The sequence below is a fragment of the Pelodiscus sinensis genome, chromosome 10, assembly GCF_052426305.1.
Source record: "Pelodiscus sinensis isolate ZL-2025 chromosome 10, ASM5242630v1, whole genome shotgun sequence".
In the NCBI taxonomy this organism is placed as follows: Eukaryota; Metazoa; Chordata; order Testudines; family Trionychidae; genus Pelodiscus; species Pelodiscus sinensis.
This window is the reverse complement of record NC_143061.1, coordinates 46,270,913-46,413,345: the sequence shown is the minus strand read 5'-3', so window position 1 is coordinate 46,413,345 and position 142,433 is coordinate 46,270,913. Positions and strand designations below refer to the sequence as shown.

Genomic DNA, 142,433 nt, shown 5'->3' with positions numbered 1-142,433 from the left:
TCACACTTACAACAATCATTCCTGCGCTAGATCAAGGGGACTGGTTCGCAGCCCTCGACCTACAAGATGCGTATTTCCATATAACTATCCATCCCGCCCACAGACGCTATCTACGCTTTACTCTCGGCCAGGATCATTTCCAATACAATGTCCTCCCCTTCGGCCTCTCGTCAGCTCCGAGGGTATTTTCAAAGGTACTAGCAGTCGTCGCTGCATACCTCAGACGCCAGAATGTCATCATATTCCCCTACCTAGACGACTGCCTTTTGAAGGGCTCAACACAGGACGAAACTGCCTCCATGATAAGTACGACCACATCACTCCTCAATCGTCTAGGCCTTCTACTCAACGAAAGCAAATCAACACTGCACCCAGTTCAAAATATAGAGTTCATTGGGGCGTGCCTGGACTCAATTACAGCCCGAGCATACCTACCTCGGCAACGTTTCATAACGATACAAGAAATTATAAGTGTAATGCTTACAACTCCTACCACTACAGCTCTTACTTGCCTCCAGCTAATGGGCCACATGGCTTCCACCACCTACGTTGTCCACCATGCTCGTCTGCATTTCCGATGCTTCCAACTCTGGATAGCAAGTGTATACATACCGTCACGACACTCCCTCAACAAGACGGTGACTATTCCACCAAACGTCCTTGCTTCCTTACGGTGGTGGACGATACCGAACAACCTCCTCACAGGTGTTCCATTCCAACAGAGCGAACCCACTGTACAGATTACTACAGATGCTTCCCTCCTTGGCTGGGGAGCACATATGAACGACCAAGCCGTTCAGGGAAGGTGGTCCCCATCCGAGGCACGACTACACATCAATCTCCTCGAACTGCGAGCAGTAAGGAATGCCTGCGCACACTTCGCCCCCGACATTGCCAATCAGACGGTCCGCATTCTAACGGACAACATCTGCACAATGTTCTATATAAACAAGCAAGGCGGAGCCCGCTCCCGCTCCCTCTGTGCAGAGGCTATCCGCCTGTGGAACTCATGCATCCGCAAACAGATCACCCTGGTAGCATCCTACCTGCCCGGGGTGAACAACACCAGAGCAGATTCACTCAGCCGCAACTTCACCTCAGATCACGAGTGGGAGTTACACACGGAGGTCGCAAACTCAATCTTCAACCATTGGGGATGGCCATCCATAGACCTTTTTGCATCTACCCAGAATGCCAAATGCCCCCAATTCTGCTCACGCGCAGGTCTTGGCAAACATTCCCTAGGGGATGCCTTTCTAATCAAATGGACAGCCCCCCTTCACTATGCCTTCCCTCCCATACCGTTAATCCCGAAAACCTTACGCAAGATCTGCAGAGACGGAGCCCTAGTCATCCTGATAGCCCCGTCGTGGGCCCGCCAAACTTGGTACCCGTACCTGTACAGACTAGCAGTTCACCCTCCTTACCCGCTACCTCACCGGGCAGACCTAATATCTCAGAGCAATGGAACGATACTGCACCCACAGCTCCACACCCTACACCTCCAGGCTTGGCTACTCTCTGGTTCTCGGAGATAGAAAATCACTGTTCCCAGCAAGTGAAAGATATCCTCCTCCACAGTAGGAGGCAGTCCACTCGAAAAACTTACCTCTGGTGCCAGCGAACCAGGATAGAACCCCGTGATGCACCATTACATATGATTTTGGACTACATTCTAGACCTTAAAATATCAGGACTCTCAATTTCTTCTTTAAGAGTACATCTTTCTGCAATAACAGCGTTCCATACTTCCATTGATGGATTCTCCATATTTGCCCATCCTATCACTAAAAGATTCCTTAAAGGGCTCCACAACGTATACCCACCCCATAAGGCACCACCCCCCTTATGGGACCTAAATCTTGTTCTCCACCAACTTACTGGACCTCCTTTCGAGCCTCTGGCTACAGTAGCACTCCCATTTCTCTTTATGAAAGTCTGTTTCTTATTGGCTATCACGTCTGTTAGACGGGTGAGTGAAATTGGGGCATTAATGGCAGTACCCCCCTACACAGTTTTTACGAAGGATAGGGTCATACTTAGACCTCATCCAACATTTCTGCCAAAGGTCTGTACAGAATTCCATGTAAATGAACCAATCGTACTACCTACCTTTTTTCCGAAACCGCATGCATCACAGAAGGACGCCACTCTGCATACCCTGGACATTCGGAGGGCTCTCGCCTTCTTCCTGGAAAGAACAAAACCATTTCGTAAATCTGAAAGACTTTTTATATCAATCGCTGAGCGTTCTAAGGGAACACCCCTGTCATCACAACGAATCTCAAAATGGATCTCCACATGCATAGTCAAGTGTCATACTTTGGGCAATAGACCACTACCGTGCCCCCCAAGAGCACATTCCACTCGAGCCACGGCCGCTTCTACAGCCTTTTTGAACAATGTCCCCTTAAGGGATATTTACCGAGCAGCAACGTGGTCTTCAGATCACACGTTTGCCAGACATTATGCAATCCTACCGCAACTTACACAGGACTCAGCAGTAGCTACAGCGGTGCTCTCTACCACCGCTAAACATTGACTCCGGCTCCCTCCAGCCATATATTGAACACTGCTTTGTAGTCACCTAGAGTGGAGCACCCACGGGGACACTACTCGAAGAAGAAAAGGGAGTTACTCACCTCGTGCAGTAACGAGTGTTCTTCGAGATGTGTGTCCCCGTGGGTGCTCCACGACCCTCCCTTCCTCCCCTCTGCACGGAGTCTAAACTACTCGGGCGGAGACGAGGAACTGAAAGGGAGGGGGTTGAGCCGCGCGCTGCAGAGGGCGGGAAGGGCTCGAGACGCCCTCTGGGCATGCGTGGCTCAACAGGGGGAAAACTGCTTTGAAAAGCTCCGATCTGCGGCTCAGGGCGACCCTTCACCTAGAGTGGAGCACCCACGGGGACACACATCTCGAAGAACACTCGTTACTGCACGAGGTGAGTAACTCCCTTGTTAGCCTCCTCTCCCCAGACCTCAATGAGATCCAGGATCTCCATACCAGACCAGAAAGAGACCCTCTTCTTCTGCCCTCCGCAGTTTCTCTTTGAAGTCTGTTTTTAAAGGTTTTTTTTGTTGCAGGATGGCTAGTTTTAAATCTGCTATTGTGTGTCCAGGGAGATTGAAGTGTTCTCCTACAGCAGAGGTTCTGAACCAGGGGGTCATGGACCCTCCCAGGGGTACGTGAAGCCTTTGTCAGGGGGTACGTGAGGTTCAAGTATGTTCAAGTATAGGTAATTTATTTAATTTAGTTATAAAAAAATATTATTACCAAGAGGGGTATGTGATGTATTTAGCTGAGACCAAGGGGTACATGGACCGAAAAGGTTCAGAACCACTATCCTACAGGTTTTTGTATATTACCATTCCTGATCTGAGGAAGTGGCCTGTAGAATGTGGTATTGGAGAGATCAGATCCCACTGAGGAATACACTAAGAAACTGAACCATCTGCTCAAAACACAGGAACAAATCTACACAGACACAGTCCTAGAGCCCCGACTAGGGTTATTCTATCTACTACTCAAGATCCATAAATCTGGAAATCCTGGACACCCATCATCTCTGGCATTTCTCTCACTGCAGGATTTTCTGGATATGTGGACTCTCTACTCAGACCCTATGCCACCAACACTCCCAGCTATCTCTGAGACACCACTGACTTCCTGAGAAAACCACAATGCATTGGTGATCTTCCAGAAAACACCATCCTAGCCACCATGGATATAAAGGCTCTCGACACTAACATCCCACATGTAGATGGAATACAAGCTGTCAGGAACAGTATACCTGATGATGCCATGGCACAACTGGTGGCCGAGCTCAGTGACTTTATCCTCACACACAACTATTTCAGATTTGGGGACAATTTATACCTCCAAACCAGTGGCATTGCTATGGGCACCTGGATGGCCCCACAATATGCCAACATTTTAATGGCTGACCTGGAACAACACTTCCTCAGCTCTCGTCCACTAGCACCCCTTCTCTACTTACGCTACATTGATGACATCTTCATCTGGACCCATGGGAAGAAGGCTCTGGAAGAGTTTCACTGTGATTTCACCTCACCATCAACCTCAGCCTGGACCAGTCTACACAAGAGATCCACTTCCTGGACACTACAGTGCAAATAGGTGATGGTCACATAAACACATCCCTATCTCCAGATTCATCTGACCAAAAACCTTCTGACTACTATGCCTTCCTACATGCCTCCAGATTCCATCCCAGACCCACCACACGATCAACTGTCTATAGCCAAGTACTAAGATACAACCGCATTTGCTCCTACCCCTCAGACAGAGACAAACATCTACAAGATTTTCACCAAGCACTCTCGAAACTATAATACCCACCTGAGGAAGTGAGGAAACTGATTGACAGAGTCAGAAGTGTACCCAGAAGCCTCCTGCTACAAGACAGACCCAACAAAGAAAATAACAGAACACCACTGGCCATCACCTACAGTCCCCAGATAAAACTTCTCCAATGTATCATCAGTGATCTACAACCCATCCTGGACAATGATCCCTCACTCTCACACACCTTGGGATGCAGGCCAGTCATTGCCCACAGACACCCTGCCAACATGAAGCAAATTCTCACCAGCAACTATACAGTGCACCACAGTAACTCTAACTCAGGAACCAATCCCTGCAACAAAACCTCCGTGCCAACTCTGCCCACATACCTACACCAGCGATACCATCACAGGACCTAACCACATCAGCCACACCATCATGGGCTCATTCACCTGCACATCTACCAATATAATATATGCCATCATGTGCCAGCAATGCCTCTCTGCCATACACATTGGCCAAACTGGACAGTCCCTACATAGAAGAATTAACGGACACAAATCAGGTATCAGGAATGGTAATATTAAAAAACCTGTAGGAGAACACTTCAATCTCCCTGGACACACAGTAGCATATTTAAAAGTAGCTATCCTGCAACAAAAAAACTTTAAAAACAGACTTCAAAAAGAAACTGCAGAGCTACAGTTCATCTGCAAATTTGACACTATCACCTTAGGATTAAACAAAGAGGCTGTGTCTAGACTGCATCCCTTTTCCATAAAAGGGATGCATATTAGACACATAGCAATTGCAAATGAAGCGGGTATTTAAATCCCCCCTGCTTCATTTGCATAAAATTGGCTGCCGCTTTTTTCCGGCTCGGAGCTTTGCCGGAAAAAAGCACCAGTCTAGACGTGGATCTTTCGGAAAATAACGTCTTTTCCGAAAGATCTCTTATTCCTTATTTTAAGAGACTCAGGTCTGTGGTCTTTGGGGACTCATAGACTTTAAGGTCAGAAGGGACCATTATGATCATCTAGTCTGATCCCCTGCACAGTGCAGGCCACAGAATCTCACCCACCCACTGCTAGAATAATCCTCTCACCTATATCTCAGAAATTGAAGCCCCCAAGAAATAGTTTGAAGACCCCAAGATGCAGAGAATCCTCCAGCTGTGATCTGTGCCCCATGCTATAGAGGAAGGCAAAAAACCTCCAGGGCCTCTGCCAATCTTCCCTGGAGGAAAATTCCTTCCTGACCCCAAATATGGCAATCAGCTAAACCCTGAGCATGTGGGCAAGACTCACGAGCCGGACACCCAGAAAGTTCTCTATAGTAACTCCTCTCATCCCTCCATTGACCTATTCCCACTGATAATAAATGGACAATTAGTTACCAAGATCATGTTATCTCATCAAACCATCCCCTTCATAAACCCATCGGCTACGTCTACACTGGCCACTTTTCCGGAAGGGGCATGTAAATTTCACGAGTCGTCGTAGGGAAATCCGCGGGGGATTTAAATATCCCCCGAGGCATTTAAATAAAAATGTCCGCCGCTTATTCTTATTCTTCAAAGTAAGAATAAGAGCCTCCGGAAAAGGGCACTTTTTCCGGAGGATCGGGGCCAGTCTAGACGCTCTTTTCCGGCTTTTTTAAAAGCCGGAAAAAAGCGGAGGACATTTTTATTTAAATGCCTCGGGGGATATTTAAATCCCCCGCGGATTTCCCTACGACGACTCGTGAAATTTACATGCCCCTTCCGGAAAAGTGGCCAGTGTAGACGTAGCCATCTAGTTTAATCTTGAAACCAGATAGATCTTTTGCCCCCACTATTTCCCTTGGAAGGCTGTTCCAGAACCTCACTCCTCTAATGGTTAGAAACCTTCGTCTAATCTCAAGTCTAAACTTCCTACTAGCCAGCTTATATCCATTTGTTCTTGTGTCCACATTGGTATTAAGCTTAAATAATTCCTCTCCCTCCCTGGTATTTATCCCTCTAATATATTTAAAGAGTGCAATCATGTCCCCCCTCAGCCTTCTTTTGGTTAAAGTAAACAAGCCAAGCTCCTTCAGTCTCCTTTCATAAGACAGGTTTTCCATTCCTCGGATCATCCTAGTGGCCCTTCTTTGTACCTGTTCCAGTTTGAATTCATCCTTCTTAATAATGGGAGACCAGAACTGCACACAGTATTCCAAATGGGGTCTCACCAATGCCTTGTATAATGGCACTAACACCTCCTTATCCCTACTGGAAATACCTTGCCTAATACATCCCAAGACCGTATTAGCCTTTTTCACGGCCATGTCACAATGGCGGCTCATAGTCATCCTATAATCAACCAGGACTCCGAGGTCCTTTTCCTCCTCCGTTACTTCCAACTGATGTGTCCCCAGCTTATAACTAAAATTCTTGTTATTAATCCCTAAATGCATAACCTTACACTTCTCACTATTAAATTTCATCCTATTGCTATCACTCCAATTTACAAAGTCATCCAGATCTTCCTGCATGATATTCTGATCCTTTTCTGAATTGGCAATACCTCCCAACTTTGTGTCATCTGCAAATTTTATCAGGACACTTCCACTTTTGGTGCCAAGGTCAGCAATAAAAAGATTAAATAAAATTGGCCCCAAAACTGATCCCTGAGGAACTCAGCTAGTAACCTCCATCCAACCTGACAGTTCACCTTTCAGTATGACCCGCTGTAGTCTCCCCTTTAACCAGTTGCTTATCCACCTCTCTACTTTCATATTAATCCCTATCTTTTCCCATTTAGCCAATAATTCCCCATGTGGTACTATATCAAATGCCTTACTAAAGTCGAGGTAGATTAGATCCACTGCATTTCCTTTATCTAAAAATTCATCAGCTATCACATCTAGGAAAATCTGAGCCCTATTATTATTACTAGCACTTGTTCTCCAGTCTATATCTGGAAAGTTGAAATCTCCCATGATTATGCAGTTTCCATGAGTATTTACTTCATTAAAAACATTAAAGAGGTCTCTATCCATATCCAAATTGGATCCTGGTGGTCTATAACACACCCCAAGCACTGTCCCAGGGGAGGATCTGATAGTTTTGTTCCCCAATGTGATTTTTGCCCAAACAGACTCTGTCTTCTCCATTCCATCACTCTTTATTTCTTTACAATCTACCTCATCTTTGATATACAATGCGACTCCACCACCTTTACCCTTATTTCTGTCTTTCCGAAATAGCACATACCCATCAATACCTGTACTCCAGTCATGCCTAGTATTCCACCATGTTTCTGTTATTCCTATAATATCTGGTTTCACTTCCTGGACCAATAGCTCTAGTTCCTCCATTTTGTTACCTAGGCTCCTCGCATTGGTGTACAAACATCTTAATTTTTGCTGTTTCACCTGACTCACATTCTTTACCCCATTTGGCATGGACATTGTACCTCCAATATGACCTATTAGACTAGTATCCACTCTGCCCTTCCTCCTTATGTACATTCTCCTACCCCTGGCTATATCCTTTCTTACTCTTGTAAAGTGCTAGCTACCTCCACAGAACTGGCAAGATATACATGCAGCCAAACATTTATCATCACTGACCGAGCAGGAGAACTGTCAGAATGCCACACCAGTGAATCCTGAATTTACTGTATCACTGTCCTAAACTACTACATCATGCATAGCCCCACTGAAATGTATGAGGCATTTGTGGAATATGGTGCAACTAACCTAAGTAAGGATATCACAAGTAATAATTGGCTCTGACTACTGAAGAAAGGGAACCTCACACTGCTCCTAGAAGCAGCACTTTCAACATTAAGAAGAAAAGCCTCAGAAACACTATCCATCTCCTACTGTGATACTCTTGGAAATGCAATTCTTTGGAGATAAGTCTAGACAAACTAGTAGCTCTGAATACCTATATTGCACTATATGATGGCAGGGAGTGCTGTTTTAGCAGATACTTCATTGCTTTCTGTTCCTTTGATCCAAAGACACTTAGCATCAATTGGTTATACCAATTCATTTCAGGAATGGGCTCCTGTTAAAATAATTAAAATGCCTATACACTCCTTGTGTAATTTTAATCTTTGAAATCTTAAAGTACTTTATATTGCATGTGTGTATATGAATCACACACTTACCACCCTCATCTCTTTTGGATAAGGAACTTCTGCTTGTGCTGACATTGCTCAAGAGTGACCTGTCTAGCCAGTTTAATAGCAGAGATTACAGGCCCTTGGAGGAAGTCCCATCCAGTCCTCCTCTCCCAGAAGGTTGCAACATGGGAACTGACTTAAAGTAGGAGCTTTATGAGTGGAGTGTTAGCGTGTTCTCCCAGACAGGGTCTCAGAGAAAAGGCCAAGGGACGTGGTTGTGTGAGCTGAAGAAACCCTTGCGTGCTAAGCATGCAGAATAAGAATATTGTATATCAGAGGTTAAGGTTAAGAAATTCAAATCCCGGGCTTCATTAGCAAGTTCGGTATGCATACATTACCCCCCTAGTTCGAACTAGGGGGGTAGTGTAGACATACCCCTATAGAGCTTAGAATGGTTGGGCCCCAGAGAAATGAAAGAAACAAAATCACTTAGCTCATTTTCTCACAACTAATTTCAGTGGAATTACACCAGGAAAGAATCATATTCTACTCTTCAAAGTAGTTTATGTTTTATGGATGGAAAAAAGACAAAACTGCAAAGCTGGACACAGAACTTCATATCAACCTGCTTTAATTGTATAGCCAAATGCTCTGGCTTTTAGCTATTTTTCACTTCATGCTTCCCAATATGCTTCTGGTTTATTTTCAGATTTTCTCACTTCCCCTAAATTTATCTACAAGACTTGTCATCACATTACATGAGAGGGGAGATTAAAATTTCTAAATTCTCTATTGAAGCAGAGTTTAATGATATCCCAAACCTTCAGGGCATCATAATGCTGACCTGAGAGAACTACACAGAACTTCTCAGGGTGACATAAAATGGTGATGAGATGGTCTCAGGCTAATGAACAATTTGCATGATCTTTTCAAATACAGTCTGAAAAGGAAAAAGATTAATCTAGTTTTGTATTTATTTTTGTTAAAGCATTATAAAGAAGTTATTGACAAACCCTAATTTAAAGTATTTTTTCCTGCTTATATAGAACATTAGAAGTTCTGGTGTTATCTGCCTAAATGTTATGGATAATTGGAGGATGCCTCCTCCATTAAGAGGTGAGAGAACTCCAATATATATTTGAATCCTCTAAAGAGACTTCTGGCAAAAACTAGCCAAGATTAGATTTGATGCTCCTTGCATGTCTAAGGCAAAACACAAGCATATGTATACACCTATATGCATTCACATATCTAAGATTTTCTAACTTTAGACTCCTAAAAAGAGTGTCTTATAATTAAGGAGCTTGATTTCCAGACTGTGGTTATGGTGTACATACAGAAAAGGTAGACAAAAATTATAAAACACTCTCGCTGGAAGGTTGCAAAATAACATTACTTTTTTTTTTTGGAATTCAGAACAATTACACACCATAACCACTAACCTGAGACAAAGCAGCTATTTCCTAATACAGAGAGATGCAACTCACTCCTCTTCATATAGGCAACCTGGCTGTGGCCTAACTGCAGTTAGGCCTGGCTTGCCTACTTCCTTACAGATAGAGAGGACGCTGCCATATCCCATAAGGTGACCATATTTCCCTATTGTGAATACAGGTTAAAATATTCATATTGATATTCATATTCATATTCAATACTCACGTTCAATCATTCAGAACCATGCAGTGCAAATGTACAAATTAACATAAAACTAACATTGACTGAGTTCCTATTTAAAAAATATTGTGCAGCTGGAATAATCTTTTATCTTCTTATCTTAAAGGTTTGCACAGGGAAAGGTGAAACAGACACATTTCTGTACACTTCTTCCAAGCAGATGGAGGTGATTAACCAATCTGACCCACCTCTCCCTACCCAGTGCTCTCTACCCTCTATGCCTGGCTTTGCCTGGAGGACACACACACTTCTCCTGGTATCTGCCACCACATCTTCTCAAGGCAATATGTGGGGGGCACCCAGGTTCAGAGGTGCCCCTCCCCAGATTTTTGTCACTGTTCACAGTGGAATGTGGCAAGCAGCAGCCTCTCAGCACTGTGTGGGAGAGAGGGGATAGGTCATCTGTTCCCTCCCAAACAGTGCAGCTGCTGCTGGCCACTGACATATCCCAGCTGCCTCCAGTCCACTGGCTACAGCATGGGCAGGAAGGAGTTAAGCCCCAAGAATGCATTGACCATCAGGGCTCAGAGGACCTGGCTGAACTAGGCCAGAGAGCTGGCTCAGCAGGAGATGGTGCCTCGGGGACAGGGTGGGCCTGCACTCCCCAGGGGCAAGTCCTAGGACAGGCGCAGAATGTGAAGAGGGTGCTAAGTGTCCCTGCCTAAGGACCTGCAGGGTTGTGGTGCAAACAGGCTACAAATAGCATCTTCCCTACCCCTCCAGAGCTTAGCTGAAGTGTGGAGAAACTTCTCCAGGCCAACCCTGTGTGGGGCTCTGGCACATGCAGGGCTTGGCTCCTCCTGGCCAGCAGGTTTTCAGCTTTCCCTGGGTGCCAGCCCAGCCTGAGGCAGTGAGGGAGGGTATGTCTACACAGCAAAGTTATTTCAAAATAACTTTCCTAGCGTATACACAGCCAAACTGCTATTTTGAAATTAATTCATAATAACAGGGCACTTATTTCGAATTTGGTAAACCTCATTCCACGAGGAATAGCGCCAAATTCGAAATAGCTAAATCAAACTAAGCGTTGTGTAGATGCTTATTTAGAAATAGGGGGCCTCCAGCCCTTCCCAGGGTGCCCTGGTGGCCACTCTGGGAACAACTAGGAAAACTCTTCTGCTCCCCCCGCCCAGCCCTCCAGCTCTGGCCCTTAAAGGGGTAGACTCTGGCCACGGTGCCTGTGCCAGCTGCAAGCCTGCCAGCACAGAGCCAGCAGTCCGTTCACCTTGCCCAGCATGAGCCAGCAACCCAGTGGCACCCACCCCTCCACCACTCCCCAGGAGCAGGCTGGCAGCTCCCAGAAGCCTGCCAGGGGCCACAAAAGGCAGGTGCCTTCCTGGTCTAGTGCAGAGCTTGTGGACCTCATTGAGGTTTGTGGGGGAGGCCTCCAATGTCCACGATCTCCTCACTAGATGCAGGAAAGTGGCCTTCTACAGGCAGATGGCTGACAGCCTGGCAGGGCAGGCTGGGAGCCATTCATGCGCCCCGGGCCCTGGGAGTTTGGACCCGCCCCCGAGAGTACGGCACATGCACAGCCCCACCCCAGGCGCCCCAGCACATGCATGGCCCTGCCTCAGGTGCCTGGCATATGCGCGGCTCTGCCCCCGCCCAGTCTGGCAGCCTCGTGTGGCACCCCCTACAATGGGGCGCCCTGGGTGGTAGCCCAGTCAGCCTGTATCTTGGGCCAGCTCTGCAGCCTGGCCACCAAAGGCCACATACACACCCAGGAGCAGGTACCCATGAAAATAAAAGACCTACGGCAGGCTTATGCCAGGGCCTCGGGGAAGCTCACAAACAGGGTCTGACCCAGATCCCTGCCCCTATTATGATGCCCTGGACCGCATCCTGGGGGGGGGGTCAGATGGTCCGTGCCCCCCAGGTGGTCATCGACCCTGAGGCAGAGGGCCCTGCCCATGACACCGAGGAGGAGGAGGAGGAGGACGGCCAGGAGCTGCAGGAGCCTGGAGGGAGCGTGCCCTGCATCCAGGACCCCTGAGCCATCCCAGCAAGCCAGTCACCGGTGTCATCCGAGGATGTGGAGGCCTCAACATGTGAGTGCCATCACTGTCCCCTTATGCAGGGCTTGGGGAGGAGGGAGAGGGAACCCACAGACCGCGCGTGTGGGCTTTGCTGACTGTGGAGTATGCAGCAGCCTGTGCTGTGCAGGGCCAACTCTAGGCACCAGCAAAACAAGTACGTGCTTGGGGCGGCACATTGCCAGGGGTGGTATTCTGGTCCGAGGAGGAGCAGGCGGGGAGCCCCACGGAGGCTGCCCCAAGCTGGGAGCCCCACACCTGGCTGCTCTGAGGTACGGCTCCTGCTGGGGCACTTCCTGGAGGGTGGTGAGGGATGGCTGCGGCTGCGGCTGCAGCTGCTGCTGGTGATGCTGAGTCCCGTGGGGCAGGCCGCGGCCATGGTGGCTGCTCATGGCAGCCAGCTCCCAGCTCACTGGAGCGGAGTTCAGGGGCTCGGCGGGCACTGGGGCTTAGCCCCATCCCACAAACACCAAGAACAAGCGAGACCCTCCTCCGGCTCCTCCAGCCACAAATGCACCCACGGGGCACCTATGGTCCAGCTCAGTCATGGGTAAGGAGGCATCTAAAATGGGCCTTCAACCAGCCGAATGCCCCCTCCACGAAGATGTGGGCCCTGCTGAGCTTGGTATTAAAGGCCTGTTGGGAGGGGTTGAGGTGTCCCGTGTAGGGTTTCATCAGCCAGGGTTGTAGGAGATAGGCCACATCCCCCACCAGGCACACAAGCATATCCACGTCCCCGACCCTGATGTGGTGGTCGAGGAAGAAAGTCCCAGTGTGCAGCCTTTGGCACACAGAGGAGTTGTTTTAAACCCACGCGTCGTGTGCTTTGCCAGACCAACCCACGTTGATGTCCACGAACTGGCCCCAGTGGTCAGACACAGCCTGCAGGATGACCGAGAAGTATCCCTTCCAATTGATGTACAGGGAGGCCAGGTATTCCGGGGCATGGATGGAGATGTGTGTCCTGTCAATTGCTCTCCCCGCCCCCCACAGTTGGGGAAGCCCAGGGCGCCAAACCCCTCAATGACCATGTCAAAATCAGTGAGGCAGATAACTCTACAGAGCAGCACTCTATTGATGGCCTTGACCACCTGCAGAGGGACACACAAAACCCAGAGTCACTGGGGTGCCAGGGTGGCTGAGAGTGCTCCTTCCCCGCCACTACCCCACACGCCCACGAGCAACCCTCCCTGCAATCCTGGCTACCGTGGGCAGCCCATAGCATGGCTGGGACAGAACAAATGCTCCTGGGGAGGGGACTTGCACCACCTCCACGTCTTTTCCCTAGGGCAGCCCATCTCCTCCTTGAACACACCGTCCTCCCCCCTCCCCGGCACAGTGGCCAGAGATTGCCATTCCTGGATGAGCGCAGCTCTGATGGTGGATCTCTGCACGCCGAACTGGTTTGCTATGGATCGGTAGCTATCCGGCATGGAGAGTTTCTAGAGTGCGATGGCCACATGCTTGTGGCAGCTTTGCCCAACATTCAACCTTGCACATTTACTCCCATAATCAGGCACTGGACCCACTTGCTCAGTGCTCATGCGTGTATAACCTGCAGGCACATTCAAACCTGGGACCTCCAGAGCTTAGGGTAGGTGCCGCTACAGCTTGAGCTATACAGCCATCTGGCTCTCAGTTTAGGCTGTAGAGCACACTCATTCTTATCTCTCACTGAAAATGGTTTAAGTGCCACTACATGGGACAATGAACCACACTCAATAGGTGTGTCGGTTACAGGTGTGCGACTGGCAAGCAAGGAATTGGCCAGCATTAGGATCCACCAGTAGTGATGGGAGGTAAGAAACCAAAAACACAGGACAATTTACCCATTGGTTTAAAGAATTAGGAGCACCTGCAGAAGGGCTTAAATATGGGACTTTTCCTTTAAAAATGGGACATCTGGTCTCTCTACTTAAAAGTGAAAACAAGCATTTGTATTGCACTTGTATAACCAGCCTTGCAAGGTATTTACATGTCAGATTTGCTAAACATTACATAAGAACATAAGAAAGGTCATACTGGCACCTTTGGGTCAGACCAAAGGTCCATCTACCCCAGTATCCTATCTGCTGAGAGTGGACAATGACAGATGCTCCAAAGGCAGTAATCACAACAGATAATCATCACATGATCCCTCTCCTGTCATCCATTTCCAGACAAACAGAAGCTGGGGACACCATTCCTACCCATCCTGGCTAACAGCCATTGATGGACCTAACCTCCATGAATTTATTGAGTTCTTTTTTGAACCCTATTAAAGTCCTAATCTTTACAATATCCTCTGGGAAGGAGTACCACGGGTCGACTGTGCACTGCATGAAGAAAAACTTCCTTCCGTTTGTTTTAAATCCTACTTGCCCATTAATTTCAATTGGTGACCCCTAGTTCTTATATTATGGGAACAATAAAATAACTTTTCATTATTCATTTTTTCCACACCAGTCATGATTTTATAGACCTCTGTCATGTCCACCCTTTGTCTCTTCTTTTCTAAGCTGAAAAGTCCAAGTCTTTTTAATCTCTCTTCATATGGGACCTGTTCCAAACCCCCTAATCATTCTTGTTGCCCTTTTATGAACCTTTTCCAATGCCCAGGGCTCGACAAATAATGTAATCTACTCACCCGTGGAGACTAGATTACAACCTGGAAGAGCTGGCGCAGAACCATAGAGCTGGCAGAGACCTCAGGAGTCATCAAGTCCAGCCCCCTGCTCTACGCAGGACCAATCCCACCTCTAGGGATGGAGACTCCACCACTTCCCTAGGGAACCCATTCCAGCGCTTCACCACCCTCCTAGTGAAATAGTTTTTCCTAATATCCAACCTGGACCTCTCCCAGTGTAACTTGAGCCCATTGCTCCTTGTTCTGCCATCTGTCACTACTGAGAACAGCCTCTCTCCATCCTCTTTGGAACCTCCCTTCAGGCAGTTGAAGGCTGCTCTCAAATCCCCCCTCACTCTTCTCTTCTGCAGACTAAACAGACCCAACTCCCTCAGCCTCTCCTCGTAGGCCATGTGCTCCAGCCCCCTAATCAATATGTAGCATAAAACCCGGGTGTGCAGCGGAGCTGAGTTAACATCATGCAGGAGATTAGACAGGAAAGAAAAACTGAACAGTGCAGCCTCCACCTTGTGTGAAGTGGCTTTGGCATTTACAGTAAGACTCCAATTGTCCGGCATCCAGTGGTCCGGCACTCCTGATAGTCCGGCACCAAGTGGAACCCCGAAGTGCTCCGGCCAGCCTGACAATTGGAGCTGCTCTGTCCCCGGCTTTTCTGAGTCCGCTGCTGCTGAAACTGACCAGCGGCGGAGTTGGGGAAGCCGGGGGCAGAGTAGCTGGGGTGCTGCCGGGTTGGTCCCGCAGCGCCGCCCTCTCCCAGGCTGCGCAGTTCCCTGCTGACCCCCACCACCCCAGACCCCTTATAGCCCCCTTCCAGTACCCGGCAAATCTGGGTCCTAAAGGTGCTGGATTATCGGAAGGTTACTGTAGTTATTTTCTCTCTTTTAAAAAGGAAATGTAATTTGTTCCCAACATTAGCATTTTAAAGGCCGAAAATGGACACAGAAATTCACACCACAGTGAGGCAAAGGGGGAGGGGCAGCATTTACTCCTCACTGAGGCAAATGGGGTGAATTCACACCTCTTTGCTGCTATTGTTTGGCTGGGGACAGGCTCGAGCGAGCAGTCTGCCCAGCTCCATGGTGCGCAGGGGAGAGAGCAAGGCACAAGCCCTCCCGTGGGGCGATCCCTGCAGCAAACAGCTTCTTGGACAGTTCCACTGCGTGTCAAGTCCTGAACCCTTGCCTAGACCAGTCTCACCTCCCCAGGCCTGCCAGCCACTGTCCTGGGGCCTGGCCATGCAGACAGCCATGGCTGCCGGATCCCGGGATGGCGCTAAAGGCGGGCGGGTGTGGGCGTGGGGCTGGCTGCCCCAGCTCCGCCCCGCCCCGCCCCTTCTGGGAGCACAGAGCTCCCTTCCCTTCCCCGGGCCTAGGTAAGTCTGTTGCCCCCGTTCCCCGCACCTTCCTCTGTATGGCAGCTCCAGCTATTGCTACACAGAGTCAGTATCTGGAAAAGGCTTTTTGCCTTTCCATGCAGCGTGGCAGATGGAAATGAGACGAGGCCAGCTCTTTGCAGCCGCTGGCAAGCCCCATGTGGACCTGCCTCGGCTCCCGGAGCTCTGCTGCAGAAGCTACGCTCTAGGACAGGGTCACCAACCAGTCGATCGGGATCTACTGGTCGATCTTGGTGCCTGTGACAGGGGACCCTGACTGGTTTGGCCAAGAGGCTATCAATCCCAGCACTTCAGCTGCCCCCCAGACGGCTGCACATCTCCTGCCCTTTGCCTTGGAGCTGTCTCCTAACGAGCCTCCTACTTGCTGTGCAGGGCAGGGGAAGGAGCTGAGGGGCACTGATGTAAGGGTCCCCCCCCTCCCGCCCTGTATCCTGTCTCCACAGAGCAGAGAGGGGGCACAGCAGGATCTGGGATGGAGTATGCTGGCTGCTTTTGGGAGTGGTGCAAGGCCAGGGCAGGGATAAGCCTGCCTTAGCCCCCCTGCACCACAACCCAGGAGCCACCCGAGGTCAGCGGGGCCCAGCTGGAGCCCACATCATGAAACCCTGCCCCAGTCATGAACCCCACCTGCACCCCAAGCCCCTACCCCAGCCCTGAGCACCCCTTGCATCCCAACACCCCCCAGAGCCTGCTCCTAGAACCTTATCCAGACCCCAAATGCCTGCCTCAAGCTCAGCTCAGAGCCCCTGGCACAATCCAAATCCCTTAATTCAAGACCAGAGCCTGCACCCCAGCCCTGCCCTGCCTGGTGAAAGGGAGGATGGAGTGAGCAGGGGCGGGGCTTCGGAGAAGGGGCACAAGGGAGGTGGGGCCAGGGGATGTGGGTACAAGGTAGATCCTGGATTGCACGTAAATTCAAAAAGTGATCTCGTGCTTAAACAGGCTGGAGACCCCTGCTCTAGGGTATTTGCATTTGAGATGAGGAAAACAGGAGATGTGCCAAGTGCTGCCCCTCATCTCCTGCATGTGCCATGGGGCCAAAGGTGCAAGTCTCAGCCTGGAGGCCATGGGACTGGGGGATATATCCTTTCTGACACAGTGGGCCACGCAGAGAACCCATCCAGGGTGAGCAGACACCTGCCAGTTTTGTCTGACTTTCTAATGCCGAGGTGCCCAAGCAGTTGCGAAACTGTGTGAAACTGCGCAGCTGGCGAGTGGGGCTTGCCACCGCTTGGCGAGCCCTGCCAATGCCTAGATCTTTTTAGAGATGAGGCAACCACATCTGTACTCAGCATTCAAGGTGTGATCATACAATGGTTTTATATAGAGGCAAAAAGATAGTCTCCATCTAAGCACATATTGTTCATTTTAAGAACACTTTCTTCTACTGCAAATTTGACAAAGTATAAAGAGGTACCAATGTGAAATTTTCTAAGATTGCTATAGCACTCAACTTCAGGCTTAAGCATCTGAAGTGCCTTCTGCAATCTGAAGGGATAAGGTGTGCTGTATGCTTTCAGAGGTCTTAAAAGGGCAACACTGCAATGCAGAAACTGCAGAAATTAAACCACGAAAAAGGAAATCAACTTTAGAATCATAGACTAGAATCATAGAATCCTAGGGCTGGATGAGACCTCAGGAATCATCGAATCCAGCCCCCTGCCCAAAGCAGAACCAACCCCAACTAAATGATCCCAGCCAGGTCTTTGTCAAGCCAGGATTTAAAAACCTCTAGGGATGGAGATTCTGCCACCTCCCTAGCCAACACATTCCAGTGCTTCATCACCCTTCTAGTGAAATAGTTTTTCCTAATATCCAACCTAGACCTCCCTCATTGTAACTTGAGACCATTGCTCCTTGACACCAATATTTAAAAAGGGCTCTAGAGGTGATTCTGGCAATTACAGATCGGTAAGTCTAACGTTGGTACCGGGCAATTTAGTCGAAACAATAGTAAAGAATAAAATTGTTAGGCACGTAGAAGAACATAATTTGTTGGGCAAAAGTCAACATGGTTTCTGTAAAGGGAAATCATGTCTTACTAATCTATTAGAGTTCTTTGAAAGGGTTAACAAACATGCGGACAAGGGGGATCCAGTAGATATAGGATACTTAGATTTTCAGAAAGCCTTTGACAAAGTCCCTCACCAAAGGCTCTTGTGTAAATTACATTGTCATGGGATAAGAGGGAAGGTTCTTTCATGGACTGAGAACTGGTTAAAAGACAGGAAACAAAGAGTAGGAATAAATGGTGAATTTTCAGAATGGAGAGGGGTAACTAGTGGTGTCCCCCAAGGGTCAGTCCTAGGACCAATCCTATTCAACTTATTCATAAATGATCTAGAGAAAGAGGCAAGAAGTGAGGTAGTAAAGTTTGCGGATGATACTTAACCATTCAAGATAGTCAAGACAGAAGCAGACTGTGAAGAACTTCAAAAAGATCTCACAAAACTAAGTGATTGGGCAACAAAATGGCAAATGAAGTTTAATGTGGATAAGTGTAAAGTAATGCACGTTGGAAAAAATAACCCCAACTATACATATAGTATGATGGGGGCTAATTTGGCTACGACAAATCAGGAAAGAGATCTTGGAGTTATCATGGATAGTTCTCTGAAAACATCCATGCAGTGTGCAGCAGCAGTCAAAAAAGGATGCTGGGAATTATTAAAAAAGGGATAGAAAATAAGACAAAGAATATCTTACTGCCCCTATATAAAACTATAGTACACCCACATCTTGAATACTGTGTTTTCTGTTAAAAGCATTTCTGGAAAATCATGCCAATCTAGACATAGCCATCAGGTTTCAATGTTTTCTTTATTTAAGAAAGGGTGGGAAACCTTTTTTGGGAAGGAAGTCACTGACCCACAGAAACAAATTGGTTGGGGACCACAAGGTGAGAAACAAAAAACTCCTACAACCCCTCTCCCCTGTTACTGAGATGGCCTCCAACTGAGACACCTCACTCCTCTGGTGCTCCAGACTCATGGGTGGGAGGCAGGAACAGGGAGGACTGTGGTTCTGGCCCATAGGCCAGATTTACATTTCTGGGGTTCCAGAGTTAGTGGATTTTATAGACCTCTTTAGGCTGTGAGGTACACACAAAAATGAGGGGTTCAGTGTGCAAGACAGGGCTGCCAGCAAGTGGGATAGGGATGGGGTGCAGAATCTGGGATGGAGGTGGGGTGCATAAGGGGGAGTGATTGCAAAGTCTGGGTGGGAGTCAGGGTGCAGAAGCAGGAGTAGGGTGTCTGGCCAAGTGGAGGGAGCAGGAGCAAGGGAGGATGCAGTGTGTGGCCAGGAGCGAGGATGCAGGAGCAGGGTGGGGGTAAGATGTCTGACCAGGAGGGAATATCTGGCAATGAGAGAGTGTGCAGGAGCAAGGGAGGGTGTTGGAGAAAGCTGGGGGTATAGGGTTTTGGTAGGGGGAGGGGAGTGAATGAGAGGGATTCAGTTTGGGGCTCTGGGTCTGAGGTGGATGCTTACCTGGCTTCGTGCCCCCTTGCAGTGGGGAAAGCCTCATGCATCACTGTGCTGCCATTCCCCCAGCGAGGTGGGGAGGGTGAGGGAGCTCAGCCCCCTCCCCCTCCATGCAGCAGGGAACCCATGCAGCCATAAGGCTGCAGCACCAGCTTTGGATTCATGCTCAGAGGACATGCGGGGGTGGGGAGCAGTGGAGTGTGAAGAAAGTCCCAACCTTCCCCTGCCAGACCTGGCTCATGGCAGAGAGCAGCAGAGGTAGGGAGGCCATTGCTGCTGCACCACACTGGCCTGACCCTCCAGGAAGAAGGGAAATGGCAACAAGCAGAGCTGGGGGGAGGGGGGCGGGGGAGGCTAGTGATCCCCACACTCTGGATCAGGCGAGGAGGCTCACATGCCAGTGAGAATCCTCTTGCATGCCACTTACGACACACATGCTGTAGGTTTCTGGCTCTTGCCTTAGACTATGAGAATTCTTGCTGACAATTAAAATGGGGGAAATGCCCTCCTTCTGCAGCTTTCCAATACTGGGGTTTTCTTTGCAGTTTCAATCTCTTTCCATTAACATTAATGAGCCACCTTTGTCTTCCCTGCACTGTACAATGCTGGGTGCTTGGAATCTGTAAACAACTGGCCTGGGAGGTGTCCCTTACTGACCCATTGTTCCCCACAGTCATGGGTGGTAGGTGAACACCCACTTGAGAAAGGTAAGCCCCAGCCTCACCCCTTCTGCATGAGACCTCGCCCCTTCTGCAATCTCTCCCCCCCCCCCCCCCCCCAATGGATCCAAGTGCCTGGGCTGCCATAATCCAGCCTGATCCTTCTTGGCCAGCCAGAGGGTTGGGCAGCCATACCAGGCTTCCCAGGTGGCAGGAGCATGTGCAGTTTTGGGAAGACAATGCCTTCCCTTGCCTACATTACCCACCCTCCCACGTGTCCATGCTGCTATGAGCTGATGCTGTAATTGCACTTTGCTTATAATTACAATAGTCTAGACATACCGTATGCAAAAGCATGGATTGGTGACTGCACCTTCTTGACACATCTCTCTTTTTGGCCATCAAGTTCAGAATATTACATGCTTTCATAAAAGATCTTATTTGGCATATACACAATTAGTGGATTCAACTGCTTATTTGGGTTTCAGGTGCCTTACTGGTGCTGTCTATACCCTGATTGTCACACCTTCCAATTGGAACAGTTTGCTGTTGCGCTTTTAATATTGTCTCTTTGAGAAAATGCCAGTGCTCCTGAAATCTTAGCTATAACAATAACAACAACAGCAGTCTGCAATTATATGAATATCTCTTTTCTGTTTTTCTTTAATAATAATGTGAATGATAACTGATTATGTTTGGAAAACATAACCTCTCATGTATGTGCAAGGGACACAGTTTACAAAAGAGGCAGTCTGGTGTCATTTTAGAAGGCAAGTTCCTCCACTAAAGGAAATCAAGAGAAAGAGGATCATAGCTTTCCTTTGGGCTACATCTAGACTGCAAGCCTTTTTCGAAAGATAGTTTCGAAAAAGCATCTTTCGAAAAAGAGCGTCTAAACCGCAAGCAGTACTTTCGAAAAAGCAAGTCGCTTTTTCGAAAGAAAGCACCCAGGCAGTCTGGATGTTCTCTTTCGAAAAAGCCCTGTTTGCATTCAAGAACGCCTTTTTCGAAAGAGCACTTTCGAAAAAAGGCATTCTTCCTCGTGAAATGAGGTTTTCCGCCGTCAAAAGAAAAGCCACATTCTTTCGATTTAATTTCAAAAGAATGCGGTTGTAGTCTAGACGCAGGAGAAGTTTTTTCGAAAAAAGGCTACTTTTTTCAAAAAAAACCCTTGAGTCTGGACACAGCCTTGCAGATATGTAATATCGATGTAAGCCCACAAGAGGGCAAGCTCTGCATATATCAAGTAACAGGAGAAAGATTTCCCTACAGTGTAACTCCGGACTGAGTTAATCATCTAAATTTGTGCAGCCTAGAAAAGGAGAAAATCACACAGAGTGGCCAAAATGCATGAGAAGAATGTAATACAAATATAAAAAACAAAAGAGCCTCTTTTTCTTAGCCCATTTGTGACAGAATTTCCTGCTCATGGAAATTTCCTGCATTTGCCAATCCTAAAACTCTGCCCCTTTCTTGAGGCACTGTAGCATAGAAACTGACAGCCATGTTGAACTCTAGCAAACTTCCTCCTATTTTCAGAATCTTCACAAACAGGGAATGGGATAACCCCAGATCCTTTGAATTTGAGATGTAATGGGCCTGAAACCACTGAAGCCAGAGGATATGAGGAGCTTGAAGGCTTCACACCCTTCTATATCTGTGAGAGCACAGAAGAGGGCCAAACTCCAACACTCAGCAAAAGAGTTTGAAGGAAACTCTAGGAAAACCTCCCCACTTACAGGGGGCTGTTTTGCAACCATTTCTGTTCAATATCTGTAGGTGTCTTCAGGGATCTGCTTTGGGACTGGTTCTGTTCAATATCTTCACCAACAATTTAGATGATGGCATAGAGGTATGCTTATTAAGTTTACAGATGACACCAAGCTGGGAGGAGTTGCAAGTTCTTTGGAGGATAAGGTCATAATTCAAAAGGATGTGGACAAACTGGAAAAACAGTCTGAGGTAAACAGGATGAAGTTTAATAAGAACAAATGCAAAGTACTCTACTTAGGAAGGAACAATCTGTTTCACACATACAGAATGGGAAATGATTGTCTAGGAAGGAATACCGCAGAAAGGAGTCTAGGGGTCATAGTGGACCACAAGCTAAATATGAGTCAACAGTGTGACATGATTGCAAAAAAAGCAAACATGATTCTGGGATGCATTAACAGGAGTGTTGTGAGCAAGACACAAGAAGTCATTCTTCTACTCTACTCTGCGCTGGTTAGGCCTCAAAAGTTCTGGACACCACATTTCAAGAAAGATGTGGAGAAATTGGAGAAGGTCCACAGAAGAGCAACAAAAATGATTAAAGGTCTAAAAAACATGAGCTATGAGGAAAGACTGAAAGAATTGGGCTTGTTTAGTTTGGAAAAGAGACGTCGGAGAGGGGACATGATAGAAGTTTTCAGGTATCTAAAAGGGTATCACAGGGAGGAGAGGGGGAAATTGTTCTTCTTGGCTTCTGATGATAGGGCAAGAAGCCATGGGCTTAAACTACAGCAAAGGAGCTTTAGGTTGGACATTAGGAAAAAGTTCCTAACTGTCAGGTTGGTTAAACACTGGAATAATTGCCTAGAGAGGTTGTAGAATCCCTATACCTGGAGATATTTAAGAGCAGGTTAGACAGACATCTATCAGGGTATGTCTACACTTGCAGCCTATTTTGGAATAGGGATGCAAATGTAGGCATTCAGAATTGCAAATCAAGCCCGGGATTTAAATATCCCGCTCTTGATTTGCATCTTCCCGGCCAGGTGCCATTTTTTTAAATTTACAAGCCCGGAATAACTACCCGCATCTACATGCGGCAGCCCTATTTCAAACTACCTGTTAAATCTCATTACAGGAGGAATAAATATCTCATTGGGTATGTCTACACTACCCCCCTAGTTCGAACTAAGGGGGGGTAATGTAGTCATACGGAGTTGCCGGGACCACATACGACCCCTCCCATGGAAAATGTGGGAGCCTGTTCAGGAAGAGCTGCAATGGATGTTGCAAATAGGGGTGATCAGGGAATCAAGAAGCGAGTGGCGCAGTCCTATCATTTTGGTGCCTAAGTCCGATGGCACGATACGGTTTTGCATAGACTTCCGGAAAGTCAACGCAATTTTGCGATTTGACGCGTATCCTATGCCCAGAGTAAATAAACTGCTGGAGCAGTTGGGTAAGGCCCACTACATCTCTACGCTCGACCTCACTAAAGGGTATTGGCAGATTCCCCTGACACCAGCCTCTGAGGACAAGACCGCGTTCGTCACACCATTTGGCCTGTTCCAGTTCATCACAATGACTTTTGGATTGAATGGGGCGGCAGCGACATTCCAGAGGCTGATGCACAAGGTACTACAGGAACATTGTGAGTATGCTGCTGCATATATTGATGACATTGTAATTTATAGTGAATCATGGCCGGAACATCTGCAACATCTGAAAGTGGTCCTCGGCGCCCTGGCCAATGCCAAGCTCACTGCTAACCCAAGTAAGTGCCACTTTGGACAAAGGGAAGTGTCCTATTTAGGCTACGTGGTGGGACGGGGAAGGATAAAACCCCAGGTGGACAAGGTAGAAGCCCTGAGAAAATACAAAGCTCCCACTACAAAAAGGCAAGTCCGCCAGCTCCTGGGCCTAGCCGGTTACTATCAGTGATTCATACCCGATTTCGCCACGATTGCAGCACCCTTGATGGACTTGACCCAAAATACATGACCTCAAAGGGTCCAGTGGACTGCGCAGTGCGAGAAAGCATTCCAAGCGTTAAAGCACCGATTGATGCAAACACCGGTTCTTCACCAACCCGACTTTACAAAACCATTTATAGTACAGACGGACGCGTCAGACGGAGGTATAGGAGCTGTCCTCTCACAGGAGCAGGAAGGGGAGGAACACCCAATCCTGTATTTAAGAAGGAAATTACTACCGCGGGAACAACAGTATGCCACAATCGAGAGAGAGGCCCTGGCAGTTAAGTGGGCGATAGAGGCACTACGCTATTATCTGCTAGGGGGAGCCTTCACATTGATAACAAACCATGCACCATTACGATGGATTCAGACAATGAAGAAGACCAACCCTCGGATCATGAGGTGGTATTTGGCCTTACAGCCTTATAAATTTGACCTCTGCCACAGGCCGGGGAGAGCCCATAATGCAGATTTTTTTTTCTAGGTCCATAGCTAATAACGAGATGGCAGAAGGGGATGGAGTCCCGGAAAAGGGGGTGAGTGATGGGGGCATTGTTGCCCCACACTGACATCAGTGGGGTGACCCTCTGGGGAGCACGCCTGCCAACCCGCCACCGTTGCGACGCATGCTCAGAGGCAGCTAGGGCAAACCTGACGGTAGCTAAGGCCTTGAGAGGAAACCAGATCCCGAGGGAAGGTCCCGTGGGAGAGGCCCGGCTGGGGGCCGACCGAGGAAGGGAAGCTCGATCCAAAGGGGAAGGTGTGTGACAGGGCGCCTGCCCTGCACTGGCCCTTTAAGACCAGGATTCAGGCCCTGAGCCGGGGCTGGGAACAGAGAGGCCAGCTGAAGCTGTTAGGGCAAGTGAGGGCCCACCCAGCAGCTATATAGAGAAGCACAGTTCGCTTAGGAGAGGGCAGTGAAGGGCTGGTTGCAGAGGAAGCAGGAGCTCCCAGGAGGGAGACCAGCTGGGGATAGCCAGCTAGGGCTGGGAGAGGGCCAGCCAAGACTCCCCCTGGCTAGGGGCCGGAGGCAATGCCCCCGGTTCAGAGGCGGATCACAATGCAGCCCAGGTAAGCGGGGCAGTAGAGATAATCCCATTGCCAATGATGAGCAACCTGTACAGACTGTAACTTGCCCTGAGAGGGGCTAGATGAGGATAGTCAGGGGGCACTGAGGCACGGTGGGGGACCTGCCCCGTAACACGCTGTTAAAGGTCTCAAAGCAGATTCCTGGTTCTTTGACGGTTCTGGAGAAGGCGTCCTTGTAGCTCTGACTACAGCATTGTCAGAAAAGTTGCCCATGCCTGTGAGGTGGGGCAAAAACATTTTACCAAAAAAAAACCAAAAAAAACCCTGAACTTTACCATCTTTCTCTCCCACACCTATGTATTTACTTAAAACCTCATAGAACAACCAAACCGATAAGCAAAATATATTTACTGGGCTTCATCTATCCATCAGTCACTGATGCTGGTAAATTTTCCTTTTCAGCTGTTTTTTTCCTTTTTCTTTTGAGTTTGTTTTCCCTCTGGTCTAAGGATCTCTCATGTTTTGACTGTACTGTGGAGCAAACAAAATTATTATAAAACACATGAAACCCTCTTGTAAACTTTAAAATCATTAGGGTGTTTTTCTTTTTAAAAAGTTATAGCTTTAAAACAAAATAATCCATTTCAGGCTGTACAACAAACACCAGTTTTTTGTGTTTATTTCTACCACTTAAAAAAATAAACAAGACCCACAAACATTTTTAAATACATCTAATTTTGCAGAATAAAAACCAAAACTGCTTTTAAATTTCATTTTGCACAAAAACCCTTGTGCGTTTAAACAAACCAAGTACTTAAAAAAAAAAAACCTACACCTATGCCTTGCACAGGCCTTCCCCTCCCCCCCCAAAAAACAGCAGCTTTATAAAACACACCAAACCAAGTTTGCAGCCATATATTTTCAAAACCCGCATGCATTTAAAAGGCCCATGCTTGTTCTGTCCCCCAGCAATGTGTATTTGGGCCTTTGGGTTAAAGAACAAGCAAAAATGTTAGTTAGGATTACCCCCAAATGCCACAAACCCCATTTTAAAAACACATCTCATTTTGCACAGTAAAAACCCCGTTAGTTTGAAACAAGCCAACAGTTTGCAACCAAATACTTTTTTAAAAACCACACCTATGTGTTGCACAGACCTCATCTCTCTCTCTTTCTCTCTCTCTCACACACACACCCAGCAGCACCACATGCATTTAAAAGCCAATTGCAAAAGTTACCTTTCACTATGGGATAAAGTGTTGCAGGCACATGCTTGTTCTGTTCTCCCCCCCCCCCCCCCCCCATGTGTGTTTGGGACTTCAGGTTAAAGAACAAGCACAAATGTTAGTTAGTATTACCCATGGTTTTTTAAGTATTAAGCACAACTACAGTTAAAAATGGTTTTTACCTTGGCCTGGTGGTGAACTGAAGCTTAAAGTTACTGGTTCTATGTTAAAGAGATCACACTGCAATAAAGATAGCCACCATTATTTTACTAAGAGCATGGCCAAAGAGTGAAAATATATATTATATAATGCCAAAGTTAAAAACAGGGAACATACCTTCTCCTCTTTCAGTCCAGCAGCCAATCAAGAAAGTTTCTGTTGAAAAGGACAGTCTCCTAGGGTATGTCTACACTACCCCGCTAGTTCGAACTAGTGGGGTAATGTAGGCATACCGCACTTGCAAATGAAGCAGGGAGCTGCCATTTTTAAAACCCCGCTGGTTCAAACCCCGTGCAGCGCGGCTACATGGGGCTCAAACTAGGTAATTCGGAATAGGAATCCTAGTTCGAACCAGCGGGGTTTTAAAAATGGCGGCTCCCCGCTTATACAAATGAAGCCCGGGAAATTCAAATCCCGGGCTTCATTTGCAAGTGCGGTATGCCTACATTACCCTCCTAGTTTGAACTAGGAGGGTAGTGTAGACATACCCTAAAATACCTAGGTTTTTATACCATCCTAACTCATTGGCTGTCTCTAGCTTGGCCAGTTTTTCTGGAAAATCAGCCACTTTTCCGGACAAAATTGCCAGCTGTCTACACTGGCCACTTGAATTTCTGCAAAAGCACTGACTTTCTACTGTAAGAAATCAGTGCTTCTTGCAGAAATACTATTCTGCTCCTGTTCAGGCAAAAGTCCCTTTTGTGCAAAGCTTTTGTGCAAAAGGCCAGTGTAGACAGCTCAGATTTGTTTTCCGCAAAAAAGCCCCGATCGTGAAAATGGCAATTGGGGCTTTTTTGCGGAAAAGTGCGTCTAGATTGGCACGGACGCTTTTCCGCAAAAAGTGCTTTTGCGGAAAAGCATCTGTGCCAATCTAGACGCTCTGTTCAGAAAATGCTTTAACGGAAAAGTTTTCCATTAAAAGCATTTCCAGAAAATCATGCCAATCTAGACACAGCCATTGTTTCAAGCAACTTCAACATAGTAGCTAGCAGGGTAATTTGATCACTGCAACTCTAAAATAATAGATCCTTAAAGACTTTAGGCACCCTTCCCTAGCATTGCCTTTTGTGATCTGGGGTGGGGAAATTAAGCTGTCTCCACGACTGGGTTGCTTTTGGCTAAATTTTTTTCTTTTAGTTAAAATACATTTTTTTTTGGTAGGGACTTCTTACAGTATTAAACAGTAAAAGCACCAATCCTTAATGTAGCTGTACCCATTTCCATGTGGAGACCCTTTTCAATTTTCAATAAATGTCTTGGTTTGTTTTTTTAAAACATGTTTCTTTTAAACATGTTTCTTTCATGCTTAAGGCTTGGGGTTTAAATAAAATGCTTTTAAATGTTTGATCTAAAGTATGGTAAAATTTTGAAACATTTCAGTTTTGGGTTAGACCCTTAATTTTTTTTTTTTTAACTTTTAAGGCTAGAAAGAGTAGCCCATAGCATTCAACCAACTCCTGGGTCATATTTAAACTGTCCAATAGTGCTGTACCAACCACAGGGGTTATATTTAAACTGTCCAATAGCATCTGCAAACTCCTGGGCTGTGTCTAGACTGGCAAGTTTTTCCACAAAATCATCTGTTTTTGCAGAAAAACTTGCCAGCTGTCTACACTGGCCGCTTGAATTTCCGGAAAATCACTGACGATATCATGTAAGATCGTCAGTGCTTTTCCAGAAATACTATGCTGCTCCCGTTTGGGCAAAAGTCTTTTTCCGAAAGACTCTTGCGCAAAAGGGCCAGTGTAAACAGCACAGTAGTGTTTTCCGCAAAAAAAGCCCCGATCGCGAAAATGGCGATCGGGGCTTTTTTGTGGAAAACCGTGTCTAGATCGGCTACGGACGCTTTTCCGCAAAAAGTGCTTTTGCAGAAAAGCATCCTGCCAATCTAGACATGCTTTTACGAAAATGCTTTTAACGGAAAACTTTTCTGTTAAAAGCATTTCCGGAAAATCATGCCAGTGCAGACGAAGCCCTGAGGTGTTGTTTAATTAGATATTCATCAGAGCCCACCCATCCAAGCCATCAAATTTAATTACTGAACATTATCCTCAGCAAGGGTAAGTGGTCACACCTAAACCTAACCCTTGACTAGAGCCCTCTGGCTACTCAGTGAGGTGTGGTTAAACCATTGAGTTCATGTCTAATAAATCCTAACTGGGGGGAGGAGGTTGATTTTTTTTTCCTTTTATTTAAAAAACAAAACATTTTGGAGGGGTTTTTCCTTCCCCGAGTTTCTACAATACATCTTTAAGGGTTTTTCAGTAAATGGGCCCCTTTATACAAAATGGATTCTCACAAGCTTTGTTTTTTTAAATGATTTTATTTAAAAGACATACAGACCATGTGTTCCACCAAAACTTTTACTCATGTAAGGATCACACACACCTTCTGACAGAAGATAGTCACAAAAGCCCTTTTAATAGATATTTACAGCTACCAAGTTTTATCTCGTGTGTGTCCCCTCACCATTCTCTAACTTCATCCTTTTAGACATCTTACAAATAGTCTTTTTCTTAAGCAGGGTTCTGTAACTTTTTGTACGCACCAGACGTTCAATATTACGCTCTAAGCAGGCGTCTTTTGGCTTGGTCATGGTCTTTAAAACACTGTGAGGATCTTGACTGAATTGCACTGCATTTACCAAAGTCACCCCTTGCGCTAAGTGTTCTTGAGTTAAGCACAGACATTGCATAGCATAACCTACGGCAATAACAGTATTTAATAAGCTTTCCAAACACCATTCAGCACATAGGCCCCGGAGCTTGCAGTTTATATCCTCTGGAGTCCAAGTCAAACAGTCATGGTGCCGCTGGGTTGGTGCATCTATGACACAACCCTCACAGTCCTCAAAAAGCTTTTCCCTAAGACAGTGACTAAGGATGGTATAAACACCAACGCATACAATAGAGCGCATAACTTTTTTATGCTTATGATGTGGCACTGGCTCAGATAGGTCAATGCCAAGCCACCTCCTGAATTCTTCATGGCCGTCATCCTTGGCATTCTCTTCAATGTTTTGTATCGGTGTTGAGCAAAAACAAGGTGGGCCCGGATTGTCTTCCTTGTCCGATGCAATGCTGTCCTAGGTCTTAGGGTCAGCTAGAAAGGCATTGTCGAGCTGTTGAGAGATTGCCAGAAAGAAATAATGTAAGACCATCCGGTCATTTTTTTTTTTTAAGGTTTACAAAATCCCGGTTTCCTAACCCCTGATGCCCCAACTTTGATCTTTCATTTACCTGTTTGACTTCTTTTCCATGCACCTTGTCCAACTCCTGGGAGCCATGGGCACCTTCCTCCTCCAGGCTGTCTAGCTCTTTAGGCTGCCTCGTGAGCGGTTGGGTTTCAGCAACAGATACTGGTTTATCCATCAGTGGCTGGGCCAAAGAGTTCCCTTCAACTTCTTCCTCTTTGGAACTGTCGCTGATGTAGCGCTTTCTTCTCGGCACCAAAACAAAGTTGGTGAAAGAAGCCATGTTTCCGCTCAGCGTTTGCACGATCTCTGAAACACGCACTCTTGGAAAAAGATGGCCTCTTTCGTGTGGCGCTAGAACTTGTGGGGAAGTGCTATGCTCTGATTGGCAGAGGGTGTCACGGGAAGCTCTTAGAGGGGTCACACGACCTGCTTCCAGGTTGGCCAACCGGTCCCAGAACTGCCCCCTGATTGGTCAAAGTGGTTCGCAGGGCAGTCCTACAGGGGAAAAACCCTTCCTGATTGGTAGAGGGAGGCGGGGCGAGTCCTTAGATGTCACAGGACAACTTTACTTCCGGTCACCTATCCCTCTTGACCCCGGATGTACTACCCCCAAGGGCGGGACTTCCGGTGACGGGGGGAGAAAAGGGAATTCTGGGTACAAGGGTGGGACTTCCGGTGACGGGGGGAGAAAAGGGAATTCTGGGGACAAGGGTGGGACTTCCGGGTCAGGGGGCAGAGCTAACGTTTGATGGTAGGGCCCTTATACTACTAATAGTTCCATCAATATTACACAAGATGATCAGGGCTGCATCCTTTTGCTCACCTACACCTTTTACTATCAGAAGCTGAGGAGAAAAAATAGGAGTGGATCTTTCCCTAACTTTAGAACCTAAGACTGAAAATGTTGGTCTATGTGGTTTGTTCAAGGCCTTAGTGAGTGTCATGTCAGAGTCAGAATTAGAGGTTACAACTTCCTGTTTCCACCTCTGGTGGTCAGGTCACTGGACCACACCCTTCTCTGATTGTCAGATGCAAAGAAACTCCATTTCTATCAGTTTGTAGAAGCTATAACAAGATTGTTGGGTCTCACGCTGTTGGACACAACTGTCCTCCAGCAGACCATCACCAAAGGCTCGTCTAAACTATATCCCTCTTTCAAAAGAGGAATGTAAATTAGGCAGATCAAAAGTGCAAATGAAGCATGGATTTAAATATCCCATGCTTCATTTGCATATTCGTGTCCAATCACTGTTTCAAAATAGGGCATTTTGAAAGTGAAACCGCAGTCTAGACGCGGTTCTGTCGAAAAAACCCTCTTTTTTCAAAAGATCCCATACTCTTGAAAAAATGAGTACAGGGTCTTTCACAAAAGGGTTTTTTCCCACAAGAACTATGTCTAGACTACAGTTTCACTTTCGAAATGCCCTTTTTCGAAACAGCGATCAGACTCTGCAAGCAGATTCTAGAGAACACGAAAGGAGGAGTGGTTGAACGTGTGGTGACATGTATCAGACATGCACAGAACTGAATGCTGACTGTTAAAGAGGTTAAAGCGACTGGGACTCTTCAGTTTAGAAAAGAGGAGACTGAGGGGGGATATGATAGAGGTATATAAAATCACGAGTGATGTGGAGAGGGCCGATATAGAAAAGTTCCCTAAATAGAAGAACTAGAGGACACCAAATGAAATTAATAGGTAGCAGGTTTAAAACTAGTAAAAGAAAGTTCTTCTTCACACAGCGTGTAGTCAGCCTGTGGAACTCCTTGCCAGAGGAGGCTGTGAAGGCTAGGACTATAATAGAGTTTAAAGAGAAGCTAGATAATTTCATGGAGGTTAGGTCCATAATGGTGTCCTTGGCCTCTGTTTGCCAGAGGCTGGAGAGGGATGGCAGGAGACAAATCGCTTGATCATTGTCTTTGGTCCACCCTCTCTGGGGCACCTGGTGCTGGCCACTGTTGGCAGACAGGCTACTGGGCTAGATGGACCTTTGGTCTGACCCAGTACAGCCGTTCTTATGTTTATGTTTGAATGATTACCTTGACAAGCAAAGAGCTATGTCAGTATGAGACATCAGATATGGATAGGGTGACCATGCATCCCATTTTTACCAGGACTGCCTTGTATTTAAGCTGTCTCTGAGGCATCCTGCCTTTTTTTTTTTTTTAAGGGGGGATAAAATGTCCTGTATTTGCACGCCCTCTGCTGGGACTTGAGGTCCCTGGTTAGTGCGGCCACAGCAGCCTTCTATTTGTGGATGTCAGTAAAGCAAGCACCAGCACGTGGTGTGTAGAGTCAGGCAGGGTACTGAGGGAAAAAACAGGTAGTAATATGTGTCTTCCCTCTCTGGGCACACTAAAGAAAGAGGGGAGACTGCCAGCCTTTCGTGAACATTGGGCTGAAGCCTCGATAACTGGCGTCCTCCTTCCCTGGGCTGAAACCCCTTTCTCTGGTGCCCCCCATTGCTGGCTGCAGCCCCATTCCCAGGCAGCCCTCACCACAGGGCTGAAGTCTTTTACTGCTGTGGTACTGAAGCCCCATTCCCAGGACACCCCCACTTGCAGTGGGGCTAAAGCCCTTTCCCCGCTGCGGGGTTCAGTCTCATGTTCCTATGTAGCCCCCATCCACCGTGGTGTCAACCCGGGACCCAGGTGGTCCCAACCCATCATGGGGCTCAGCTCCCACCCCTATTCCATTTCTTCCTCCCCCTCCACTGGGGCTGGAGCCATGACTGCTGGCAGTTCCCTCTCTGTCCCCTCCCCACCGCTGTGAAAAGCAAGGCTTTGCTGGTGATCTCTCTTGAACAAGGTCCTCTACTAATAGGAAATTAAGACTATTGTTTCAGTATAACCACCAGGCTTCACCAGGACATGGACATCATGGATTATGGTACATCCAGTGGTCTATAGATGCAACAAGAATGTTTGCATTTTCTCATGGTTTGGACTCCTCTAGCCCACTCTGCAATCTGATAGGTGAGTGGCCCAGGCAGCCTATTGGACACAGTGATCACAAGATATTTAATGTACTCTTATAGCCTCTCAGAAGTCAATGCATCATAAAAAGGAAAAAAACAGTCTTTCCTGAGAGCTCATGCTTGTGCATCTACAATTCTAACCACAACTGAAACCCACTCTATGAAACATTCCTGAAGACAACTTCTGGCTTAGCACCAAGCTCTCAGTAGCTGGTATCAGGGCTGTTCCCCACTCTGGCACTCTGAGTGCAGAAGGTGGGGGCCTGCAAAGATCTAAAAAAGGAAAAAACCTTTGCTTCTACAGGTTCTGCTTACAAAAACTTCCCAGAGTCAAAGATTCCCTGGCTCTGAGAAATAAACAAACATATAAAACATGCTGCTACCATCATTTTATTCTTAAACCCATCCCCAGGGATACCGCAAGCTCTTTTCCCCCAAAAGAGCTTGAAAAAAATAAAAGAGAAAAACAAGCTGCAGTCTCTGGTAACTGACCTCTCAGTCTGAGTCATGTAGACACCCATACACACAGAGACCTCCTGTACCTTCTAGGACACACGAATCAAATAATCACCAATAAAATCAAAAAGTGATTTTTTTTATTACAAAACAAAAGATAAACTTGATGAAGTATATATACCAAGGAAAACATAGAAAATCAGAAACAGAGAAAATCTCTGGGAACAATGCTTAGATGGTAAATGGGGAGGGGAGGTATAGATTTACACAAAGCAGTTCAAACCAAACCACAAAATAAAGAAAAATACCCTGATCATGACTAGATTCACTTTTTCCCTTTACTTGCTTTCAGTCTTTTCTTAGTTCAGTCCACTTCCATGTCCTGAATTTCTTGGAGGCTTTGTAGTACTGCCTGGGTTTAAATTATTCAGTGTCTCTCAACTCCTGGTTTAGCTCTCCCACACAAAGGAAGTAAGCAAGGAATCTTATACAATTGAAATTTCAGCACTGTGTGCTCACTGATTCTTTTGACTACCTGCCAATCCTTTTGCTAGCTACCTGAGTTTAACACTTCTTAGTCACTGAGTGCTGACTAGTACTTAGGGTTACCAGGTAGCTTCAGAAAAAATACCAGACACACTTGATGGGGGGGGGGAAGGACCGACTGAGAGGGGAGTGGGGCTGGCCAGGAGGAGGGGGGGGGAATGGGAAGAAGGGCTGGTGGAGGCGGAGTGGGGGGTCGTGGGCAGCAGGGCTGGCTGGGGGAGATCTGGAGGAGGAGAACCGACCGGCAGGAAGCAGGGCTGGCCGGGAGGGGGTCGGGGGGTATGGAGCTGGCCAGGGGGAGGGGGAGTAGCAGCGGGGGGAGAGAATCAGCCAGCAGGGAGCAGGACTGATCTGGTACATGCAGATCCCAGGGCGCTGCTTGTCCCACGCATGGTCCTGGCAAAGCACAAGCGAGTCTGGCTACAGCTCCGCAACGTGCTTGAACAGCGCTCAGGAGCACAGACAGGGTTTCTCCTCCTTCCCAAGGCATCACGCCTATTTCATATGCAACCAGAGGCTCCTAGCGCCGATCGCACCCCACCTCCCAGTCAGTCCCTCTGCCAGGCTTCCATCGGGCACCGAGCCGGAAAACCAGAAAATACTGGACATTGCACGTGTCCGGTATTTTCTGAATTTTTTTTACCAGACAGAGGGCCCCAAAAATGGACTGTCCAGTTGAATACTGGACACCCGGCAACCCTACTAGTACTCCTCCTATCTAATATAGCTGCTGATGCTTGAGAACATGAAATATAGCGGCTGAATGATACCGGAAATGGAAGAGAAAAAAAGGACACCATACTGAGCCATGGATCTCTGTTTGGTTACTTATAACTTAATATCTCATGTCATGCAAGAGAGCTGTAGCTGGATCCATACTCCCAATGACTTTAATAGACTATTTCCACTGATTTCAATAAACTTTCCGTCAGGTCCTTGTTTTGCCCCAGGAAAGTAGAAAGGATTAAAAACCTTCTTCTTCTGCTATTATAGTTTTGCTGTCCATTTGTCTGCTGCTTATTAGATTGTTCATGGCTATTAGGTTTGTTTGAATAAGTTCTTTTGTTCTATAGAATTTTCCCACGTCCCTTCATTCACTAGGCAGCCGTGTGTCCTAAGATAAAAAGAGGCTGTGACCATGAATTCTTAAAGAAACTTTTTTCAGAGGAAGACATCTGCCTTGGAGGGAATCTGCCAACATCTGTCACATTTTTTACATTTTTAAGACCTTTTCTGTCTTAAAAAAGTACAGGAACAGATGTAAAATGTTGTTTTCTTGCAACATAGAAAAAAAGAAGCAGTCAAAGTGAAGTTGCCCCTTGCTTTGTGGGAAAGTAAGGTTGAAAGGCAGGCTTTGTGTAAGCTGGAGAATCTACCTTTCCAGTCAGACCTGGCCGCGTGCAAAGTAAAAGTAAAAAAGGGAAAACTACAATACACTTTTTTTAGTACTAGAGCATTTGCAAGCATATTTCCAAGACAATCCCAAGCCTAGATGTGCTTAAATGAAGGGTTACTTCTCAGCCATCATAGCTTTTTGATTTTCAAATAAAGGCTTGAGCCCTAGATGAGAAATGTCAAAGAACTGCTTACAGTTCAAGTGCTCTTATTGACATTTTTAATGCTGTCTTCCAAACAGATTTTGAAGTGCTCTTACCAAAACATAAGATCATTTGCAAAAGCTGTGGTACATTATATAAAAATATTAGATCTCACTCTTTAAAGAATACTGCACCAAACAATGGGCCCTCACCCCAACAGAAGAACACCTACATCAAAGGAGTTACAAGAGGAATAGATATGGCTCCAAATGGTCAGATAACCTTTGGTGACCTTTTCCATGAGCCTCATTTACCATATTTGCAATCCATTTCCATGTTCAAAACCCATCATCTGGATCTAAAAGCTGCTTGGTAAAAGTCATGTGGATTTCAACTAGAGCTGCCAATCCTCTCACTTCTGCTGGGAATCTCCTGGAATCACCCCCTATATCAGAGAAGCTAACTCAGCCAAACTGGGAGATTTGGGGCACTAACAGTCTGGTCTGGCAGCAGAGAGAGAAGAGTTCCCTTATCTGCTTTCACTCTGCATTGCTCCTGGAACCAGACGTTATCCCTCCAGCCCCTTAGGGAAGAGGGGAAGAGGGGCAGCGGCTGTGGGCAGTGGCACACAAAGACCCCCTGACCACTCCAGCTAGGCTAGGTGACACCAGAGGGATGTACACATGGGAACAGCACTGCATGGGGTATGTGCCAACTCTCTGTGCCTTCCCTCTTCCCAATCCCTGGCCCAGCTTAGATCCTGCACCCAACACACCCTCTCCTGCACCTAAATTCCTGGCCCCAGTCTGGTGAAAATGAGTGAGGGGTGCGGAGAGTGAACAAGGGAGGCAGGGGAGATGGAGTGAGTGGGGGAGGGGCCTTGGAGAAGGGGTGGGACAGGGACAGGGCAAATGTCTTTGGGTTTGCACTGTTAGTTGACAATCCTAAATTTCAACAGGAGCAGAGTCAGGCCAGTGCTAAGCAGAGCCATCCATTAAGGGATGTAAAACCTGGGGCAACCCCCTCCCCCAGTGCCCCAGGAACAGAGCCCAAAGCAATCTCTCTGATGCAGGCCTCAGTCCTGCCCATTCTACCCCATCCCACTTCTGCCCCATCTCCTCCCGCAAGCAATGAGAGCTGGGGAATTATGGTGTGGGGGCTGGTGTGGGATGGCAGCAGAGGTCGCTCTCCTTGCACTCACCACAGCTCTGCTCCACCCGGCCACGCTCTCCCAGCCTGAACCAGCCTGAGGATGGGGTGGATCTGGTGCTAAGTACTGTTGAAAATCCCACATTAGTCTCCTAACTGAGCTTGGGTACAAGGGCATGATTAAGCATGTTTTACCTTTGGATACTATCACCGATTGCATATCTCATAGTGTGACTGCCCTTTCACAAGCATCTCCTTTCTGCTTGCAAGGGATCAATCTGTCAGTTTTGCAGACTTTGCCTTTCTGGCTGGTACCACTGTGGGAAAGATTTTCAAACTGATTGGAGAGCTAGATTGAAATACAGCCAGTGATAATAGCAATAGGCAGAAGCAGGTCTGTGCATGCTGCTGCCTGCGGGTATGACCCCTGCAGCTTCTCATTGGGCTGTTTTAAATTTCCTGGCGGTGGCAGGCAGGTCAGGGGATGTGGTGGGGAAGCACATGGGATGGCAGGTGGAACAAGGGGAGAGACCTGGCTTCAAACTTCAGTGGAGCTGGGCCTCTGAGTCAAGAATATTCCTGGTGTTGGGCACTACAGGCCCATAGAACTCTCCACCCATGGCAGTGAGAAGTGATAGTGTTAAAGGGGAGCTGGAGCTGGAGAAAATGTCAGCTTTCCAGGGAATGGGAAGCAGTGAGGGAATCCCCTCCAAACAGAGAGGCCTGGATTTCTATGAATACATTTGAGATCTAGCTCTGACCAGAAATGGTCCCACATGTCTCCTCAAGGGCTCAGATATCAAAAGGTAAGCAAAAAACCAAGGAGACCATTGTTGGTTCAATCTCTGGATTTTTTGTCATCTAATCTCAGAGGTTTGAATGCCAGGGACTGACATTATTGGGTATAATCATTAATGTTCCCTCAAATTTTATCCATCAATGTGTAGAATAAGAAGAAGTTACTCACCTTTGTGCAGTAACGTTGGTTCTTCAAGGTATGTCCATGTGGATGCTCCACTATAGGTGTCGGGCTCATCCTGGTTCTGCAGATTGGAGACTTTCAATAGCTGTAGTCAGCCAGGCTATGCATCTTGCGCCGTTCACACCCTTTGATCGTCGTGCATGGCCTAGCTCCCGCCAGTTCCTCTTACCGCTCAGTTATCTGTAACAAGAAATAGACCGAGCATCCGGAGCGGGGAGGAGGGCGGGATGTAGAACACCCATAGGACACATCTTGAAGAACCATCATTACTGCATGATCTTCTTCTTCTTCGAGTGGTCCCCATGGGTGCTCCACTGTAGGTGACTACATAGCAGTATCCACAATGCGCTCCGGAGTCAAGGCTTATCAATGGAGCCATGGAGCAATCAGTGGCCCATCTTTGCACTATAGCATAATGGTTCATAAATGTGGCATTCTATGACCATGTAGCAGCTCTGCAGATGTAATGCAAAGTAACACCCCGAATGAAGGCTATTAGCATAGCCATAGGTCTCATAGGGTAGGTCTAGACTACATGCCTCTGGCAACAGAGGCATGTAGATTAGACTACCCGGCATAGGAAAATTATTTAAATCGCAGCGAGGTAGTCTGGACGCTCCGCGGTCGACATCAAAGGCATTTGTTGACCTCCCAGGTATGCCTCATCCCAGGATGAGGTCGACAAATGATTTTGATATCGATCGCAAAGTGTCCAGACTACTGAGCTGAGCCAACAAACAGCTGATCAGCTCAGCATGGCAGCCATTTAAATTTAAATGAAGTGGCGATTATTTAAATCGCCACTTCATTTTCCTATGCTGGGAAATACCTTAGGGTATGTCTAGACTGCATCCCTCTGCCGACAGAGGGATGCAGATTAGGCAGGTCGACATTGCAAATGAGGCAGGGATTTAAATAACCCATGCCTAATTTGCATAAAAAAGGCCACTGCGTTTTGCCGACTCAGCACTTTGTCTGCAAAAAGTGGCAGTCTAGAGGGGGATCCATCGGGAAAGAAAGCCTTTTTCGACAGATCCTGTAAACCTCTGCTGACAGAGGGATGCAGTCTAGACATACCACTAGAGTGTGCTTTTGGGGGATACTGAAGGCTTTTGTTGCAAATGGAATAGAAGGTAGTGATGCAAATTACTATGAGTTTCTCAATGTGCTGAGACGACAAGGGATTACCTTTAGACTGGTCTGCTAGTGATATTATTAGGCGGTCCATTTTACACCAGTCACGTGTTCTATCGATATTGAAAGCAAGTACTCAACTTACATCGAGGATATGTTGGAGAGCTTCTCATGCAGAGGTATAGGGTTTCGGATAGAATGACCATAGTACAATCCGTTCATTGACATGAAAGTTGGAGCAAACTTTGGGAACAAAAGCAGGGTGAGCTCGCAATATCACTGAATCGTTGATAAAGGATGTGAATGGTGTTATAGCCATCAAGGCTGCCAGCTCACTAACCCTGCGTGCAGATGTAATTGCCAATAGAAAAACCACTTTGATGGAGAGCATGTGCAGAGAAGTCGTGGCTAATTACTCAAAGGGGGGATACATTAGGGTATCCAGCAACAAGTCCAAGCCCCAGGTCTGTGGAGGCAGCCTGCGTGGGGGACTGACGTTTGTCAGCCCTTTCATTAGTCTTTTTGCGGTTGGATGAGCAAATATCGATAATCCCGCTATAGAATGGTGAAAGGCACTGATTGCTGCTAAAGGTACTCTCAAAGAGGAGATAGAAAGACCCTTTCATTGAAGGTAAAGAACATAATCGAGGACCTAGTGTAGTGGTGCCACATACAGGTCAATCTGTATATCAGAACACCAGGCTATGAATCTCCTCCATTTAGCAGGGTATGTTGTTCTTGTAGATTCCCTCCTGCTATGCATTAATACCATCTTTGCTTGTTCTGAACACAGAGCCTGAGCTGCTTTGTCCCAGCTAGGAGCCATACCGTTAGATGTAGAGTTTCTGGTTTCTGGCGAAGGAGAGGGCCGTGGCCCTGAGAAAGTAGGTCTGATAGGAGGGGAAGAGGGAAGGATGGTTGTAATGACATCCAATGTAGAAAGGAATACCATGGTTGCCTTGCCCATGCCGGAGCTATGGGGATTACTTGTGCTGAGTCTGTGCTGATTTTCTCTAACACTCTTGGTATCAGTACAGTAGGGGGAAATGCATGGAACAAGGGCATGTTCCAACAGATCAAAAATGCATCCCCTAGGGATCCCTTTCCGATGCCTGCTCTTGAACAATAGTGGCGACACTTCTTATTCTCATAGGTGGCGAAAAGGTCTATATCTGGAGACCCCCAGAGGCGGAAGATGGTGCAAAGGATGTCCGAGTGAATCTCCTACTTGTGATCGTGCAGGAAATGTCTGCTGAGTGAATCTGCCACCTCATTGCTCCTGCCAGGTAAGTATGATTCTATTAATGTGATGTTGTTTCTACACCAGTTGCACAACCGGACTGCTTCCGCACTCAGCACTCGGGAGCACACGTCTCCCTGTCGATTTATATAATACATCATTTCAATGTTGTCTGTCAAAACCTTGATGGTTGTACCAGCAATGTGAACATGGAGGTGTTTGCATGCATGGGATACTACCGTGAGCTTGAGGAAGGACTCTGAGACCAGTCACTTGCCCTGAACTGTCATGCCATTCATATGGGCACCCCCGCCAGTGAGGGACGCATCTGTGATCATCTGATTCAATGGTTGTGACCGTTGGAACGGGATGCCCACCATGAGATTGTGTGTTTTGGTCCACCACAACAGGGATGCGCATACGTGGGTAGAAGGAGTTACTATCTTGTGAATGCTGTGTTTTGACAGAATATATATCGATGCCAGCCAATGCTGAAGACAGCAGAAGTGAAGTCTTGCTCTGGTTTTGACATGAACGTCAGGGAAAGGATGAGGGACTTGATCATGTACTGTCAGCCACTGGAAGTGTTTTTATGATTCCATAGGCACTCACATGTCAAGAGCCAGAAACAGATCTGGATTAGAGACACCCCTGAGTTCTGGGGGGTTGGATCCAGCAACAGGAGGGCAACACTGGAGTGGGGACAGGGCAAGGAATGAGTCAGATGGTCAGACAGGGAAAAGATTTTAAGGGACCACATGGCCAAAGCTCAACAGAACTCATTAAATCACCAAATAAATAGAGCTCATCCAGGGAAAGATGGCAAGAGGAGCCTCATGGGTAGCAGAGAACCCCTCCAAAGGCAGTCAGGTTGAGCACGGGGGTGGGGGCAGTCCTCTCTCATCCTCCCAATTTGATGCAATTGGTTTTATCTTTAACAAACCTATCAGGAGAGCCCCGTCCCTTCTGCTCTCCCTGCTGGAATCAGGTAAGGCAGGACAAGATGAGGTCAGTGTTAACTTTTACGTCCTGCAGGCATGAGGGGGTTGCAATAGGAGCTGAGCAGCAGATGTGCTTCAGCTTCTTTTACACAAGTGCCCCACCTCCCCACTCTGAGCAATGTCAGCACAGGGCCAGGAGGGAGGGAGATTCCCATCTCTCCCAACATACTGGGTCAGCCTTTCCCAGGAGAAGTGCTCCTTGTTGCAGGAGGGTGCATGACCTTCTGGGGCTTAATCATATTAGAAATCTGTAACTGATGGTCAAAAATGAACCTTAGGGCTAGTGTTCAGGCAGCTTCTCCAGCAGCCTCCAGTGGTGCCAGCTCTTACAGTTTTATCAAAAGTTTCATGACATATGTTGTTCTTCTTAAAGCCCCACCTCTGGTATCATATGGTTATGTGAGACTCTAGGCTTTTTTTTTTTTTTTTTTTTTAAAGTAAGTTTCTAATTTTCCTAATCATGGAGAGCCTACCAAAAGCCTCCAATCAGGGTGCCAAGCTCATGGCCTGGGACCTGGCTCATGATCTGGAATACTTGGGGATGACAGTATTGAAGTCCTAGCACAGTGTTTTGCACTTGTATTTTGCCACAGAACCCTTTTAAACGTGAAAGAATTTGGTGGAACCCCTAATAACAGTCTTCTATATGGAGCTGAAAAAGTAGACCACAAATAAGTAAGGATAATAATAAACAAATGCCAAACAAGGTCAAGATATGTAGATTAATCTATCATAGTCAATTTATATTTGTCATGGTTACATTTTTAAATACTGTACAAGAAATCACACAACCATACTGAAGTAAAGTATTTGCGAGAGCACTGCCTGCACTCCCATACAAGCAACTGGTTTGACAGCTGAAGCTTTGACTTTGTCCAATTTCGGTGCTAGTATATTTGTATTCAGTCACCCACATGATCCACGCTCCCTGAGAGTGAGTTCGGGGATATACGGTGGGATATAACAGGCGATCACACCACTGACCGACTGCACGAGCAGAGCTGAGTAGTGACACCATCGTTCCCACTCTCTGTCTAAGCTGGCATTACTTAGGGGCACATACCGTGGCAAATACAAATGGAAATTGTTTTCAATAAAATTCATAAATGCATAAATATTTTTGTAAGTCATAAAATGTTATTGTAATGGAATTTTCTCACGGAACCCTAATTTGCACTTCCAGAACCCCAGGGTTCTATGGAACACCATTTGGGAAACACTGCCCTAGCAGAAGTATCTTATCAGGGGGCAGTGTAACACCCTTTTATTTTCTGTTGATGGGGATTGCCATGTATAATCCATGTTTCACTGCTATTCATGCAGAGTTGGGGTATGTCTACACTACAGCACTAATTCGAACTAACTTATTTCAAATTAGTTCATTCGAAATAAGCTAATTCCAAATAACGCATCTAGACCCAAAAACTAATTAGCATTTTGCTAATTCGAACTAGTGCGTCCACACTGATTGGACGCTGGGTCGCATTTAAGGGCAGCTGAAACTGGTTCCAGCAGGGCATCAGGTCAGTAGTTGCTTTGTGTGGTTGCTGTCTGAGGCTATCTCAGGCTCGTGCTTAAAGGGACCCCCCCTGGAAAGCTGGTTCTCAGCTTTTTCGCTTGCTTGCCAACCTCGCCGAGGGACAGCAAAGCGTTTTCCTCTCTGCCTGCCTGTGTTGGTCATTCTCATTGGGGACGCTGCTGCAGTTGGCACCATGGAGCCAGAGCTCGCCCTGGGCATGCTGCTCCAGTTTTTGGACTTGCTGCTGCAAGCCTGCCAGCAATGGCTGTGGTGAAACAAGAGCAGTGGGCAGTTCTCCCTGGGGACACAGTGGGTGAAACCCAGCCCCTCTCTGCAAGGTGAGGTTAGCGTGTGGGGAACGGGCTAGGGCCCCTGCATGACACCCAGCTGCTGCTTCATGGTGGGCAAGGCCCAGGCACATGGTCCCTGGGCTCCCTCTCCCCCCACTCCGCCAATACACATAAGGGGAGCATGATGGCACTCACATGTGGAGTCCTTCTCGGCCTCAGACAACACAGCTGATGTGCTCTGTGGGGTGCATCAGGGATCCTGGGTCCTGGGCAGACTCCCTGCAGGCTCCTGGCTCTCGGCATCCTCCTCCTCCTCTGTGTCAGGGATGGGTCCCTCTGCCCCAGGGTCAATCACCACCCGGGGGGCATGGACTGCATGAGCCCCCAGGATGCAGTCCAGGGCCTCATAATGAGGGCATGCCTCTAGGTCGGCCCCTGGCTGGGAGGCCCTGGAGTATGCCTGCTACAGGTCTTTAATCTTGCAGTGGAACTGCTCCTGGCTCCGCATATGGCCTCTGGTGGCCAGGCTGGCAGCCATGCGGCTGTAGACGGCCACGTTACGTGGATGTTGGAGGCCTCCCCCCAAACCTCAATGAGGTCCACAATATCTGCACTAGACCAGGCGGGTGCCCGCCTCTTGCAGCCCTGGGCAGGCTCCTGTGAGCCACCAGCCTGGTCCTGAGAAGAGGTGGAGGGTTGGGTGGCAGCGGGTGGCTGGCTCATCCCGTGCCAGGTGCAGGGTCTGCTGGCTGGGTGCTGGGAGGCTTGCAACTGGCATGGGCACTGTGGGCAGACTGTGCTCCTTTAAGGGCTCCAGGGCCAGGAGGGGGGCAGAAGAGTTTCCCTGGTTTGGCCCAGAGTGGCCACCAGGGCAAGCTGGGGAAGGACTAACCTCCAACTAGTTCAAATTAAGTGGCTACGCAGCCCTTAATTTGAACTACTTAATTCGAAGTATGCGTTAGTCCTCGTAGAATGAGGTTTACCTAGTTCGAATTAAGCGCTCCGCTATTATGAATTACATTTGAAATAGCGGTTTGTATGTGTAGCCCCTATTAAAGTTAGTTTGAATTAACTTTGTAGTGTAGACATTCCCTTAGGTATTCACCTTATTTGGCATTAAAACATGCATACTGGTGCTTATTTCAATACACACTCTCTTGCATATCAGAGAAAATGTATGACCAAGCTTCGACCAAGCCTTTTATTAAGCGGGGCATTCATTGCATTAAGAAAAGATCTGACAGCCTTACTGTATTTTGATGAGCTAAACACTGGGGCTGCGTCTAGACTGTCATGATTTTGAGGACATACTTTTAACGGAAAAGTTTTTCCATTAAAAGTATTTCCTCAAAAGAGCATCTAGATTGTCACAGATGCTTTTGCGCAAAAGCATCCGTGCCCAGTATAGATGCGCTTTTGCGCAAGAAAGCCCCGATGGCCATTTTAGCCATCAGGCTTTCTTGTGCAAAAAATTGAGGTGCCTTAATACTTAATTAAGAATTAAGTATTCTTGCGCAAGAGGGCTTATCCCTGAGCGGGAGCGTCAAAGTATTTGCGCAAGAAGCACTAAATTCTTACATTAGAATGTCAGTGCTCTTGCACAAATGCAAGCAGCCAGTGTAGACAGCTGGCAAGTTTTTGCACAGAAACGGCCGCTTTTGTACAAAACCTTGCCAGTCTAGATGCACCCTGGTAGTTCAACTCTTGCATAGCTACAACTCCTATAAAGGCATATTCAGAAACAGCAGAGCTGCTAATAGAATGTCTAGATTGACTGTATAGCGTGTCCATTATACACAAATATAAAAACATACACATGAATTGTTTATGAGAGAGAGATGGGTGTACTTTGTTCACACAGGTATGAGACCCCCCTTGGGGGCACCTGGTGGTGAGTGACATCATTCTGTAATTGGGTAGTTGGAGGAGGGTATGGGAAGACCTTACAGTGGAAGGGAGAGAGGGCTTTAGTTCTTCTGAAACTGCCCAAGTCTTTCCTGTCTGCTGAAATAAAGTGATAGATTCATTCAACACCTATTTAAAAGAGAGATAATCTATCAGATTTGACAGGGTACAAGCAAATCCTGCTTATTAGCAAAACAATCAGAAATGAAGAGCTTGTCTATGAAAAACGATTAAAATATACAAAAGGTAAAATATAAACATGCAGTGAGGAGAGAGTTCCTTGTAGAGCTGCTTTTGCATTGGCATTTTTGAGGATAAACCCACACACACACACATTTTCAATAGCGTAGTCAGCAAAGACGTCTTTATGAAAAAATCCTGTGTCATTTAATGGGCATGAACCCCAAATACTTCTTTAGAAAAGCAATAAAGGTCTATAGATAGTTGAAATATGAAATTCTGTAAGGTGATTTAAAAATAGAAAGTTTTTTTTGTTCTATAAACTTTTTAGTGTATTGTATACATCCAGGTTATAGTTCTATTAAATCCTATTTCTTTGCCTTTAGGTAATGGTGCCTTGTTATGTTATTTGTAGGAGACATAAAATAAACACCAAATCACATTTTTTCTAACATTTGAGACTGTTTCAAAGCCTCCATTTGGATTTAAAGCAGGAGGGGTTCATATCTTGCAAGTAAGAAGTGGAATCAAGTCAATATGATAATAAAATGAATGATTAAAAAAGTCAAGAAACTAAGAAATTCTCCCAGGTGTAACTCAACCGGTGACAGCCTATTGTTGGTCCCTGGGAATCTGTAAGTTGAGCAAAGAGCCATGTGATCTGCTTAGTGCTCCCACTTTGTGCCCTTTCTTCTTAACAAAAGCTTTCTTAAAAGCAAAACTTTGTAGGCTGGACATCTGTCACTGTTTGGGGAGGGGGGCAAGTTGGCCATTGAAAAGAAGCAGTGACCTGTCAGCCTTGATTGATGGCCAACAAGCCTCTGGTCTCCAGCCCTTCATGTGGGAAAAAGGTCCAGCCAAGGAATGCCTTTATTCACATGCAAATTCTGGGTTATAAATACTGGCAGTCTACAGAGGAGAGGCAAGAGAAGCAAAGAGCCCATCTGCCTGCTGCCCACATACTTTCTTTCCCGCTTGCTCTCCAGCATTTAGGGGAAGACAAGCTGGATTATAATGACTGCCACAGCTATGGCCAGCAATGTGCAGAAACTTTCGAGCACCAAAGAGGAAAGGAAGGTAGGTAATTTCACAAACAGATTTACATCTACCCCGATATGTGCAGGGTACGGATAATCCCCATAAGTGTATTATTTAGTCAACACTTCCTGCAGATGGTGCTTCACAACTGTGAAAATGAGAGAGAAAAATAATTCCTTTAATAATAAAGGAGTTTACAGGGTGTTTTTCACATGTGGGGCTTCATTTTCCTTTCATTTTATGCTGGCTTTGCATTGGTGTATTTATGCTGCCTTCATATGACTTATTTCTAATGTACCAATTTAAGGAGAGCAGACTCAAGCTTAATACGTGTAAGAAATAGCTAAGCTGGCAGTGTGATAATGAGATTAGAGTATACAGTATCTCCTACTTCATACCATGCCACCCTTGGGTTCTGTAAAACCACATGCAACATGTGGATCTTAAGGATTAAAATTGAGGGGCCAAAGCTTCCCCCAACACTGTCTACAATGCTAGGAGTTCTGCCAATGAGTGTAGTGGGAGCAGATTCAAGCCCTGGCAATGGCATAGTGATAAAACCCCTGATATTCCACCTCTTAAATCCTATTTTTCTATCTTCTTTTCAGTTAAGAAAGCCTCTGATTGAGCGAAAGCGAAGGGAAAGGATTAACAACTGCTTGGACCAACTGAAGGAAGCAGTCGTTGGTGCATTTTGTCTGGATGTAAGTGTTGGTTTCTCAAATCCCCTCCCCCTGTCATTTTCCTAAAAACTAAGGCCAGCATCATACAGGAACATTTCTTCTTTACTGACCTACTTACTTTTTAAAAATAGCAATCTAAACTTGAAAAAGCAGATATCCTTGAAATGACAGTAAAGCATCTCCAGAATATCCAGAACAACAAGATCATGGGTGAGTTTCTTGTGTTTGCATTTTTCTTTCATTCCCTGCATCTTTCTGATGTGGAATTTGTTTCCTGCAGTGGATGGGGGAGGAGGGGGAGGGAAGGGGACATTTTCCCATTAAGTAACGGTTTTTGAAAAATCTTTTATCAAACCTGATGACTCTTAGATCTATTACACAGAAATATATTCTAGTTTCTATTCCTTGCCACTAGAGGGGGATCTAAAGCTATGCCTTTCAGTAGAAAGGTTTCATTTTAGCCTTGTGTCACAATTTATAAGAGAAATGAAATCAGAATTGTGATACTCTCCTGACTGGAATGAAATTGCTACAACCTTTGTATTTCTGGATTTTACTTTTTCAGACATAATGATCCTTATGGAAAAGCCCTAAAGAATTGATTAGGGATTAAATCAATAGTGTTTTATAGCAATTTAATCTAAAACCTAAAAAATTCAAGAGAGTTATATTCTTTCTCTATAATTTTTAAGCCATCCTATAGAATCCAGACTAGATTGCTAACCCTGTTATGGAATCATACAGCATGGTTTCAAGCCCTATCTGTTATAATTCTCATTTAAATTCTATAGGACTTTTTCAGTAGAGGCAATATATTATGAACTTGTGAAATGCTTGGTTAGTCAAACACAATGTGCTGATAGACCAGTGCTCTTAAATTATTTGAATTATCTCCTGTTCTAATGCAGCAGATTCCAAAGTGGGTCTCGAAGCTCAGCAGAGGTACAGCACTGGATATATTCAGTGTATGCATGAGGTTCACAACCTTCTCTTGACCTGTGAATGGATGGACAAGACTCTTGGGGCACGTTTATTAAACCATCTCCTGAAATCCTTGCCCAGATCCAGCGAGGATACCTGCAAAGCAGCCTTAAGGTCATCGCCTCTTGCTCACCAGTCCCACCCAGTGCAGAAAGTCCCTATCTGCAAGGGGAACAGCTCAGGGTCAAGTCCATCTAGGGACCAATTCTATCCTATGGAGGAAAAACAGGCTTCATTTCAACTCCAACCACCATCTCTCTTTAGTCAGCTTGATGTGTCACCTCCCAGCCCAATCCTGCAGCCACATTTTTCACATAACTCTGGTATGGGGTCATTAGATATGTGGAGACCATGGTAAAACATATTTAAAATTTCACTTATAATCTTAGACACTGCTATATGTATCTTATAGATATGTCTCTTTAAAACACTTGTGGAGCAAATCTGTTCCGGTAGGTGTACTACAGACCAGGGTACTTCAAGCCGAAGCGAACCTATACTCAGCCTGCATTATAGAAGGCTGCTATTATTTTGTATTTATTTAATACATATAAATTATTGTATAGAACCCTCTCTTGGACTTTTAGTGTGCATTAATTATATGACTTTCTTATTTTCTTATGTTATTAAAAGAATTAACATCTAATTAATAAAAACAGAACTGAAGATTGATCATCTTCTGCATTTTTGTTTCTGCAGATGTTTCTTTCAGATCCTACTTAAGATACTGAGATCATGTAATTGAAGTAAAGAGGACAGGCTAAACCCATTAGTCCAGTGCAGTGGAAGTAACAGAAAAGAGAATTAGCTCTAGCCTTCTGGAAATGCTACATTCATTCAAAGACATTGGTTTTCAAATCTTTAATATTAATATAAATTTTAATTAGCATTCTCTATATTGCATGTTAAAACTAGGCTACAACGTGCCCACTTGAAGAGACCTGGTGTTTTATAAAGAGCAAAGTAGATAGTTGCTTCCATTTATTAACAAAAATATGTTGTTTTGTGCTTTGGATCTACATACTTTTTAAAAATATTTAAATAATGATTTGAAAGTTCAACATTGAAGTTTCCCAGTATACTTTTCACTCTCTCCACTGGGCATGCACAAATTGTCCATTTTTGTGAGGTTGTTCCTAAGTAAAATCAGTAACAAACTGATTGTTCATTTATTAGTTTTTGTTGTGCTTTTTGTTTTAAGAAAAAAGTAGCAAGCTGCACACACATGGAAATTCAAAGAATTAAATGAATCTTAAACAAGATTATGAAAAGGTCTCATCAATCTTGACAACTTCTTTAGGTTATTCTAGTGAGTGAATTCCAGAACGGATATAAAGACCAGAAGGTAAAATTGCCTCCAAATCTTATCAATAAGTCTGGGAAGAATCAGCTAAACTTGTAGACCACATTTGGTCACAGTTTTTCAAGTCAAAGCCAGTTAAAACTTCTTTATAGTTAAAAGAGCAAGAGATATCTTAAAGAAACACTCTGCATACTAATTAATGACACCCCCTCCCCAACAGGGGACTAATTATGCAGACTGATCTGTTTGATGATGTGTTCAAAGAGTGAAACTCATCACCTTGGATTTTAGCATCTCTGTGAAGCTCTCCCCTTTTATCCAGTCTTTTAAGAGGGCATTAGAAATGGTAGCACAGGGATGGCAGGAGTAACAAGTGACCTACATGAAAAGAGGGCCCTTTATAGGATACAGGCACAATGCTGAAACTGTGCTTTCTGAAGCAACTCCTTTAGACACATTGAATTGTACAAATCTATCACTGGCCTTAATTTCTTCCTAAATTCATGACTTGTCATTGTATCTCCATTCTGGAACAGGCTTTCCAGAGGAAAGATAACCTCACTAATGGCTAGGAATATAGATAACATGGCCCAGTCAAGCTCTTACTGAAATTAATTGGAAAGATTCCTTTTGAGTAGAATGAAATTGGATCAGGTCCATTCATCTACCAGAGACATTATCAAAATAATATTCACACTAGCGATGAAAATTCCTCACTATTATTATTACTAACACCACCACAAATTATTAGAAGTGAAAGAATATTAAGTACCCATACAGCTTATTGTTTACACTTGTGCATTTGAGTTTGGACAGAGGCCCCCATAGAATCATAGAACCATAGAGCTGAAAGAGACCTCAGGTCATCAAGTCCAGCCCTGCACTAGGCAGGACCAATCCCAACTAGATCAACCCAGCCAGGACTCTGTCAAGCTGAGACTTAAACACCTCTAGGGATGGAGACTCCACTACTTCCCTAGGTAACCCATTCCAGTGCTTCACCACTCTCCTAGTGAAATAGTTTTTCCTAATATCCAACCTGGACCTCTCCCACCACAACTTGAGACCATTGCTCCTTGTTCTGCCATCCCTCACTACTGAGATCAGCCTTTCTCCATCCTCTTTGGAACCTCCCTTCAGGAAGTTGAAGGCAGCTTCTAATCAAGATCCACTACTCATATCCCATCCTGCATCAAGATCCATTACTGCAGACCTTTAGGCTATGTCTACACTATGGGATCCAGGGAACACAGGCAATTTGCATACCTTTTTCCAATAAATCCTTGTAATATAGACATAGCCTTAGTATCAAGTCAGAGATGCTCCATGTCATGTAGGAGTCCATGCTAGGAGATGCCTACATAGTATCAGGGACAAAGCTGGTCAGTTTCCTTTTTGTCTCTAGTTACTTTCACCTTCTGTTATGGTAGTTTGTGTTTACACCATCACAGGGAGATGTTTAAGTAAATATATTATTTAAACTGAATAGTCTATTATCATGAAAATATTTATAAAAGGCTTAGATACTCTGGGTATGGCACACACTGGGCAGTGCTGAGGGATAGCTGTTCCTGGCCCCCACCCTTTCTGCCAAAGACCCTGCCTCATCTTGGAGCACAGAATCCGCCTCCCCCTCCCCCCCCCCACACACAACTTGTTGTTGTCTCCCCTTAGAAACCAGAAATGCTCCTCTTTCCCAAAACAAAAAAACAGGACTATGTAGCACTTTAAAGACTAACAAGATGGTTTATTAGGTGATGAGCTTTCGTGGGTCAGACCCACTTCCTCAGATCTGAGGAAGAGGGTCTGGCCCACGAAAGCTCATCACCTAATAAACCATCTTGTTAGTCTTTAAAGTGCTATATAGTCCTGTTTTTTTTGTTTCAGCTACCCCAGACTAACACGGCTACTTTTCTATCACCTCTTTCCCAGTGCAATTAATTCTTGCCCCCTAACAGAAAGAACCTCCCAAATCCTTCATCCTCACACCCTGTAGCCCATTGTGGGGGCTCATGGAGGGGTTCTTCCCCCTCTGGGTCAGTGGGCAGCCCCTCCTCCCACGTCCACAGCTTCTCTGTGAGTCCTAGGCCCAAGGCCAATGGTCCAGTCAGGCCAGCACTTGGGGCCCAAGCCTTAACTCAGGTTGGAACAGCAAACAATAGAAAGTCTTTAGCCCAGCCTCTGGGCACGGTAGCCAGTAATTAAGCAATCTCTGGCCCAGCTTAGGTGCTGGGTGGGGCAGCAGGTAACTAAGCAGTCTCTGGCCCAGCCTTGGTGCTGAGCAGGGCAGCAGGCAAAGCTACCAGACAGGTAAGCTCTGGCAAGGGGGAAGATCTCCTGGTTCAGGAGGAGGTCAGGCAACTCTCCTGAGATGAGATTGAGGAGGAGGCTGTCATCCCCTAGGTGGGTGGGTGGGGGCCCAGGCCCTCCCTATTCCACCGCGCTCCAGGCCAGGGCCTTAACCCCAGCAGAGCTGGGCCAGCAGGGATCCGTACTATTGCACACTGGCCTCTAGGGGTATGTCTACACTACAGCGCTAATTCGAACTTAGTTCAAATTAGTTAATTCGAACTAAGCTAATTCGAACTAACGGATCCAGACTAGTTCGAATTAGCGTTTTGCTAATTCGAACTAGCATGTCCACATTAAGTGGACCCTGAACTGGGATTAGGCTGGCCGGAAGCAGTGCTGGCAGGGCATCAGATGAGGACTTAGAGCGTGGAGCTGCTGTCTCAGGCTGGCTGAGGGCTGTGCTTAAAGGCTTGGATTGCCCGGAGTACCCACACTGGGCACATCGCAGCACTCGGCCATCAGACCAGCTGCACTTGCCGCAGGCTACCATCTGGGGAGAGGGGGTAATTGGGGGGCTGCAGGAGAGGTTCCACCCCCAGAAGCCCACAGAGCCAGCCCAGTCCTCCCCATCAGGGGCTCATACCCCATTCCTCCCTCACCTCCTTCCACTTACCCCTCCCTAGCCCCCCTTCCTGATGTACAAAATAAAGGACAATTGTGTTCAAAAATAGAATCTCTCTTCATTGAACAAAACTGGGGGAGACTGGGAAAAGGAGGTGGGAGCAGGGAGGGCTACTAAAATGATCAGAGGTTGGGAACAGGTCCCATATGAAGAGAGGCTAAAGAGACTGGGACTTTTCAGCTTAGAAAAGAGGAGATGGAGGGGGGATATGATAGAGGTCTATAAAAGCATGAGTGGGGTGGAGAGGGTGCATACAGAAAAGTTCTTCATGAGTTCCCATAAAGAAGGACTAGAGGACACCAAAGGAAAGGAATGGGTAGCAGGCTTCAAACTAGTAAAAGAAAGTTGTTCTTCACAAAGCAAAGAGTCAACCTGTGGAACTCCTTGCTGCAGGAGGCTGTGAAGGCTACAACTAGAACAGAGTTTAAAGAGAAGTGAGATCAAGTCATGGAGGTTGGGTCCATGGAGTGGTATTAGCCAGGGGGTAGGAGTGGTGTCCCTGCCCAAAGTTCGTGGAAGGCTGGAGAGGGATGGCACGAGACAAATGGCTTGGTCACTGTCTTCGGTCCATCTCCTCCAGGGTCCCTAGGGTTGGCCGCTGTCGGCAGACAGGCTACTGGGCTAGATGGACCTTTGGTCTGACCCAGGACGGCCATTGTAAGCTCAGGGCTCAGGGTCGGGGGTCTCCGTGGACCCCCTTGATTTTCATGCACACCTGCCGCGCATGGCAGGGACGATCTGGGGCCGAGGGGGATGCTCTAGGGGCGGGGTGGGAGGATGCGCGGGGGGACCAGCAGGGAGGGTCCAGGGCCCACTCCAGGCAGAGCCGGGGGAGAGACCCAGCTCCACATATTGGTGGAGCAGAGCCCCCGGCTCTGTAACTCGCCAGCACTTCCGGGTTCAGGGGTGCAGGGCCCCCTTAGGCACAGGGCCCAATTCGGCCAAATCGGCTGAATCAGCTTAAGGCCGGCCCTACTTGCGTCTGCCTACAGGGCCCTGGACTGGGACCCAGTGGAGCGGGAGGGCCCAGGTCCCCCTACCTCTCCCACACACACCCTGCCCAAACAGCTCCCTAGCCTTTGGAGGGCTTACCTGGTGACTTGGCCTCAAAGCTGTAAATACCCCGATAATGGGACCTGTAATTGTGACTGGGCCATAGAGCCATAAATACCCTGATAGAGGGACACATACTCTTGACTAGGCCTTAGAGCTGTATATACCCAGTTAAAGGGGCACTAGTTAAAACTGAACCTGCGGCTCATTTTGGCTCTAGGGAAAGGGGGTTTACAACAGATGTTGGGGACGTCCCCTACTTTCAAGGGGGTGTACCTTTCAACAAGCACTTTAAAGACTAACAAAAGATGTAGATGGTGAGTAGATAGTTCAAGTACTTACAGGAGTCTGTTAAGAACCATTAGCACCTCCATTGTTTGTTTGGTCAAGTTATTAAAAGGTGGAAGATAGTGTGGGAGCCATCCAGTATCCCTATTTAGAAATGGGATGATTGGGATTTAGTTGGGGTTGGTCCTGCTTTGGGCAGCGAGCTGGACTCTGATGACCTCCTGAGGTCTCTTCCAGCCCTGATTCTAGGGTTCTATGAATAGATGCCTTTTGGAGCCTGCTACAATTTATGAATGTGGCAATTTGGCTTTGATGGGAATGTCTTTGTGGGGGAAGGGAGAATTAAACATGTGAATGTTTCCTGGGCAGGGAGCAGTATTGGAGGGGGCATACACTGGAAGAAGGATGGACTGTGTTCTGCAGTCCGCAGGTTCTTGCTCTAGGGGTCTGTAGTGGGGTATATTTGAAACACTTCTAAAATCCCTTCCCCCCAGCCTTGTGGGAGAGATGACTAGGCCTGGGGATCAACTGAGTCCAGGGGACAAATAATGAAAAAACAGGGTCAGGGGGTGCGGGTCACAGGGTCAAAACAAGGGAACCGGATGGAGACACCAAGCAGAGAACCCCGGACAGCGCCCACTGCTCCTCAAAGCTGTCGATGGAGCCAGTGGATGCCGCTCAGAGGAACTCTGCTCAGATGGGTGAAGCCAGGGAGGAACAGAAATAGGCTCCACAGTCACAGAGAATCCCCTCGTCCAGCATCCTCCTCCTGGTGGTGTAAATGGCGGCTTTTGCCAGGGCCAGGAGGAGGTTGACGAGGAGTTCTTGCGACTTTGTGGGGCCATAGATAGGGTGTGCATAAATAAAAAGGTGAGGGGGAAAAGTGCAGCCAGAACCTCAGTGAGGGTATGTCTACACTACCCTCCTAGTTCGAACTAGCGGGGTAATGTAGGCATACTGCACTTGCAAATGAAGCCCGGGATTTGAATTTCCCGGGCTTCATTTGCATAAGCGGGGAGCCGCCATTTTTAAAACCCCGCTGGTTCGAACCCCGTGCAGCGCGGCTACACGGGGCTTGAACTAGGTAGTTCGGACTAGGTTCCTATTCCGAACTACCGGTACACCTCGTTCCATGTTCATGGTGCTGTGAAGTATCTGGGGGCTCAGAGGGAGGGATGGCTCCGACACCCACCCCTAAAGACTGGAGGAGGGTATCTTCCCCTTCAGTAGGTGGGGTGGAACGTCGGGCTCGTTTGCGGCGCCTCCCCATGGCAACCTCCCAGTCCTCAGAAGAGGAAAGTTGGGCCCGATTAGAGTAAGAGCCAGGGTGCAAAGGCAGCGGTGGGAGGGCGAGGGAAGACGGGGGCTGGGCAAGGGGAAACCTCCCCCTGAGGTAGGCCCTGTCCGAGTCCCGTCTCTGACCCCGCCACCCTCGCCTCCGCAGGCCTGGCCTTGCCACTTTTGGTGGTGGCAGCGGCTGGTGGATGCACGGTTGGAGGAGGGGCCACCAGCGATGGTAAGGCCGGTGCCCTCCCGGGCATTGGGGGTCCCGAGTGCATCTCCGAGCCGGGCCAGAGGGCAGTCCCTTCGGATGTGTCCTGTCACCCGACAGAGAAAACACCAGGCCTCCCCCAAGGTGTAATATACCCGGTACTGGGCCCCTTGATAGGGCACCAGAAATTACCCTTCTAGGGCTCCTCCACCACGCCCCGCCGGCAGGAGTTGGATTTACACCTGCCGGTGGAAGGAAAGAACATGGTGGAGGGTAGGGTCCTTGCAGCGCAAAGGAAGGGGACTAAAGACTGACAAGGGCTTCCCCAGGGGGGAGAGGAAGGGTAATAGGACGGCATTGGGAAGGAAGGGAGGAACGGAGGAAAAAAAAAAAAAACACCCATATGCCCAGGTCCTCCAAAGGCTCGAGTGGGACATGGACTCCCCCCACCACCAAACCCTTCTCCACTGCTTCCTGGGTGGCGGCTTCCGATGCCAGGAAGAATACCACCTTCCCGAACATCTTGGAGGCCGCCACCACATGTGCCAATACCCGCACATAGGTCTTCACGTGGGACGAGGCCAACACCAGGAGGCAGACCCCATGCCTCCCGGTCAGGGCGGGGATGGTATTCTGGTAAGCAGCTTTGGTGGATCGGGAGGCAGCAGGCAGAGGGGTAGTGGCTACCTGGGCGTACCCCAGGGGGGCCAGGACACAGTCACCCCCAGAGCTGGTGGAAGGAACAGGGGACAGGAAAGAGGGGAAGCCACGGCCGAAGCCGTGACGGGGGGTTAGCCTTTGCCACAGGAGGTTTTGCTTTCTGGGCAGGGTTCTTGCCCTTCTTGGTCGTCTGGCCTTTCCTGCCCTTCAGGGAGGCTTTCTTGGTGGTGACACCGGTGGCAGAAGGTGCCGCGGCAGGAGCGGTCGGGGTTCTGGAATCCCCACCCATGTCCACCACCTCCACTGCATGAGCAGGTGGCCCAGCAGCCTCAGAGGGCTCAGAGTTCATAGAGGCAGTGAGGGGGGGTGGGCAAGGGGTGGCAGGGTCATCACATGACTGCCCCTCCCTTATGTTCATGGATGGAGGGGCAGGGGGAGACAGGAACAATTAGGGGAGACCAATAGTGCCAAGGGGTGGAGCAAGGAGTAGGGAAGGAGGAAGAGGGAGGGAGAGAAAGGCTCACCAGTCCCCCCGCTACGCTAGAAGCAGGGTGAGAGGGCAGCAACACACATAGGAGGAAGAGGGGGGTAAAGGAACAAGGAGTACAGCTCCCAGCACAGGATGGTAAGAGCGGCTCCTCCGGCTGCACTGGGACTGTGAGAGGGTCAATTATTTGAAAGACATGTGGGAAGTGAAGTGGTGCGTGGGAGGAGGGTAACTAAAGGAGAGTGGGAGGCTCAGGCGCCAAACAAGATGACCGAGGGGGGCATGGGCACATGAGTAGAGGAGAGGGGAATGCAGGCTGTGAGGAGGGGTCTGCTCAAGAAAGCAGGGGGGCAGCAAGACACTGCTGGGGGGGGGGGGGAAGGAAACTAGTGTGCGTGCCCACAGGCGCCTAAGTGGCAGGCTCACTGCATCTGCTGCAGGGCCCAATAGAGCAAGGGAGGGGCGGGGAGGCAAGCAGTGAGGCCAAGGATGGAGATTGCCCCTGCAGCACCTGCGGCTGGGGAGGGAGCAGCAACAGTGATGCAGGAGAGACAGCAGGGAACAGAGGGAGCCACCCCGTGGCCCCAGGACCCCACAAACTTTGTACCAGCTGCCACCTAGTGACCCAGATGGCAGGAGGCCCTTCACAAACACTCCCCCCTCCCCCCACAAACTTGGAGGGGAAGGAAGAACCCCAGGAGCTGCTGTAAAGCAGCCCCCTTACCTCTTTCACTCCAGAGGGAGTAGCAGCTGCAGGAACGGTGAAGTCCAGGCCTGCAGCATTGAAGAAAGCTGCCAGGCAGCCCTCAAAAAAGATGGAAAGGGGGGGGGTCCCACTTCCCCCTCCAGAGTGAGGGCAGCAAAGGCCCCCCTATCCACCCTCACACCCCTAGCAGCTCCAAGAAGGGGAGGCGTGCAGGGGAGGAAAAAGCACAAGCCCAGACCAGCAGCCTGCTGTGCTCAGTGGAAGAGTGGTTCCTCTCTCCACCTCAAAGTGGCTGATTTTCCAGAAAAACTGGCCAGTCTGGACACAGCCCAGGTGAAAGAGCTTGGTACTATTTGGCATCCAGGAGGTGGGCGGGCGTTAGCCCACCCACATCTAAAAGACCACCCCCCATCCTGTGGGGAGAGTCCACAGAAACTGGAAAAGCCAACTAATTACGGGGGACAAATAATGAAAAAACAGGTACAGGTGTGAGGGTCAAAGGGTTAAAATGAGGGAACCGGATGGGGATACCGAGCAGAGAACCCTGGACAGCGCCCACTGCCCCCCGAAGGTCTCGAGAGAGCCAGTGGACGCTGCCCATTAGAACTCTGCCCGGATACGTGAGCGGATGCAGGAACGGAAATAGGCCCCACAGTCGCAGGCCCCTCCCCCAGCCAACCTCCTCTCCCTGGTTTTATAGATTGCCCATTTGGCCATCGCTAGGAGGAGGTTGACCAGGAGGTCAACTTTGTGGGGCCACGGATGGGATGTGCGTAAATTAACAAGTGGGGGGAAAAGTGCAGCCAGAACCGGAAGAGGAGGTTCTGGAGGAGCCGAAAGAGGGGTTGTAGCCTGGCGCACTCAATGTAGATGTGCGCCAACGTCTCCCTCACGCCACAGAAGAGGCACGTGTCGGGGGTGGGGTTGAACTGCGCCAAGTACACGCCCGTGCTCACCGCGCCATGCAGGATTCTCCAGCAGATGTCTCTGGTGGGCCGTGGAAACAAGGTCAAATAGAGGCTGGCCCACCGGGGCTCCCCACCCTCCATTGGTGGTAGGAGGTCCCGCCACTTGGTGTCTGGGCGGGACACGAGGGTGGGGAAGTGGAGCGTGTGAAGCATGAGCATGTACAGGTGACTCTTTGGCACGGTTCAGAAGGGGACCGGCTGCATCGCGTGCAGCCGGCTAAGATGACGAGGGGGAGGCAGTCGGGAAGGTACACAGGGCTTGGGGCCGATGGAGAGTTCGGGAGGGCTGGGGGTGAGGGGTGGGCGGGGTGCACCCTCTCGCAGGACCTTTTCGAGGTAAACCTGAGCAGTGGGCAGCAAAGCGTCCTTCACCTCCTGAAGTACGCGCCGGGGAGTACGTAGGGTGGAGAGCCCCATGCACTGGGCGAGCACCCGAGGATCCACCCAGTCTCCCCGGCGGTAGTCCAGGAGGTCTCCGACTCTGGTGGTTTCTGCCAGGACCAACCTCCGGCGCGCCGAGGGAGACTCCGCCACCTGCACACGTAGATGGAGGTTGTGTAGCAGGGGCTCCGCGAGGAGGTCTGCTCCCAAGGTGGCTCCCAAGGACCTGGTTGCCGCAAGCAGCTTCCAGGTGCGGAGGAGGTCCTGGTAGAAGGCCGGCAGCCCGGAGAGGTCTTGCGGAAGACCTCTCAAATAAAAGAGCTGCCAGTCATATCGGAGCCCTCGGAAGCGGCGAAGGAAGGCGTGCGCAAATGTGCTCCAGAGCTGGCCTGACAGCGGACAGCCTTGACGTACTCCCCGCCCAAAGCTGACCGGTGCGGTCAGGGTCCAGTTGAGCTTGACCAAGCACTCTGCGGAGGCATACAGCACCTGGAGAAACCCCACAAAATGGGGCCCGAAGCCGAAGGCCCGCAGGGTACCCAGGAGGTACCCGTGGTCCATCTGGTCGAACGCCTTCTCCTGATCCAAGGACAGGAGGGCGAACGACAGACCGTCCCTACACCCGAGCTCTAAGAGATCCCGGACCAGAAAGAGGTTGTCGAAGATGGTTCGGCCCGGGACGGTGTAGGTCTGGTCTGGATAAACCACGTCCGCCAGCACAGATTTTAGCCTTAGGGAGATGGCTTTGGGAAAGATTTTATAGTCCGTGCTGAGGAGCGAGACGGGACGCCAGTTCCTCAGATCGCGGAGGTCCCCCTTCTTGGGCAGCAAGGCAAGCACGGCTCGCCTGCACGATAAAGGGAGGACCCCGCTCTCCAAGGACTCGGCCCAGACCTTGGTAAGGTCCGGGCCGAGGACATCTCAGAACACGCGGTAGAACTCCACGGTCAGCCCGTCCATGCCCGGGGATTTATTGGTGGGCATGAAACGGAGGGCTTCCGAGAACACGGCCAGGGAGAAAGGCAGCTCTAGCTGGTCCCGGTCGCCCGCGCTGACCGTCGGGAGTTCGTTCCAGAGAACCCTGCGGGCGTCGGCGTCGGTCGGATCCGGGGAGAAGAGAGAGGCGTAGAAGGCACGAGCCCTCTCGCGCATCTCCACCGGATCCGTGAGGGGGGTGCCGTCCTCCGCCAGAAGGCAGACGATGTGTCTTTTAGCCCCCCTCTTTTTTTCCAGGGCATAGAAGAAGCGGGAACCTCGATCCATTTCCCGAAGGAGATGGATACGAGAACGAACAAAGGCACCCCGGGCTCAAAGGTCCTTGAGGGCCCGGAGTTCCCCCCGCTTCTCCCGGTACGCTCCGCAGAGGGGTGGATCCTTGGAGCCGGTGGCAAGCCGCCTCTCTAGCTCTAAAACCTCCCACTCCAACTGCTCTATGGCCGCATCCCTCCGCTGGCTGGCCCCCCGGGTGTAGTCCCAGCAGAAGAGCCGCGTGCGCACCTTCCCCACATCCCACCACTGCCGTGCCGAGGGAAAGGCGCACTGCCACCCGCGCCAGGCCAGCCAGAACTCCCGGAAGGACGCTACGAAGCCCACATCCTCCAGCAGGCTGTTATTGAAATGCCAGTAGGCCAGCCCCAGCCTCTCCGAAGAAAGAGATGCCTTCACAGCCACTAAATGGTGGTCCGAGAACGGGGCCGGCCTAATGCCAGAGGAGTGGGCCCGGAAGAGATGATTGCGAGACAGATAAATGCAGTCCAACCGGGATTGGAAAGACTGATGACCCACCACCTGGACGTAGGTAAAAACCGTTTCCTCACCCAGGTGGAGGTCACGCAGGACGTCCACCAGGGAGTGATGGTCTATTATCTCCCTGAGGACGTCCGCGGCGGCCGGGCACTGCTTGGGCCCCGTACGGTCCCGGTCCTCGAGGGTGCAATTGAAGTCCCCGCCCAGAACCAGGCACTCGCCAGGATCCAAAGAGCCAAGGAAGGCAGACGCCCGCTGATAGAAGCGGAGCCTCTCTGAGACGGATGACGGGGCGTAGATGTTGACAAGATTTAATATCAGCCCCTCTATCCGAACCCGGAGATGTAGCAGGCGACCCTGCATGACCTCGGCGTTCCCCAGCACCTCGGGCTGCATGTTTGGGGAGAACAGGGTAGCCACCCCGACTTGACAGGCCGACAGGTGGCTGAAATAAACTCTGTCCCCCCACTCCAGTTGCCAGCTAGCCTCTGCGGCCAGAGCCGCGTGGGTCTCCTGGAGGAATACGACAGAGTACCTCCCCTTCCGAAGGAAGGAGAGTACCTGTCACCTACGGAGGCTGGACCTGCAGCCCCGGGTGTTTAGAGTGGCAATGATGAGCGCCGGCATCGAGAGGGCTGGGGAAGATGCTTCTTGGCGGGAGTGCCAGCGGCCCCCGTTGGGCCTCGCAGCAAACCGTGACCGTGCCCAAAGGTAAGAAGGGCGTCACGGAAGCTGCGGACCCGCTGGTAAGCCGCGGCCTCCCGCCGCCCGGTCCCTTTACCCTCCCCTAGGAGGGCCCTTACTATTTGTAGGATGAGATGAAAATCTCCCCAGCGCTGAAGGGCGAGAGCGACTTTGTTCTTGGAGCCTCGGATGTCTTCCAAGAAATCACGCATCTCGCCCTTCAGCGCATCTGGCATCGGGGCCTCGGGCCCTCCAACGCCTTGGGGCCAGACCTCTCCCTGAGTCCCGTGACCCATCGACACCAGGTTGTGGGGTGTCTGAGGTCCTTGCTGGGAGGACAGTGGCGGAGGGAGACCGGCCCCAGATGTGCTGGGAGCAGGAGAAATGAAACCGCCTCCCGGGGGCCAACGTCTAGAGTAAACGTGGCAACCCCAGGGGCGGCAGTAACAGAGTAAGGGGAAGAGAAGAGTTCAGGCAGGGGATCAGGAAAAGGAGGGAGATGAGGAAGAGGGCTAGGGGGAAGAAGAGGTGGAGGATTGGGGAAGAGACAAGGATGGGGGGAGGAGGAAGACGGGCGGGAAGCTCAGTTGGGAGGGGGTTGGAACAGGGATCAGGAGAAGGAGGAGGGCAAGAAGCCTCAACGAAGGAGGCATCAGGATGCGGTGCCTCCTTGCAGGGCAGAGAATCGGTGGCAACAGTAGGGGTAGTGGTACTCTCCCAGTGTTGGGCTCCAGTGCCACAGAGAGTGCAGCACCAGAGGCCTCAGCACCGGGAGTGACGGATATTAACGGGACCTCCCTTCTGCTGAGAGCCTCAAGGGTTTCGGCGGCCGCTGCCGAAACGCTGCCGATCGCTGGGCAGACGGTCGCACCCTGGGGCAACTCAGAGGCAGGGAGAAGGGACAGCAGCGAGTCGGAAAGGGAAGGAGAGGTCTGTTGTTGTCCTTCCAGGACCTGATGATCCCCCTCTGAGGCAGCCAGGGTCAGCCCCAAAGCCTCCACCTCCTGAGAGAGGAAGGCGAGCCCGCTGCCCGCCACCAGATGGTGATTTTTGTCGGTGGCAAGGTCAGCGGCCGCCCCCTCAGTGGAGGTGGGAACAGTGGGAGCATCCTCCACAGATGCCCCCTCTTGCAGGGACCCCGGGAGGGAAGTGTTCACCTCTCCCGTAACCGCTGCGGTCACCTCAACCGCTTTGCAGTGCTGTGAATCGTTCAAGGGCTCAGAGGGTGGGATGGTTTCAGCGTCCATCCCCATAGGTGCAGGGAGGTTGTCCTCCTCCTCAGTGGGCGGGGTGGAATGCCGAGCACGCTTTCGGCACCTCCCTGTTGTAAGCTCCCATCCCTCGGAAGAAGGGGGCTGGCCCTGATTGGAGGAAGAGCCAGGGGACAAGGGCACTGGTAGGAGGGCAAGGGTAGATGAGGGCTGGGCAGCAGGGGAAAGGGATGCCTCCCCCTGAGGTAGGTCCTGCCCGAGTCCCGTCACTGACCCCGCGGCCCTCTCCTCCGCGGGCCCGGCCTTGCCGCTTTTGGCGGTGGCAGCAACAGCACCCACACGCTCATCTGGGCCCTGCGGAACCAGAGCGGGATTGACGACGGTCACGGTTGGAGGAGGGGCGACCCCAGGGTTCGGACCGTCAGGGCCACCGGCGATGGTAGGGCCGGTGCCCTCCCGGGCATCGGGGGTCCCGGGTGTCTCTCCAAACCGGGCCAGGGGACAGTCCCTTCGGACGTGCCCCGTCGCCCGACAGAGAAAACACCGGGCCTCCCCCATGGTGTAGTACATCCGGTACCGGGCCCCTTGATGGGGCACCAGAAATGACCCTTCGAGGGCTTCTCCGCCACGTCCCACCGGCAGTAGTTGGATTTGTACCTGCCGGCGAAAGGAGAGGACGTGGCGGAGGGTAGGATCTTTGCAGCCCAGAGGAAGGGGACTCAGAACTGACAGAGGCCTCCCCAGGGTGGAGAGGAAAGGCAGTAGGGCGGCATTGGGGAGGAAGGGAGGAATGGAGGACAAAACCACCCATATGCCCAGGTCCTCCAAAGGCTCGAGGGGAACGTGGACTCCCCCCACTGCCAAACCCCTTTTCACCGCCTCCTGGACGGCGGCCTCGGACGCCAGGAAGAATACCACCTTCCTGAACATCCTAGAGGCTGCCACCATGGCCGCAAGCCCCATCACGTGTGCCAATGCCCGCACGTAGGTTTCCACGTGGGGCGAGGCCGCCACCAAGAGACAACGGACCCCGTGCCTCCTGGTCAGGGTGGGAAAGGGGCCGCGGCCGCTGGGGATGGTATTCCTGGAAGCGGCTTGGGAGGCGGCAGGTGGGAGGGTGGCGGCTACCTGGGCCTACGCCCTGGGGCCCGGGACACGGTTGCCCCCAGAGCTGGTGGAAGGAACAGGGGAGCGGGAAGGAGGGGGGGCCGCGGCCAGCAGATGGGTCGCGGCCGGGGAGTGAGCCCTCGCCTCCGGGCAGGGCTCTTGCCCTTCTTAGTCCCCCGGCCCTTCCTACCCTTCAGGGGAAGTTCTTTAGAGGTGACTGGAGGTGCCGCAGCAGAAGCGGTCGAGGCCCCGGGGTCCTCGTCCATTTTTGCTCCCTTTACCATAGTGACGGGGGGCCCGGCAGCCTAGAGGTGTTGTTGCTTTTAGGGGTGGGCAGGGGAGGTCTGGCAGGGGTGTCGCTGGACAACCCCTCCATTGTGGTTATAGGTGGGAAGGAAGGACAAACAAACAAACAATTAGGGGAGGACCAAAAACACCAGGGGAGGGAACAAGGAGGCAGAGGGAGGGGAGGAAGGAGGTTCACCGCTCCCCCCCCCCCACTAGGCTGGAAGTGGGGTGGAGGGCGACTGTTCAGAAAGGGGAAAATGGAAGGAGTGAGGAATACAGCTCCCATCACAGGACGGCAAGAGCGGCTCCTCCGGCTGCACTGGGAATGTGAGAGGGTCAATCATTGAAAGGCATGTGGGAAGTGAAACGGTGTGTGTGGGGGGGGGCAGTAACTAAAGAAGAGTGGGAGGCTCAGGCGCCGAACGAGATGACAGGGGGGCATGGGCACACGGGTAGAGGAGAGGGGATGCAGGCTGTGAGGAGGGGCCTGCTCAAGAAAGCAGGGGGGCAGCACGATACTTCAGGCCGGGGGGGGGGGAAGGAAGCTAGTGTGCCCACGGGCGCCTGAGTGGCAGGTTCACTGTACCTGCGGCAGGACTCACCAGAGCAAGGGAGGGGCGGGGAGGCAAGCAGTGAGGCCAAGGAAGGAGATGGCCCCCGCAGCACCTGAGGCTGGGGAGGGAGCAGCAACAGCAGCAGCAGAAATGCAGGGGAGACAGCAGGGAGCAGAGGGAACCACCCCCAGTCCCAGCACCCCACAAAAGCTGTGCCAGCTGCCACCTAGGGGCCCAGATGGCAAAAGACCCCTCACAAACACTCACCCCCCCCCCCCACAAACTTGTGGAGGGGAATTAAGAACCCCAGGAGCTGCTGTAAAGCAGCCCCCTTACCTCCTCCACTCCAGAGGGAGTAGCAGCTGCAGGAACGGTGAAGTTCAGGCCTGCAACTGTGAAAAAGGGGCCAGGCAGTCCCCAAAAAGATGGAAAATGGGGGTCCCGCTCCCCCCACCAGGGTGAGGCAGCAAAGTCCCCCCTGTCCACCCCCACACCCCCAGCAGCTCCTGCAGCCAGCTGAGGGGTGGGGATGGGGAAAGGCTGCCTGCAGACAGAGCAGGCAGAAAGAAGAGGGGACCTGGCCCAGAATGTAGCCAGGGCCTGCCTGCCACAACCCCAGTGGCCCCCCCACACACCCCTCCCAAAAAGTGGAGGGGAGGGGTGCAGGGAAGGAAAAAGCACAACAAGCCCAGACCAGCAGCCTGCTGTGCTCAGTGGAAGAGTGGTTGCTCTTTCCACCTCCAAGTCAGAGACAAAGCGGGGCGATACAGCCCGTTCAAGAGCTTGGTGGAAGGGAAAAGAGGCTGCTGTAGCACAGGAAACAGCAGCAATCCTGGCTAATTAGGGGCAGCTGAGACAGGGTACCTGCAAATCAATTAAGGTCCAGGTGAAGCTGATTGGGGCTGCCACAAGGCCCCCTCCCCCGGAATTTAAATATGACATCTGTGCTGGCTGCCTTATTCTACATCCATGAAGACTTTGGCTGTGTCTAGACTGGCAAGTTTTTCCACAAAAGCAATTGCTTTTGTGGAAAAACTTGTCAGCTGTCTACACTGGCTGCTTGAATTTCCGCAAGAACACTGACTTCCTACTGTCTGAAATCAGTGCTTCTTGCGGAAAAACTATGCTGCTCCTGTTTGGGCAAAAGTCCTTTTGCACAAAACTTTTGTGCAAAAGAGTCAGTGTAGACAGCTCAGATTTGTTTTGTTCAAAAAAGCCCTGATTGCGAAAATGGCGATTGGGGCTTTTTTGCACAAAAGCATGTCTAGATTGGCCATGGATGCTTTTGCGCAAAAAAAAACTTTTCCGTTAAAAGCATTCGCGGAAAATCATGCCAGTCTAGACGTAGCCTTTGAGTTTAAGGTGCTTCAGCCCTCTCAGCCGCTCTAATCCAATGCCCTCCCCCTCCCACAGTGCCAAGCACCCCTAGCCCCCCACTCTAACCCAGTCCCTTTCTCCTTCCCTCCCCCAGATCTAGCCCCCCCTCCCGACCCACCCTCTAACCCAATGCCTGTGTCTCACCGGAGCTGCTGCCACTGCAGCCACACACTTCACCCTCCAGGTACTGGGGTGCATGTGCAGAGTGGCCCTGAGCAGTCTGGGTGTGTGGCTCCAAAACTAGCAAGAGACGCATTTCTTTGAGCAAAGAACTGCATGGGTTGGCCACCCCTGATCTGTCTCAATGAAGACAATCAGATTCCACAAGCCAAATACATAGAGAAGGGTTGGAAGTTAGCTTCATTTGCAAGTTTGAGAGCCACCAAAAAGGTATGAATAAAGACATTACCTGGCTAGCACACTACCTTCCACACCCTAATGATTTAACCAAGTAAACAATTTGCACTTTCTCTATCAGCTTCTTGTAACTTGAAGGCTCTAATTCACTATTTTCCCCCTTCTCTCCCCCTTGTTAGTCTAAGGTGCTGCTAGACTATTAGTTGTTTTTTAAGTTTTTCCAGTTACAGACCAACTCAGCAACCTTTCTGAAGCTTTTGAACGATCAGATCTGTGATTCATCCAAACATTTTGTACCTTGCTCTCTGTAGCTCAGAAGGGAACAGAATAGAGGAGGTCCCTCGAGGGGTCACTTGGTCAAATGACCCAAATGTGGATCACTAGTGACTCTGAATCCCCAGGAAGTAAATTTCCAAACAATTCAGAGGAATCTTTCAGATTATAGAGCACTTAGAAAAGTGGAATTTTAAAGCTGATAGAACTGGTGGGAGTCAGTGGAATGTTTTACTGTAATTTGCTAGTCCTGGTTAGGGTAGTGGAGTTGTGGGACTCTAAGTCCTGGTACTGCTGGGAAGGGAGCCCCGAGGCTGGAGCCTGCTGCTGAAGAGGTGAAAAAGGCAAGGAGGACCCTGCACAGGCTGCTGGAGTGGCACTAGCACGGGGTGGGGAACCTAAAGCCCAGGAGCTGGATGCGACCTCTGGCTTGCCACACCCTGGCCTCCCAAGATTTGAGACTCCCCTCAGTATAGGGGAGCTTGTGCTGGCAATGCAGCTCCCGCCGTTGTCCCACCATAGGCCTGGAGCACACAGACAAAAAAATCTGCTAGTCTGGGCCCCCTAGACTATGCTGTGCGAGGGGAATGTGGGGAGTGTCTTTCTCTTTCTCAGTCCAGGGCCACATCAGTGAGGTTTGTTTGTCTTTTTTGTTTCTCACTTGTGTGTGGCCCCTGACTGATTTTTCTGGGGGTCTGTTTGCCCCAAACCCAGAATCTGAGCATCCCAGGGACCAAGAGCTCTGGACCTGGGAGGGAACATGTAGCTAGAGATGGGCAGGAATCAGATTTTCTGTTTCAGAGAAAATCATTATTTTGAAAAATATTCCAAAGCAAAATATCTTTTTAAAATTCCTGCAATTAAAAAAATATGCAACCAAACAACATTTTAAAATAATCATTTGGCACTAATTGAAGAATCTCTTTTCAATAAAACTAAAATATTTCATTCAGACATTGACCTTTTTAAACTCTGAAAAATGTTTTTTCTCTAAAAATACATAGTGTTTTTTTAAGGGTCATTTTGAAAAAAAAATCAAACCATTCCATTCTGAGAGTGTTGACCTTGGTTCAATGTTGAATATTTGGTTTAGGGGGTTTTCCTGCTAGATGAAATTGTCACAATCAACACTTTTTTCTCAATTGTTTGGTTTAGACAAAAAATGGCATTTTCTGTCAAAAACATGTATTGACAAAACATATCCGATGGTCATCATTTACCTACTCCCTGGGGTTTTATTACCAGTTACCTTCTGAAACGGGGTGCCCCATGGACTTCTCGCTAGGCAGCCATCACTTAATGATGATGAACTAAGCTCAGTCCTCATATGAGCAGGTACAATTCTGCCTGAGTTTGGCCCAGTGAGTAGCCAGTGAGAAGCAAGTCTTTCAGACCATGCCTATGTATTCAGTTTTATTGGGATAGTTATATTAGCAAAACCCTCAGGCTATATTAGACTACAGGCTTCTTGCGCAAGAGAGCATCCACACTGCAAAAGTGCATTGAAAAAGCAATGTGATTTTGTGCAAAAGAGTATCCAGACTCATACGATGCTCTCTCGCAAAAAAGGCCACCCGGAACCAGTTGCTTCCAAGGGCTAGTGCCAGATACTTACAGAGACACATGCTTAAAAGGACCCCCCTGGACAGCCATTTCTCTGCTGCTGCTGCCTGCTTGAGGACCTCTTTGAGAGACAGCAAAGCTTCAGCAGTGCCTGCTGCAGTTGCCCTGCTCTTTTTTGGGGCGCCACAGCTTTTTCCTGTTGAGTGCTATGGAGCCGGAGCTGCCCCGGGCAGGCAATGGCCCCACATGGCTATGCTGCAGTTCTTGCATCATTTGCTGCTAGTAGCCTACCTCTTCTTCGTGGATGTGGACCCTGAGCTCCTTCTCAGGACCCTCTCTGTGGCTGAAGCTGCTCCAATCTGGCTGCTGCACCCTGTAAACTAGAAGACTTAAGAGGCGTGCGCGTTACTCCTTTTATTACTCCTCTATAGACACCCTGACCATCAACCTTCTATACCCCGTGTTCCCTGAGCTATGGCACACTCGAGTCGGAATGGGCTGAGTCTCAAACCCGCCACCAGTTTCCCTCACAGTCCATCAATTATTGATATGTCAGAGTTATTTTCCTGGGTATCTCTGATAGTACCACTGAAAGCGTCCAAGCAGCTGCTATAGTTCTTCTTGTTGCCTGGATTTCCTCCAGTTCTCAGGGTCGGGGCATCTTCGATGTTGCCCTCTTCCCTCCCCCCAAGGCCCCAATTCCAGCCCTGGTGGGCAGGGGTCAATCATCATCGCCTCTCTAGGGGTCCATCTCTTAAGAAGATTAACATTGTAGATTTTCTTTTTCTGCCTTCGCCCTAGGGTGCAAACTTTGTAGTCTATCTCCCCCACCCAGCGTAGGACTTCATATGGCCCTTGCCACCTTGCTAATAGATGGACTCTTGAGATGGAAGTAACAAGATCACCCGGTCCCCAGGTTCAAACACACGTACCCGGGCCCCCTTATTATATTCCTGTGCTTGACTTTCCTGAGCCTGGAGCAAGTTTGTTTTTGCAAACTCTTCCAGCTGCCTTAACCTCTCCCGGAGGGCTAACATATAATGTACAGCGCCCTACCCCTTGTGGATTGTTCTTCCCATTCCTCCTTTAGTAAGTCCAAGATCCCCGGGGCTGCCGCCCGTATAATAGTTCGAATGGGGAGAACCCTGTGGAGGACTGCGGGACCTCCCATATGGCGAACAGTAACTCCAGCAAAAGCTGGTCCCAGTCTCTTGGGTTTCCCTCCACAAAGTGACAGAGCATACTTTTAAGAGTCCAGTTAAACCTCTTAATGAGGCCATCTGTCTGGGGGTGGTAAACCGATGTCCTCAATGTTTTGATGCTTAATAGCTTATGCAGCTCTCCCATTACGCGCCCTGCAAGGTTAGCCCCTTGGTCTGTCAATATCTCCTGAGGGATCCCCACTCGTGAGACTATCTTCACTAATTCTCTTGCTATTGTGCTTGCACTGGTGTTCCTCAACGGGACAGCCTCGGGGTATTGTGTTGCATAGTCCAAAAGGACCAAAATATATTGGAAGCCAGTCCTAGACCTTTCTACTAGCCCCACCAGGTCTAGGGCAACCCACTTGAAGGGGACTCCTTTGATCGGTAGAAGGACTAGGGGGGTGCCTTGGGTACCAGCCCGGGGGCTGTCTTCTGGCAGTCGAGGCAGGACTCACAAAACTTTTATCTCTATATATATTCCAGGCCAAAAAAACTTTTGCATTATTCTTTGGCTCATCTTTTCTTGTCCCAGATGCCCGGCCCATGGATGGTCATGGGCCAGTTCTAAGATACCCCTTTGGTATCTTTTAGGAACCAGCAACTGATGCATTTCTCTCCTCCCCCTCCTCCCCATTTGAGGCACCACACAGTACAGGCAGGGGCGGACTGGCAATCAAAATAGGCCCAGGAAATGGGTTGAGAATGGCTCTCCCCGTGACATCACCCCTGCGTGCCTCTCCCCCTTTTCCTGTGTCCCCAAGCAAAAAAAGTTTGGCCGCCCTCCCGCTTTTTTTATCCGGGGAGGGTGCACGCACAAATGAAGCTTGCGCAGCTTCCTGCGGGGTGGGGTGGCTTCCTCGGGAGGAGCCCAAACCCCAGGGCATTTTCATCTCCTAGGAGGGCACCAGAGACTTCCCATGTGAGGACAATGGGAGGGCAGGTTCATCCACAGCAAGTCAGTTAACCCAATGTGTGTGTCATTAACTCGAGGGCGGGGGGAAGAGAGGCTGGGGGGGAAGTGTTCCCTCTAAGCGTATGTCCACACTAGTCCCCTAGTTCGAACTACGGAGGCTGATGTAGGCATTCGAAGTTGCAAATCAAGCCCGGGATTCAAATATCCTGCACTTGATTTTCATCTTCCCAGCCGGCTGCCATTTTTGAAATGTACAAGTCCGGACTAACTGCCCGCGTCTACATGCGGCAGGGACCCTGGAATGAGGTTTAACAGGTGGTTCTAACTAGGGCTTTAATTCGAAATACCGGGTCCCTGCCACGTGTAGAGGCGGGCAGTTAGTCCGGACTTGTACATTTCAAAAATGGCGACCAGCCGGGAAGATGAAAATCAAACGTGTGACGGACCGGGCTGAATCTGGGCACAGCTGAGGGTGTCTTCTCAGGGCGAATTGCTCAAATTCAGGGCTCCTTACAGACCCCAGACTGGAGACTTTCCCAAACAGGACACAAACCAGTCTCACAGAGTGCTTCAGCTGCCTGCCTGAAGCCTCACGAGAAAAACTCCTCCGACACCCCAGCAATATCTGTGCCCTAGATGGCCCCAGGCCTCATACACAGGAGAGGGGGTCTTAGAACCCAATCCCACCTACCCCAAACAAGTTCTGTCTGGTTCCAAGAAACCAGCCACAGTTCCCAGATCAATTTACTCTCTGGATCTCACCCACAAATCATGCTGAGCCAATCCTTTAGAATCTACAATCTAAAGGTTTATTATAAGAAAGAAAAGCATGAGAGTAAGGTTGTTAAAGTATTATACATTACATGCATCGAATCTCCCAGTTCTCGATGCAGGCTCTAGCAGAGATGTTATAGCTGCTGGCTTAAAAGTTCTTGTTGCACATCCTATGGCAGGATGGGTCCACAGTTCTTCCCGGCTCGTGATTCCCTGCAAGGCCGCATCTGGGGTCAGAAGCAGATCTGAAAACCAACATGGAGTCGGCCACATCGCCTATTTATCCATCCTTCCAGGTTTCTTTCCAACTGGCTAGAGTCACTTGGCCAGTGGCCAGGTGTGTCTTTGGCCTCCAGAGATCCATTGTTCCCTGGAGACTTGCTCATTAGCATGTCAATAGGCAAACATTCCTGGCTCATTACTCAACCACATATAGGGTATGTCTACACTACAGAGTTAGTTCGAACTAACTTAGTTCGAATTAGTTAATTCGAACTAAGCTAATTCGAACTAACGCGTCTAGAATTAAAAACTAGTTCGAATTAGCGTTTTGCTAATTCGAACTAGCAAGTCCACATTGAGTGGACCATGAACAGGGCTTAAGGATGGCCGGAAGCAGTGCTGGCAGGGCATCAGAGGAGGACTTAGAGCGTGGAGTTGCTGTCTCAGGCTAGCCGAGGGCTGCGCTTAAAGGGACCCGACTCCCACCCCGGACAGACAGTTCTCAGGGGTGTCCTGCTTGAAAACCAGTCCTGGCTTGGAGTGCCCGGAGTGCCCACACTGGGCACATCACAGCACTCGGCCATCAGACCGGCTGCACTTGCCGCAGGCTGCCATCTGGGGAGAGGGGACAATTGGGGGGCTCCAGGAGAGCTTCCACCCCCAGAAGCCCGCAGAGACAGCCCCATCGGGGGCTCGTACCCCATTCCTCCCTCACCTCCTTCCACTTACCCTTCCCTAGCCCCCCTTCTTGTTGATGTACAAAATAAAGATAATGTTTCTTACAACATTGACTCTGTCTTTATTGAACAAAACTGGGGGAGACTGGGAAAAGGAGGTGGGAGAGGGGAAGAGAAAGGCTGGAAGAGGGGAGGGCAACTAATATGATCAGGGGTTGGGAACAGGTCCCAGATGAAGAGAGGCTACAGAGACTGGGACTGTTCAGCTTAGAAAAGAGGAGATGGAGCAGGGACAGGATAGAGGTCTCTAAAAGCAGGGGTTGGGTGGAGAGGGTGCATACAGAAAAGTTCTTCATGAGTTCCCATAAAGAAGGACTAGAGGACACCAAAGGAAAGGAATGGGTAGCAAGCTTCAAACTAGTAAGAGAAAGTTGTTCTTCACGAAGCAAAGAGTCAACCTGTGGAACTCCTTGCTGCAGGAGGCTGTGAAGGCTATAACTAGAACAGAGTTTAAAGGGAAGTGAGATCAAGTCATGGAGGTTGGGTCCATGGAGTAGTCTTAGCCAGGGGGTAGGAGTGGTGTCCCTGCCCAAAGTTTGTGGAAGGCTGGAGAGGGATGGCACGAGACAAATGGCTTGGTCACTGTCTTCGGTCCATCCCCTCCAGGATCCCTAGGGTTGTCCGCTGTCGGCAGACAGGCTACTGGGCTAGATGGACCTTTGGTCTGACCCAGGACGACCATTGTAAGCTCAGGGCTCAGGGTCGGGGGTCTCAGTGGACCCCCTTGATTTTCATGCACACCTGCTCCTGGGTGGCCAGGCTGGCAGCTCTCCTGCCCTAGACGGCCACTTTCCTGTGCCTAGTGCGGAGATCGTGGACGAGGTCCACAATGTCTGCACTAGCCCAGGAAGGTGCCCGCCTCTTGCGGTCCCGGGCAAGCTCCCGGGAGCCGCCAGCCTGGTCCCGGGAAAAGGGGGTGGGCTGGGGGACATCGGGTGGGTGGCTCTGTGCCGTGCCAGGTGCAGGGTCTGCTGGCTGGGTGCTGGCAGGCTTGCACCTGGCACGGACACCGTAGCCAGCCCGTGCCCCTTTAAGGGGTCCGGGGCCGGGAGGGGGGCATAGATTTTCCCTGGTGTTGGCCAGAGTGGCCACCAGGGAAAGCTGGGGAGGGCTAGCCTCCCACTAGTTCGAATTAAGGGGCTACACACCCCTTAATTCGAACTAGTAAGTTCGAACTAGGCTTAATCCTCGTAAAATGAGGTTTTCCTAGTTCGAACTAAGCGCTCCGCTAGTTCGATTCAAATTCGAACTAGCGGAGCGCTAGTGTAGCGGCTATGAATGTTAGTTCGAACTAACGTCCATTAGTTCGAACTAACATTGTAATGTAGACATACCCATAGAGAAATATTCAGTACTCATACAAAGTACATGCTTATAACTTCACCCACAGACATTATACAATCACATGAGTAGCATACAGAGAATCAGAAGAAAGTAAGTTTCTATTTGACACCTCACATTTTCCCCTTTGTGCCACTTTTGGGGCCAACACCCCCCCCCCCATCCCCATGGGTGCAGCAGTGATCTGGCTACTTCCTTAAAATTCAGTAACATGACAAAGCATGGGATATTTAAATCCCGGGCTTGATTTGCAACTTCAAATACCTACATTAGCCTCCCTAGTTCGAACTAGGGGGCTAGTGTAGACATACCCCAAGGCTGTGTCTACATTGGCACCCTTTTCCGTAAAAGGGATGCTAATGAGACACTTCAGAATTGCAAATGCCGCGGGGGATTTAAATATTCCCCGCGGCATTTGCATGAATATGGCTGCCGCTTTTTTCCGGCTCGGGGTTTTGCCGGAGAAAAGCACCAGTCTAGACGGGATCTTGAGGAAAATAAACCCTTTTCTGGAAGATCCCTTATTCCTACTTGATATTTAAATCCCCCGCGGCATTTGCAATTCCGAAGTGTCTCATTAGCATCCCTTTTACGGAAAAGAGTGCCAATGTAGACACAGCCTAAGAGTTTACTCCCATGAGTAGAATGGTCTCTCTCCTGCAGGTGTCTGTCCTTCTGCATCACCCCCAGAATCCTGTGGCACCTGCACCTTCCCTTACCCCTGCACCCTCCTGGTGCCTTCCCCTTCCCTCACTGCCCCTGCCCCCTTTTCCCCCTTTTTCCCTGATACCCCCTTTCCCTCACCACCCTCTGCCCCCATTCCCCTCATGCCCCTGTACCCTCACACATGACTTGCTCCATCCCCGCCTTCCTCATGCCCACCCCTTCCTTCAAGCCTTCTCCCAGCACCTTCCCCTCCCCCCTCTAGCCTTCAATGTCCTTACTCTCTCCTCTCCCAGCATCACCCTGTTCCCCCTCCCACTGACACCTCCCCTCCTGCCCTTTTCCTCATTGTCTCCACTTGGCCCCCTGGCATTTGTCTCTCCTCCACCCTGTCCCTTGGTACCTTCCCCTTTCTTCTCCTGACCTAAGCCCCTTCCTCTCCCTCCCCCACCTTCTACCTTCCAGTTTGCAGGGCTGGAGACTGTGATTGGGCCCCAGAAGTCCCCACAGCCCTGGCCCCAGCTGTTTCCGGGGCTCCAGACCACGTGCCAGGCCTGGAGCTGGGCCTTGTGGTGCTAATTTTACTGAAGTCCCCGCACCAGCTTTGGCTCCCATTAGCAGGAACATGGGGGTGGGGAGAAGTCCCGCCCCCCCAGACCCACCATGTGGAGCACGGCTGTTTAAGTGGGTCTGTGCGAGAGGCGTAGCAAGGGTGTTTTGTGCCCTGGGCAAAGGCCAAATTTGTTACTATGGATTGTATTATGTCCTTTCATAGAAACTTTGTATACTTTTACAGAACATAGAAACATAGGATTGTATTAAGCCTTTTTACATAAAAATCTTGTAAACTTTGTACTCCCCCCCCCCTTTGCTAAACTGATTGTCCTGTTGAGTGAATGAGGTATGACTGGATAAGGCATGGAAGGAAAGCATCTCTGAGCACTTGCAATGGTTGGAGAAAGGTGGAAGCCAGATTCAAGAACAATAAGAACAATGGGACCTGTGAAGTGGGCTCATTGAAAGAAGGCTGGACTTATGGATGCCTTGGGAGTAAGCAGCAAGAGCCTGCTTTTGGAAGGTCCCTCTTTGAAGGTGAATGGGGGAGCATTGCACCCCATGCACGCACCCCTCCTCTCCCAGAGGAAGGCACCCCCAGTGCCGGGGGGAGCAGTCCCCCAATCAAATCCTCCCCCCCCCCCGCCCAGCCAAGCACCAGAGGAACATACCTTGAAAACCACTGCTCCTCCCACCCAGCTGGCTGCTTCAGCTCGCAGTTTGGAGCCGGCAGCAGCACTTAGCCGGCCAGCAGCTCCCAAGAGCAGCGTGCGCTCCAGTCCCAGCGCTCCCCTGGCGGGGGGCGGGAGGAAGCATTCCCCCTCACCCAGCCCCAGCCAGGCACAGAGGAACATACCCTGATTGAAAACCACTGCTCCTCCCACCCCGCTGGCTGCTTCAGCTGAAGTTTAGAGAGAGCTGCTCAGCCGCAGCGTGCGCTCTCTGGTCCCCACCCACCCTAGCGTGGCGTCCGGGGTGCGGGGCAACTACCCCCCCCCCCCAGCCTCCTTCTCTCTGCCTCTGGAGTGGGGGGGAGAAAGGGCCGTGCAGAGCCAGAACTCCGGCAGCTGCTCCCAGGAGTGGCTTGCCGGGTTTATCCCCCTCCTCCTCCAGCAGCTGCCAGCTGGCCCAGGGTGAGGGGCAGATGGTGGCCTTGAGAGCCGTATGCTCGAGCAGCCCCAGACAGCTGTTATGAGCCAGGGCTACCAGGCCAGGGTGTGCATCCGGGAGGCCCCGAGGGAGAGGCTGTCTTAGACACCCCAGTAACTCTCCCCAGGGCCTCACCAACAGTGGCCTCTGCCTTTCAGCTCTTTTCCTTTCCCTTCTCACCTCCTCCTCTTGCCCTTTCCTGCCTCCCAATAAACACACCTGTTTGCTTTCACAACAAAATGAGTCTTTCTTTATTCAATAGTAAGAAAAGGTAGGCAAGGGGAGGGGGGAAGTGTGAACTGGGAGGGGGGACTCAGGACTGGGAGGAAGGATCAGGAGTGGGAGCAGGAGTGGGGTGGCTCAAAGTCCCACCTCAGGTGCGGGGACCTCGTGGGGATGTGTGGGTCTGGGGGGCCACAAAGAGGTGGACAGGAAGCGCAGCTAGAGTGGGGTCAGGGTTGGCAGGAGGCAGGAAAAAGTGGGCATAGGCATAGCTTGGGGATGGGCATTGGGAAGGGAAGGAGCAGAGGCAAGGCATGGGGAGGGATTAGAGGCATAGCAGGGTGGGCAATGGCCATAGGAGGGGGGGCAGGAGAGTTGTTACCAGATTTGCCCAGTACTCTGGGATATGCTCATTTATTGGGGTTACTCTTATGGGACTGGGGGAGGTTAACAATTCTATCAGTGTGCTGCTTGTGCTTACTTGTGCTCTCATATGGAGCTGAATTCTTCCTGCTGCCAATTCCCCCTCCCACTGCAGCTCTCCTGAAGGAACTAAGTTCCTCAGGATGGGGTTCTTACCACCTTAGCAACACACACCAACACTCATACCCATTAAGGGTATATCTACACTACCCCCCTAGTTCGAACTAGGGGGGTAATGTAGTCATACGGAGTTGCAAATGAAGCCCGGGATTTGAATTTCCTGGGCTTCATTTGCATAAAGCCGGCCGGCGCCATTTTTAAATTCCGGCTAGGTCGGACCCCGTGCCATGCGGCTACACGTGGCACGGGGTCCGACCTAGCCGGCATTTAAAAATGGCGCCGGTTGGCTTTATGCAAATGAAGCCCAGGAAATTCAAATCCCGGGCTTCATTTGCAACTCTGTATGACTACATTACCCCGCTAGTTTGAACTGGGGGGGTAGTGTAGACATACCCTAACAGAGCATGTCTGAGAGGACTGGGTAATCAGCACTCACAAGCTGACCCCCTCATATGTCCGTGTACTCAGCTGGCTGGGTTTAACAGCAATGCCACACTGCACCCTCATGTGCCTTTGTACTCAATGGGCTGGATTAAACAGCACTTTAAACTGCCCTCCTCATATGCCCCCAGGTTCAGCACTTCCCTATCCCCACTTTCACACCACAGTCATTTACTGGTAAACCACACGATGAGCAAACCTCACAGGACTTTGGGCACTACAGGGATCTTTAGCTTGGGTACAAGAGGCGTTGTTGCAGAGCCAATGGGGAAGCCAAAACAACACCTCTTGAGGAAGAGTGAGCGAAAGAGAAGGATAGAGAGAGAAGCAACCAGCTTAACAATGAAAGTTAGGGTATGTCTACACTACAAAGTTAATACAAAATAACACCCCTTATTTCGAATTAATTTTAATAGCGTCTTCATAGGCAAACTACTATTTCAAAATAAAATTGAAATAGTGGAGCCCTTATTTTGAATTTGGTAAACCTCATTCTACGAGGAGTAACACCAAATTCAAAATAGCTAATTCAAAGTAAGTGCTGTATAGACACTTATTTCGAATTAGGGGTCCTCCAGCCCTTCCCAGGGAGCCCTGGTGGCCACTCTGGGTACAACCAGGAAAACTTACTCTCCTCTCCTCCAGCCCCAGAGCCATTAAAGGGGTAGAGCCTGTGTCATGAGGTTTAGCCAGCAGCCTGGGGGTTAAGGAGTTAACTACACCTAGCCAGGTGGAGTGAGCAGTAGGAATGTAGGTGGGACTTTCAAACTGGGACAAAGGAATTTGGTTTTTTTTCCTTTCTCCTTTTGTGTCTCTGTGTGTTCTCTGCTGCTACAGAGAGGGACAAGCATGGCTCTCTCTCTCCAAGACACCATTCTTCATTTTCTGTAAGTAGGGTAAAGTTTAGGTAGTTTCGTTAGGCTTTATTGTTTTAAGGGTTGGGTATGGGATCTGAGATCTGGCACTGTTTAAAAGATGTTTTGGCTTTTCTTTGTAACTAAGTTCTAGGCCCATGGAGTTTCTCCATGAGTATATTTTGTTACCTTCCCATCTAGTCATTATGCCTGCAACAGGAATATTGTTGTAATAATAAAAGTTCTTTCTTTTCTTTTTATTAACCTGGCATTGGTTACTTGTGTGCCCTGATTTTTATTTTAGGGGTGAGATTTCCCAAATGATCTTTTCCCTGATTTCTTTATCAACATTTGGGTGGTGGCAGCGGAAGTTTTATTCCCAAGATCTAGGTTTTTAAGATTTTGGGGGAAGTTTTATACCAAAGCCTGGTACATTTATCATGCTAGAGTGTGGAAGGAGCCATGAGAGCCTGGCCACAGTGCCTGTGCCAGCTCAGAGCCAGCAGTGGCCACCGGGGCCCCTGACCCAGTGGCCCCAAAACATGAGCCAGCAAGCCACTGACAGCCAGCCCTCCACCGCTCCCCAGGAACAGTCTGCCAGCTCCCAGGAGCCTGACAGGGCTGGAGAAGGTGGGTGGAGATCATGGACCTTATTCAGATTTGGGGGGATGCCCCCAACGTCCATGATCTCCGCACTAGATGAAGGAATGCTGCTGTCTATGGTAGGATAGCTGCCAGCCTGGCCACCAAAGGCCACATGCAAACTCAGGAGCAGGTTTGCATAAAAGTCAAGTTGGTCTGGTGAGAACCCCAAACCCTGAGCCCTGAGCTTCCCCTCTCCCTTCTTCCCTTTGCTCTCCCTTCCAGCTCCCTCCTCCCAGGTTTTCCCCTCCCCTCTTCCACACTTTCTCTTCCCCTCTCCCACCTCCTTTTCCCAGTCTCTCCAGAGATTCATCCCCCCCAGTTTTGTTCAATAAACCCAGTTTCTATTTTTGAACATACGTGTCTTTTGTTTGACATCAGGAAGGGGGGCTAGGAAGGGGTAAGTGGAAGGAAGTGAGGGAGGAATGGGGTATGAGCCCCCAGTGGGGAGGACCGGGGAGGCTCTGAGGGCTCCTCGGGGTGGACACAGTCCCTCAGGGCCTCCTGGATCATGACAGCCCCCCAATGTACCCCCCAGATGGCAGCCTGCAGCAAGTGCAGCCGGGCTGATGGCAACGACCCCATGAGATGCATCGGCATGCCCCGGGGCAGCTCTGTCTCCATGTGGCCGAGTGCTGTGGTGTCCAGAGTGCGGGCATGTGTGGCCAGGACATGTGTGGCCTCTCCTGAGCCTAGCAGCAGGTTCTTCTTTGAGTAATGTCCCCGTGGGTGCTCCACTCTAGGTGAAGGGTCACCCTGAGCTGCAGATCGGAGCCTTGTAAAGCAGTTTCCCCTGTTGGGCTGCGCATGCCCAGGAGGCATCTCAAGCCCTTCCTGCCTCCTGCAGTGCTCAATCCCCTCCCTTTCAGTTCTTCTTTAACCGCCCTCGTCAGTGGACAGCACAAACAGGAGCTCCCTGTCAGTCTCCCTGACTATTTCCCCATTAGCTAGTTTTTAGGCACAGTTGTTTCCCCTGTTGTATTCCAAGTTAGTTTTCCCTTCTTTTCTCTTTTCAAAAAACAAAACAAAACTAGTAATAAGAAGAATAAACATAACGAAAATCCCCCCTCAGGGGACTTGAACTCAGTTCAAACCGGGGCCCTGGTGAACCGGGGCTCTCCCAGCTATTCAACAAAATAAAAAAGAAAAGAAAACAAATAAATAAAAGAGACAGACAACAACGGCAATAACAACAGAGAAAAACAAATAAAACAATGAAAAACAAACAACAGAGTAAGGAGAAGGAGGAGAGAACTGGCCATGTCCGGCTCCTCAGGTTTTAAAAAATGTGACCAGTGCTGCGAGCCTATGCCGGCTTCAGACTGCCATTCAAAGCACATTCACTGCCTGGGGGAATCTCACTCTCCCCACAGCTGCACTCACTGTAGTTCACTCACGGCGAGAGCCGGGAAAGACTGAGAGCTCCGCCTGAGAATGATTTTATTTGAAAAGACTTTACAGCCTACTGAGGGACAGGCGACAGTGCGGCAGGAGCCCCCCTCTCACCTTCCAGATGTGATCCAAGTCAGAGAGTCTCATAATCCCGCTCTCTTCCAGCCTCCTCCTCCCCGAAACGCAGAGGAGAGGCACAGCACAGTATGAGGACCCCTGCCAGTAAGGCAGCGGGACGATCCTCACACTCTGCACCAGGACCAATGCGTGCCACTTCTGAGCCGTCCCGGACGCGCTCCAGGCAGCTGGCATGGCAAGAAAAGCCAGCACCGCTTCAAATCGTGGTGCTGCTTCCAGCCCCAGCGCCTCTTCAAGCCCAAGTGCTGCCAAAAGCCCCAGCACTGCTTAAGGCTGCCGTGCCAATTAAAGCTACGGCATCGCAGCAGAAGAATTTTCACCCTGCTACACCGGCACCAGCTACAGCTAAGCAGCATGATGCTGCACTGGTGTCGACAGCAGAAACAGATAAGCAGCCAGCTGAGGCTGCTACAGAGCAGCCCCAGCAGGAAACTGACACTCATAGCAGGCAGCAGTATGTATGCCTGCCTTCCATGACTTATGCACCTGGGAGGTCTCCAACAAGACAGTCCCCTCCCAGGTAGACCACCGTTGTCCCTTCAAGAGCTCCTCTGGCTGATGATGATCGTCACATGGCGTACTCCTCGCAGTACGCATCTCCTAGGAGGTCTTGCTCCTACCACTACAGGGCTGCACCACAGCAGAGCCCATGGCACCCATACTGGCCTTACCCACCCCCACCTAATCCACCGCAGTAGGGGCCCTGGGACCACTGGGACCCACACTGACATTGGTCCCCAGCTTGCTCCACTCCATCCTGGAGAAGCTTGCCTCAGCCACAGCCCCTACCTCCAGCAAGTCATTTGGAGGGGGAGGCGGAACGAATTTTGGACAATGAATCAGACATTCATTCAATAGATGTCACACACTCTGATATCCTCAGTGCACAACTGGATGACACCGTTGTACCATCAGACACTGTAGCGACTGATGACCTGAAATAGTTTCAAGAACTATTCAAGAGAATAGCAACAAGTCAACACGTCTCCCTGCAAGAAGTGCAAAAGAAACAGTACCAATTACTAAAGAACCTACATCCTACATTACACAGCAAAATTGCCTTACCAATAGATGAGGCAGTCATGGAAATTTCGGAGAACTTGCAGAAGACACCTGCATCCATTCAACCAACTAATAAAAAAATTGACAGAAAGTACTTTTTTCCATCAAAAGACAACGACTTTCTGTTCACACATCCACAACCTAACTCCCTAGTCGTGGTCTCAGCACAACAACGAGTGAAGCTCCCGCAATACAGGATGGGCAGCGCAGACAAAGACCACAAAAAGCTAGACTTGTTTGGCAAGAAAATATACTCCTTGTCCTCCCTACAACTCAGAATATCAAATTGCTCCTCTCTGTTAGCAAATAATGATTTAGACAATTATTCAAAACTAGGAGAACTGATGCCACACCTCCCTGAGTCCAAAAGAGCCATCTTGAAAGCAATAGTTCATGAGAGCCATATGATCACCCACACCGCTCTTCAAACCACAATGGATGTTGCTGACACCTCAATCAGAGTGACAGCTACGGCGGTAGTGATGCATAGAGCTTCCTGGCTTCAGTCGTCCGGAGTTCCCCACGAACTCCAGTCCAAAGTAGAAGACTTTCTTTGAGAAGCTCAAGTTGTTTGCAGCTACTAAAGACGATATGTTCCATCACAGCAAAAATTCTAAGACCACACTTCGTACGTTGGGCATGTACATGGTGCCCTACAAACGCAGACGATACATTCCATATAACACATACAACTGATACTGATACGGGCAATACAATCGACCACAGAGGCGCTATGGGGACACCAGACCAAGGTAACAAGCTCCCAGAAGCGCTCCAACCAGGGCAGCCCACCAACTACCCAACCCTCCAAGCAGCAAATTTGAAGATGTGAGTCTGCAAGACCTCCCTTACGATCTAGCACCAATTCAACATGGCCATCTATTGACCCACCGTTTGTACCCATTCCTTCCACAATGGGAATCCATAACATCAGACCGCTGGGTTCTAGAGATAATTTGAGTAGGCTTTACCATTCCATTTACTGCTATTCCACCTACCCTTCCTCCTACCCCGTCCCTCTTCAGGGACCACTCTCATGAGACCCTACTAAAACAAGAGATCGATCGGCTCCTCGCAATCAGAGCCATAGAAAGGGTACCCGAAGAGTTCCACGGGAGAGGGTTTTACTCAAACTATTTCTTAACCGAGAAAAGAACAGGGGGTTGGAAGCCCATATTGGACCACCACAAACTGAACAGGTTTCTCAAGAAACAACGTTTCAAGACGGTCACTCTCACAAAAATCATTCCTGCGCTAGATCAAGGGGACTGGTTCACAGCCCTCGACCTGCAAGATGCCTACTTTCATATAACCATCCACCCGGCCCACAGATGCTACCTACACTTTACGCTTGGCCCAGAACACTTCCAGTACAAAGTTCTCCCTTTTGGTCTCTCATCAGCTCTGAGGGTATTTTCAAAGGTACTAGCAGTCATAGCCGCATACCTCAAACGACAGAATGTCATCATATTCCCCTACCTAGACGACTGCCTTATAAAGGGGTCGTCGCAGGCTGAGACCGCCTCTATCATACATACGACCACAGCCCTCCTCAATCGTCTAGGCCTTATAATCAACAAACACAAATCAGCGTTGCACCCACTTCAAGATATAGAGTTCATTGGCACACACCTGGACTCAATTACAGCTTGAGCATACCTGCCTCGACAACCTTTCAGAACTATACAAGAAATTATAAGCGGGATGCTCACAACTCCCACCACCACAGTACTTACCTGTGTCCGACTAATGGGACAGATGGCTTCCACTACCTACGTAGTCCACCATGCTCTCCTACACTTTCAATGCTTTCAACTCTGGGTAGCAACCATTTATATTCTGTCATGACACCCTCGAAACAAGAGGTTTACCATTCCACCAAACGTTCTTGCATCCCTACGATGGTGGACAATGCCAAATAATCTCCTGGCAGGGGTTCCATTCCAACAAACTAAACCCACTATCCAGATTACCACGGATGCTTCCCTGCTCAGCTGGGGGGCACATATGGATGGTCGCGAAGTTCAGGGCAGATAGTCCCCAAGCGAGACACTACTACACATCAACCTTCTCGAATTAAGGGCAGTAAGGAATGCCTGTGCACATTTTACCTCCGACATCGCCAGTCATACAGTCCGCATCCTTACAGACAACATTTACATGATGTTCTACATAAACAGACAGGGAGGAGCCCGCTCCCTCTGCGTGGAAGCTATCTGCCTGTGGAACTCATGCATCCGCAACCAAGTCACCCTTGTAGCATCCTACCTGCCCGGGGTGAACAACACCAAAGCGGACTCCCTCAGTCACAACTTCGCTTTGGACCACGAGTGGGAGTTACATACGGAGGTCACAAATTCAATTTTCCACCAATGGGGATGGCCATCTATAGACCTCTTCGCTTCTACCCAGAATACCAAATGCCCCCAATTCTTCTCACGTGCAGGACTTTGCAAACATTCTCTGGGGGATGCCTTCCTAATCAAATGGACAGCTCCCCTACACTTCACTTCCCCCCCCCCCCCCCCCCCCCCCCCCCCCCCCCCCCCCCCCCCCCCCCCCCCCCCCCCCCCCCCCCCCCCCCCCCCCCCCCCCCCCCCATACCGCTCATCCCAAGAGTCCTATGCAAAATCTGCAGAGACAAAGCCCTCATCATCCTGATTGCCCCATCCTGGTCTCGTCAAACTTGGTACCCATACCTCTGCAGGCTAGCGGTTCAGCCTCCCCATCCACTACCATAGGGTATGTCTACACTAGTCCCCTAGTTCGAACTAGGGTGACTAATGTAGGCATTTGAACTTGCAAATGAAGCCTGGGATTTAAATATCCCGTGCTTCATTTGCATGTTCCCAGGCGGGTGCCATTTTTAAATCCCCTTAGTTCAAACTGACTGCCCGTGGCTACACGCAGCAGTCAGAAATTAATCCGAACTAAGGACTTAGTTCAGATTAACTGTTACACCTCATTGCAGGCAGTCAGTTTGAACTAAGGGGATTTAAAAATGGTGCCCGCCCAGGAACATGCAAATGAGGCCTGGGAAATTTAAATCCTTGGCTTCATTTGCAAGGTCGAATGCCTACATTAGTCAGCCTAGTTTGAACTGGGGGCTAGTGTAGACATACCCATACCGAGTAGACCTACTATCTCAGGACCCACAGCTCCATACCTTAAATCTTCAGGCATGGCTTCTTTCTGGTTCTCAGAGATAGAGGATGGCTGTTCTCAGCCAGTAAAAGAGATCCTCCTCCACAGTAGGAGGCAATCTACACGGAAAACTTACCTTCAAAAATGGACATGATTCTTCCATTGGTGTCAGTGTAGGGATAACATATTAATGTATTGAAAATGATTCCTCCAAATGGAAGTGACTCCCCATAATTTGTTCCCCACAACTTAAAGTGTTTAGATTTATTATTAATTCTTATTATTATTATTATTATTTGTTAAGATTGTTAAATGTTTAGATTTATGATTATTATTGCCCCTTTAGAATATAATGTATTAGGTCATGTAACTTAGAACTGTTAAGAATATAATCCTATGTAGCCAGAAACAGCCCCCCCTCTGTGCCCCAGGGCATGCTCAAGCTTGTGCAAGGGGCTGCTTGAAATTGACATTGCAAAGATACATTGTAACAATGCATTGTCAAGCCACTAACTCTGCTATGGGAGCCAAGCCCTGTAATTGACTAAAGGCATTGTTACATAATTGACGCCTGTTCTCTTTAAAACATTGTAATTTTACTCAACACTCAGAGAATGTTTTAAGCAATACCACCCAGAAACTTTTGTAACTACAACTTTTATTATTATACAAAATACTGTATGAATGTATGAGAGAGTGCTTGGGTGACGAATGAATGGTTCTGAGAGGTGCCAGCCTGAGAATACAGCAACAAAGGGCTGAAGAAGGCGTCAGGTGCCAGTGCAACCAAAAGGTGTCAAGTGGAGAAAACCAAATACTGGAGGTCCACCCTATGAGATCACTGATGAGCACCTGGCAGCCACCCTGGAGACATCAGCATGATGCAGCAATTTCCATAGACTGGCATAGGAAAAAAATCCTATAAGAACTGGACTAAAAAACTATGGAATCAGAGTCCAAGGTTCTGCTGCCAGCCTACCAGGAGCTTCAGATGCGCATCTGATCAGGACTTCGCTCCCCACTACCATCACTTGTGTACAGAATACCTGGCCAGTTTTCTGTCACAAGCAACTTCCAGGCTGGTAACTATAACAAATACACAGAACCTGAATGAATGGATGAATGAATGTTTATATGTATAAGGGTTAAGTAGTTAAAAAATGTTGTTTGCTTCTATCTTTTCTTTATTTTTTTATTATTATCTTTACAATAAATGTGTCTTTTTGCCTTATCCCCCTCATAAGATCCTGCTTGCTTTTATTGGTACAACATCAGCGGGCCAAAGTAGAACCCCGTGTCTCCCCACTAAATACCATCCTGGACTACATTCTAGGCCTTAAAGCATCAGGACTGTCAATCTCTTCTCTAAGAGTACACCTCTCTGCAATAGCAGCACCCTCTCTCTTCCCCTCTACCCCCGTGGATGGTTTCTCCATTTTTAACCATCCTATCATGAAGAGATTTCTTAAGGTATTCCACAATGTGTATCCACCATATAAGGCCCCTCACCCATTATGGGACCTAAATCTTGTTCTGGACTATCTCACCAGACCTCCTTTCGAGCTATTGGAAACAGTACCACGCCCCTTTCTTTTTATAAAAGTCTGTTTCCTCTTAGCCATCACCTCCATCAGGAGGGTGAGTGAACTTGGGGCATTAATGTCAGAACCCCCTTCCACAGTTTTCACAAAGGATAGGGTCATACTTAGACCCCACCCAACATTCTTGCCAAAGATCTGCACAGAATTTCATGTCAATGAACCAATCGTACCACCTACCTTTTCCCCAAAACCGCACGTTTCTCAGAAGGACGCCATCCTACATACTCTGGACATTCGGAGGGCTCTGGCCTTCCTGGAAAGAACAAAACCACTTTGTAAATCCGAAAGATTTTTTATTTCCATCGCTGAATGATCAAAAGGAACACCCATATCATCACAACGAATCTCGAAGTGAATATCGACATGCATAATTACGTGTCACACTCTGGGCAATAGACCACTACAGCGCCCACACGAGCATATTCCACTCGAGCTTCTACAGCCTTTTTGAGCAACATCCCCTTAAGAGACATTTACCAGGCAGCAACGTGGTCTTTAGACCATACCTTTGCCAAACATTATGTTATCCTACCACAACCTAAAGATGACTCAGCAGTTGCTACAGCAGTGCTCCCCACCACTGCTAAACACTGCCTCAGGCTCCCTCCAGCCATATATTAAATACTCCTTTGTAGTCACCTAGGGTATGTCTACTCTACAGCACTAATTCGAACTAACTTAATTCGAAATAGTTAATTCGAACTAAGCTAATTCGAACTAGTGCATCTAGACATAAAAACTAGTTCGAATGAGCATTTTGCTAATTCAAACTAACATGTCCACATTGAGTGGACCCTGAACTGAGGTTAAGGGTGGCCGGAAGCAGTGCCGGCAGGGCATCAGATTAGGACTTAGAGTGTGGAGCTGCTGTCTCAGGCTAGCCGAGGGCTGTGCTTCAAGGGACCCGACCCTCACCCCGGACAGACAGTTCTCAGGGGTTCCCCGCTTGCAAAGCAGTCCTGGCTTGGAGTGTCCTGAGTGCCCACAGTCGGCACATCACAGCACTTGGCCATCAGCCCGGCTGCAGTTGATGCAGGCTGCCATCCAGGGGCGGGGAGGGGTCAGTCGGGGGGCTGCAGAAGAGCTTCCACCCCAAGGAGCCCACAGAGCCACCCCAATCCTCCCCATCAGGAGCTTATACCCCATTCCTCCCTCACCTCCTTCCACTTACCCCTCTCTAGCCCCCCCTTTCTGATGTACAAAATAAAGGACACGTGTGTTCAAAAATAGAAACTCTCTTTATTGAACAAAACTCGGGGAGACTGGGAAAAGGAGGTGGGAGAGGGGAAGAGAGAGGGTGGGAGAGGGAAGGGCAACTAAAATGATCAGGGGTTTGGAACAGGTCCCATATGAAGAGAGGCTAAAGAGACTGGGACTTTTCAGCTTAGAAAAGAGGAGACTGAGGGGGGACAGGATAGAGGTCTATAAAAGCACGAGTGGTGTGGAGAGGGTGCATAAAGAAAAGTTCTTCATTAGTTCCCATAATAGAAGGACTAGAGGACACCAAATGAAATGAATGGGTAGCAGGCTTCAAACTAATAACAGAAAGTTCTTCTTCACAAAGCAAATAGTCAACCTGTGGAACTCCTTGCTGCAGGAGGCTGTGAAGGCTACAACTAGAACAGAGTTTAAAGAGAAGTGAGATAAAGTCATGGAGGTTGGGTCCATGGAGTGGTATTAGCCAGGGGGTAGAAATGGTGTCCCTGTCCTATGTTTGTGGAAGGCTGGAGATGGATGGCACGAGACAAATGGCTTGGTCATTGTCTTCAGTCCATCCCCTCCAGGGTACCTACTGTTGGCCGCTGTTGACAGACAGGCTACTGAGCTAGATGGACCAGTACGGCCATTCTAAGCTCAGGGCTCAGGGTCGGCGTTCTCAGTGGACCACCTTGATTTTCATGCAAACCTGCTCCTGGGTGGCCAGGCTGGCAGCTTTCCTGCCCTAGACAGCCACTTTCCTGTGCCTAGTGTGGAGGTCGTGGATGAGGTCCACGATGTCTGCACTAGACCAGGCGGGCGCCCGCCTCTTGCGGACCTGGGCAGGCTCCCAGGAGCTGCCAGCCTGGTCCGGGAAGAGGCGGAGGGCTGGGTGGCAGCGGATGGCTGGCTCGAGCCGTGCCAGGTGCAGGGTCTGCTGGCTGGGTGCTGGCAGGCTTGCACCTGGTATGGGCACTGTAGCCAGACCGTGCCCCTTTAAGGTCTCCGGGGCCGGGACAGGGCAGAAGAATTTCCCTGGGTTGTGCCCAGAGTGGCCACCAGGGCAAGCTGGGGAGGGCTAGCCTCCCACTAGTTTGAATTAAGTGGCTACACAGCCCTTAATTCGAACTAGTTAATTCGAACTTGAAAGTAGGAATAAGAGATCCTCCGGAAAAGGGCTTATTTTCTGGAGAATCATGTCTAGACTGGCGCTTTTTCTCCGTCTTATCCCCAAATGCAATTCCGATGTGTCTAATCCTGAAAAGGGGTGCAGTGTAGACACAGCCATAGAGTGTAAGGCCTCCTCCTCCTCCTACAGTTCCAGGAGGACTTGATCTCCAGGCCTGACCAGGAGAGTGCACGCTTCTTGCTCCCCCTTGGTGGGTCCCGGGACCCCTGGGGCTGCTCCTGGCAAGGGTCAGGCAGGTCCAGGGGGTGTGAGGTGTGGACATGGCTTTCAAGGCCTGTGGAAGGGGGAGCCACGTGGTCAGGATGCTGCACTCTGGCCAGCTTCCTGCCACAAGGCTTGTCCAGGGTGCCTGTATCTTTAAGAAGGGTCAGGAGACAGGAACTATAGAGTTATGATTACTTTGTATGGAGTGGCCACCAGGGCACCTGTGCTTTTTCCTGGAGGCCTGTTCTTTCGAAAAAAAAATCCCTCCTCCCCATCCACACATGCCTTTTTTTCGCAAGAAAGCTACTTCCTTGTAGAATGAGGATTACTGCTTTCGGATAAAGCCCTCTGTTCTTTCCATTTACTTGGAAAGAACGCAATTGCAGTGTGGCTGTTCCTCATTCCACGAGGAGTAACGGTAGTTCGAACTAGGAAGCCTAGTTCGAACTACCTAGTTCGTGCCCCGTGTAGCCGCGCTGCACGGGGTTCGAACCAGCGGGGTTTTAAAAATGGCGGCTCCCCGCTTATGCAAATGAAGCCCAGGAAATTCAAATCCCGGGCTTCATTTGCAAGTGCGGTATGCCTACATTACCCTCCTAGTTCGAACTAGGAGGGTAGTGTAGATATACCCTGAGAGAGGGAGAAAAGGAAAAGAAGCAAGTGAAAATGATGGTAGCTGCTGTGACGGCGCGTTGGGGGTCCCCCGTCTCCTGCACCCCGAAATGGCACAAACAGACTCCACCAGCCAGTGGAATTGAGGGGGGTTTATTGCTCCTCCAGGATACAGCACAGCACAGATGTAATCTGGTTACAGGAACTGGGGCTAAGAGGCCTCAGTGCTCCCCTTGAGATAAGGGAGTCCCAGCCTACCTCCCCAGCTCCTTCTCCCCTGCTTTCCAGACAGGAACTAACTCTACCTCTCCCAGCCCTGCCCCCAGCCAGGGCAGCATTCCACCTCCCTTTGTTTCTCCCCATGGGGGGTAGGCTGGTTCAACCGGTATGGTACCTTTGCATAATAGGGTTTTCCCTGATGGGTCTTGCTCCAGACAGCAGAGGTCACCACAGCCCAGCAAGTACCCCCACTACGTCACAGCTGCAGTACAGGCTGGTGCAAGGGGAAGGTTACAGGAAAGAGGACGGGGCTGTGGACGCGGGCATCCTGGCCTGCAGGAAAGATGTCTGGGTCGCAACCAGTGTGCCTTGTGTCGAAAGGAGGGACACTGGAAAAATGAATGCCCCAAAAGAGAATGTGCCCCCATGATGGCAGCAGAGACTCATGAATAGGGGTGCCAGGGGAAACGGATCATCCTGCCCCCGAAACTCTGAGTAAAAATGAGGGTGGGAAATTTGGAAATAGACTTTTTAGTGGACTCTGGGGTGGCACGAACTGCCATAAACCAACCCCTTCAGCTGCCCGTGGTGGACTCCCTCACTGTGGTGGGAGCCACAGGAAAAGGAGCCCAGTGTCCAGTGTATGCCCCAGCAGAATGCGCTCTGGGAAACAGAACTATAACTCACAAGCTGGTCTATCTCCCCGAATGCCCAACGCCGCTGCTGGGACGGGACCTGCTTTGTCGCTTAGGTGCCACCCTGCATTTCACCCAGGATGAAATAACCCTTACCTTACCCCCTGAGAATGCCTGGATAATGACTCTGGCAGCTGAGCCCTCTGCCGTGCAAGCCCGAGTGGAGCCAGTAGGAGGATCAGGTGTACCCCCTAATATGGTCATGAGGGGTCCCGGGAAAGGCCACACACCAAACCCTGATTACAAGCCTGAGGTAGTAGGTCAGCTGAATCTCGAAACTCAGCGGATATGTAAGGAAGTAACAACTCCCCTTATTTCATAAGCTGCTAAGGTCTGACACTCTAGACCTGGCAGACTCTTTCTTTGGCGTGTGTAGAGTTAGTTTAGGTGCGGGTTAGTCTAAACATATCCCCCCACACTGCCGAAAGGTGAATTCACACCTCCAGATCAGCTGCTAGAAGTGGGCCTCATCCTCCTTGATTGGATCCACCTCGTCATCTCCAGCCTGATCCTGGCCTGCATATTTATTCCTGCCTCTGGAAATTTCCACTACCTGCATCTGACGAAGTGGGTCTTTGCCCACGAAAGCTTATGCTCCTACACTTCAGTTAGTCTATAAGGTGCCACAGGACTCCTCGTCGCTTTTGCAGATTCAGACTAACACGGCTACCCCTCTGATACTGCTTTAAAAATGACTCCTTGTTTCTTGCAGCCTCTTTTAATCAAGTCAAAGAATTTAGGCAAAGAAACAATCAAGTTTAAACATTTGGCTGCAGACACTTTGTTAAATCTATTATAGAGAAATAAGGAATTCTACTAAAACTTTATCGGTTAACTGCATAAAAGAATAAAATCTATATATTGTAAATTTGTAAAACCTGCACCCTAAGAGTTAAATGTGTCTTCCAAGGAAACTAATTATTGTTTTAAAAATCCAAGCCCAGAAACTTCACTATGTTTCTGTTCAAGGCTGAGTTGATAACACTTTTGGCTTGCTTTTAGATCCAAGGTGGTGTGTGTCTGCAAACTGCCTGTCTGTTGTGGAAGGGGTGGGGGGGGGTGGGGAGCACTGTCCCCATAAGTAAGCCTGTAACATTGCATGTGATTCTTTTCAGGAAAAGAAAACCTCTTTGCTTGCTGGAATAGTAACTAGCAAGCACCTTGTTCTTGGAAAGTTGCAGCTCACTCGCCCATAGAAGTGGTAAGGAGTTTGCTCCTGGTAAGCCTGGGCGGGTTTGCTCCTGTCCCCCTGGTCTGCTGGGGGGGTCCAACAAAGCTGCTGGACCCCCCCAGCAGACCAGAGAAACCCGAGCAAAGCCGCCACCGTCAGATCCGTGTAAGTCAGGGACTGCCTGTACTCTATCAGACAAGCACTGCACTGTGCGCGACACCCGGAGAGTGCAGAAGCAATAAAAAGATGAAACAGGATTTTAGAGAACAAACTTGCTAAAATATGTGAGGACTCTGGCTTAACATGGGCAGAAGCACTCCCGATTGCCCTAATGAGCATAAGAGCCACTCCTAATCGGAAAACTGGTCTCAGTCCACATGAAATTGCATGTGGCCGAGCTATGAGATTGTAAGGCAGCCCAGAAATTAACCTGGCTGATGCCACACTTGTTAAAGGAAGCATCGTCAAGTATTGACAGGAACTTATGAGGTGTGTACAGTCTTATCATTCACAGGTTAAAGACGCCTTCCAGGAGGCCCCGACTGAGCCGTGCCATAAACTACAACCAGGAGACTGGGTTTGCGTGAAAGTTCACCAGCGGAAAACTGCCCTGGAACCCAGGTGGAAGGGTCCCTACCAGGTCCTTCTGACCACCATACGGCTGTAAAGTACGAGAAATTGCTCACCTGGATTCATGCCTCCCACTGCAAACTGGTTCCAGTGCCTACATAGGTTGGCCCCAACAAGGAGCACCGCAGACCTGGTACCAAAAACCCAGGTCCAGAAGTAGACGGGGATTAGCGCAGGCATGGTACCGGCAATCCAGGCCCAGAAGCAGATGACATCTGTGCCCGAGGCAAATGAACTGCTACCCCCTTAGGCAACCTGAAGCTTCACCTTCAACTGAGAGTCTACGTCTACACTGGCCCCTTTTCCGAAAGGGGCATGCTAATTTTACAGGTCGTAATAGGGAAATCCGCGGGGGATTTAAATATCCCCCGCGGCATTTAAATAAAAATGTCCGCCGCTTTTTTCTGGCTTTTAGAAAAGCCGGAAAAGAGCGTCTACACTGGCCCTTTTCCGGAGGATCTCTTATTCCTACTTCGAAGGAAACTACCTGCCCTCCTCACCAAGTTCCATAGACTCCTCTCCCCATAGGTGGGGCAGGAGGGGGCAGATGCCCCAATTGCTGTGGGTGGGAGGGCAAGGGACCAGCCAGCCATCAATGAGGGAGACTAGCAGGGGTATCTGGTGCTTGCAGCAGGAGTCCAGCTGCACTCACCAGCAGCAGCAGGACAAGCATGCAACTGCCCCAGCCCACTGCACTCCTCTAGCCATATTGCTTGGGGAAGGGATGAAACCATCCCACACTCAGCCATGGGAAGTGGAGTAATGCAGCTGAGGGAGCAAAGCAAGCTGGGGCCACATTGCTCTTCTTCCCGTGCTGCTGATGGTGAGTGCAGGGAGGGGGCAGATCTCCACGCTAATCGCCCAGGCAGCATGCTCAAGGGACAGGGGATGGAGCAAGCATGGGGAAGAGGCAAAGAGAGGGCAGAGCAGGGGCAGGAAATGGTGGAGCATGGAAAGAGGAGACTTGTCCCAACCCTTCCCCAGGCTGAGGGTGTCATGTGGCTGGTGCCCCCTGTTCCCTTTCATCAGTCACCTCTGCCTCTCCCAGATGTCCTAGAGTCCAAGGGGGAAAAGAGGATGGGTGAGGGAAAGCCCTGGAAGCCTGTCACTTAGCTCCCAGGGATGTCTCCTGAGCAGAAGGCTGTAGTTCCCACAGCTATGATTGCTACACAGTGTGATTGTAATAAGCCACATAACCTTGTACTCCCCTCTCTGTTATCAGAACCTAGCTACACCTGCAACTCCTTTTCTATTCAGTTATATCTGTGTTCTCTGTGTTTCCTAAATACAAATGCATGATTTCAGAACAGGGTCTTTATTCATTGAAACAACTGCATTTGGGAGGGAGGGGGTTACAGTGAAGTACATGTACAACAGCATAAGAGCAACATATGTAACTGTCACACCATTGTCTGGTCATTCATGAAACAGGTTTTCAATGCTTCTCTGATGTGCAGTGCACCTCAATGTGCTCTCATTATTGTGTCTGGCTGCTCATAATTAACTGCTAAGCCAGGAGTGGGCAAAATAAGGCCATGGGATAGGTCAGGACCATCAAACATTTGGATCCAGTCTACCTTGATCCTATGGGCAACCAATGTCCTGCAGTCCAGTGGGACCCTCTGATAGGTTCCCTGCCTGATGTGTCCCCATATACTGCTTAAAGTGGCCAGCTGCTTGGGCCAGCCTGTACCTCTTTGCATTGCATGCATCCTTTGTGGGGGGAGGAGAGGTCTCTGTGCACTGCCTCTGCCCCCAATATAATCATCACAGCTTCCATTGGCTGGAAACTGGCCAATAGGAGGTGCCTGGGCTGAGCTTATGGGCACAGGCAGATTGTTGAGCTCTCCCTCGCCACAAAGATACATGCCACACAGAAATGCATACTCTGGTGCCAGCACTGCCTTCTCTGATAAATATTTGGGGGTGTGGTAGGCAGCCCAACTGGACTCTCATGCACCCCAATTCCCTGCCCCATATCATAACTCTCTCTTTTTCCAAGTCACAACCCAGACCCTCAGCACCCCTGCCCCTGGTCACAACCCCTTCCCAGACCCTGCACCCACTCCAGGTCAGAATCCACTCTTGCATCCAAACTATCTCCTGTACCCCAATTCTGTGCCCCAGGTCACAACCCCCTCCTTAACACAAACACCTTCCAAGATCCCATTCCATCTTCTGCACCCCAAACTCCTACACTGAGCTCCTTTCTATCCAAATTCTGTCCCAGACCCCATATCCCCTATATTAATAGCATAGAAAAATGCCCTTGAGCATTTTCCAAATTGTCACTCTACCTAAAACTTTCCCCCTTTCTTTCACACATATTGTGCAGCACACAGCAAGGAGCAGCAACAATTGAAATATTGCTTTTGCTGAGGTCCAGCCTAGCCAATACATTGTACCAGCATCCCTTTAAATGCCCAAAGGCATATTCTACCACCATTTTGCACTTGCTCAGTCTGTAGTTGAATTGCTTCTTACTGCTGTCCAAGCTACCTGTGTACAGCTTCATGAGTCATGGGAACAAGGGGTAGTCTTGGTTTCCAATGACAATCATTGACATCTCTGCATCTCCAATGGTCATTTTCCAGTCTGGGAAGAAATTTCCATCTTACAGCTTTCTGAAGAGACCAGAGTTTCTACAGATGAGTGCATCATGCACCTTTCCTGTTAATGTTAGTGAAATGGCCCTTGTGATCCATCAGTGCCTGCAACATCATTGAGAAATGTCCCTTGCAGTTATATTCTCTTTGGCAAGATGGTATGGTGCCAAAACACCATCTATTGTCTCACCACAGTTAGGGAACCCCACTACAGCAAAGCCATCCATTAAGTCCTGCATGTTCCCAGAGTCACTATCCTTCCTAGCAGCTCTCACTGTTGATTTATCCACTCTAAACTGATTTCTGACCAAAGAGTAGCTAGTATTGCAAACTTCCACAGGGAAATCACCACATGCTTCCCAACTGTCAGAGCTTCCCATACTGGTATTGCTGCACTTCCAGGTGGGGAAAAGCTATTTGCAAAGGTCCATGAAAATGGCCTTATACCCTTATACATGTGAATGGTTTGCTGCCACTGATGTTATGATTCATACAGATGTTATTGATTTATGTATTGATTATAATGAATTAACAGGGTAAGAATGAATAAGTGTGGATGTGGTATGATTGTGGAGTGGAAAGAAGAGGCTGAAGACAAAGAGGTGAAGCATCAGGAGATCTGATTGTTGCAAAGTGAGTATGGGACAAACAACATGAGGACCATGTGATTAAAAACATGAGAAAAGCACGACTAAGGAGAGTGACTGTTTGTGTGACACCCAGAGGAAAACAATACACAGCAGTTTCCCAGTGAATCTTCGACAGAGCTACTGATTAGAAGTGTATAAAGGTCCTTCGCGCCAGGGCATCAGTGGAGATGAATCAGCAGATACTGAGGCAGCATGAGCATCACCAGATCTCTATCCTCTTCCAGCTACTTTCAGGAGGACTGAACTCTCCCTGCATGCCCCACTGGGGCCTTTTTCCACCCTCCCCCCCTTCCCCTTCCCAACCCCTTTCCTAATGTCAAAGAAAGACACCTGTTTTGCCAACAAAAATCTCTTTTTATTTTACATACCTGGGGTGGGGGGAGTGAGGGTGGGAGAGGGGAAACCTGGGAGGAGGGAGCTAGAAGGGGGAGGAAAGGAAGGGAAAGCTCAGGCTTGGGGGTTCTGCTGGCTCTCTTGTCTTGCAGCACTGCGGGTGCGGGGGTATCAGGGGGGAGTGGGTATGGAAGGTGGGGCAGGAGGGACAGGGGGTGCGGAGGAAGTGGGAGGGGGAGCAGGGGCGAGAGGAGGAGCGAGAGCTGGGGTGGCCACAGGGGCCAGAGCAGGAGGAGGCAGGAACCTGTCGACCAAGGTCTGGAGGTGGCCTCTGAGGGCACAGCCCTGCTCCTCCAGCGCCTCCACACTCCGCTGCCACAGGTCCTCCCAGACCCAGTGGTCCTGGGTACAGAGCTGGTACTCCAGGAACCACAGGTGCTGCCGCTGGTACTCCTCCTGGTTCCTGGTGTGCCTGCAGCGGTCAGTTCTCCCTGGGGACAAGGTGGGTGAAACCCAGCCCACCTCTGCAAGGCCAGGGCCCCTGCATGACACCCAGCTGCCACTCCATGGTGGGCAAGGCCCAGGCGCATAGTCCCTGGGCTCCCTCTCCCCCCAGGCCTCCGTACACATAAGGGGAGCATGATGGTACTAACATGTGGAGCCCTCCCCGGCCTCGGACGACACAGGCAATGTGCTCTGTGGGGTGCCTCGGAGGTCCTGGGTCCTGGGAAGGCTCCCTACAGGCTCCTGGCTCTCGGCTTCCTCCTCCTCCTCCTCGGTGTCCGGGACGGGGCCCTCTGCCCCTGGGTTGATCACCACCCGGGGGGCATGGACGGCATGAGCCCCCAGGATATGGTCCAGGGCCTCAAAGTGGGGCAGGCCTGCAGGTTGGCCCCTGGCTGGCAGGCCCGGGAGTAGGCCTGCCGCAGGTCCTTAATTTTGCAGCGGACCTGCTCCCGGGTGCACAAGTGGCCTCTGGCAGCCAGGCTGGCAGCCATGTCACTGTAGACGGCCACGTTCCTGTGGCTAATGCGGAGATCATGGACGTTGGAGGCTTTCCCCCAATCCTCAATGAGGTCCATGATCTCCGCACTTGACCAGGCAGGTGCCCACCTCTTGCAGCCCCAGGCAGGCTCCTGTGAACCGCCAGCCTGGTCCTGGGAAGAGGTGGAGGGCTGGGTGGCAGCAGGTGGCTGGCTCATGGCGTGCCAAGTGCAGGGTCTGCTGGCTGAGTGCTGGCAGGCTTGTAACTGGCACAAACACTGTAGCCAGGCCATGCCCCTTTAAGGGCTCCGGGGCCGGGAGGGGGCAGAAGAGTTTCCCTGGTGTTGGCCAGAGTGGCCACCAGGGCAAGCTGGGAAGGGCTAGCCTCCCACTAGTTTGAATTAAGTGGCTACACAGCCCTTAATTCGAACTACTTAATTCGAACTAGGCGTTAGTCCTCGTAGAATGAGGTTTACCTAGTTCGAATTAAGCGCTCCGCGAGTTCGAATTAAGTTCGAACTAGCGGTTTGTATGTGTAGCGCCTATTAAAGTTAATTCGAACTAACAGCTGTTATTTCAAATTAACTTTGTAGTGTAGACATACCCTCAGAGAGGTAGCTGTGCAAATCTGTATCTGTAAAAACAATGAGGATCATTGTGGCACATTAAAGACTGTTCGTATTTAAGGTGCTGCCGAAGGGCAACAGGCCCTTGCAGGCCCCTCGACTTTATTCTCTTGGTTGAGTGACATCACAATCACAGAGTCTATTTACAGCATAACCCAATGGCCTTAGTCAATATAAACATGCCTTTACCCAGGGTGTTATGGCCCAAGAGCCTCGATCAATAAGTTCACCCCTGTATTCAGGGTATTACAGTCCAGGGGTTTCAGGCAATATATGCGTTCCTGCATTCACAGTATTACAGCCTAGCAGGCTCAGTCAATATATATGCCCCCGTATTTGGGGTATTACGGCCCAGAGGCCTCTGTCCACATACACAGGATAATATGACTCAGTGGCCTTAGTCCATGTATAAGCCCCTCTAGTCAGGGTATTACAGCCCTGCAGCCTAAGTCCATAAAGCAATCCCCCTAATCAGTGTATTATGGACCAGCAGCTTTGGTTAACACAGCAGTGGTAAAGCTCTCCCCACGTGGAGTATGTAAGGAGGAGGTAGGGGTACCTCAGCCCTCCCTCTCCACCAGGTCCGAGCCCTGTTAGCAATGGCCTGGTCCACTGCTCACTCAGCAGGGAATCCTGCTGCAACACATTGAACATTCGGGGAGCAAATCTGCCACGTACCAGTAGGGCTACTTCCTACCGGTACGTGGCAGATTTCTTCTCTGTATGATCACTGTTGTTGTGCAGCTTCTCTGGTAGCAGCTCTCTGCCTGGCTGCCACTCCTTGGTCCTGCTGTGTTTCATACATGCTATATCCTGGCAATTATAGACCAGTAAATCTAATCTCAGCACTGGGCACATTAGTTGAAATTATAGTAAAGAATAAAATTGCCAGACACATAGATAAACATAATTCATTTTGGAAAAGTCAACATGGTTTCTGTAAAGGGAAATCATACCTTACTAATCTACTAGGGTATGTCTACACTACCACGTTAGTTTGAACTAGGGTGGTAATGTAGTCAACCGGAGTTGCAAATGAAGCCCGGGATTTGAATTTCCCGGGCTTCATTTGCATGTTGCCGGGTGCCGCCATTTTTAAATGTCTGCTAATTCAGACTCCGTGCCCCGCGGCTACACGTGGCATGAACTAGGTAGTTCGGACTAGGCTTCCTATTCCGAACTACCATTACTCCTCGTTCCATTTGCATGGCGGTGCCCAGCAATATGCAAATGAAGCCCGGGAAATTCAAATCCCAGGCTTCATTTGCAACTCTGGTTGACTACATTACCACCCTAGTTCGAACTAGTAGACATACCCTTAGAGATCTTTGATGGGGTCAATAAACATGTGGATGAGGGGAATCCAGTAGACATAGTGTATTTAGATTTCCAGATAGCCTTTGACACGATCTCTCACCAAAGGCTCTTAAGTAAAGTAAGTTGTCATGGAATAAGAGGGAAGGTCCTTTCATGGATTGATAGCTGGTTAAAAAACAGGAAACAAAGGGCAGAAATAAATGGTCAGTTTTCAGAGTGGAGATAGGTAACTAGTTGGCTACGTCTACACTGGCATGATTTTCCAGAAATGCTTTTAATGGAAATAATTGAAGCAAGATGGAGTACATGGGCATTAAAATGCAAGGTTCCCCTAGAGAGCCCTGCAGCAGACAGAAAAGTGTTTAGAGGAATGGAATGTTTAACTAGAAAATTAGCAGCTATGATTTGAGTCAAGCTAGAGAAACCCCAGACTTCCACAGCATCTGCTCTAAATATTACAAAAAGACACTATGACCTATGATGTCAAAACCAGTAAACAGATTAAGGAGCATTAATATAGAACATATGCCTGAGCCCTTCTGCATCAAGAAATTGTCAGCTACATCAGGTCTGTGAAGTTATAATGCAATGACCCTTTCCAGAAATATGGAAATATCTGATAGTATGGTCTACCAAAGGATGACAAATCAACAAAAGAGAAGGAACTGCTTCAAGACTGGAGAAGAGGCATGCGAATTTATTGCTGCAATAACATCATCAAATAACAAACACTAATAAGGGCCTTGTGTTCCTAACCACCAATTTGCCGTGTATGTACCTTCAGTATGCATGACATGCAAGAATGTCTGAATGCTAAAGAAAGTTTTCCGATTTAGCTGATGGATCTGATTACTGTTTAGCGCAGGATGCAGCCACAAGAGTTGGAGAGCACCTGAGAACTAACACACCAAATGTAATGTGGGATATTTTTCAAGTCTCTTCATTCAGAAAATAAGCTGATTTACTTTCTGAAACCAGAGACACTCTCCCCACTGACATACAGCAACTAACTATATGAATTATATTCTGTTCGCTCACTTTCCCTTGAAATACAGAGGTAGGCTACTTTCAGGGCTGTCAGACTCAAGGAGATTTAGTGTTAAATTCTTTGTTCCACTCTAGCTGACAACCACCACTACCCACTACCCACTGGAGGTATGCAACAGTTCTAAGTCTAAGTTCTAGGTCAACTGATATCCTTCATCACCTTGCATTATATACAGGGTAGTTTTTTACTTGAATTGCAGTATGTCCATTTGAAAAATTGTGAGAAGGCTTCAGAGATGAGACTATGTAAACTAGAAGGATGCAAACTAGAATTCATAATTTACCTAATTCCCCACTCCCTGTCCCTAACATGCTGCACAGAATCATAGAATACTAGGACTGGAAGGAACCTCGAGAGGTCATCAAGTCTGGTCCCCTGCCCTCATGGCAGGACCAAATACGTCTAGACCATCCCTGATAGACATTTATCTAACCTACTCTTAAATATCTCCACTGATGGAGATTCCACAACCTCCCTGGGCAATTTATTCCAGTGTTTGACTACCCTGACAGTTAGGAACTTTTTCCTAATGTCCAACCTAAACCTCCCTTGCTGCAGTTTAAGCCCATTGCTTCTTGTTCTATCCCCAGAGGACAAGAGGAACAACTTTTCTCCCTCCTCTTTATGACACCCTTTTAGATATCTGAAAACTGCTATCGTGTCCCCCCTCAATCTTCTCTTTTCTAAACTAAACAAACCCAATTCCTTCAGCCTTCCCTCATAGGTCATGTTCTCTAGACCTTTAATCATTCTCGTTGCTCTTCTCTGGACCCTCTCCAATTTCTCCACATCTTTCTTGAAATGCGGTGCCCAGAACTGAACACAATACTCCAATTGAGGCCTAACCAGTGCAGAGTAGAGCGGAAGAATGACTTCTCATGTCTTGCTCACAACACACCTGTTAATGCATCCCAGAATCATGTTTGCTTTCTTTGCAACAGCATCACACTGCTGACTCATATTTAACTTGTGATCCACTATAACCCCTACATCCCTTTGTGCCGTACTCCTTCACAGACAGTCATTTCCCATTCTGTATGTGTGAGACTGATTGTTCCTTCCTAAGTGGAGCACTTTGCATTTGTCTTTATTAAACTTCAAACTGTTTACCTCAGACCTTTTCTCCAATTTGACCAGGTCATTTTGAATTATGACCCTATCCTCCAGATTAGCCGCAACCCTTCCCAGCTTGGTATCATCTGCAAACTTAAGAATACTTTCTATACCAATATCTAAATTGTTGATGAAGATATTAAACAGAGCCGGTCCCAAAACAGACCCCTACTGAACCCCACTTGTTATGCCTTTCCAGCAGGATTGTGAACCATTAATAACTACTCTCTCATAACTATCTAGCCAGTTATGCACCCACCTTATAGTAGCTCCATCTAAGTTGTATTTACCTAGTTTATTAATAAGAATATCATGCGAGACTGTATCAAACACCTTCCTAAAGTCTAGGTATACTACATCCACCGCTTGTCCCTTATCCACAAGATTTGTTATCCTATCAAAGAAAGCTATCAGATTGGTTTGACATGATTTGTTCTTTACAAATCCATGCTGGCTGTTCCCTATCACCTTGCCACCTTTCAAGTGTTTACAGATGATTTCCTTAATTACTTGCTCCATTATCTTCCCTGGCACAGATGTTAAACTAACTGGTCTGTAGTTTCCTGGGTTGTTCTTATTTCCCTTTTTATAGATGGGCACTATATTTGCCCCTTTCCAGTCCTCTGGAATCTCTCCTGTCTCTCATGATTTTCCAAAGATGATAGCTAGAGGCTCAGCTACCTCCTCTATCAGCTCCTTGAGTATTCTAGGATGCATTTCATCAGGCCCTGGTGACTTGCAGGCATCTAACTTTTCTAGGTGATTTTTGACTTGTTCTTTTTTTATTTTACTTCTAAAACTACCCCCTTCCCACTAGCACTCACTATGTTAGGCATTCCTACAGACTTCTCGGTGAAGACTGAAACAAAGAAGTCATTGAGCATCTCTGCCATTTCCAAGTTTCCTGTTACTGTTTTTCCCTCCTCACTGACCAGTGGGCCTACCCTCTTCTTGGTCTTCCTCTGGCTTCTAATGTATGTAAGCAGGGGCTGAACTGCTGCTTGCTATCAGCCAGCTGATGCGCTATTTCAAAATAGCAAAAAGCTATTTCTAAATGCATTGTGTGTAGATGCGTTATTTCAAAATAACACTGTAGTGTAGACATACTCTTAGGCTACCTTGAACAGAGACTTTCATCCATTTATCAACACATCTCTGAAATTGGACCTCTGAATCCTCATCTACTAGGCAACATTGGAGTGATTCACATGTCAGGGGGTCAAAGGCAAGGAGCACAACAAGAAAAGCAACCAGCAGGAAGGTGGGGTAAATTAAAACGGGTCATTCCCTAATTCAGGGGTAGGCACATGATGGCCTGAAAGCTGCATCTGCTGTTTTAATGTGTCTCTCCAGCTCCTGACAGGAAGCAGGATCTGGGGCTTGTCTACTCCACATGGCTCCTGCCCCATCCACCGCCCCTGCAGCTCCCATGGGCTGGGAATTACAGCCAATGCAAGTTGCAAGAGCAGCACCTTTGGATGGGGAGCAGCTCTCAGAGCTACCTGGCCATGCCTCCACATATGGTAGTTCGAGCTAGGTAGGCAAACGAGGGCAACCGGAGTTGCAAATGAAGCCCGGGATTTAAATATCCTGGGCTTCATTTGCATCTTCCCGGGTGCTGCCATTTTTAAATCCTCCTTAGTCCGAACTCCATGCCCACGGCTACATGTGGAACGAGGTGTACTGGTAGTTCAAATTAAAGATCCTAATTCGAACTACCTACTCCATGCTGCATGTAGCTGCGGGCAGTGCGGCTGGCTCGGGGAGGAAGGGGGGGCCAAGGTCAGGGACAGTGTGACTAGCCTTGGGGAGAGATGGAGGGAGGGAGGGAGCTTGGGTAGGAGACAGCGCGGCTGGCATCGGGGGGAAGCTGGGGCTGGCATTGGGGGCAGCGTGGCTGGCCCCGGGGAGGGGGGAGGTCTGGGGTCGGGGGCAGCACGGCTGGCCCCCACCTCTCCGAGCTGCTTCCATCCCCTCTTCCCCCGGCCCTCTCTTCCCCCCAGCCAGTCCCTGCCCCCCTGCAAGATCAAGTGTGTCCATTTTTTTGGGGAGGGTCTACCTGGCAACCCTATGAGTCTGATCCGGAGCAGGCACCAAGTGATGGGGACTGCTGAATCTTTGGGAAGCAGACACTGCGGGGTGGGGGTTTGTGGACCAAAAGGGAGCTGAGAAACTTAAGACAGAGTAGGGGGAGCACCAGAAAGGTTACAGTCAGGGCGACTCTAGGGAGGCTGCTGGAAGAGGAGGGGAAAATAGGGGGTAAGGGTCAGAGAGGAAGGGGCTTGTGCTGAGGAGAGGGGGGCAGGTCAGGAGAAGAAAGGGGAAGGCACCAAGGGACAAGGTGTAGGAGAGAGACAAATGCGAGGGGGCCAAGTGGAGACAATGAGGAAAAGGGCAGGAGGGGAGGTGTCGGGGGGGGACAGGATGATGCTAGGGGAGGAGAGGGGAAGGGCTTTGGGGGCTAGAGAGGAGGAGAGGTGCTGGGAGAAAGCTTGGGCATGAGAAAGCTTGGGCATGAGAAAGGTGGGGATGGAGCAAGGCACGCGTGAGGGCACAGGGGCATGAGGGGAATGGGGGCAGAGGGTGGTGAGGGGGTGGGCATCAGGGAAAAAGAGGGAAAGGGGGCAGGGGCAGTGAGGGAAGGGGGAGGCACTAGGAGGATGCAGGAGTAAGGGAAGGTGCAGGTGCCAGAGGATTCTGGGGGTGAAGCAGAAGGACAGACACCTGCAGGGGAGGGACCAGCACCAGAGGAGAGAGGCAGGGCAGGTGTGTAGAGGGAGGTGTTAGGAGAGGGGATGAGGAGGGGTAGCTCACATGATCAGAGTGGGGCTACTGGAGGAGTGGGCATGGGGGGGAGAAAGGCTGGTGGAGGGGGGCAGGTCTCAGGAAGGCTGAGGACAGTGAGAAGGGCAGGAGTCAGGACAGCAGAGGTGGGTGAGGGGTTGGGGGGCAGCAGGCACCAGGGGAGCTGATGGAGCAAGCGGAGGAGCAAGACAGAGCAGTAGAAGGGAAAGGTGGAGGTTCATAAGATATTTATTAATAACTTGGGTGCCACAGTGGCACATCCAAACAAGCCACAAACTCAGTGCTGGTGCACAACACAAAATGTATTGTGCTCATGGGAGGAAACTTAGAGAGAACACTTTCCCCAGCCTCTCCACCCCTGAGTTAATGTCACACACATTGGGTTAATGCAAATGCAGGATAGTTGCATGAGGGGGGTTTGGTGAGGGCCAAACTAATCCCTATTGGTAAGAGGATGGTGGGAAAAGTCCTGCGGGAGGAGGTTACATGACACCTTTTATTTCTGGTCATGTGTCCATATAGCCCCAAAAGTATTACCTTCAGAGGCATAGCTAATGGGGGTCAGGGAGTGTGGCTAATGGGAGTCAAAGAATACATTTTAAAAAAATTCTTTGGGTGCACACCCTAATGAAATATGCTGTGCACGCCTATGCACCCCAACAACTTACCTCTGCGATGCCGTCTGGCGACGGGGGGGCCCGGGGAGTCCCAGGGCAGAGCGCGTTGCCTGCACAGTCGGAGCTGCACAGACCCGGGTCTCCTGACCTCCCCGCACCACGCAGAAAGGCCCTGGAACTAAGTTGCTGGTGCCACAGCCCCAGATGTTCAGGCAGCGCACGCCAGCTCCTGTGGGGAGGGGAAGTGCTTCCCTCCCCACTGTGGGTCATGTGGAGTCACTCCTGTCTGGCACCCCCTGGTGTGCCTGCCGGGAGCATCTGTTCTCTCTTCCCCCGCCTCCCTATGCCTATGTGTCGCCTGGGAGGAACGGGAAACAAGTCTGCTGCTTCTTTAAGCAGCTGGCTAGGCAGTGCTTTCTCTTTCGGAGGGGGCAGGGGAGTGCCAGTGCGGCTTTTCACAATGCTCCACTGCTTCCCAACTGTCCCAGCAGAGTGGTGCCCCAGAAATACTGGTGCCCTAAGCAACTGCATACTCTGCGTATGCCTAAGGATGGCCTTGACCCGCATCCCCCTTCACCACTGTATTCCAGCCTCCTGCCCCAGCCTGAAACCCCCTTCACACCTTGAACTCCTCATTTCTGGCCACCCCCCCCAGAACCCTCAACCCCTCCTGCACTTGGACCCCAATTTTGTGAACACACATGGCCCTCCATACAACGTCCATACCCTGATGTGACCCTTAAGCCAAAAAGTTTGCTCACCCCGACCTTGTCTATTTTTATACCTTCTAGCTCCTTAGCATGCACCCTATGCTAGCTTAACCTCCCTTACATTCACTTATCACTATGTGAGCATAAGTAGATCCAACTGCTTTGATAAACCAGTCATATTGTAAACTCCATCTTTTTCTTAGATGCTGAGGGCACGTCTAGACTACAGGCTTTTGTCGACAGATACTGTCAACAAAGCTTCTGTCGACAAAGAGCATCTAGACTACATCCAGTTGTGTCAACAAAGCAAGCTGCTTTGTCAACATGGCAGTGTAAATGCAAAGGACAGTGTAGATGCAATAACGCCTTCTGTTGACAGAACTCTGTCGACAAAAAGCATTAGTCCTCGTAGAATGAGGTTTACAGCCATCGACAAAACTGTGCCCTCACACGTCTTGCTCCATCCCTGCCTTCCTCATGCCCACCCTTCTTTCAAGCCTTCTCCCAGCACCTCCCCCTCAAGCCCCCAATGCCCTTCCCCTCTCCTCTCCCAGCATCACCCTGTCCCCCCCTCCCACTGACACCTCCCCTCCTGCCCTTTTCCTCATTGTCTCCACTTGGCCCCCTGGTATTTGTCTCTCCTGCATCCTGTTCCTTGGTGCCTTCCCCTGCCCCCCTCCGCTCAGCACAGGCCTCTTCCTCTCCCACCCCTGCCTATTTTCCCTCTCTCCCTTTCCCTTACCTTAGGCTAAGCTGGCTTCTGCCTTCCAGCTTGCCAGGCTGGAGTCAGAGCCAGCCCAAGCTAGAGGCTGGCCTGGGGTGCCTCACTTTAAGGGGCACCATGCGGTGCTGCTGGGCCGTGCAGGGCCAAGGACGAAGCCCTGGGTGCAGAAGGGGCGCTACGCAGTAAGGTCAGGCTGGGCCAGGCGGGGGCACCCCCAGGCGCAGAAGGGGCACCGCGCAATGCTGCCGGGATGGGCGGGGCCGGGGCCATGGCCCCAGGGGCAGAAGGGGCACTGCGTGTTGCTGCCAGGCTGGGGCCAGGGCCGAGGCTGAGGACGGGGCTAGAGCTGGGGTTGGGGCTGCAGCCCAGGGGCAGAAGGGGCACCGCACGGTGATGCCGGACCAGGGCCAAAACTGGGGCTGGAACCCAGGCCACAGGCACAGAAGGGATGCCACGCGGTGCTGCTGGGATGGGAGGGGCCAAGGACGGGGCTGAGGACAGGGCTCCGGGTGCAGAACGGGTGCTGCATGGTGCTGCCAGGATGGGCGGGGGCGCCCTCAGCTGCAGAAAGGGCGCCACGCAGTGCTGCCAGGCTGGGTGGGGCTCGGGGTGAAAAAATGGCTCGGGCTGGCATCTTTGGTCCGGCCCCAGCTGCTTCTGCAGCACACGCGCACTCTCTGCCCCAAAGTGCCCTGTAGATGGCCATGGGGAAAGTGACAGGCTGTGGTACCCCGCCTCAAATCCCCCTCCTCCTCCAGCAGCTGCTAGCCAGCCCAAGACATTAGGGTGTGCCTGGGCACACCCAGAACACCCTGTGCACACACCTATGATCCTGAGACCACGTGATGCACGCTGCCGCTGCACATGCTTGCACATGCACAGCCAACTGCAGCTGTCCAGGCCGATCATGTTGAGCGATGATCACACTCCATCCCCTATGCTCCCACCTTCCACACCCTGTGTGTGACAACTTGACAGCACTCACCTGATGATCCCTCCCTGGCATTAGATGATGCCTGGGAGATGGCCAAGGCCTGGGGTACTGGCTCCAGGTTGAGGGTGATGCTGCTGGTGTCCTCCTCCTCTTGCAGCTGATGTCCATCGTCATCCTCCTCCTCCTCCTCCTGGAGATCCGTCCGGGCGACCATGGGTGTCTCCAAGCCAGAGTCCACCAGAAAATGTGGGGAAAGGGCTTGCCTACCACCCAGTATGTGGTGAAGCTCTTGGAGAGAGAGCTGCGCTCTCTGGCCTGGGCTTACCCTTGCCGGAGCTCCTTGAGCTCGCTCTGGACTTAATCAAGAGTGCAGAGGTTGTGTCCCCTGTGGGCCAGACCTTCGACCATCCAGCCATCAACGTCCATGTTGCGGAACTTGGAGCTGAGATCCTTCAGGGCCTCCTTCTCCCAGGCCTGGTCCAGGAAGGCACTCAGTGTTTGGTGCCGCTGGGTGGGTCCTGGGACCAGGGATGGCCCGTGCCTATAGGCAAACTAGGCAGCCGCCTAGGGCGCCAAGTTGCATGGGGCGCCAAATTCCAAACCCTGCCCCTTCCATTTCCCATGCCTTACCTGGAGCACGGCTTCCCTGCGGCCAGGAAGGGGGTATGTCTTATAGACTCAGACTTTAAGGTCAGAAGGGACCATTATGATCATCTAGTCTGACCCCCTGCACAATGCAGGCCACAGAATCTCACCCACCCCTCCTAGAATAATCCTCTCACCTATATCTCAGATATTGAAGCCTTCAAATACTTTAAAGACCCCAAGATGCAGAGAATCCTCCAGCTGTGATCTGTACCCCATGCTACAGAGGAAGGCGAAAAACCTCTAGGGTCTCTGGGAGAGGCAGCTCGTAGGGGGGTTTCCCATGTGCTGTCGGGGTGGGGAATGAGGTTTACCAATGTCAGAAAAACCCTGCATTCTTTCAATTTTCTTTTGAAAGAGCGTGATTGCAGTGTGGATGTAGCTGAAGTTTAACCCTGTAGTCTAGATTCACCCTAACTGAGCAACTTTAAAGCGGAGTCTGTTCCAATTTGCAGAGGACAAGCCTCTTCTCTGTCAATTTGAATACTATAAATTCAACCAGAACTTTATAGATCTACCTGAACAAAAGAAATGTTTCCTATTATTTGTGAGGTGATTAAAAACCACATGCAGTATTGAAAGTGATATTTCATTAGCATTGTGCTATTAGCCCTGGATAGGATTGGTATGTGTTACTTTCAAACTTAGCTTGTCTAGTATATCTCATTAAGATTTAAAGTCAAGCCAAATCTGAAGACTAAATATACTTACTACAGGTCTGGGTTTATTTTAAAAATGCAGTTTGTTTAAAAACACTGTTAAGTTATTATATTTCAAAGACCCTATTCTAAGTTACAAACAGAAAGGAAACAAGTTACAGGAATTTAGCTCTCAGTATTACACAAAACCTTAATTATGATCTCAGCAATGATAACATCAGTGCACTAAGTGTGTGTTCTGGCATGTGTTGGTAGGCCCAGTACGGGTATGTCTACTCTATGGGTATGTCTACACTACAGCACTAATTCGAACTAACTTAATTCGAATTAGTTAATTCAAACTAAGCTAATTCGAACTAGTGCATCTAGACCTAAAAACTAATTCGAATTAGCGTTTAGCTAATTCGAACTAGCATGTCCACATTGAGTGGACCCTGAACCGAAGTTAAGGCTGGCCGGAACCAGTGCCGGCAGGGCATTAGGTTAGGACTAAGGAACAAAGTTGAATTAAGATACGTTAATTGTGTAGCTGAGGTCCAAGTACTGTAACTTGGCTTTTGGCACGGTCTACACTACAGGAAGTTGAAGGGAGAACACTCTCCCTTCAACTTCCCTTACTCGTTGTGGAAGCAGGGCTACCAGCATCAATTGGAGCACTCCTCCAGATTGAATTAGTTGTCTTAATTAGTTTCCAGGATTTGCTAATTCAAATCCTGGAAGATCGACAGCAGCAGCTTCGATCTTCATCTGTAGCGTAGATGTACCCTATAGGCCACAGTTGGGTTTAGTATAACAGTGTGAGCAATATTTCAGTGCTGCTTGTACTGTTTCTTTATCTATTCGAGATGGAAGTGGACTTCCTTGTAGAAGTGACATCTATTAATCATAGTTACAAGTTACTCATTAATTGTTATTTATTTGTACTGCAGTAGTTCCAGGTGACCCCAACCATGAAGCAGGACCACATTGTGGTTGGCACTGTACAAATATAACAAAAGGACAGTCCCCAACAGAGACTTGATTTCTTTCCTACTAGTTTGTGTGTCTGGGCTATGCCCTTAACTGGCTATTAAAGTTTTCATTTGGGAGAACTAGTTATTACAGACATGTACCTATCCATTCTTCACATATTTTACTCTAGAAGAAATGTTTCCACAACCAAAGAGAGAATCTCCTCATTTCCCCCATCACTATCATGGTCATTGCTGCCAAGATTAATTCCCAGGGGAAATCTAAATACCTGCTTTTAATGGAAAGCCTGAACTATAGGCACATTTTCTACATTTAGGCCAGGCCTGGGCTCAAATGAGTTTCCAAACTCTGCAACCCCAGATTGGCCAGAGATCCTCATGTTCAAATCCTTTACAGAGAACTTAAATGGTCTTCTCTTAATCACACCATATTGCCCTACCTAAGCTACAGCATTGGTTTATTTCCAAACCTGGAGTTTTGTGTCCAATAGAGATCTCCAAATATCTAGACCTAGGTGACCTCAATAAAAAAAAACTGATAATATATTGGCAGACATAACAGGGTAAATAGTTGCCAGTGCCACTAATTCATACCCTGCTATGTCAGAAAGAATCTGGCACTGCACATGTCCAAAGCTAGAACTAATCAATTGCTAGGTAATCTTTAACTGGTTATTTCTACCAGACAGTATGCTGAAACAGAGGTTATACTGACCTTCAATAATCCACAGAAAGAAAAGAAACCTTAGCTGATTATTTACTCCCCCCCCCCCAAAGTGGAAATAATTTATAAATCATCCAATAATATGGCAAAACATGAGTTCAACAACCAATACATGGATTAGATTAACTAACTCTTGCAGATAGAGTCCTGGCCCAGACTACTGTTGTTTTAGCTAATCAACTAGGTTAAGTGTTGCTATCCTACAGGCTTGTATAATAGGATACATTAGTGAGAACAAAATCCTGTTCTGATCTGTAGTTGCAGAGAGATGGGTCCAATTGCTGTATTATATTGGGGAATGGGGAGGGATGGGGAGCTAGATTTTCAAGTGCTCAGTACCCACAACTGGAATCAAATTGTCAGAGGAGCTTAAATTCCCAGTAAGGGACCAAAGGACCAAATTTACAAAGTGCTCAGCACCTAGCAGTTCCCATTGTGACATTAGCAGTTGAATAAAAAAATAAAATAAAAGCTCAGTACTTACATACTGAATGCTTTTCAAAATCTGGCTGCTTCGGCCCCTCTGAAAATGCTATCCATAATGACCTTTTCAATCACAGATCTTTTAAGAGGACTGCAATAACTGTCTGGTATGAGTGTTTGAGGATACTGATCACTCATCTTCTCATTCAGCCAAAAGAGCAGTTTTAGTGCTGGTGAGTCTCAGTTGACTGGATCAGTTTGGGTAAGGAGCATGAGACTCTAGATTAGCACAAACATTTTAAAACCATTTCCTTCTTAATTTCAATTCAATTAATTTATTTGACATGTGGAAGGACACAAGTGTTACCAGAATTAAGTACAGAATAATAAAATATTTCACAAGTCTAGGACTAAACGTAAATATTGTGAACCCTTATACTGGGAAAATATTTGAAAGCACAAACAAAATAAAGTGTTCCCACAACTGAAAGCTGCTCAGAAGCGCCTTGGTTCAACATTCCACCCAGTAGCTTCCCAGACACCATCATCTGCAGAACTCTTCAGAGGCTGATCGATCACATCATCTCCCTTTCTTCTTCTTTCCATTTTTCCCCTTGGCTGTGTCTAGACTGGCAAGTTTTCCCGGAAAATCATCTGCTTTTCCGGAAATACTTGCCAGCTGTCTACACTGGCTGCTTGAATTTCCGCAAAAGCACTGATGATCTCATGTAAAATCATCAGTGCTTTTCCGGAAAAACTATGCTGCTCCCATTCGAGCAAAACTTTTTCCGAAAGACTTGTGTAGACAGCATAGTACTGTTTTCCGCAAAAAAGCCCCAATCATGAAAAAGGTGATCGGGGCTTTTTTGCGGAAAACCGCGTCTAGATTGGCCACGGACGCTTTTCCGCAAAAAGTGCTTTTGCGGAAAAGCATCCTGCCAATCTAGATGCGCTTTTCCGAAAATGCTTTTAACGGAAAAGTTTTCCGTTAAAGCATTTTCGGAAATTCATGCCAGTGTAGACGTAGCCGGCATGTGTACACTGGCAAACAAGATAACCAGTGTAAAGCCAGTCATGTCACAATGATTTCTGCAAGATTCCAAGGTCCCAGACAGGAGCTTTTGATGAAAGTATCCTTTCCGATTGATGTACAGGGAGGCCTCGTGTTCTGAGGCATGGATGGGGATGTTTGTCCTGTCAATTGCTCCCCCACAATTGGGGAAGCCCAGGGCACCAAACCCCTTGATCACCACATCCACATCAGTGAGGTGGATGACTCTGTGGAGCAGCACTCTATTGATTCCCTCTGCAGGTGGTCAAGGCACACGCAAAACCGAGAGTCACTGGGGTGCCAGGGTATCTGACAGTGCTCCTTCCCTGCAACTGCCCCACACCCCCACTCCTCAGGAGCAACCCCCCCCTACAATCCTGGCCACCGCGGGCAGTCCGTAGACAGAATAAACCCTCCCAGGGAGGTGGACTTGCATCACCTCCCCCCCTTTTCCCTAGGGCAGCTTATCCCCTCCTTATACCCCTCCCCCCTTCTGGCACACTGGCCGGAGATTGTCATTCCTCCATGAGCACCGCTCCAACGGTGGATGTCCCCACACCGAACTGGTTCCCCATCGATTGGTAGCTTTCTGGCATGGTGAGCTTCCAGAGGATGATGGCCACATCCTTCTGGAGGGAAATGGTGGGCCTCATGTGTGTGTCCCGTCGCTGCAGAGCAGGGGCGAGCCACTCACAGTGCTCCATGAAGCTTCTTCATCCTAAAATTCTGGGTCCATTGTTGTTCTCCCCAGTGCTCTAGGACGATGTGGTCCCACCAGTCTCTGCTGGTGTCCAGATGCCAGATGCGGCAGGGCACGCTGGCGTCCAGGAGCTGCAGCTGCTCCTCCAGAGGGTCAGGAGGATGGAGTGGGGGTTCGGCTGCAGCAGATGCTGCAAAGCAGCCTGCAGAAAAGTACAGCCAGGCTCGCAGCAACACATCCAAAAGAAGCACCAGAGTGCCCAGGGGCAGCTCTGGCTCCATGGTGCAGAGTCGTGTGTTGTCCTGAGTGAGGGCAATCAGAGCACACAGAGAAAAAAAATGCTTTTCTGTCCCTCAGCAAGGTAGGCAAGCAAGCAGGGAAACCTGAGAACTGGCTGTCCAAGGGGGTCCCTTTAAGCACAGGCCTCTGATAGCCTCAGACAGCAGCCACACAAAGTAACTCCTGACCTAATGTCTTGCTGGAACCGGTTTCAGCTGCCCTTAAATGTGATTCAGCGTTCAATCAGTGTGAACGCACTATTTTGAAATAGCAAAACGCTATTTCGAGATGCATTGTGTGTAGATGCGTTATTTCGAAATAACTATTTTTAAATAAGATATTTTGAAATAATGCTGTAGTGTAGATGTACCCTTAGTGACACTAAAAAGATTTCTAAGGAGCAACTGAGCATCAATTTACAATATTCACCATTAACATTACTAACTTATGCTTGTCATATTCACAATGGTGACCTGTCTTAATGCTATATGGCTGCACAGCATTTGCTTTCAAAAAAAAAATCACTGGATTTTGCAGTGTTGCAACCTACCTTGAGAGAAAGTTACAGTTTACATGCTTCATCTCTTTGCCATACTGATATTATCAATGAAGAATATTGGTTACTTCCTGAAGGTCCAGACTGTGGCCCTCAAGCCTAAGAATATGGATTAGGACATATTTGTGTAAATAATAATCAAAGCCTCAAAAGGTGCATTAATATCTGGTGCACATTTTTTCAGTGGTTAAAGCCTCTTCAGCTGCACTTCATGCTTAAAAGTGTGCATGGTTCATGTAGGCATCCAATGGAATCATGTAATTCACCACGAACTATCGGTTATCTGTACTTCTAAGTTTGTAGTATAATGCCATGAGCTCCATGACAGCGGCAGTAGGACAAGCCTTACATAAATGTATCTTGATGCCAGGGTTAATTACAACACATTATTTAAAAAGAATTTAAAACAATAATTATATTTTTTATCTATAAGTATTTTCTGTATAAATCACATTTGAATTTGCATAAAAATGCACATGCAGCATTGCAGCTAAAACATTTCTTAAAACACAGCGGCTGTGTCTACACTGGCCACTTATTCCGGAAAATCCGCCGCTTTTCCAGAATAACTTGCCAGCTGTCTACACTGGCCCCTTGAATTTCCGGAAAAGCACTGACGATCTACTGTAAAATTGTCAGTGTTTTTCTGGAAAAACTATGCTGCTCCCGTTCGGGCAAAAGTCCTTTTGCGCAAAAGGGCCAGTGTAGACAGCTGAGATTTGTTTTCTGCAAAAACGCCCTGATTGTGAAAATGGCGATCGGGGCTTTGTGGAAAACCGCGTCTAGATTGGCCATGGATGCTTTTCAGCAAAAAGTGCTCTGTCGGAAAAGCATCCTGCCAATCTAGATGCGCTTTTCCGAAAATGCTTTTAACGGAAAACTTTTCCGTTAAAGCATTTTTGGAAATTCATGCCAGTGTAAATGTAGCCTTCTTGTTGCTGAATGTTGCGAAGAGATCTATGAGCGGGGTGCCCCATTTGTGAAATAGGAAATGGAGGGGTTCATGGTGAAGCTCCCATTTGTGGTCTGGCACAAAATTCCTGCTGAGTGAGTCCGCTGTTGCGTTGCTTATGCCAGGTAAGTATGATGCCATAAGAGTGATGCCGTTGGTGATGCACCAATTCCAGAGTCAGACTGCCTCTGTACATAGAGTGGAGCATGCTCACGATCCCTAATGATTGATGTAGAACATCGTAGCCACGTTGTCTGTGAGAATTTTTACCATGGAATTGTGAATGTGATCCTGGAAATGTCTGCAGGCATTGAAGACGGCTCTGAGCTCCAGTAGATTTATATGGAGCAATGTCTCTTGGTGTGTCCAGTGGCCCTGCACAGACATGTCGCTCATGTGGGCGCCCCATCCCAGGAGGGAAGTAATTTGTGTGTTGGTGGTGGTTGTTGGAAAGGTACCCCAGATAGTAGGTTCCTTTGTGCAGTCCACCAATGAAGCGACCTGATAACGTTGGGTGGCGTTGGGTGGAATCGCTACTGTCTTGTGTACGTCTGTAGTGATGTGATTGTGCATGGTGGCCAGCCAGTGTTGAAGGGCACGAAAATGTAGCCTTGCGTGCAGAACTACGAAGGTAGTCGTGGCCATGTGCCCCATAAGTTTGAGGGCTAAAAGGACCGGAATTCTTGGGCTGGCTTGGCAGGTATCCATTATAGATTGTATATCATCGAACCTGGCTGGAGGGAGGAATGCTCTGGCCGCTGTAGAGTCCAATCTCGCCCCAATGAACTCTAAGTTTTGGATCAGGGACAAGGTTGATTTGTCTTTGTTTATTTACTAGATAGTGGAAGGTCCGTTGAGTGATGGTCAACATCCTGGCAACCTGCGTAGACAAACAGCCTTTTATGAGGCAATCGTCGAGATAGTCCCCTATGTGTACGCTGTTGCGATGGAGATGAGCTGCGACCACAGAGAGTACTTTTGTGAACACTCTGGGAGCTGATGAGAGTCCGAATGGGAGGACTCGGTATTGATAGTGATTGCATCCCACCACGAACCTGAGGAATCGTCTGTGGGAGGGGTGAATTGTGATGTGGAAGTTAGCGTCCTGTAGTGTTACCATCCCGAAACGCTGTTTTCGTAGGAACTTGTTTAGTTGTCTGAGGTCCAAGATCGGCCTCCAACCCCCTGTTTTCTTCTGAACTAGGAAATAGTGGGAATAAAACCCCTTCCCCCTGAATTCTTGTGGAACTGCTTCCACTGCACCAATATGCAAAAGATGATGGATGGATCTCCAACTTGAGCAAATGCTCGTGAGAGGGGTCCCTGAAAAGGGACAGATTTGGGGGGGTTGTAGGTGGGATAGACAGGAAGGGGATAGAGTAGCCAGTTCTTATTATTTCTAGAACCCATCTGTCATTGGTGATGTGTGCCCAGTGGTTGTAAAATGGGCGTAGGCGATGTAGAAATAGCGAGATGGTGAGGGATGAGATTGGTTGAGTGCTCCTGACCAAGAAGTCAAACTTGCTGCTTTGTGTTAGGCTGAGCTTGTGGATGATTATTCTGGTTGCAACGTCTTGGGAGTCGTTGGCGTTGTTGGGAATTGTCTAATGGTCTTTGTTGTTGTTACTGATGCCATGCTTGTCTCTGGTGATAATAGTCATAATGCGTCTGGAATGGGGTATATCGAAGCCGCTTGAATGGTGGAGTATACATCCCTAGAGTCCGTAATGTGGATCTGGTGTCTTTACTGGAATGCAACAAGGTGTCAGTTCTCTGTGAACAAATTGCCCTTTTTGAAAGGCAGATCCTCCACCTTTGATTGCAGTTCTATAGGAACTGCTGCTGCCTGTAGGAATAAGGATCTTCTCATGACCACTGCCATAGCAGTGGCCCTAGCTGCAGTGTCTGCCACATCAGCCGCTATTTGTAGGCTGCTTCTCGTGGAGGTGTATCCTTTCTGCACCAATGCCTTCAGGATAGGTCTCTTAGATTCAGGCAAGCATTCCATGAGGGTTGAAAATTTAGAATAATTGTCAAAATTGTGATTTGACAAATGAGCCAAATAGTTAGCTATGCGAAGGAGGAGTGTTGCTGACGTATACACTTTCCTCCCAAAGAGATCCAGTCTTTTTGAGTCCTTATCCGAGGGCTGGCTCCTGTACTGTGGAGCATGTGCTCATTGCCTGGCCACATCAACCACCAAGGAGCTGGGCAATGGATGTGTAAAAAGGAACTCTGAGCCTTTGGGCGGCACAAAGTATTTCTTGTCTGCCTTATTTGTGGGTGGAACCGATGCAGGGGTAGCCTAGAATTCATTGGCGACTTCCAAAATTGCCTCGTCAAGAGGAATAGCCAATTTAGGAGATTGAGAGGTTTCCAAATTCTTGAAAAGTTTATGGTGCTTACCCTGAATCTCAGTGTGCTGGATGTTCTGAGATAGGGCGACCCTTTTAAATAATTCTTGAAATTGTCTAATGTCATCCGGGGGTGAGATGTCTCCTGGTATTACTGCCTCATCCAGTGAAGAGGATGAAGGGCCCACCAGCGACTCTTGGGGTTGGAATGATTGCTGAAAGTGTTGGTTTTCCTCAGTATGGGAAAGGGCAGGTAGTGGTGAATGCGGACTATGTGAAGCCGGTGGATCAATAGCTGGAGAGTAATGTACAGATGAATCACCCGTCCTAGGCCTAGTAGGTGACCTGGAAGATTGGTGGTACGCACGACTATATGGTGAATGTGATCGAAAGTAAGTGCGTTTGTCATATGGGTCCCTGTAGCAGTATAAGGATCGTGATGGCGAGTGGTCATAATGATGCGACCTGCTATATGATCTCCTATATGAGTAGCCGGGAGACAATGGAGGTGATTAAGACCTTCGGCTTAACAGATGGAGATGCCAAAAAACGGTAGTGCCGATAGCAGTGGGTCGCTCTGTGCCCATGGTCCCCTGGCAGAGTTAAGAAGGGAACTTCGTTGGTGGTGACCTCCTTGGTGATTGAAGTGGGGAAGGTGAGGAGGGTTCAGGAGAAAACACTGGGGACAGGGAGCGCGGGGATGGGCTTCTTAGGTGTCTTGTCTTAGCCATAGCCTTCACTGCATGAGGCAGTAATAGCCATAGCCTTTCTGGGATGTGGCCGTGTTGGTGCTGGTATCGGCACTGGGTCCTCCGGTCTATGTGGAGTGCAGTGCCATCAGTGGTGCCAGTGGCGGCGGTACCACAATCGGTGCGCGATCGGCCGATTGGCGCGGTGCCGCTTGATTGTCGGTGCTGGCTGGCACTGGTCTCACCGGTGCCGATGGTGTCGATGCTGCCCGTGATGTTGCCGGTGTGGACAGTGCCAGTGCGGTATGCGCAGACATTGCCAGTGCTGTAGACCTCGGTGCCGTTGAATGACTGACTTCTGGCACCGAGGGTCCGGATTTTGCCGCTTTAGAAGGGGCTGGCCGTGACTCAGGTGGGCCAGAAGTGCCCGGTTTGGAGCTGATGCTCAATCTGCTGTGCGAAGTGGCAGGCAGAGAGTGAGTTGGAGACAGCTTGGTCTTTTTAGGAGGTGCAGCAATAGGAGAAGAAGCCCTGCACTTTTGCGGCTCTGGTGGGTGAGGGCTGTGCCGTGGAGGCGGGGTCCTGAGGCTGTAAAGCCCTATAGAAAAGCATCATCCTAAGCCTCATTTCCCTATCGCATCTAGCTCTTGATCTGAGCTTGGAGCAGTGGGGGCACCTTTGTGGGACATGCCTCTCCCCTAAACATTGAATGCAGGAGGAGTGACCATCGGAGGCAGGCATGGCCTCTCAGCAAACCTCACATTTTTTAAACCCTGGGGAGCTGCGCATTGTTGTATTCAATCAGTTGTGCAGTTAAGAATAAAAAACAGATTCTTTTTCTTTTTTTTTTTTTTTTTTTTTTTTTTTAACAGGGAAGATTCAACTGGGAGAAAAATTCCAACTAGAACTTAAGGTAAGAACAAGAACTGTAGTACTTAAACTGTAGAGTTATGAAGAAAAAAACTACTTTTTTTTTAAAAGAAGTAAAAGGACTTGAACAGGGGAGATAAGCAAGAGAGAGAGATCAAGTTTTAACTATTAACAAGCCTGAATTCATCGTGTTTTGAAGGGAACCAGGGAGAAGCTTGTTGTTCCGTCTGCTGCCTGAGGTGGTTAAAGAGGAACTGGCTCAGACCGGACCAAGCAGTGCGAAAGGGTGCGAAAGCCGTGAGACGCTCCCCGCCCATGTACAGTCTGGCCAGACTACTGCTGCAAAAATCTCCATCCTGCGGAGCCGGGGCAAGCCCAGCACCTACAGTGGAGTACCCACGGGGACTCCTCGAAGAAGAATGTATACATCTGAAAAAAAAAATCATGTTATCACTTCAAGCCAACTGTAAAATTAAATAAAAATTACAGTAGTATTAAACTATTATTGAGGATTCTTAATGTATTTCAGATTGTCTCATTGATTTGTTTTATTGCTCATTCACCAAAGAAGCATATATTTTACAGGCATATGAAGCACGGAACCTCCATTGTTATCATTAGGATTTGCATGCCTACTGAATGTAGATAAATGGATGTCACTGAGGGTATATCTATAATGCCACCCTAGTTCCAACTAGGGTGGCTAATGTAGTCAATTGAACTTGCAAATGAAGCCTAGGATTAAAATATCCCGGGCTTTAATTGCATGTTCCTGGGCGCCGCCATTTTTAAATGCCTGGTAGTTCAAACCCCCTGCCCGCGGCTACATGCGGCACGGGCTAGGTAGTTCAAATTAAAGCTCCTAATTCAAACTACGTAGCCCATGCCGCGTGTAGTTGGGGGCAGAGGGTTCGAACTAACGGGCATTTAAAAATGGCGGCGCCCGGGAACATGAAACTAAAGCCCGGGATATTTTAATCCCGGGCTTCATTTGCAAGTTCGAATGCCTACATTAGCCACCCTAGTTCGAACTAGGGTGGCAGTGTAGACATACCCTAAGGGCCTGCTCTAAAGCTCACTGAAGTAAAAAAGATGCTCTCCCCCATCAACTTCAGTGGGTTCTGGACCAGGCTGTAAATTAGAAATAGATGAAACTCCATGTTTTTTGGTTTCTCTCACATGGCTTTAGTTTTTACATCTTCTTTTCAAGACTTTGCAGGTGTCTTCCTGATACTGTGGCTTTTTCTCATGCATGTATCTTCTCTCCTTTTCATCAGTTTCTTTGGTCCTGTAGGGTACGTCTACACAGCAGGGCTTAACTCGAAGTAAGCTATGCAAATTGAACTATGTCAATTGCGTATCTTATGTTGAAATAGCTTATTTCAAAATAGGGAGCATCTACACAGCACTTCTTTTGAAATAGAGCACTCTTCCTCCATCTTCCCTTATTCCTCATGCAATGAGGGTTACAGGAATTGGAGTAAAAAGTCCTCCAGATTGACAGTAATTTTGACATTATTTCGAAATATTTGCCTGCTGTGTAGTACCGGATTAAATTATTTCGGAATAGCGCTAGTTATTTCGAAATAGTGTAGCAGTGCAGACTTATATGTGGGGTGCAATTTAGAATCATACACTCATAAAATCATAGATGTAAAAGGGACCTCAGGAGGTCATCAAGTCCCCAACTAAATCATCCCAGCCAGGGCTTTGTCAAGCCAGGACTTAAAAACCTCTAGGGATGGAGATTCCATCACCTCCCTGGGTTAACCCAATGCTTCACCACCGTCCAATTAGTTGGACATGCAATCCAAACTAACTTCTGATTAGTTGAACACGCAAAACTTGTGCTGCTGCAGTTGTGGAAATTATGACAGAGCTATCAAAAAGCCTGTCTCACCTGGCTGTCTTAAGTTTCTTGATTTCTCAGGCTCCCTGGGAATCATATTTTCACTCTGAACTTGCTGATTATTTTGTACCATTTCTCCATGCCGTTCATTCTTTTTCTCCTATTTTGCTAAATGTGACTACATCAAACTCACTTTCAGGTCTGAGAGTTATTCAGAGTGTTTCCACTAATTACAAGATGGAACCAATCTGTATAAGCACAAAACTTTCTCACAACAGAAGTTGGTCCAATAAAAGATAATATCTTAGCCACCTTGTCTAATAACCTAGGACCAACACAGCTACAACAACACTGTGAAAGATCTATGGTGTTCTTTTTCAGTGAATAGGACATTACACAATGGACTATATGGGTCAACACAACAGTGCCAAACTGTGAACACTGACCATGTGCACGCACCAGTATAAATATATTTCTTCATGCAAGAAACAAGCGAGTGTTCATAATAAATACAGCCACAAAGAAAAAGTGATCAGGGATGTAAGTGAGAAATGTCAGTGGGTTCTTACGACATTAACTGCAATTATGCCTTTCTCAAAGTGCCAATTCCTCTGTTGCAGGGGTGGGAAATAATTTAAGGAGGGGCACTTCACAAATTTCTGAAATGGTCCTGGGCCACCTGAGAAGAGATGGGGTCGGGAGGCTTCCCCATCCACAGATCCTGATTGGCCTGGGGTTGGGGAAGTGTGTTAAGTTTTGAACAGCTGGCGGTTCCCTCTAGGCACCGCATGCCCCTGGAGTCAGGAGGAAACTTTGGGCGCTCCCCCTGTCCCCAGGCCAATCAGGACCTGAGGGCATAGGAGTGCGCAAACTCTCCTGCCCCCTGCCTCTGCCCAGCCAGGGGTGTGCGGCACCTAGAGGGAACCACCAGCTGTTTTGAACAGCTGGAAATTCCCTCTGGTGTCATGCTCTTCTGGTGGGGACAGAAGACTTTGTGTGCTCACCTGTCCCCAAGTCTTGATTGGCCTGGTGATGGAGGAGTGGCAGGGTGGCCACGGACTGGATCAACTGGCGTAGCAGGCCAGATCTGGCCCCTGGAGGTTGTCTTGCCCACCCCTGCTCTATTGGCTTACTTACAAAATAGCATGTGCTAGCAGCTTTCATGAGATCAAAAATGAAAGCAGCATGAAAACACTAAAAATGCATTGTGGAGGTTGTTTAAGGCAGATAAACACTAGGGCTACGTCTACACTGGCATGATTTTCCGGAAATGCTTTTAACGGAAAACCTTTTCCGTTAAAAGTATTTCCGGAAAAGCGGGTCTATATTGGTCCAGAGTTATCGTTATAACAATGTTCTTTCCCGGAAAAGCGCGTCTAGATTGGCGGCACGCTTTTTCGCAAAAGCAGAAGCCTGGAACCATTTTGAAAAGGGCAAAAGGCCATCAGACCTTTCCGGGGGCGGGGCCGGAGCTCTGTTCAGACACGTGCTTAAAGGGGTCTCGCCGGACAGCCGTTTCTCTCGTGCTCCCGTGCCTTGGGGCCTCTGCCAGGGACTGGCACCCTTAGCAGGTTTGGTGGTTGCCCTCTGACTTTTGGGGACACCACCCTTTGGCCCCCAACTGCTTTTTCCTGCGTTTTCTTTCTTCTGCCCTGCTCTGTCTGCCATGGAGCCGTGTGTGGCCATGTGCCTGCTCAGGCCCCTGTTGGAGCTGTGCAAGTGCCTGCAGCTCGTGCTGCAGGCTGGTGCCCTGGTGTTCCAGAACCAGGAGGCAGAGATTGCTTTCGACTCCCTCACGAGGGAGGCCCTGGCGACCCTGTGGCATCAGCACCCCACCGTGGAGAGGCCAGTCTGGAGTTTGGACACCAGTACTGACTGATGGGACCGGCTGGTCCTTGGACTATGGGACGACCAGCAATGGCTCTGGAATTTCCGCATGAGAAAGCAGACCTTCCTGCAGCTGTGTGCCTGGCTCACCCCCGCGCTACAGAGCACCCCCGGCTGCGGGCACCCATCCCCGTTAACAAGAGGGTCACCATCGTGCTGTGGAAGCTGGCCACACCGGACAGCTACCACTCGGTGGCACAGCAATTCGGGGTAGGAAGATCAACCGTCGGTGTGATCGTCATGGAGGTAAGTCCCAGGGAGAGTGGGGTGGGTGCTGCACTCCATGCCCAGAGGCAGCCAAGACTCCAGGCTGGGTCGCTCAGGGGTTTGGCCCGTCCCTCCCTTGCACAGGACCGCTGGTGGGGGGGGCCGTGGGGTGAGGGGGGCCCTGGTGTGTGTGTGTGTGTGCGCGCGCGCGTGAGGACAGAAGGAATCAAGGGGGGGCCAAGGGAACTCACACTCAACCCTGCCATATGTTATGTGTTCCCTTGTGTTTCTCTGCACCCTTCTGCAGGTCGTCCACGCCATCAACAACATCCTGCTTCCAAGAGTCATCCGCCTGCGCGACGTGGATGCTACCATGGCCGGCTTCGCTGCCCTCAGGTTCTCCAATTGCAGGGGAGCCCTAGACGCAACCCACATCCCTGTCCAGGCCCCGGAGCATCGAGCAGCCCATTTCATGAACCGAAAGGGGTACTGCTCCATTGTTCTGCAGGCCCTCGTGGACCACCGGGGCCACTTCCTGGACATCTACGGGGGCTGGTCCGGACGGGCACACGACGCCTGCATCCTCCGCAACTCTGGACTCTTTCGCAGGTTGGAGGCGGGCACCTACTTCCCCCGGTGGGACTTGACTGTCGGGAATGTGCCTATGCCCATCTGCGTCATCAGGGACGCAGCCTACCCCCTGCTGCCCTGGCTAATGCGGCCCTACATGGGGCAGCCAGACCAGAACTGGGCCCGGTTCAACGACCGCCTCAACCAGGCCCAAAATCTGGTGGAGCTCGCCTTCGGACATTTGAAAGCCCGCTTCCGTTGTTTGCGCACCCGTCTCGAGATGGGTGAGCGGAATGCAACGGAGGTAGTGGCCGTGTGCTGCGTGCTCCACAACATTGTAGAGCGCAGTGAGGAGGCCTTCCTCCCTGCATGGATGGCAGCCGAGGCACAGACGTTTGAACAGCCCCACACAGCTGCTGTCCGCCAGGCGTGCCAGGATGCGGTGCGCATCAGAGAGGCCCTGGTGGACATGTTTGCCCAAGCCCCGTAGTAGGGTTGCCTGGGTCTCCCCACACGACTCCCTCCCATCCCTTCCCCACCCTCTCCCCCCAATTGTAAAGCGTCGGTTCCAAGCACATCGGCCGTCATCGTGACTGTTCGTCGGGTGCGTCGGACGTAGTTAGGGTGTTTCTTTTTAGTTTAGGCTAGCGCTTAGGCCACCATCGCCTGTCCCAAAGAACAGGGAAGAGGATTCGGGGTTCGAGCGGAAGGTTCAAGTCAGCATACCTGATTCCAGTCATCTTCGAGGGATCTCCTGGCTGTTCCTCTCCTGAGGCCCGGAAGGACCAAAGGATTGAGGTTGCCAGCTTCGCCCTCATCTTCCGTCAAGGGATCTCCTGGCTGTTCCTCTCCCAAGGCCCGGAAGGACCAAAGGATTGAGGTTGCCAGCAACACTAATGTCACGGGGCGCACACCCCCCCAGTAGCCTCAGTGCCCCCTGACTGTCTTCACATGGCCCATCTCAGGGCAAGTTACAGTCTGTATGGGTTGCTCATCATCAGCTTCACAGCAGTTTATACTGGCCCTTTAAACAGGCCGAGTCCACAAACGGATTCTCGTCATAGCTGGGCACCCCCCCGGTAGGGGGACCCGGGCCCACCCTACTCCACCGGGTCCCGGCCCAGGGCCCTGTGAGTGACCAGGTATAGGGTCACTCCCTCGGTGGGGCTAACTAGCCAAAACCCACCAAGGCTCTCAGGCCAAGAGGGGCGCCTCCCGCTCCTGCCCTGGGCCACTTCCTACCTGGCCTTGCCCAGCTGGCTGCGATCTCCAGGCCGGTGTCCCCTCGGGCAGGTAGTCTCCAGGTGACACCAACTTGCCTCTGCCTTCCTCCAGGCCTCTCCTGGCATCCCCGGCAACTGCTGAGGGAGAGCTTCCCTCTCCAGTCCGTCTCCTGCAGCTGTATCCCTCCCAGGAGCTCCTGCTGCCTCTGCAGTCAGCCCTGCACTCCCCCTTCCAGCAACTGGGCCTCTCCTTTTATAGCTGGCAGCTGAGCTCATTAGTCTAACCATCTCAGCTGGTCTTCCAGCTTCCCTCAGGCTCGGGCCTGAGCCTGGGGCTTAAAGGCCCAGTGCAGGGCAGGCGCCCTGTCACAACTAACAATCATCCTCCCTGCGCCTAGACTATGTTACATAATCTTTAGTGTGAGTCTTTTAACCGTTCTTGCTTGTTTGTTATCTATGTTAAATATAGTTAGTGGTTTAAATTCTACTGAAAAGTCTCAGTATTTATTTATGCGCCACAAACCAATGACCACTTAAAAAGGGACCCCCGGTGATAGATACAGAATTTGGTGTCCACAGTTTGTAACCCTTTTAAATTTAGGTGGCTAATTGGCATCTCAAATCATTTCTTACAGTTACCTCGAGTAACACAATAACCAACACAAGAATCAACTGAACAATAGACTTTTTATTTACAAGGGGGAGGGGGAGGAGACCTTCAACTGGAACAGGGAGGGGGAGGTGCTACTGGTACGGGTGGCCCCTGCGAGCGCTTCTTCGGGGGCGGACCTGCACATGCGGGGCAGGCTGCATCGGGGCAGGCTGCACGGAGAGGTGGGCAGGAGCTGGGGGCATAGGAGCAGGGGCGGCAGGAGCAGGGGCAGGAGCTGGGGGCATAGGAGCAGGGGCCATTGCAGGGGCATGGGCAGTGCTACGGGAGAGATGGTGGGGTCATAGGGTACGGCCATGCCATAGTGCACGGCGTGCACAAAGTGCGTAGTGAGGATGGCCATGGAGTCAGCCATCCTTGTACACTGTGCCTAGAAGGCACCCCAGGCCTCCTGCCGCCACTGCAGGTCCCCCTGCACACGATCATGAATGGAGCCCTGGATTGCCTCCACCGCTACAATGTGGCGGCGAAGCAGCTGGTCCCGGTGTCGGAGCCTGCGCCTCCAGGGTTGGCCAGCTGGGGGTGCCGCTGCTGCCGGACTGGAAGGTCTTGAGCTCCATCCCGCTGCAGGGAAAAGAAGAAAGGATGGGTCAGTCAGGCAGGCCGTCCACTGTCCCCACACCTCATGCCCTCCACTCCTGAGCACAGGTGACCCCACAGTTGTGTGGCTTGGGCCCACTCGGTTCCTCCCTTGCCCCCCGTGTTGTATGTTTGCAAGGAGGACCGCCCCTGGAGTAGGGTCCTCCTCTAGTATTGTAACCACCGGTCTGTGTCCTGGCCCCATGGAGGGCGGGAGGGTGCTTGTGTTGCGTACACCCATGGAACTCCCTGCTGGTGGAGACTGTGAAGCTTTGGGCTAATCACTGGTGTTTGACAGGGAGCGAGATGCATCCCCACACAGTGCCTGAAAGCACATCTGGCAGAGGTGGTCTGGGTTCTCAGATCCCATCGTGTGGGATATCTCCTGGACAGAACCAGAAGAGTGACTGGGGGGCAGGTGTGTCCCATCCTTGCAGCAAAACTCAGGGCGGGCCTTCTCCCTCCCACTATCCCTCCCACAACCCCAGTAGCCCAGGGACATGTGTGGCCACGGTGGGGACTTCCCTTGGGGAGCCAGTCAAGGCACCGGGAGCAGGCGAGGGGCTCGGTGGGGCATGGTCACAGGACCGTGACGCTGCGGCGTACCCAAGAGCAGCTGGCTGTGCCTCACAGCCAGGCATGGGACAGTGTGCCGTTCTCTGTGCTGCACCCTTGGCGGAGGTGCGGGCTCTGGGCTGAGTCCCTGGGGCCCTGGCTGGTCCCAGCCAGCATCCATCCTTCCCCCTGGTCCCGCCGAATGTGTGTGAGCAGCACGGTCCCAGGCGTGCCCTGCAGCTGCCTACCGCAACCACGTGCCGCTCGGTCACCAGGCTGCACGGGGTTGCACGTGCTGCTTGCTGTCTAATGCTACACAGCGTGCAGCTCACGTGGCCTGAGTGACATGCTCTCCCCGTCCCCCCTCCGGGTGCCTGGCTCCCCCCCCCCCCCGCCACCCTCCGCCCTTGTGAGTGCAAACTGCAAAGACTCACCAGTGGATCCTTCCCCGGCCTTGGAGGAGCTGCTGGAGGGGGCCTGCTGGGTGGCAACGCTGGCCTCCTCTCCCGAAGCGCTGATGCTGTGCTCTTCCTCCCCTGCCTCGGTGGTTCGGATGACGGGGGGGCGCTGACAGGTGTCAACAGGCACATCCGGGCCTTGCAGGGCTGGCTGCCCGAGGATGGCATGCAGCCGGTCGTAACGGGGGCAGGTGTCTGGTCCTGCCCCCCTGCCCTCGCTGGCCCGCACGTACCCCAGCCAGAGCTCTTTCACCTTTGCCCGGACTTGCTCACTGTTCCGGGCAGAGTGTCCCTGTTGGCTCAGAGCCTCGGCCATCCAGACAAAGATATCGACATTCCAGCGCCGGGACCGGATGTCATGGAGACCCTCCTCCTCCTGCCAGAGGTCTAGGAGGGTCTCCAGCTCCCTGGGGGTCCAGGAGGGAGCCTGCCTTTTGCAGCCCCTGGGGGCCTCCTGAGCTGGGGGTGCAGGGGACTCACCAGCAGGCGCTGCCATGGCTGGCTTCTGATGCTGGCTGAGCAGGGCAGGGGCGCTGTGGCAGAGCTCGGGCCACAGGGCTGAGGCACACTCCTGCCACGTGCACTCAGCAGCCTGCAACTGCTTTAGAAGCTTGGGTTACCAGGAAGTCCAGGGCTCCTACGGGGTCTCCAGGTATCCAATCCACTTTTTTCCGTTTCTTCTGCTTTTTCGGAAAAGCGCTAGCTTGCTGTCTACACTGGCCCTTTTCCAGAACAGTTTTCCAGAAAAAGGACTTTTGCCCGAATGGGAGTGGCAAAGCTTTTCCGGAAAAGCAGTTGATTTTCCGGAATAACTTGCCAGTATAAACACAGCCTAGGGCTACGTCTAGACTGGCATGAAAAGTTTTCAGTTAAAAGCATTTTCTGAACAGAGCGTCTAGATTGGCACGGATGCTTTTCCGCAAAAGCACAAAAGCACTTTTTGCGGAAAAGCGTCTGTGCCAATCTAGACGCGCTTTTCCGCAAAAAAGCCCCGATCGCCATTTTTGCAATCGGGGCTTTTTTGCAGAAAACAAATCTCAGCTGTCTACACTGGCCCTTTTGCGCAAAAGGACTTTTGCCCGAATGGGAGCAGCATAGTTTTTCCAGAAAAACACTGACAATCTTACATGAGATCGTCAGTGCTTTTTTGGAAATTCAAGCGGCCAGTGTAGACAGCTGGCAAGTTTTTCTGGAAAAGCGGCGGATTTTCCGGAAAAACTGGCCAGTCTAGTCACAGCCATGTAGTACTGAGCAGAAATGAAGAGTGTTATGCAGAACACATACAGAGAGGCAGACAGATACAGGTACTAGCATATATCTATGCATTTGTCTTTTTGTGCCTAAGATGTTGATTACACACACACGAGATGCATCTCATTTTCTTAGATAGTCAAAATATGACATACATTACCAACAAGGAAAAAGAAGGAAACAAAGAAGTGAGAGCAAACACCTGTCGCTCTCCTTGGGGACAAGACCTAATGCTTTTTATTTGATTCAGTCTGTTGAGGGGACTGCAGCTGCCAACTGTCATCAGCATCAAGTTACATTCACAAAGACACATTCTTTAGGTTAAGGAACAGAAAAGGCAACAAAATCCAGAAAGGAAGGGAGGAATTTTTCAAATGTGTTGCAAATACATTGGATCATGATTCTTTATAGAATTTCAATGTCTGACTTGATGATCAGTCTGATTTTGAAGAATACACATGCTGTTTCATGGTAATTGCTAAATAAATCAAGTATTCAAAAGACAAACATCACCTAGAAAAAATTTAAATTAGTCTATGATTGTATGTAAATATTCACATTTCTCATAATATTGAATTCTTATGAGGGCCTACTCCTAAGTCATTGACTTTAATTGGAGTTTAGATTAAGTAAGGACTTGAAGCCTGGACCCATGGCATTTTCCTCCAAATATCTGTATCTGCTTTCCTACTTGCACAATTTAGCCTTCTTCACACCCACATTGTTGATTACAACAGATCTCTTACTTTTTTATGCCTTTAATAACATGAATACTGTTAAGAAACAGTTGTCAGGGAGATTTATAATACACTGTAAAGTACACATACCAATAAAGTAACTGGAAATTGGTTCCTAATATCTAATAAATAGAGCGAAAGAGATTTCTGCTGGTTTTTTGAGGTTTTTTGTTCGTGGAATTATGAAAATTTGGCAGCAATTTAATTGTGAACACCTTTGGAAATGTAGCATGAATTCTAGAAAATGGTAACTGTTATATGTTCATGATGTAGCCTGGAAGATTTGTTGATAACAATAGAAAGGGTTTAGGGGACTTTATTAGTGCCAAAGATAATAATATCCCTTATGAACAATAGACTTATGATCTGCAGTAACGGTATTGTAAACTGTTTGTTCATAGCCACTAATCCTGGTTCTCAGTGTTCCATGCTATTATTTAGCTCTAATTCTAAGAGCACAGCAAGCAGAGGAAGAGTTGGTAATGCTGCTAGGCAATATTTACCTCCCTTGGTTCAGCAGAGTGGTTCAGTAAATTCTCTGGTTTGGCCAAGGGTCAGGCCCAAAGGTGCTGGACAAGCAGTACCAGATGGCTCGTGGGAACAGAAGAGGGAGTAGTTTCCTCAAGAAACATAGGGCTTGGTGCCAGTGTTCCCATCCCTTTTCACATGTCTGAGCTTCCTTCCCCACTTGAGCAAAGACTTCAATTGGAGTACTCTGCTGGAGTTCAGATTGAATCCCATCCTATATACAGGGTAGTTTGTTCCCACTGCTGAGTGAATCCCATTACAATCGACACAAAAAAGCAGGCAGGGGATGACCCCAACCAACGCCATCCAACCTCGAGCATCCTGCCCTTCCCAGCCCTCTCGCCTAGCCTCCCCTCCCTCCTCCGCACTAGAGGAGATTCAGAACGCCTCTGGCTAGACAAAGCGCCGGTCTCCCATTGGTCAGTTCGCTCATCGCTACGGCTTCTCCCGGCTCGCAGTGACCAATGGTCTCATTGACATGCAAATCAGAGGCTATAAGTAAGGCCGGGGAGCGGCGCCACGGGGAGGGGCGGGGGAATCTCGGGCTGCCTGTGTGATCCAGTTGCCAGCTGCCGCCTCCTCCCGCGCCCCTCCCCCGCCCGCGGCGTTTGAGCCGCGCTCCGCCATGGCCCCGTCCTCGCGAAGCAGCAAGAGCCGGCCCAGCCGGGAGGAGGAGGGCGCCTGTGAGGCGCGAGGGGACAGGAAGGTGAGCGGGCCGGGCCGGGCGGGGAGCGGGGCCGCAGGTGGAGCCGCGGCGCTCGGTGCAATGTGCGTTTCCCCTTCTCCCCAGGCCCGGAAGCCGCTGGTGGAGAAGCAGCGGCGCGCGCGGATTAACGAGAGCCTGCGGGAGCTGCGGCTGCTCCTGGCCGGCACCGAGGTAGGCAGCGGGCGGGGCCGGGCGGGCCGGGCCAGGCGCGGGGCTGATCGCTCTCCTCTCTCGCCGCGCCGGCGGCAGTTTCAGGCCAAGATGGAGAACGCCGAGGTGCTGGAGCTGACCGTGAGGCGGGTGCAGGGCGCGCTGCAGAGCCGGTCGCGCGGTGAGTGCCCCGCCGAGCGGGGAGGGGGCGGGGCGGGGGACGGGGCGCCCCCTCACTCCCGCTGTGTGTGTTCTCTTGTGGGCGCTGCTGCAGAAAGCGACAAGTTGCACCGGGAGGCCAGCGAGCGGTTTGCAGCCGGGTACATTCAGTGCATGCACGAAGTCCATACCTTCGTCTCCAGCTACCCGGGCATGGATGCCACCCTCGCCGCCCAGCTGCTCAACCACCTGCTGGAGTCCATGCCGCTTAACGAAGGCAGCCTCCAGGACCTGATTGCGGACGTTTTGTCAGAGCCTTCCATCAGCCTCTGGCCTGGCATTGAGGGCCTCTCCCAGCCCACCGGGGTGTCCTCTGCAGCTCTGAGCCTGGCCAGCCCCCCTACAGCTCTTCTTTCCCCGTCCTCCAGTGAGGAGACCTGTTCTGATCTGGAAGAGACGGAGGCCGAGCAAAGTCCGACCTCCCCCACTGGACTGGACAGTTCCCGGACATGCAATGTGCCTTCCCCTAGCTTTGCCAAATCTATGTGGAGACCTTGGTAAATACAGAAAACTGCACAGGAATCAGCAGATATCTACCTAGTAATGGGGGAATACTTGAGCACTGTGTTCTCCTTACAGCCATTGGAATAGACAGTGGGGCTTTCAGATGGTGCATTGGGTGTGTCTACCATTACTGTATTTCAGGACTGCAGAGATGGCACTCTTACACTGTCAGACCCTGACAGGTTAATTGTTAAATGTGTTAACATTCAGCAGTGTGAGAGATGTTTGGTAACTGTTGGATTGTTTTTGGAAAGTTTGGAGTGTTGGGAGGGGAGAAGATTTTTTTTTTTTGTTCGCAAAGCTCTTTGGTGGATGCACAATGGTATTTCACATGCTTGTCTCATCCTTTTGGCCCTTATAAAAGGCCTCAATATCACTTCCTTTTTCTGTAAACAAAAAGCCCTTGTGCATTTTATACCTTGGTGGTTAACCAATGAGGTATATCACGTAAGTGTGCATGCACAATTTTAAGCATTATAGTGAAAGTAAAGATCCCTGAAAGGGATTGGTGTGGTTATTGTCTTTTATTATTTAGTGGTCTGGAATCTTGCCTTCAGTGAAGGAAGAGTAAACTAGAGATCAGTTGGAATTAGACAAACATTTAATATTGGTGGCAGGGTGCCTTTTAGAAATGAGTGTTTATGCACATTTTGCTTTTAGCACATTTGAGTTTGTGACTTTATGTATATTAGGGTGTCAAATGTTTTATTTTTAATCTTTAATAAAATATTGTATTCACAAATGATCGCATGTATTTTGGAGTGTAACACACTTCTGACCACTTTAAAATTAAAAATCCAGTTCCAAATTGTTTGGTATTAACACATTTTTATCTATTGTGGAAAAATACTGGTAATTTAGCACTTAATTCTCGTACTAAGCATAGCTAGCTTAGGTATTGGAAGTTGAATGTTTTTGTTTAATACTGAAAGATGCTTAGGATATTGAAGGAAACCAAGGTAGTGGTATTGTAGGTTGACTTTAGGATACTAAAATTCCTGGGAGTGGTTGTGTGACTGCCATTCTCAAGCAACTACTTAACTTGATTTCCCCAATTAAGTCTTTTTTGTAATGCTGTAGTTCTAACTTGAGTACTAGGCAGTTGATCTGCTTGTGTCTCTTTACCTGTATTCTGCTATAAGGATTGACAGATGTTGAAGTGTGTGAAATAGATTTGAAAATTTTCTCCAAAAAGAAAATACTTAATGACCTCTGGAGCACCAGCATTCATGTATACAAGGTCATACACCTCAGTGTTCCTATTTTTTGGAAGATATAGGTTATTTATACTAAGATATTACCTTTCACAGCTCTGTTGTTAGGAAAAGTATTGTGATGTTGCTTCCTTAGTACATGTGGAGGTATTTAAGAATAGAACCAGCTAGGAGAGGAAGCACAATAAGTACATGGTGATGAAAACATGTAATTTTCTTTTGTTAATAACCCTGTGAACAATAAAATTGGATACCTAAATTATTGGTAGACCTCTGTTTTGTAACTTTCTTTAAATTATCTGATGTGGGTGTTTTTTCACAGCTGAGTTGTTTGTTTTCCCTAGTTGTGCTAAAATTCTCACCTGCCTTTGAACTAGCAAGCAGAGCAGCACTTCTCAAAAGAGGTGAGAGTACTGCCTGTAAAGACCTTTCTGCTTTAGAGAGGGAGGATGGTGTTTTGATGTGTAAATGGAAGTAGTGGCATGGACAGTTCAACTAAAAGTAACACCCTAAGCACAAATGACATCTCTTGGAAACTCATTTCACAGAGTGAATGTGATTCCAGATTTGTTTAAAAGAAGTGATTGCCCTCCAATAATACCTGCATTCTGAACATTTTATTCTTAGCCACTGTTCACTAGTACTAATAGTAGCAAAGCATTATAGTGAGTGCTCAAAGATAAATTGAACATTAAAAACATTAGGCTCTGGCAAATGATTCACTTGTAAGATTCTCTTGAGGGAAGGTAAAACCATAGGCTATTTCCTCACCACAGCAACAAAAATGCCCAGCATTTTAAAGCCCTAGTCCAGAATTCACCAGCCAGCAGGGCAGAAAATGGAAGACAAATCTAACCTGTGCCAAGGTAGTGAAGATGTGCACAGTACCCCCTGCAGCTTAAACAGAGTTGTATAATTGAGTGTAGGTTGCATTCACTTGCATGAGATACTTCTGGTGAAGTCCTGTGCATTCATGTGTGTTGGAACATTTTCTCTATCAGTCATGCATGTCCAACAAACTACTCTTGTAATGGTTTTCCTCCAGCTCCTCCAAGTGTACTGCTTGCAGGGAGATTCCCTGGCAGCAGGGAGGTGCTTGGCAGCCTGGGGAAACTGCTGGGGCAGATCAGCTTGATTTCATTTCGATGAGATAAAAAGACTTGGTTAGGGCTCTTCTGAGGGCCTTGTGAAAGTAAAGTGCAAATCCTGACACTTGTGTGATAGAAACATGACAGAAGACATGCCAGCTTTGGTTCAGTAGTGAATTTTGTAGCTAATAAGAGTCATTGCCCTGTAAATCAAAGTAAAAAAGCTTTGCCCTATAAGTCTTACAGAAGGAAAGCTTGAGGGTAAATAGTGTGATTTCCCTAATCTCATATATACCCACTATATTTTCTCTCCCACAGCATGTGCTTCATTTAGCTATAGCTGAAGGGAGAAAGTACTGCCAGGCACATATTTAACCCACTTTAGCATGTTACAGCAGTAGATGTACTTGTACACCTTGTATAAAATATATAAAGGCTTTTTTGTAAAGCTTATAGATTATCATTGTATACTTGTTTTTAGCAGCACTGAGGGAGTGATCTATTATCCTTGTAACTATGCAAGTACCCAGTGTGCATTGTGGAGAAGTTGTCCACAATAAAACTCAAACAGCAGGAATGGGTAGTGGTTTTAGTTTTAGGCATGCTAACTAAGGCCTTCTGTCTGCTCTTTCAATAAAGCCAGAAAACTGGGGTATAATTATCAACAGAAACCAAGTGTATGTACTCTGCCCTTCCTGAAAGGAGGAAAATGTACTTTTTCTGTTCATTATTCTCAATTTTTATTTAAGAAAAATCACCTGGGCCAAAGCAATGCAACTTAGCCCCTGAAGTGTCAAAAGCATTTTAGAAATGTGCTAAAATAGGGTTTTTTTAATACACAAATTAAGTTCTTAGAAAGTTTACATCCTCTGATGCTATAGCATTTCAAAATCTGCATTTCTGAATTTACGGTAAAGGTGTCAGATCTAACACTTCCCTGACAAAGGCAGGAAGAGGTGAGTGTTGGAGAGGGAAGGAGAAGATTTCCAGCAGCTCTGATGGGGGGAAATCCATGCAGTCCTTTTCAAGTCCCCCACAGAAACTGCCTTTATTCTTTTCCACTCCAAAGTAATATAAACATGCTCTCTGATCTGACACTTTATTGTATTATAAAAGGAAAGAGCAGCAGCCCACAAAGAGAAACTGTTTGATATGCAGTTGAAGGATTAGATAAGGATGGACTCATTCTCTCTCCCCCTCTTACTGTAGGTCAGTTACTCACACCTGTTTCAGGGAAGAATTGATCCTTGTAAGAGCAGGATAGTTCTGATTAGTGAGTCAAACATCTTACAACATAGTGGCAATACCATCAAATACTTTTGAAAACTATCTTGGGCAGGATGTAGAATTTAGTTGTCACTTAAGGGGTGGAGTACCTCAGTCCTTGAGACTGGATGCAGCCCCCAGTTTGCCTGGACCTGGCCCCTGACACTCAGAGGCCTCCCCAGCACTGGCACTCCAGTCCCCCTCCCCCTCCAAGACTGGAGCATATAAAACCTATTAGGCTGGTCCCATCTCCTCCCCAGGCATTGGTGTGGGAGGGGAATGTGGGGAGTTTGTTTCAGCCAGGGGCCACATCAGGTTGTGTGGTTTTTAATCACTTGATTGTGGCCCCTGACTGATTTTTTTTTGGGAGGCCAGTGACCCCCAACGCAAAAAAGTCTCCCACCCCTGTAAAGGTTCACAATCAAAGTTGCTGTATTCTAAATTTGATTTACCTTTTCCTTAATTGTCAGCCAATATGTGTAATTCTCCTGTGTTTTTTCCCTCCAAACAGCTATTTTTGAAAGAGGATATGCAAATTCCTGTGGAATGTGCATATCTTCTGATCTCACTTTCGAAAGTGGATCTTTCAAAAGTGAAAGTAGTCTGGATGTGTTTTTTTTTCAGGAAAAAACCCTTTTTTGAAAAAACTTAAACCTCATTTTTTAAGGAAGTGTTTTTTTTGAAAGTTTTTTCTGAAAAAAACGCATCCAGACTACTTTCACTTCAGAAAGATCTGCTTTTGAAAGTGAGATTAGAAGAATTCCCATAGAATTTGCATATCTTTTGAAAATAGAACATAGTCTAAGACACATCCTCAGTTAAAAATAAAGGAATAATAAAAAAGTAGTCAACAGGCCAATACTCAGAAGCAGCTCTAGAGAGACCAGGATGAACACAAACAAATCCAGGCAAACAGATTTCACTTCAAGCTTCCCAGAAGTTAGTCAACACCAAAACTAAGGCTACATGTACACTGCAGGCTTTCTGCACAAGAACAGCCGTTCTTGCACAAAAATGTGTGGAGTGTCTACACTGCATGTGTGTTCTTGCACAAGTAAATTTAAAGTAAGGCATCAGAACAGAGGGCTTCTTGTGCAAGAATTATTCCTCTTCCTCACAAGGAATAAGCCCTCTTGTGCAAAAAGGCCAGTGTAGACAGGAACAGGGTTTCTTGCACAAGAAATCCCTATGGCTAAAATGGCCATCAGAGCTTTCTTGCGTAAGAGCATCTACACTGCCATGGATGCTCTTGTGCAAAAGCATGTGGCAGTGTGGATGCACTCTTGTGCAAGACCTTTTGCACAAGAACTCTTGTGCAAAAAGCCTGCAGTGTAGATGTAGCCCCAGCGTTTTAAACTTATGAGAAGCTTTCTGATAAAGAATATAAGTTATTACAATTGGTTTGATGTGCATGAATTATTTTTAGTAAAAGTGCCTTCTGTGAAAAAATACAGGGATTATTTGAGTTCAGTCATGACACCTGAAATACCTACTTTCTTGTACAGTCAATCACTTATCTCCTTCAAATTCACCCTCAGAACTCACTCCTTTACCTAAGCTGCCTTGTGACAAATTGTATTACAAGTTTCAGAGGGGGTAGCCATGTTAATCTCTAACTTTAAAAATGAGAAGTTCTCAGACACTTTAGAGGCTCATAAAAATATAAATATATCATGAGCTTGCGTGGGCAAAACCTGCTTCATTAGATGAGATGAGCTCAAACTCATTTTGTCTGAGTTGGGTTTTATGCATGAAAGCACATGATTATATATTAAAGTTAGTCTCTAAGGATGTGTCTAGACTACAGAGTTTTGTCTACAAAAGTGGACTTCTGTCGACAAAACTATACCTGTGTCCACACTGCCTTTGAGTTATGTTGACAAAACTCAGCAATTTTGTTGACGTATGTAAACCTCATTCTACGAGGAATAATGCCTTTCATCGACAGAGTTCTGTCGATAGAAGGCATTATTGCATCTATACTGTCCTTTGCATCCACACTGTTATGTTGACAAAACGGCTTGCTTTGTCGACAGAACTGGATGTAGTCTAGACGCTCTTTCTCGACAGAAGCTTTCTCGACAGTATCTGTTGACGAAACTTCTGTCGACAAAACCCTGTAGTCTAGAGGTACCCTTAGGTGCCACAGTACTACTAACTGGTATTACAGTCATGCCTGAGGCCCTAGTGATGATAGATGCCTTATCATACTAGTTGCTACTAGTTTGCTGAACAGTAGCAAGGCCTTAATGCAGGACAACACTAGGGGGCTGTGTATACACTGGGCCACTTATTCCTGAAAAGCAGCCACTTTTCCGGAATAAGCTGCGAGCTGTCTACACTGGCCACTTGCTTTTCTGGAAAAGCAATGATGATCTACTGTAAAATTGTCAGTGTTTTTCTGGAAAAACTATGCTGCTCCCGTTCGGGCAAAAGTCCTTTTCCGGAAAAACTGTTCTGGAAAAGGGCCACTGTAGACAGCACAGTAGTCTTTTCCGGAAAAAAGCCCCGATCACGAAAATGACGATTGGGGATTTTTTCTGGAAAAGCGCATCTACATTGGCACGGACGCTTTTCCGGAAAAGCATCCTGCCCATGTAGACGCACTTTTCCGGAAATACTTATAATGGAAAAACTGTTCCATTTTAAGCATTTCCGGAAAAGGGCGCCAGTATAGACGTAGCCGGGCTTTCTAGACTGCATCCCTTTTACGGAAAAGGGATGCAAATTAGACATATCACAATTGCAAATGAAGCAGGGATTTAAATCCCCCCACTTCATTAGCATAAAAGTGGCTGCTGCTTTTTTCCGGCTTGGAGCTTTGCCAGAAAAAGCACCAGTCTAGACGCGGATCTTTTGGAAAATAAAGCCTTTTCTGAAAGATCCCTTATCCTTCATTTTAAAAGGGATGCAGTCTAGACACAGCCTTGAAGTGCTACATTGGCACAACTGCACCTCATAGAATCCTAGGGTTGGAAGAGACCTCAGGAGTGAGCTATCTTTGTAATGGGTAAGGTAGTTAGCATCTTTAAGGTAGCATCCTTAACAAACTACCTTACCCATTACAAAGATCGCTTCTCCAATTATCACCTCTAATATCATTAGCTCATAGACACTCACCTCCCCCTCTGTTCTAAAATCTGATGTCAATTTTAGATGTTCACTTTTTTTGATTGTATCCCTTTGGTCATGCCAATTTTCTTCCACAATTTATCTGAGGAAGTGGGTCTGGCCCACAGAAGCTCATCACCTAATAAACCATCTTGTTCGTCTTTAAAATGCTGCATAGTCCTGTCTTTTAAGTAAATTTAAGGTATAGCAAAACTGGCTCTAGCAAATCTCCAAATGTGCATGGAGAGTGCCACCTATGGGCCATAGAGAAAAATATTCCATCTAGCTATTGCTTCTATCTGCAGATTACAATGCAAAGAAAACCACTTGTTTTTAATACAGCCAGAAAAGAGTATACCAAAAGTATTTTTTTTTTACTTGACCAGGATGAACACAAACAAATCCAGGCAAACAGATTACTCTCACCCAACACAATCTATACTTAAGAATTCTTTTCACCTTGTCCTGTATGGATGGGCAGCTTCTGTTTTTTCTCTTACACTCAACAAGAACTCTATCTCCTAAGATGAATCCAAAATTTGTCATCCTTTAGTATCTTGCATCACCTTTTCCTAAGTCTTCTCCCTGATCTTGGCTTTGTGAGTACCAGATAATGTACTCTCTGCACAGCATATACCAACTTTTCTAAGGCCATGTCTACACATCAAGATAAGGTCAAATTTATTAAGGTTGATTTCTTACCACACATTTTTGTGAAGTCAAAGGTCCATGTCCCTGCTGTGTGCAAGAATTCAATGTAATTTGAAGTAGCACATCCCCAAGAGGGAGACTGCCATTGTGAGTGATGCATTGGGGGTAGCTATCCCACAGTGCTTGTGCCACTTAGCTTCTGGTCAGTTGAGAATCAATTTGGAGAGGGAAAATCTACAGTGAGGGTTGTTACCGAAGTAGCCAAAACAATCAATGTGATTCCATTAAGGAGGGTAGTGCCACTGAGAAATATGGATGCCACAGTGGAGGGCTTTGCTGCAGTAGGGTTTCCTAACAATGGTGGGGTAATAGACAGAATGCACATCTCTACATCTCAGCACCCGAGCACTTTGCCAAGGAGTACATAAACTGCAAGGGGCACTTCTCCATAGTACTGTAGGCACTGGTGGATTGTAAGGACCATTTCACTGACCACATGGGATTATTGGAAAAGGTGCATGATGCATGCATCTTTAAGAACTGCCCCTTCAGGAAGCTACATGATGGAACTTTTCCCAGATCTGAAAATTAGAATTAGAGAGATAGAAATGTCAATAGTGATCCCTGGAAACCCAGCCTACTTCCTGCTCCCACGGCTCAGGAAGCCATGAATGGGCAGCCTAGACAGTAAGGAGCAGTTCAACTACAGCCTGAGCTAGTACAGAATGTGCTTTTGGGCATGTAAAGGGAAGGTTTAGGAGTCTACTGACTAGGTTAGACCTCAATGAATGCTGCATTCTCTTTGTGGTGGCAGCCTGATGTATGCGTCATAATATTTGTGAGATCAAGAGGAAAAGTTGTCTGGCAGGGTGTGGGGCAAGGAGGGGGGTTGTGGCAGAGCGCCTAGCCAGGGATTTTAAGTAGCCCGATAAGATCTCAGGTGATAGGAGAGCACAGCATAAATCAGAGAGGTTTTGAAATTATTTTTTATAAATGGACAGTTTTGAGAGTCATGCACATTGCTCTCAACAAGGTGCTCCTGCCTTCAGTGTGGTTGCCTGTAGTACCCTACCCCACCTCTGCAATCAATAAAGAGACTATTGTTCTTAAATCATACATTTTTATTTAGGGAAGACAGCAACAGAAAAGGAATCCACAGTGGGACCTGAAGGAAAGGGGAATCAGAAATGTGAGGACAGGCAGCCTGCTAAACAGCCAGTGGGATGATTGGGATGCTAAAGGAAGACTCAAAGAATGTTATTGCACAGAAACTAAATGAATTCTTTGCTTCAGTCTTCACAGCTGAGGGTGTTTAGGGACATCTATAAACTTGAGCCATTCTTTTTAGATGACAAATCTGAGGAATCGTTAGAGGTGGTTTTGGAACAAATTAATGAATTAAATAGTAACAAGTAACCAGGACTAGATTCACCCAAGAGTTCTGAAAACTCAAATGGGAAATTTCAGAGCTAGTAACTATGGTTTGTAACCTATCCTTTCAATCAGCTCCTGTACCTAATGACTGGAAGATAGCTAATGTGACACCAATATTTAAAAAAGGGCTCTAGAGGTGATTCTGGCAATTACGGACCAGTAAGTCTGAAATTACAGTTAAGAATAGCATCGTCAGACACACAGATGAACATAATTTGTTGGGGAAAAGTCAGCATGGACTCTGTGAAAGGAAATCATGCCTTACTAATCTGCTAGAGTTCTTTGAGGCAGTCAGCAAACATGTGGATGAGGGGAATCCAGTAGACACAGTGTACTTAGATTTTCAGAAAGCCTTTGACAAGGTCCCTCACCAAAGGCTCTTGAGTAAATTGTCATGGGATAAGAGGAAAGATCCTTCGATGGATTGATAACTGGTTAAAAGACAGGAAACAAAGGGTAGGAATAAATGGTCAGTTTTCAGAATGGAGAGGGGTAACTAGTGGTGTCTCCCAAGGATCCATACCGGGACCAATCCTATTTACCTGATCATTTATAAATAGGTGAAAAAGGGTATGTCTACACTACAACGTTAATTCGAACTAACTTAGTTCGAACTAACGGATCTAGACTAAAAAACTAGTTCGAATTAGCGTTTTGCTAATTCAAACTAGCATGTCCACATTAAGTGGACCCTGAACCAGGCTTACGGATGGCCAGAAGCAGTGCCAGCAGGGCATCAGAGGAGGACTTAGAGCATGGAGATGCTGTCTCAGGCTAGCCGATGGCTGCGCTCAAAGGGTCCCGACCCCCACCCTGGACAGACAGTTCTCAGGGGTGCCCCGCTTGCAAAGCAGTCCTGGCTTGGAGTGCCCGGAGTACCCACACTGGGTATATCACAGCACTCGGCCATCAGCCCAGCTGCACTTGCCGCAGGCTGCCATCTGGGGAGAGGGGGCAATCGGGGGGCTGCAGAAGAGGTTCCACCCCAAAAGCCGGCAGAGCCAGCCCAGTCCTCCCCATCGGGGGCTCGTGCCCCCATTCCTCCCTCACCTCCTTCCACTTACCCTTCCCTAGCCCCTTTTCTTGATGTACAAAATAAAGGACAATTGTGTTCAAAAATGAAATCTGTCTTTATTGAACGAGACTAGGAAAAGGAGGTGGGAGAGAGGAAGAGAGAGGCTGGGAGAGGGGAGGGCAACTAAAATGATCAGGGGTTGGGAACAGGTCCCATATGAAGAGAGGCTAAAGAGACTGGGACTTTTCAGCTTAGAAAAGAGGAGATGGAGGGGGGACAGGATAGAGGTCTCCAAAAGCAGGAGCTGGGTGGAGAGGGTGCATACAGAAAAGTTCTTCATTAGTTCCCATAAAGAAGGACTAGAGGACACCAAAGGAAAGGAATGAGTAACAGGCTTCAAACTAGTAACAGAAAGTTGTTCTTCACAAAGCAAAGAGTCAACCTGTGGAACTCCTTGCTGCAGGAGGCAGTGAAGGCTAGAACTAGAACAGAGTTTAAAGGGAAGTGAGATCAAGTCATGGAGGTTGGGTCCATGGAGTGCTATTAGACAGGGGGTAGGATTGGTGTCCCTGGCCAAGGTTTATGGAAGGCAGGAGAGGGATGGCACGAGACAAATGGCTTGGTCACTGTCTTCGGTCCATCCCCTCCAGGGTCCCTAGGGTTGGTCGCTGTTGGCAGACAGGCTACTGGGCTAGATGGACCTTTGGTCTGACCCAGGACGGCCATTGTAAGCTCAGGGCTCAGGGTCGGGGGGTCTCAGTGGACCCCCTTGATTTTCATGCACACCTGCTCCTGGGTGGCCAGGCTGGCAGCTCTCCTGCCCAAGCTGGCCACTTTCCTGTGCCTAGTGCGGAGATCGTGGATGAGGTCCATGATGTCCGCACTAGCCCAGGTGGGTGCCCGCCTCTTGCGGTCCCGGGCAAGCTCCCCGGAGCCGCCAGCCTGGTCCCGGGAAGAGGGGGAGGGCTGGGGGGCATTGGGTGACTGGCTCGATCCGTGCCAGGTGCAGGGTCTGCTGGCTGGGTGCTGGCAGGCTTGCACCTGGCACGGGAATCGTAGCCAGCCCGTGCCCCTTTAAGGGGTCCGGGGCCGGGAGGGGGCAGATGAGTTTCCCTGGTGTTGGCCAGAGTGGCCACCAGGGAAACCTGGGGAGGGCTAGCCTCCCACTAGTTCGAATTAAGGGGCTACACAGCCCTTAATTCGAACTAGTAAGTTCGAACTAGGCTTAATCCTCGTGGAATAAGGATTACCAACTTCGAACTAAGCGCTCCGTTAGTTCGAATTAAATTCGAACTAACGGAGCGCTAGTGTAGCGCCTATGAAAGTTAGTTCGAACTAACGTCCGTTAGTTCGAACTAACTTTGTAGAGTAGACATACCCACAGTGAGGTGGCAAAATTTGCAGATTATACTAAGCTGCTCAAGATAGTTAAGAAGAAAGCAAACTGAGAAGAGCTTCTAAAGGATCTTACAAAACAAGCTGATTGGGCACCAATATGGCAAATTAATTTTAATGTTGATAAATGCAAAGTTGGAAAAAATAATCCCAACTATACATACAATATTATGGGGACTAATTTGGCTACGATTACCGAAGAGAGAGATCTTGGAGTCATTGTGGATAGTTCTCTGAAAACATCCACTCAATGTGCAGCAAGTCAAAAAAGCAAACAAAGTTAGGAATCATTAAAAAAGGGATAGAGAATATCTTATTGCCTCTATATAAAACAATGGTACATCCACATCTTGAATACTGCATACGGCTGTGGTCGCCTCATCTCAAAAAAGTTATATTGGCATTGGAAAAGGTTCAGAAAAGGGCAACAAAAATTATTAGGGGATTGGAATGGGTGCCATATGAAAAGAGATTAAAAAGACTTGGGACTTTTCAGCTTAGAAAAGAGGAGACTAAGGGAGGCAGGGGGGTGGGAAGAATATGATAAAGGTTTATAAAAGCTGGTACCCCACCAGCCCATAGCACTCCCTGATACAGGCTGTGATCGAGGAGGAGATCCTTTGTGCAGAGACCAGCTGCCCCTTCAATGGTTCTGCTATTGTTACAAAGAGCTGGGGAGACTTATGGAAGGACTTTGTTCTTTCTAAATAAAAGGCTAAAGCTCTCAATATCTAAAGTGTGTAACACCTGTTCTTTACCCTCTGATAGGGCTTAGATTAAAATACTGGGAGGAAAATGTTCTGAGATGCGGAAGTTAGACACCGCCTTAGGAAGGAAGGTGGGATGGGGATGTAACCTGACCTTGTCCTTGAAGAAAACCATATATGGGGGTCCAAAGTGAGGGCTCTTAGTTCGGACACGTGCTTGACCGATGTGAGAGCCACAAAAAAGGAAACCTTCCAAGAAAGGTGCAGCAGTGAGTGCATTGCCAGGAGTTCGAAGGGAGGTCCTATGAGCTTGGTCAGGACTAGGTTGAGGTTCCACTGAGGGACGGGCTGGGCTGATGGATGTGTGGATAAAGCCTGCCCAAGCCTTTCAAAAACCTGTTCACTATCAGTCCTTGAAGACTTGCGGACTTGTCCCTGGAGCCCAGGTGCAAGGTGGAAATAGCCACCAGGTGTACCCTAATTGAGGATAACCCCTGTAGTCTGAGATCTAGAAGGTAGTCCAGGACCAGCAGGATGATATCCACAGGTGATATCTCCTTCTGGGTAGTCCAAACAGAGAAGTGCTTCCACTGGGCCCTACTTGAAGGTTTTCTACTTCCCAGCAGGACCTCCTGCATATGCTCCAAGCACTGCAGCTCCGCTGTTGTCAGCCATGCAGCTTCTATGTCATGAGATGCAGGGATTGCAGGTTTGGGTAATGAAGCCTGCTCAAGTCCTGCGTAATAAGATCCAGGTCCAGCAGAAGAGCCAAATCAGCCTCTAGCAGGACAGGCTCAGGAGGGACATGAACCAGTGCTGACTGGGCCAAGCCAGGATGCCTTGAATTCCTGAACTCGCAGAAGCACCCTGTAGACTAGTGGGAACAGCAGGAATACGTAAAATAGGCCCTCGGTCCAAGGAATAAGTAACATGTCTCCCAGGGAGCACCGCCACCACCCCATGAAGGAGCAGAAGTTCATGCACTTCCTATTCTGACAGGTGGAAACAGGTGCAGAAGGGGAAATCCTCAATTGCAGAAAATTCAGAGGACCACCAGAGTGCTCTTGGACCCTGGGAGATAGGAGGTAACTGCGTGAATGTTTGCCCCGAAGCATAGTTTCCATAACTGAAGGGCTTCCTGGCATAGGGGAAGTAGCTCTTGATATATGAGACTGCCAATGTGTTGTCAAAGAGAATGAGGACCATCATGCCCCTGAGCCAAGGGACGAAAGCTGCAAGGTGAGGTGAACTGCTTACAGCTTCCTGACATTGTTAAGCAGGGAGAGATTGTCTTGGACTATGTATCTTGTATCCACATGTCCCCAAGATGTACCCCCCCCCCACCAGTGTCTGACGAGTCCATCACTAACCAAAGGATCAGCAGAGGCCTGGATAATGGGCGTGCAGACCACCTCCTTCTGGGTCCATCAATCCAGGGAGTGAAGGACGTCGGGGGGAACTGTTACTACTCTGTCACACGGATGGAAGGACAGGTTGTGGGTATGCGCACACCATATCTGCAGTGGGTGTATGTGGAGGCTGATGTGTTGGATGAAATAGGTGCATGTGGCCATCAGACCCACGAGACGTATGCAGACCCTGGCTGTGTTCATTGGGAATGCTTGGATGGTCACATTGATTACCAGAAAACGGTACCTGGGGAGGGAAGCCCTGGTGGATGTAGTGTCTAGGCTGGCACCCACACACTCTATCACCTGCATGGGGACCTGGGTCAACTTGGTCACATTCAGGAGCAGCCTCAGTGATGTGAGCCTGCACCTTATCTGAGGAACAGCCTTGAAGAAGTTAGTCAGCCAGGTAGGGGAACACCTGGACACCCCACTATCTCACGGGGGCAGTGACAATGGCCATGCACTTCATGAAGACCAGAGGGTCTGTGAAAATGCCAAAAGGGAGGGCCATAAACTGATAGTGGACCTAGCCCACCGTAAAGCGGAGGAAGCACCTGTGCTACGGTGCAATGGAAATATGGAAGTAGGCATCTTTTAGATTAGGGGTGAGCAAAAGGGCCTCCAGGGGCTGGATCCGACCCACCCGCAAGTTGATTTGGCCGGCAGAGGGCCTGCTGCTCCCTTGCCCCCAGGTCAATCAGGGCCTGCAGGTGGGGGGAAGCATGCAGTCTTCTCCCGCCCTGCTCAGCAAGGAGCGCACAGCACTTAGACGCTCCCCCCGTGCACTCTTTGTAGGGCAGGGTAAGGTGGGAGGAGACTGCGTGCTCCCCCCGCCCCCCCCCCGGCTCCAGGCCAATCAGTCTCCTCCTGCCCTGCAAGGGGCTCCGCACTTCAAGTCAACTGGGGCCACTTCTAAAATGGGGGTGGGCAGTAATTTTTGATCAAGGGCAGCATACCAATCTCTGGGATTTAGAGAGGAGATGATAGACACCAGGGTCACCATCTTGAACTTGGCTTTGGCGATAAAAGGCATTGAGGTTCCTGAGGTCCAGGATGGGCCAGAACCCACCGTTGGCTTTGTGGGCCAGGAATTACTGGGAGTAGAAGCTGTGACGTAGTGGGGGTACTTGCTGGGCTGTGGTGACCCCTGCTGTCTGGAGCAAGACCCAGCAGGGAAAACCTCACTATGCAAAGGTAGTGCCAAACTTGTTGAACCAGTGGCCAGACATCCCCCATGGAGAGGAACAAAGGAAGGTGGAATGCTGCCCTGACTGGGGGGCAGGGCTGGAAGGGAATTTAGTTAGTTACTGTCTGAGAGCATGGAGGAGAGCCTAGGGGAAGGGGCTGGAGTTTAGGGGCCCAGTCTCCCCCATCTCAAGGGGGGCTGAGGCATCCTAGCCCAGCTCTGTGACCAGATTCCATCTGTGCTGTGCTGTATCCTGGAGAGGCAATAAACTTCCTCTATTCCACCGGC

At 49.1% G+C, this 142,433-nt stretch overlaps 3 protein-coding genes, 1 long non-coding RNA gene and 1 pseudogene across 7 annotated transcripts in view; 2 read left to right on the top strand and 3 right to left on the bottom strand.

Annotated features, from left to right (window-relative positions):
• LOC142820513 (uncharacterized) overlaps positions 1-2,743 on the bottom strand; it is a 12,065-nt gene extending 9,322 nt beyond the window's left edge. The window contains exons 1-2 of the long non-coding RNA XR_016350370.1: positions 2,643-2,743; positions 2,113-2,191 (exon numbers count right to left, since the gene is read on the bottom strand). This is a non-coding gene — a long non-coding RNA (uncharacterized LOC142820513). The remainder of the gene's footprint in view (positions 1-2,112; positions 2,192-2,642) is intronic.
• Positions 2,744-28,389: 25,646 nt separating this feature from the next.
• LOC149523871 (uncharacterized) lies at positions 28,390-29,705 on the bottom strand (annotated as a pseudogene).
• Positions 29,706-45,447: 15,742 nt separating this feature from the next.
• On the top strand, positions 45,448-50,276 carry LOC102454036 (enhancer of split m7 protein-like). 2 transcript variants are annotated; one of them, XM_006116262.5, is made up of 4 exons: positions 45,448-45,621; positions 46,191-46,286; positions 46,397-46,475; positions 47,174-47,920. In XM_006116262.5, exons 1-4 carry the CDS (start codon positions 45,559-45,561, stop codon positions 47,602-47,604), a joined length of 669 nt encoding a protein of 222 aa, XP_006116324.2. In that variant the 5' UTR covers positions 45,448-45,558; the 3' UTR covers positions 47,605-47,920. The 2 variants fall into 2 exon arrangements, with proteins under 2 accessions (XP_006116324.2, XP_089637004.1); XM_089780878.1 differs by lacking the exon at positions 47,174-47,920 and adding an exon at positions 47,946-50,276 and having other exon boundaries at positions 45,454-45,621.
• A 19,372-nt stretch (positions 50,277-69,648) lies between these two features.
• LOC142830745 (uncharacterized) lies at positions 69,649-124,483 on the bottom strand. Of its 2 annotated transcripts, XM_075937499.2 has the most exons (4): positions 123,548-124,483; positions 121,329-122,543; positions 84,494-84,569; positions 69,649-69,855 (listed from the first exon to the last, which is right to left on the bottom strand). In XM_075937499.2, exons 1-2 carry the CDS (start codon positions 124,065-124,067, stop codon positions 122,350-122,352), a joined length of 714 nt encoding a protein of 237 aa, XP_075793614.2. In that variant the 5' UTR covers positions 124,068-124,483; the 3' UTR covers positions 69,649-69,855; positions 84,494-84,569; positions 121,329-122,349. The 2 variants fall into 2 exon arrangements, with proteins under 2 accessions (XP_075793614.2, XP_075793615.2); XM_075937500.2 differs by lacking the exons at positions 69,649-69,855; positions 84,494-84,569 and adding an exon at positions 115,572-116,002.
• A 2,023-nt stretch (positions 124,484-126,506) lies between these two features.
• Positions 126,507-129,142, top strand: HES6 (hes family bHLH transcription factor 6). Of its 2 annotated transcripts, XM_075937518.2 has the most exons (4): positions 126,510-126,793; positions 126,878-126,964; positions 127,043-127,124; positions 127,218-129,142. In XM_075937518.2, the coding sequence occupies exons 1-4, from the start codon at positions 126,713-126,715 to the stop codon at positions 127,661-127,663; spliced, it is 696 nt and encodes a 231-aa protein (XP_075793633.1). In that variant the 5' UTR covers positions 126,510-126,712; the 3' UTR covers positions 127,664-129,142. The 2 variants fall into 2 exon arrangements, with proteins under 2 accessions (XP_075793632.1, XP_075793633.1); XM_075937517.2 differs by having other exon boundaries at positions 126,507-126,793; positions 126,878-127,124.
• The last annotated feature ends 13,291 nt before the right edge of the window (positions 129,143-142,433 follow it).

Coding starts and splice junctions, on each gene's coding strand:
- LOC142830745 (XM_075937499.2), bottom strand. CDS start 124,067: ATGGCAGCGCCTGCTGGTGAGTCCCCTGCACCCCCAGCTCAGGAGGCC. Junction 122,544..123,547: donor GGCCGGGGAAGGATCCACTG/GTGAGTCTTTGC, acceptor TTTTCCCTGCAG/CGGGATGGAGCTCAAGACCT.
- LOC102454036 (XM_006116262.5), top strand. CDS start 45,559: ATGACTGCCACAGCTATGGCCAGCAATGTGCAGAAACTTTCGAGCACC. Junction 45,622..46,190: donor GCACCAAAGAGGAAAGGAAG/GTAGGTAATTTC, acceptor TCTTCTTTTCAG/TTAAGAAAGCCTCTGATTGA. Junction 46,476..47,173: donor CCAGAACAACAAGATCATGG/GTGAGTTTCTTG, acceptor GTTCTAATGCAG/CAGATTCCAAAGTGGGTCTC.
- HES6 (XM_075937517.2), top strand. CDS start 126,713: ATGGCCCCGTCCTCGCGAAGCAGCAAGAGCCGGCCCAGCCGGGAGGAG. Junction 126,794..126,877: donor AGGCGCGAGGGGACAGGAAG/GTGAGCGGGCCG, acceptor CCTTCTCCCCAG/GCCCGGAAGCCGCTGGTGGA. Junction 127,125..127,217: donor GCTGCAGAGCCGGTCGCGCG/GTGAGTGCCCCG, acceptor GCGCTGCTGCAG/AAAGCGACAAGTTGCACCGG.